A 144,179-nucleotide genomic window follows, 5' to 3' on the forward strand; every position below is an offset into this window, starting at 1 on the left:
CGACGCCCTTTCGCGTTGCCCGCTCTCTTCGGAGCCGCTTAACAAACCCGCCACTGCTGCACACGAGAAGCTTTCGGCCGTCTCTTCCCTACATGTTTCGTCATTAACTACTTTGGACCCAACTTCTCCAAGCGAGTGTGGTTTGTTCTTATCTCACCAACGTGCTGACCCTTACTGTCGCCGCATCATGGACCGTCTTGACGGGACTTGCCGGCCCCTTAACGCCCGTCTTCGCCGACAGCTGACGCAATTCAAGCTCAACAACCACGTCCTGTACCGTCATATCTACCACCCTGATGGTCAACGCTGGGTGCCCGTTCTACCTCGCTCTCTTCGGGCTCAAGTCCTCAAGACATATCACGACGACATGTCTGCTGGACACATGGGCTTCCAGAAAACGTATGACCGCATAAGATGTCACTACTACTAACCGGGCTTGTCCACCTGTGTCGCGAAGTACGTTGCCTCATGCGCCCTTTGTCAGCGTCGCAAGCTACCTACATCAACTCGAAGTGGACAATTACAACCGCTCCCGTGTCCCCTGCAACCATTCGAGGTAGTTGGCATTGACCTGTATGGTCCGCTTCCTATGACTGTCACGGGCAATCGTTGGATAGTTACAGCTGTCGACCACCTGACCCGCTACGCCGAAACAGCTCCCGTGCCTTCTGCATCAGCTTCGGAAGTGGCCGACTTCATCCTTCGAGCAATAATCCTTCGACACGGAGCTCCTCGTGTAATCCTGAGCGACCGTGGAAGAGTATTTCTTTCAGCACTCGTCGAAAAAGTGCTCAAGGCAGCCGGCACTACACACAAAACAAGCTCCAGTTACCATCCTCAGACGAACGGCCTGACTGAGCGCTTCCATCGTACACTGTCAGACATGATTGCGATGTATATCGAACCCGACCAAGGAAACTGGGACACCATTTTGCCATTTGTTACTCTTGCGTATAATACCTCTGTACAGCGCACAACCGGTTACTCGCCGTTCTACCTCGTCCACGGTCGCTTCCCCTCTTCTTTCCTCGATGTTTCGTTCTTCTCTGCGCCTGTCAAACCATGTTCATCTTCAAGTGAAGAATACGTGTCTCGTCTACTTCATTGCCGCCAGCTGGCTCGCGTCAACACTGAAGCCAAGCAACAGGATCGCAAGCTTGAATATGATGCCTCCCATCGTGCCGTGTCTTTCAGCCCTGGCGACGAAGTCCTCCTTCTTACACCCATTCGCACTCCCGGACTGTGCGAGAAGTTTCAATTACGTTTTATTGGCCCCTACACTGTCTTGGAGCAAACGTATCTTGTGAATTATCGCGTGGCACCCGTTCTTCTTCCGACGGACCGCCGCTACAGGGCAGCAGAAATAGTCCACGTATCCCGCATGAAGCCTTTCATACGGCGTTCATCTTCGCTTTAAAATGCGGCCAAGAACTGCTGTCAGGATGACCGCTTTCACGTGGGGGGGGGGGGGGAGTTAGTGTAGGCATTCATTAAGCACATCATCTATCTTTACACATATTCATCATCATGAGTGGTCGTCATCTTCTTCTGCTGTGGGGATTTGGCTTGTCTGAGTTCTGTGCCTTGGGCGTGGTCGCTTCATCGTGTCTTCCGGGCCTAATAAAGGTTGCCTTTACTGTTACATCACAATATGGATTTAATTGAAAACATGACTAGATGCTATATTCATAGCAAGCTCACGGAAGTATCACTAGCTCCTTATATACCAAAGATGGTATCAGGTGACGTTAATAGATGACGAAGGTAAACGACACATCCAAACATGATAATCATGACATAGAAGTCATGTACGGAATAATTTACCTTCGCCTCTTAGTGTTCTGCAGATTTTAACGTGACCTACTATATACCCTTCCTCATTCGTGCTTCACATATCATCGATTCCCACTGCACGTGAGATCTGCCTTTTTTTTTCTTTCGCTAATGTGACTCACCCAGTCATCTTCCTCTAATCCAGCTGAATCTATTACAGCGCCTTCATGACATCTCGAAGTGAAGCAAGACAAAGCAGGGATCAGAGCCACGTGGAACTATACCAGCGCACTGTGGCTGAAGGGAGCTTTGGGAGATACACATGCGTCACCGATAGCTATAGCGACAAAGCCGATTCGGTGGACTGAAGGAGAGCCTGATCTATCATAGGTGGAGAGAAGCACTCGGCTACAGCTAGTTCACTATAACTACTCTAGAACACTGTACTGTAACAGTTCTGATGACTCCATGATTTGGCATTATTTTCCTGTCCCCTTCCTTACAGTACAAGAATAATAGTCTGCGAGAAGCTACCAACTGCAATCTTGCCTCTGCATCAATAGATTTATACGGTGGGCAAATCAACAATGCGTCAATACTAACGGCAAGTATCCTATAATCGGGTACACTTAATCAGCTGGTATCTTGTATCTGTCACCCAAACACTCGTTGTCTCTGTATCTTGTATCATGTCCGGATATAGCAGTAATGTATCACTGTTCGAGACTGCTTCATAAGCACGGCTCTCAGAATACCTCTTCATTGAAACACCATTCACGGGTATCATATATGTATATCTATTGTGCTAACAAATAAACTCTTTAGTGTGCGTTTGTTGCCCCTCGGTTTCTATATTTGGTGAAATCCATCGACGTAACAGAAACAACGGCGATCACACCTGAGCCTTAAATGTGTATAACATTATTTTAATTTGATTGCGACGGGCCTTACATTGAAAACCACCAGTGCTGATTTCTCAGGTATGATTGAACGGAAACGCTTTTGCACTCCTTGCGGCACGACAATGTCCTATCCAGTGGTGCAATCTGCGCCGCCTATTTTCGTGCCACCTTATTCGCGACCGCAAGTAGCTGCGGTGGAATAGGCTGTTTGTTTTGTCGGAGGAAACGCATCAGCTCCCTGGCGTGTACGCCTTCGTCCGGCGCCAAGAACGTGTACTTCTTGCCCGTGCCGTCGGGCCGAGCCGCATGCCTGAAGCGACGCAGGTATTCACCCGAATTGCTCGGGTAATCGTAGCTGACGACGCAGCTCACGTTCTGAAGCTCCATCGCCCTCGCTACCATGTCGGTCGCCACCAGGACGGCAGTTCTGCCCAAATGGAAGGTGTCCAAAGCCCTTTTGTGTTCTTTCTTCGACTTCTTCCCGTGGACGCCGACGGTCGGGCAGCCCAGATTGCACAAGGTTGCCGCCAGGTATTCTACCGTCTGCTTCGTCTCGACGAATACGACGACCCTGCCCGTCTCGTCGTTGAGGATGTCGTTCAACAGGGCGAAGAGCTTGTCCTCCTTCTCGGCTTCTTCACAAACGAAGACTATATGTTCGACGCGGTGACCGTTATGCGACAGGGTCGCAGCCCCGATGCTCACGTCGATGCAATCCTTTGTCAACTCTTCGGCAAACTCCCGCGACTCTCTCGTTACGCACGCCAGCATGACGAGGGTCTGGCGGTCCGGTCGGATGTTGTCCACAATTGTGCGAAGATTCTTCCCTAGGCCAACCGCCAGCATGCGGTCCGCTTCGTCTAAAACCAAGAGCGTACAACGACTCAGGTTTACCCTGTGCTCGTCCATGAGGACCGTAAGACGGCCAGGAGTTGCAATGCAGATATCAGCACCTTCCTGCAGCTGTTTTACCTGCAGCTGCTTCGGGTTTCCCGACACAAGGAAAACTGTTCGAATCTTGGATCCCTCGGTAAGCTTGCGAGCATCGGCGAGAACTTGCTCGGCGATCTCCCTCGTCGCTGTCAGCACGAGCACCGTAGGTCCGCCACCAACCTGCCCGGCTGGCTGATGTTGTACGTGGACGAGGGCTGGGACAAGGTAGGCCAGAATCTTTCCTTTCGAGGCTGTGGCGTCGAAGGCCACCAGGTCTCTGCCACTGAGCGCTACGGGCCAGCACTCGGCTTGCAATGCGGTCGGTGGCGGATCAGTGTTGAGTTTCTCGACTGCCTTCGTTACAGATTCTGGGAGACCGGCTTCATCTACGTGCAGGACCGGCTTGAGAGCACCGCGTCCCGTGACGATAATGTCGTTGGCGTTACGATAGGCCTCCACTTCCTCGGGAGATCTCCGCGCTGTCCTCATGTGTTCACGGTAGAAATTTTTCTGGTAAGTCGGCAACCGAATGCCTTTCCAATTTGGTGGACGCAGGCTGCGTCCCACCTGGCTTTTTGCCGCAACGTAGGCTGACCCGTTTCGAACGTTAAACAACGCCGTGTGATTGTCTCCGCTTACTGGCGGCTGTAGAGGAAGGCCGCGGCCTCTGCCCATCGGTACTGGTTCGAAGACGACGAACTGTCCGCGGCCAAACGGGAAGACTGCATCTGGGGGCCCTTCGTTGGGTCCATTAACATTTGCTCCAAAGCCCCCGAACATTGCGGGTTAACCAAACCGGAACGCCAAGGTCGCCTGCTGGAAACGGTCGCTTGATGCGCTCACTGAATCCGGACCTGCACTCGGCGCATTAGACTTCCCGGGACTTGCTGGCCACCTCGTCGGTCACGCAGGAGGAAGACGGGCTTACGTAAAAGAGCCCGTCCCCAAACGGCTCGCTTCGTCGCCCGTCTCTCGAACCTCCAAGAGGTACATCTTACCCACTACGGTGTATCGCACAAGCAGCATCGTTCGGGCTTACAAGAGTGCGTTTTGATTATGATAAGCACATCGGTGAGCGGGAACGAAAAAAATCGCAGGAATGATAAAAATTTGGAAGAGGCTTGAGCTTCGCCTTCTATAGTAGAACGCGCTAGCGTAATCAGGCCCCAAGCGCATCACCTTCTAAATTACCAGCCTACGTAGACCGTTCCAAACTATTCTAGAGTTTCTACCGAAAGAAGAGTTTTAATGTAGCCCCTTGGTCATAAAGTCTTCCTATTGCGACTCAGCGAACGACCCACTATGCTTCCGTAAGGTAACACGTAATCCTACACAGCTGCTTCCTACACAACAGAACCGTGAACTAAAGTTGACCATTCCGCTGCTGATAATGATTCAATATGCCTGAGCAATTGGGTGGGGCTTCAAAACGCACACTTAGAAGCACAACCACCTGCAAGTGACCTGTCCTGGCGCCTGGCTCATTGCGACGCTTTTGCAACGCGATATTACTTGCGTCAGCCACTATGTGACGTTCTTATTTTTTTTTCGTAGACTGCATCTACTACATGACGTATATACGATGTTTTAGAGCCGAATAATGTTAGGGTCTCGGCGTACATGTCAGCGTGCTCTTCATGTGCTGCTGTCGTGATGGTGCTTCTGTCGGAGCGCAACAGAGGGCGCGACTGCCTCAGCGCTCGCCATGTGGCGAGAGAAAGCGAACGGCGCGCACGGACTATGGAAACGCCCTTTCTTCGATGAACGCCAAGCCAGCAGCTCGCAAGCCGAGAGTGCGCCCTCGTCCAAGCGATACAACACCAACGTTGACAGCATCTGCTAGCGAGATTGATCGAAACAAAAAAAAGTTGACTGCCACTCCGTGTATAAAAGCATACAGGTGTGTAATCACGGACACAACAGAACGAAATAGAAACGCCTATTATCACACTGCAGCAAAAAAATAGACTTATCTCGGAATGCTCAAGTATATAAATGACAGCGCCACGTGGCGAACCGGCACATGAGGGATTCCAATATAAGGAGAGATAACTGCTTTAGAATTTAATTTCTTCCTTACGCAAGCTAATGATTCCATTATATTGCTTCACCCTGGCCTAATTGTAGGCTCAGTTTCCTGCAGCCTTCGCATTTCAAGTGCTAAAGAATTACGATGAAGTCAGGCAAAAATGAGAACGTATATGGACAAGCCCTCATGAGCACGTCTACGCGTGCGTAGTATCCATAACTTCATGCGAGATATTGTTAGTGTGTAGATAATAAACAAACGTGTGGGTAATCTGTTTTTCGCTAGATTAGTTGTATTATAGATTCATTAAGCGTGGCAGAACCAACAACAATCACGAACTAAACACTAATTTTTATTGTGGCGGGCCGGATATTGTGATCAAAGGTTAGTTATCTCACTGCGACAATGCTACATGTTTGCTCCTACGTGGCAGCACAGAACAATGGCAGCCGTTTAATGTACAGCCTACTGTCGTGCGGCCTTTTTCTCCGCGACCTGCCGTAGCTGAGGCGCCAATGGCTGTTTGTTTTCTTGTAGGAACCACATCGGCTCTTTGGCATGCTCGCGTTCGTCGGGCCTCAAGAACGCGTACATCTTGACTGTCCCGTTGGGCCGTGAAGCATACTTGAAGCGGCGGAGCAAGTCGCTCGAGTGTATTGGATGGTCGAAGCTGACGACGAAGTGGACATTGTCCAGCTCCATAGCCCTCGTCGTCACGTCGGTCGCAATTAGGACGAGCGCCTTGCCTGACCGCAGAGTATGAAACGCCCACTGGTGTTCTTGCTCTGTCTTATTCCGGTGGATACCGACGGCCGGGCAGGCCTGAATGCGCAAGATCACGACGAGGTCTTCTACCCTTTGCTTCATCTCGACAAATACGACGGCCCTGTCACTCTCGTAGCTAACAATGTCCTTCAACAGGGCGACGAGCTTGGCCTCTTTTTCGGCCTCCTCGCAAACGAACGACGACGATATGTTCTACGCGCCGAATTAGCTGTTCCAGCGTAGCCGTCCTGATGCTTACGTTGACGGGATCCTTAGTCAACGCACACGCCAGCTGCCGCGATTCCCTTGTCGTGCACGTCAATGTAACGAGCGTCTGTCGGTCCGGTCGTATACTGTCAGCGATGGCCCGAATATTCTCTGCGAACCTCTGCGCCAGCATGCGGTCCACTTCATCCATAGCCAGGAGAGTGCAGCGGCCCAGATTCACCATTCCCTTCTTCATGAAGGCTGTGAGGCGGCCTGGTGTCGAGACGCATATGTCAGCGCCTTCCTCCATCTGCTGCAGCTGCGGCTTCTTTGGTTCACCAGATAGAAGATACACTGTTCGAATCTTTAATTCCTTGCTAAGCTCATGAACAGCATCTTGAACCTGCTGGGCTACCTTCCGAGTCAGTGTCAGCGCTAACACAGTAGGTCCCTGATTGGCGAGTACAGGCGGCTGACGTTGTGCGTGGACTATGGCTGGAACAAGGAGGGCAAGTGATTTCCCTTTCGAGGCAGTACAATCAATAGCCACAAAGTCTCTGCCATTGAACGCTGTGGGCCAGCACAGAGCCTGCAAAGCGGTCAGCGACGAGACCGAGTTGAGTTTCTCGATTGCGTTTTTTACAGATTCTGGAAGGCCCGCTTCATCGACGTGCAATATGGGCTTGGGTACATCGCGCCCTGTGATGGTAATATCGTTCGCCTTCCGGTAAGCTTCCACTTCTTCCGACGATTTCTGTGCAGTCCTGGTAGGTCCACTGCGGAAAGCTTTCCGGTAAGTCGGCAAGTGCATCCTTCTCGAGTCCGGTGTATGAAGGGTGCGTCCCACCTGGCTCCTCCGCGCAGTGCAGTACGGGCGTATCTTACCGGAATCATTGCGAAGTTGTCCCCGTTGACCATTTGTGGTGAAGGGTGGCGGTCGCGTCTTAATCCTGCGGTCGTTCCTCTTCCGACTTGAGTGGTCGGTTCCGGAGCCCCTTCGTTCGGTCCATTGTTGGGCCCAAGACCGTGGGGATGAGGGAGTCCCGGTTATTTGTTGAACGCCATGATCGGCTGCCGTGGGACAACACTCGCTCGGTGCGTTCAGTGCGGCCGGACACACATCACGCACATTAGTCTCTCCGCGACTTCTTGGCTGTCTCGTCGTACATGCAGGGACAAAATATACTCAAGAGAGGCACGACCCCGAAGTTGATGATGATGAACTATAAGCATGACTCACACCCACTCTGCGTGATTGGCCAAGACACGAATGGTGAGAAGTGTTTCCATATGAACTGCATATATGATGAATGGTAAAATATTTGGAAGAAATCATACTCATTTTGAGATTTGCCTTCAAACGACCCCGATTCGACTAAAAAAAATTTCCTACAGCAGAACAAAGTTCCCGGTGACGACCTAACTAGGGGGCTCCCAAGGAAAGAATGCTAGAAATAATAAAATGTAATCTAAACCAATTAAGTCACTTTGAGAATGTTCCTACTCAGTAAGTAGACGCGCCTACATGACAAAAAATTATTCTCAATTGTTTCGTCTTTGTTGCAAAAGGAGAGAAGAGGAGAACGAGCCAGATCAGCTCTATGCATACAACAATTTAGTTTTGAAACTCGACAGCGTAGTTTTGTAAAATTATCTTCCTTTGGTGGCGATGATGATAATGATTTTTGTTATACTGGCGCATACCCACAAGGGGGAATCGGCCAAGAACCGGGTGGTTTTACGAACATACCTTTAAACTGAATATATATATATATATATATATATATATATATATATATATATATATATATATATATATATATATATCGAAAAGGAGAACAATCGAAAAAGGAGTACACCTGAGCGAAAATGCAGGCTATCAGAGGTGATTTAAGACAAAGGTAGTGATGGGTCCAAAACGATTGATATAAAAAAGCACACTAACAGGGCAATCGCTTTGTTTCAAATATGTAGTCAGATACCGCAGAGCAGGCGTCCCTGTGGCTATACCTTAATTTAATGCTGCCAAACGATAAAATTACTGCCACATTTTAGAGTTCGAAGGGCTTTCTTTTTCGTCGTTTTCCCCTCGTTCCACCAAGGTATGGCTCTTATCCATTACGATGTGTCAGAGAGAATCATGTGTGGTCATGAATCATGGCACTGGCATTCTCAGGAAGTTGGGGACAGAGAGAGAATAAAACATTTATTTGCGACCTAGGAAGGAATGTCGGTGAGTGTGATCCTTCCGGGATCCCGTTGGCACGAGTCGCTGTCCTCGCTTGTCTCACGAGGGCCTCTTGTGTCTTCGGGTCCGAGCTGGACAGATCTGCCTCCCACCCTACAGTGTCGTGCTCTGGCTTGTAGAGGGGAATTGTGTGGGCATTCCCATACCATGTGGTGCAGGGTGGCTGTTTTAGTGGCGTAGAAGCTGCTTTGTGGTGCGTATGTGTCGGGATCTATCTAGTACAGTATGTAAGGATTGGGGCAAGACTAGGTCTGCAGGCGAAGCCACGCTACCCGAGATTTTTTACTGAGCTTTGGCCCCGGCGTTGGAAGTTTCCGTCTTTCTAGTCTTTGATGGTTTAGAATATCTGTCCATGTTAGGAGCGGGTCCCTACGCATAGCCTAGGGTGGGTGTTTTATGCCGGGGTCCGAGGTCCGGAAATTTAATTATCTGGCCGAGGCAAGGGCGCGCTCGTTGCCTCTAACTGTGCAGTTGCCGGGTATCCATATAAGCAGTTTCCATTCGCCCTCTGAGCGTGAGGACGGGGGTTGTGTAAGAAGTCGATGCGCAATGGGGCCAATGTGGCCTTTACAAAAAAATCTGGTAGGCTGCTTTTTAATATGTTAGAACGAATGTGGACCTTGGATTTTGTGACGTGAGTGACATGCGTGATCTCCGAAACGCATGTTGTTAACAAGGAGAGAACTCGCGTATGCCTGCTGTTTCTTTTTCAGTCAGTTAATTTCTTGAGAATGCTACAAGCATTTATATTAGGCAGAGGGTGCTTTTTTTGCAATCCCCCCAGTTAAAAGATTGCGCATGAGCTTACTCGCGCATTGAACATCAGAAGCTGAGGAACACTTCGTATCGGTAAGGATAGGAACCCTCTTATTAGTGCTACTATCCGAAAGAAACAGGGTGCCATCGATGTTTATCTTGTCATATATGAATGTGCTGGCGTCAATTGCAGATACACTGTGTGCCTCCGTCAAGGACACTGGGTGCTTTCGAAGAGACACTCGACGCGTCCTTCACGGACAATGGAGGTGTCCGTCAGAAACGCTGCGCGCGTCCAACAGCGAGGCTGCATGCCCCCTCCTTCTTCGGCGCCTATAGAAGGCGGGCGCGTCTATCACCGGGCTGCTTCCTCGTCCACGTTCGGTACGTACGTTGTAAATATTGTCACAAAGCGATTGTCAATATTGTCAATATATGTAACTATTGTCAATATAAGCAATTTGTTTCCTTCTGGCTGCCTCTTGCCTCGCCACTGCCTGGATACTACTGCAGCTGGCCATGGCGACCGTGAGCACGTTTGTTTTGCTGGCGCTTGTGTGGCACGTGTGCGGGGGAGCAGACGAAATTCAGCATGATGTGCATCACAGCCTCGACTGATCACGTGACAAACCACTTATGCATCGACGTCACTGCTGAACTCGATGCCGCGAAACCGAAAATGGCCCACATATGTATAGTAGAGGAATATAAATTATTGGGCGAAAATACATGAATCTTGGTGCGTGTATCATGCTTCCTGGAGCGGAAGGAAACGATTACAGCAGAGAAAATGCATGCCACAAATTTGGCGGCACCACCCTTTAAGATCCATGGATGAAACAAGTTTATCTAGGGACCGTTTTTAGCTGCCTATAGATATTTCAGGAACATAGTGCCACCCCGTTTTCTTTCAAACAGTGTGCTCGATATTTTTTTCCTCGACGGATCGAACATGATAAACACCCGTTGATTATACTGCGTGCGTATCAGCATTTTGTCGCGTCCTCGAGGTTCACACGGCCTTTTTTTTAAAGGGAAAAAAATTATATTTGCCACTGCAAGCCAAAAACGGTACAAAACGCGTGCGCGGTTGAGTTCGAATGGCTTGGCAGACGAAAACATCAAGAGAATGTTAAATTTAAATAAAATAAAAATTATTTTAATCAAGTAATAATTACAAAGAACGCGCACTTGGACCACTAAGGCCACAAACGTTGCCAACGCCCGTTATGGGTCACGAAATTGTTGGTTTTTTACATAAGCAAGTTTCAACGATGTACAACTGAATGAAACCAGAGATGTTGTGATGGTACAGGTAAGGCTAAACAGGCCACAACGTTACTTTGCTAAGCTTCAGGACATGAGTTTGAGTCCCAGCTACAATGGCCCCATATTGAAGCGATATAGAAAATGCGAAAACACGAGTCTGCTTAGATTCGGGCGCAAGTTGAAGAATACCACGTTCTCGGACCGTCATCTACCCCTGCAGAATACACGGCATACGGCATGTTTTGGAGCGTCAATCAGCTTTAATCGCCATGTCAGGACTTGTGAGCTCCAATAGAGTATAAAACTTGATAGGAATGTTGGAGACCAAATGGTAGTGCGAGTGTTGCACACTCGTGTTTTATTGCAATGATGCTACATAATACCACGTCACAAGTTGCACATGAGTAAAGATACAGACCCAAATGCGTGTCGAAATGAAGCCAGGGCTACGGCACGTGTCCTCGGTAAAAACATTCATTAATAAAAACGTAGGCTAGGCTTAAAATCCCAGCTGTTAAACAGTTAAAACTGATTGATCAGGTACATGTCAAACGAAAGTGAATGAAATATATACATGAAACGGTCCGCCGCAGAGTCTGCTTTAGTTCGACGGCAGTTGCACTTGGGAAATGGTGAACCATGACGGAACAAATGAGCGTCCTCGAATAGGCCAAATGCGGCGACTTCTTGCCGGCAGCTGGGTCTAGAGTTCCCGGCGACATGGCTTTACGAGCGCGATGAACGTCTCCGTGGAGCACATGATGCAGGGCTTGCCTATGAAAGACCGACCCTCTGTATCACCTCCCGGCAAGCGGATCCACGTAGCGCTGGTCTCCTCGTCCGTTTCAACATCTACGAAGTGAATGTGCAAGTAGTAGATGGATGGGAGAAGATAGGCCATTTGTTGGACAATCAGCAGCGCTTTCGACGACCGCAGCCCAGTGTAGGACAGAATGCACAGGAGTTCGAGGGCCTCCGCAGGGCACAAGGAATTCTGCAGGAAAGGGAAATTGTTTTGACATGCTAGAGCGTTACGAAGGTGTTTCTTGGGATCAAAAGCACTGGACTAGATACTAGACTGTAGTGTACTATGCCAAGTGGCTACTGTACATACGCACGACCTCTTGTCCCCATCATCCTTCATCCCTCTTGTAGAGTACTAGGCTAGAGCGAACTAGCTCGGGCCGACCTCTCTGCCTTCTAATAAAATCTCTTTCTCTCTCTCTCTCTCTCTCTCTTGGGTTACATATCGAATTCAAAAACCTACAAATACTGACATAAGACACCGAACGCAGAGCGACGATATAATAGACCACACTCTCAACAGTCAGGCAATGCTTTCTACGTGGCGAGCACCTGCCAAGAGGGACTCAAGCTTCACCCTGGAAGAGAGGGAGATGCTTCTATGCAGCCCCGCTATCACTGATAAGCTCACTGCTGACCAGAGGGCCCGCGAGGTTGCGGCAGGCTTGGCTTGCTGGTCCCTGCGTGGGCCCGAGCCGGGTGCGTGACCCAGTCGCGTTCGCAGGACCAAAATAAAGTTATTTTGGTTCCTACACGTGCCGAGAAATAGATCTGAATATGCGCGTCAGGCCAACAAAAGGAAAAATACCTGGAAAGACTCGCTCTCGAAATCGATGGCCGACAGCTTGACGACGACCGAGCGCAGGTTCGTACAGTAGCGCATGGCCTTCGATAGCGCGCCGAAGTCGTAACGAGGTTCGTCAGAGATGTCGATGAAACGCAGGTGGGCCACCGGGCACCTCTCGAGGAAAGTCAAGGATGCCAGGTTCGGCACGTTGCTCAGAGTGAGGCGGCTCGAGCTGCCGCAGAACAGGCCCGCGTCAGCAGGTGCCACCAACAATTCGCCGTCGCAGTGGTGACAGCTGTTGTGGCGCCCTTCGAACTTGAGCCGAATGTCCAGGTCCTCGATGTTCCCAAGGCGGATGGCCAGTCGGTGCACCGCGCCGACTTGACGCAGACCACAGGGCGGCAGGGACAGGGCACGCAGCCTCTGCAAAGCGGACGTACGCAGCAGAGTCGTGAAGTCGATGTCGTTGTCGAAGTGCACGGAGCTTAAGTTAAGCTCGACGAGATTCGTAAGCATGGCGAAGAAGTTGCGCAGGGCTAGGGCGTGCACAGCGCATACAGTCGGATAGAAGACATCGTGGAGTTCTTCCGAGATAAGCAAAATGCACATGCTTTTCAAACAGGCCCAATCGTGTCCCGAGCAGGCGTACGTAAAGCACCTGTCGAGATTCGGCCCGGCGAAGGCCACAATCACCACAGGTCCAGCCGGAAGCGTGACACGCGATAAGGCCAGGTCGTAGAGCAACCTGTAGTTGCAGCCTGAACGGTTCGCCCTGAACAACGCATTGGCATTATTATCGATGGCGGTCTCGGGTGGCCACTCATCCAGCGTCTTCGTGGCCTGCGACTCGCAAGTTGTGGCCAACTCCCGCAGAGCTGGCAGAAGGCCATAAGCGCGATAGCACGCAAAATAAGCTACGAATAAAGAAGCGTATCGTCCAAAGTGCACATGAACGTGCGTCGCGTACTGACAGAACGGCAAAAAGGCCCAAAGCACTTTCAAGTTCTCGGGGCTTTGAACTTCAAGGTAGAGCCTTCGAATGTTGGTCACCTTGCCATCGTTTCGCACGCCCACGTCCCGTATTCTGTTTACTTCCTCCGCTGCGTCGTCTGCAGTCTCGACCAGCGAGAATTCGAGGCTAGTCACGTTCTCCAACGAATTCAGCAGCAGGTCCAGGAGATGGCTCGTCTTCAGGGGACACGCAGTGCAGGACAGCGTCTGTAGGCTGTGAAGGCCGGATAAGAGTGACAGGAGGTGGGCCGGCTGCGCGACGATGCAGTTGGATATGTTCAGCGACCGCAGGTTGCCCTGCACTTCGCCTATCTTGAGCCCAAGAACGTCCTCGCTGGCGTTGGCGGGAAGCTCGTACGACGACATTGCGCGCTCGTTCGTGGGCGTATGCACCAAGCTCGATCAAGCGGCAGCCGGATAATGCGCGCATCAACGCGTGTTGCCACCGGTATGTACGAAGGCTGTTATCTCGTATCATTTCTAAGCCTAGAAAGAGGTCACCTCTTGATTTGATAAGTTGTTATGGGGGCGTTTACGCGCAATACGGAAAGCACGTGCGCACACTTTACAATCTTTGCTATAATCATTCATTGGTTATGTTGTCGGTTATTCATTGTCAGGGTTTCAGAGTTAGGCACCCAGAGGTCAAACCACACCACTTTATGTGATATATATAGCGCACACGTCATGTTGCGATCGGTGTGTGTGTGTGTGAATGTGTTTCGGCTGCAAGTCAGCACAGTATCGCGATAGTGCTTCAGAGGTATATTTTTGAATATATGTCTGTATCTATAGATACTTGTGAAAAATGTATTTTTATCTCAATAGTGAAAATGGCTTTACGATGTATCGATTGTATTGCTTGCGATGCCATTCAGGACATGCCATTCAGGATTAATATTATTATTATTATATTATTATTATTATTATTATTATTATTATTATTATTATTATTATTATTTGTCGGAAAAGAGCAAGGGCGTGTTTCTAAAAGCGGAATGAGGGTTTCTTTTTGTGCCAAGACAAGCAAAGGCATGCCGTTCGGTGGGCCACATAGCGAAAGGTGATACAGTTTCTCCATCACGCACAGAGTGAACGTTGTTGGTAAATCGTGCGAAGCCACCGACGGCAGAATCGCGGAGGCGTATATTGTTGCCAACCTTTGCCGACGAAAGTCGCCGTCTCTCTAGAGTAGAACGGCGTGCGCAATGTTTATGAGCTTGCACTGTTTATGCTTGGAGGCTTGTCCATCGCCGTAGCCGCTCCCTCGATGACGACGAAGAACAAGCGATTTTAAGAGCCCACGTTCTCTTTCTGCATCACAGCACGTGCAAGGTAGCCGCTATACGTCATGGCGATGAAGCAACCAGTGTGCCACTATGCCCACATCTCACCTGCTTGCCATTCCCACGAACGAACAAGATGTGCGAACATCTTTTACGTCTTCGGTCGCACAGGAAGAGGCCGTTTACTGACCGCATTTACTTCCATATTGCTGTCAGACAGCTGCTCATCGCTATCGGAACACCGTACATTTCGTCTTCAGCGCCATCCATGGCATTAGAAATTCTACGTTTTCCCGAGTGCCTTTACAACCATATTTAATAGACTGCCGAGTCGAACTTCGGCCACCCGTCTGGCGATTTCCTCGATAGATGCACGATTCAGCATATATATTGCTGGTAGAAAAGATGCGGCAGTCATGACCATAGGCAAATATGAGTTACTTTCGATTTGTACGTGAATGCGATGCATATGCAATTTTGAGGCCCATTTTTCCCCGAAAAGAGGGGCGCTTTGGAATTGGGGTAAATACAGAAAGGCATACTAGTGGCGTGACGCCACTCGAAGAAATTCAGAAGCACGCGCGCCTTTATGTGCCCAGTGTCCCGCATGTAGGACGCTGAAACTTTCGGTGTAACTCGAGTGTTTTTTTTTTCTGTAAAAAAGCTAGTTCTGCCTAAGGACCGTTCAACGCACTTCCCGCACAGCCGCAACGCACGTGCCGGGACCCCCACCGCACGCAAGCGGGGGACAAATAAGCCAAGTGACGACGCTGTTTCACCCTCCGCAGCGTCACCAATTGGCTTATTTGTCCCCTGCTTGCATGTAGTAGGAGCCCCAGCACGTGCGTTGCGGCTGTGCGGGAAGCGCGTGGAACAGCCCTAAGGTGCGTTTATGACGTCCTGCCCTCCTCACATTGCAAGTCTACGTAATCACTGGGCTACGAGTATACCCACGCGCTTGTAGTCGCAAAATGCTTATTTCGCGTGCGTGTAGCTGAGCTCCATGCCACAGAAGAAAATGTAAAAAATATAGAGCCAAATTGTTATTGATGTTGCTGATATTTTTGTTGATTGTTCGTCAGTTATTGGGTGTGCTACAAATTTTGTACGTAAAGTGATAGGTGCTGAAGCTTTTTTTTTCTTTTTTGTGCGCTGCGTCAAACGTTGGTGTTTTACATACAGGACACTAGGCAGATGGGGTGTCGTTGTTTTGTCAATTATAAGAACGCGGGCCACGTCGCTGCCCACGAGGCTTGTAGTATCATAAAGAAATGCACACGGACGCCTAAGTACTTACATGGTCTGCAATAATACGGAAAGACGGGCTAGTTGGTACTGCTGCATAATTGAAGTTTTTGCGCACACACACAAGGACACAGAAGAAGGGAACACAAGGACCAGCGCAGACTAACAACTGATTTTTATTCAGTAAGAAAACAGAATATATACGCTTACTTGCACCCCATGATCACCGCGCATGAGCAAAAACGATGCCGTTTTGCACGATGCCGTTTTTGCTCATGCGCGGTGATCATGGGGTGCAAGTAAGCGTATATATTCTGTTTTCTTACTGAATAAAAATCAGTTGTTAGTCTGCGCTGGTCCTTGTGTTCCCTTCTTCTGTGTCCTTGTGTGTGTGCGCAAAAACTTCAATTATACTTACATGGTTTTGTTTTATGTCCAGTCGGGAGATTCCCTGCAGTTCATTGCTGTCAAAACTCGCAAACATACAGCGCTTTCGATTGTGCGGACGCTGGTGAAGATGTACCTTCGGATGTCGCCGTTCTTCCGCCTGAGAGTTACACCGCGGCATTGACAGATGAACAAAGCGGTGGTGAAGAAGGAACCAGCATGAACTCGCTTTTCTCTGCTTTGCTGAAAATGACTAATTTCTGCCCAAGACGACCACACGGCCTGATGTGAACGGAAGAACAATTATTGCGCTCTTCCCTTTTTACGTATCTTCGTTTTTTTTGTGTGTGTATGTGTGTGTGTGTGTGTGGAATTTTGCAATAGTGAAAAAGTCGCACCTAATGGCCCAATCAATTTTCGGCCGATCCTCCTCAGTGGGTATACGAGTTATGCTTGAGTCAATATCATCATCATCTACCAGGAAGAGCTCATCGGGCCGAAGTTGCCGACTCGAGTCCAGAGCCTAGTGACAACGAGAAGAAAGAGAGCCGCCAGCTAATCTGCAGAAACATCGGGCCAAGTAGCATAAACGAGACCTGAACTAAGGCTTGCCAGTTGGTGATTCATGTGAGCCGGATTCCGACGAGCGAGCACCACTAAATTCAGCAGAGGGAAAATTTTTTCCAATGAAGAATTCATCAACCTGCTGCTGGAAAAGACCAGCACCTATCCACAAAAGAGTGGGTCACTGAACGGGAATTCTGGTGAGATTAAATGTTTTCTCGGCATTGTACTTCTCAGTGGCCATGTACCAGTTCCAAGGCATGGAACGTTGCGGCAAAACTCACGTGATTTTCACCATGAACTCGCAATTAGTCTCACAATGACCGACTGTATAAAAATATTTGGTCTATACCGCACTGCCATTTGATACATAAAGTGGTACGCATAACTCCAAACATATCTTCCTGATGCATGTGTGAACAATGTATTCCATTTATACAGAAGAGGAACTGCAAAAACAGAGCTCCACCCGTTTCGCAGGACAATAGCGTACGTGAAGGCTCCAAATCACTGCCTGAGGGATGCTGTCAATCTCTGCTGGAAGAGCAAAGTTGATTTGACCGCACTGACCACACGGTGGTCCCTCAAAAGACACAAACAAGGCGCACTCTTTGCTATGACAAGACCGCCACGTGATATGGAAATTGTTACATTGTAGTGCATGCCAAATGCTTCAATTGAAATCATTCATCTATGTCGTGCATAAAGTTTTGGAGCCGTCCTACAAAAGCCGTCCTTTTGGAGCCGTCCGGCTACAAAAGCATTGTATGAAAGAGTTTATTATATATATATATATATATATATATATATATATATATATATATATATATATATATATATATATATATATATATATATATATATATATATATATATATATATATATATATGTATATATATATATAAAGGCTTTGTTCTGTTTTCTGAAATCGTAGAAGGAGTCATTTTGGAGAAATAAATTGGTCTTGTTTATTTCTCCAAGTTTGCGCATATATGGGCTAAAGAAAAGGAAACACCAGCCCGCGAACGCATCATTTCTCATAATGCTAACACTTCATTTTTTTGTAGGAGAAACATTCCCAAAGCGATGTATATTCACATTAAAGCGGATTTTATTAAATCACATATTCTATCCTTTGGAGCCTGCTCATTAAGTCATTGTCACCGTAGTCTGTGCAGCGGTAAAAAAAAATCTTTAACTGAATCAAGCTTGTTTTCATTTTAAGTATTTAAATTACCACCATTAACTTATTCTAACTATTATATTGTTCATTAGAATTCTTATATGATGACGTTTTCTTACCAATAATTGGCGTGCGCCGCCCTCTGGGCGCGCGCATCGAGTAACTCTAATGTAACATGGCCTCCGATATTGCGGGCGCGCGGCGTAAAACCCGCCATCTCGGAGGCCACGAGTGTAAGCGGTACCGCCTGTTGCTTCGCTTCCACACATGGTTTCCCTTAGCGGGAGATGGTTTAACGTTACATAACAGACAACGGCCGCAGAGGCTCATAGTGCCCTGGCGTGTATACAAGCTCAACGACACGTTGTGGCCTTGCTCGCGGCTTTCTGTGTGTAGTGTCCAGCGGTACTCGGACCCACCACAACGCACGCCCATTTCCAGAACGTGGATGCATTCTGGGCTCCACATTATTCGCTGCGTCCAGAAGACACGCGCGCGAATACTAAATGCGAAGCATTTCTTTGTGCACTGCAGACACTGAGTGCTTCTATCTATTGATGTATCTATCTAGCCGCCAACGTGTGGATGCCCACCTTAAGCTGGGGTGGGCCAGAATCAGTTTGGGAAGATACACGGGTGTGACAATTGCGACGAATACATGTGAAAGCCCCGTCGCGTACGACGTGTTTCAAACCCTTTCCTCCAGAGACATGCCCTTTATCGCGGGCCGCGGTATGTGGGCATGGGCCACAGGTGTTTGACAGTTCAATTTATATGCGAGGACATTATCAAAAAATGGCATCGTCAATAATGACCCGACGAAAGCTAAGAATATATCTTATCGTCCCAGCAGGAATGAGACCCAAGTATTCTGCACGGCGATTAAGTATTCTACCACAGAGCCAGGCCAGGAACTAGCGAAGGTATGAAGGCGTTATACCTTTTTTTTTTAACGGTATGTTATTGACGCATATACTTGTTAACAGTCACGTAGCGCAAATCGTGTAGAGCGAGACTACGTTGTTCTGGAACAGGATAACAAATTTCCCGTCCTGAAGAATGAACATAGCTCGCTAATAAGTCATACCTTCCTTTAAACGCTTGGGGAACCTCGGACACTTTACTGAAGATATTCATGCGCACATGACGCAAAGGAGAACGTGTTGAACGATAAGAATAACATAGCATAAGTCGATCATCGCAACGCGATAGCACCCCTGCAGCGACCGCGGCGGTAACAACCGTTTTTCGTCTGTTTCAAGCTGCCATCGATCGAGTTTGCTACCACGTTGGCTCGAGGATGGTAAGCTTTGATCGTTTAGTGAGCGAAACAGCCCGCGCTACGCGCGCCACGCAGTTTCCCTCAACGAGCTTGTAACGTTTTCGCCAAGGATTTGATGTGGCCGCGTTCGCCTTATGGTGCATGAAGTCTGGCAAAAAAAAAAAAAGAGCACATGCGCTAACACTACTCTAACGGCTTCAAACAATTTACCGTCTTTTGAAAGCAAACTTAAACGCTTCAAGCGATGCACAAAAGCGTGACGCATTGGCTTGCCTCCGCTTGCGTCGTCTGATCTCGTATCCCGCCAAATCCGCTGCCGTAGTCACCAAAGTGGCCACGACAGCGTTTTTTTTTTTTTTTTTTTGCTAGAAACTGGAGTAACTAGCGGCTCCGAACGTATGCACGGTGCATATCTAACACACGTTGCTCTAAGCTTAAAGTGCATTGCAAGCCTCACCAGATACGAGTTTACCGTTCACAAAGGTAGCTTCTTGCACCGCGCCAATCATTTTAGCTCGGTGATAAGTTCGGCACCTCGTAAAGTCCACCGCCAATACTAGAGCCACGTCTTGCAGAAAGCGCAATCGCGAGCATATGTCTTTCACAAGTTGCGTGAGCACATTCACCTTCAAGCTAGTTGTATTACTGAAGGTTACTGTGGAGTTTACCTGTGATAGAATTGAACTAAACAACACTGCAATTACTGATGCCAAAAAGAAAAAAACACTTCACAAAGCGCGCGGTACCGAAGATAGTTTTCGACGTACCAATACTCGGCGGCGGTTTCCCGATGCACATCGATCTACGGCGTCTGTAAGCGCTTGCACACGTCGTAGTCAGCACATACGTCAAAGTTTTTTCTGAAGTATCCGCGCACCAACGTGTACAGAAGTCATTGTGGGGCCCGAAAAGCGCGATTGCCCTCCTGTACACAAAAGCCCCTGGTCGCAAACAGACTCGGCAACTGCAGCTGTCGCTAGTTGTTACCGGGGGAGCCATGCTTACTTGCAGTGTTCGCCAAGGTGATAAGAAGAAAGAGCGTTGCCACGGCAACGAGATGAGTTGAGCGACGAATTGGTCACCGGTCTCCATTTCGTCGAGTCACTCGCATACCGCCAGTGCAGATGAGCGCGGTCGCGTCGAGATGGAGAGGGAAGGGAGGCGATATCAATTTCACCCTCGAAATATCGGAGAGCGACAGAGGAACCGGTATAAGCAGTGCAATTATCTCCCCGTTTCACAACCGCAATACAAAACGCAACCTTAGATTACCGTAACCGTTAACATATATATCCTGGGCAGTTTCAGAATAGCGTACGACTATCCGTCACTAGGAAGCTTTAGAATACCGTTTGCAAGCGCTGCGGACGTAGCGGGCGCCATATGAGTTTTAGGATAGCGTTTGCCCTGCTGCGATCCGCAAGGCACGATTGCAGCGACACCGTAGCCTTGAAACCAGCGCTTGCGGGCCACATTCGGGCCGCCACGCCCCTAGCGCTTGCAAACGGTATTCTAAATCTACCTATTCTAAAGCTCCCTACTAGCGGGGTCACGCAAAAGAATAGCGCACGACGCATGCGCAGTGGTGGCAAATGCTAACAAAGAGCTTTGCGAAGTGACGTAGGGTGGCCAGAATGGGCCCTATAGCTGACTGCCGTCGCAGACAGTCAACTGCACGCATGGGTAGATGTAAGTAGTGCATATGTAGAGTTGGTGTCAAAACGGTTAGGGAACTGCAAGTCTGAAAACGCCTCGAGTTGCCAGCAATTTGGAACAGCGTTCGGCCGAACTGCACATTGCGTTTTGGTACAACGTGTTCCAGAAACCTAAATTGAAGGCTGGATGCCGAAGTGGCAGGAATGTTCAGCTTCTTACGTTTGGTGGTTCATAAACTATTGACGCGCAGTGTACAATGTTGCCGTTGCATGTTCCTTCTGATGTTCTGCCATAGAGAGTTTTTTTTTTCTACTCAAGCCATGAACAATCAGTTTAAATTCGTGTACCCTTTACAATGTTGTCATTAAAGGTTTGAGTCCTACTTGAATAATAGCACGTATATCAGAATGACAATATTTTTTTTTCTCGTGACAATTAACCATATCAATTTCAACCTAGATGCGAGAAGAGCGGAGTAGTCCACCATTGTATAGTGTCAACACGCACGGTTATGGGCCAATTACCCTTCCTATAGGCCTAATTGCGTTGATATTGCACTCAATTAACTGAGTGTTATCGACTTTGTAATGGTGCCTCCAATACTTTTCGTTTAGATCTCGCGGGCTGTCTGGACTGTGCCAATTTTATACAACGCCTCGATTGGTTCAATAAAGTAACACCACGTTGCTAGCGCTCGCAGTGCCTCTTTTTCTATTTCTCGGTTCGTCCGTGCCGTACGCACCACTTCATTCTCAAATATCCTTTCAGTTGTCCAGAGACGCATTTCCGATGGAGGCGGAAATGTTGTAGGCCCGTGTACTCCGATTTGGATGCACGTTAAAGAACCCTAGGTGGTCAAAATTTCCGGAGCCCTCCACTACGGCGTCTCTCATAATCAAATAGTGGTTTTGGGACGTTAAACCCCACAAATCAATCAATCAATCAGTTGACCAGAGATGCACATTCAGCACGCAAGCCGCGTTCAGCGCCTACATTTTTTTAACTACCCTCTTTTTTTTTTCCTTCTTGCACCCGGCGAATAAGCAGAAGATAACACCACTGGCACCGAGTGTTGTTAGGAATGTGGGTGCGTGGCCGGTGCGAACACGAGTGGGTGTCAAAGCAGTCATCGGAACAAGCTGATGAAAAGTACTTTGTCTATTTTTACGAAAGGGAACACGCGAGCGCGTGGCCTGCGCGCTTCGGCGGCTCCTTGCAGCGGGTTGAAGCGTGAGCAAAAGCAACCGCAGCCTTTGTTCGCATCACCTATAGTGGCGAGCAAAACCACCAGGTATCGGTGATATGAAACCGGCAGCCAGATTGCAAACACCTCCCCATTCGAGGCGATTGCGCAAGAGGCCGGCCTCCCCTTGCGTAACCGTCTAGCCCCTCGTAATCGAGCGGAGAGTAATCTTGCCACCGGTTCCACATCGCCAATGACTGGCGATTTCACTCGCCCTTCCGTTGAATACTTTTGGCTTTTTTCCCACTTTCGAGCCAGCTCAAGTTGCACGAATGAGCGCTATGACAGCGATGACCTAAGCGACATGGTGCGAATGTAACTATTGCAAAAATGCATTGGACGTGCGAGGGAAACGCTCTGTAGTTTGCCATGTTGCTTAACAAGTACGTATAATTTTTGAGGATTCGGTCTCATCAAGTGTGAGGCCAACGGGACGGCTTCCAACTGTCCCATAGTAGGGCACCAAGTACTCTAAATCGTTAACCACTTTTTCTAAGCACACATCATTCACCCTTATGGTACTACGTTTGCCATTCTATCGGGACAGCTTAAAGCTCTCCCACAGTAGAGTACATCGTGCTCTAAATGTTGAACATTTTTATAAACAAAATGCGCGCAAAAAATGCACACACCAGCAACGACACGCGCGACAACGATCGTAGTCACGCGATCTGTCGCTTGAAAAGGCAAAACACTGTATGCAAACCCCATTCACACGATGGGTCCGGTAGCTTTCGGCGAGCGATCCCTGGCATGAGGCCGTCTACTCGCACCAACAGTGGTGCGTTGTCAGCCGTATGTTATCTAAAACTGTAAACGAACACATTTTATTTAGAGGCGAAGCTTCGTAGGGTCAAGCCATGTCCACCGTCGTCCCTCGATGATGATGAAAAACAAGCGCGTTCCAGACCACACATTATCTTTCTGCGGTCACAGAGCAGCACATGCATGCATGGTCTCCGAGATTGCAAGCGCGCGGCGTGGCCCGCCATCTCGGAGGCCTTGGCGCATACAAGGTACATACCACATCCAACGTTTGGCGGCGCTGGCGTCAGTCAAAGCGAAGTGAGGCCACACGTCGAGCCATTCTTGTTAACCGAGCGTACGGCTGTACATCATTTTGTTAAGAGGCCCACCACTCTGTGGCTTTAAGGATAGTTGGACGATTAGCCGATGCAGATAGGGTGCTGGTTTCGCTGTGCTGGATGTACCTAAAATATGGCAGCTTTGATGACGTGAGCGCATACGCGCAATGGTGTAAGCATATAAAAAACCTTGGTATAAAGCCGAATGACTAGTAAGCTCTAAATGTTTAAGCATGTGGTGTACAAATAGTGCCTCGGCAGACGATACGAGAAGCCGCATGACAATGGTGTATGGCGTAAGTACAAAGAACTGCGCATGCGCACTTGTGATTTCGGAGTCCGCAAGCATTCATGCCTAGGTCTTAGTCGGGTGACTTCTAGCTACGCGGTCAGAATGGTGGCCTGGCGTATCTGTGCTACAAATGTTGGTTGTTGTTGTTGTTGCTTTTGTTATTGTTTGCAGTTAGCCTTCACGTGAGACGATCGATGGCTCTTTTTTTTTGTCTCTCTTTTTCTTCTCACTGATTCTGAAACAGCAGGGTCCTGTATTTCCTCTGCAACTCGGTGCAGATGGCGATGGAGTCACCTGTGGCACGGCACAAACAAAATATCGCTTCAATTAGCAACACAAAAGTCCACAGAGGTTAAAAAATCCCGAAGACATGTAAATTACTTCATTTGACCGTAATTTCATGCAAACTGTGTCACATATGAAGAACTTTTTTTTTTGCACAAAAGCAGCAACTGCATTCCTGGGAAGTAATGTTCAAGGTATTTGCTTCCTAAGGACAAAGTTGCTATTTTTTCAAAAAAAAGTTCACTTGTCAAAGCGTTCGCTCAAGTGACATTACCTCTTCACGGATATTTGAATACTTTCAGGCCTCCAGGTTTTGTTCCAACAGCAAACTGCACTGCGTGCTCATGGTAACAACCAACCATGGTACCAGCGCATGGTACTAACACGCGTGCACATAGTACCAACCGCATTCACTCTAATAAGTTTTTCAGAGAATCTGCGCAGTTGACCCGAAAACCCGAAAAAGGCACGTTGCTTCTCCGAAAGACGAAATGTGTGCAAATGTTTGCACACGACACGGCAACGAGGATTCTTCTTTGTGGAGAAAAAGCGCCCCTTTTTTTGAGTAACTGCAGGAATGTTCGCGCCGTGTGCAAACGACCCATCGCTGCCTACACAAACCAGTTTCCTTCCAGATGGTGTCGTAGCGTGGTATGGTGTAATGGTTAGCGTATGCGGATGCTGAATGAGCAGTTGTGAGTTTGAATCTCACGTGTTCGTGGTAAATTATCTGAAATTTATTTATGAATGTAACGCTTCCACATCAATCGTACATTTAATCACATGCCTGCACGCACTCCGACATGCCGGTCAAGTCAACCAAAATCTGGTTGTTCTTTTGTGAAAAATAACTTTTTGCACCCTTGAGGAGTAACCGCCCCAAAAAAGGGGAATGGCTGTGGCGCGTTAGTTACTCCTCTAAAGGAGCAGCCTCGATACCCCTCTTGCTCCTTCACTTCTTAGAGTGTGGTACTAACACGTGTGCACATGGTACCAATAAAGAATATGCTATGTCTAGAGGTTAACTGCAGGTCTGAGGCTTAGTTCAAATATCGTACCTTGGGGCGATGTGGGATACGTGTTCCGTTGAAATGTGAAAGGCTCCTCGACCTGCTTAAACACTTCTTCGTCGAACAGCGTCTGGTTGAAAGGAACGTGCTGCTCAAGGCTATGCCACAGAGATTTCAGGAACAGCTCCCAACGGGGCATGTAGTAACTGAAAGAACAAAATCGCGCTCACATGTGCAAAAAAAAACGAGCTATAAAATAAAGTGTTAACCGATAGACTGTGCTGTCACTAGAAGGCAACTCCTGACTGACTTTTACTACATCCATTAGCGGAATAGTTCATTTGCACCCAAACACACAAAGAAATTGTCTATTAGACTGTGCAAATATTTACTGTTATGCACTACTTATGCAATACTGAGAAGCAAAGCCTCTGTACTCGAATAGTATATGTATTGTAGATATCATTCATGAGCATCGCTCACCTTCGCACGAGCCCTGACCACTGCTTGGCTGCATAGTCTCGAATCTGGAACGTTGAGTGTGGTGTCACATTTGAAATCGTTCACAATTGATAAAAAAAAAGAAACACAAATATGCAGATCGAACAAATACGCCTTACCTCGCCTTTCGGGCCCCAAAGTGTGATCTGATTGCGTGCATTGTACTCGTATAAATCCGATTCCTGCAGTGCAAGAAAAAAAAGTTGAAAGATTGTGAGCCTTTGGCATAGCAGAACAGAAATCAGAACCACCAGAGTGGACTGCTTACCTTGAATGTGTTATCGAAGACTCATAAATAAAAAACAAAAAATGAGCCACAAAATCAGCAAAACACAGAAACTTTCTACGGTATTATAATGTGCAAATTTATGCCGCGAAAACCAAAAGTTTCAAAGTCAGTGACACGCTTCGCAACAAAAGTTATATGAACCCTTACACATTTGCCTAACAAGACTCGAAGGCGGAAACAATCTTTTGTTTATTTCACTCCTTCTTTTTTATCTCAGCCATTTGTATTGATCCTTCCCTCCTCACCACCCCACGAAAGCTTACCGCGCCTTCAGTGGTTCTGCATTGCCTACGAAATCAGCCAACTAGGCGATAATGTTGATTGATAACATAGTCATGACGTCACAAATTCTGATGGTCTGTGACGTCAGTGTTAAATCATTCATATCTTCATGTAATTTTGGGTATGTTGTTGGCACTCGAGTATTATGCGAATTTAGGCAGACTCTTATTACTCATTCGTCTTTTTTTTTTCATCATTAATATTGGAGCCACTGCCTGCAAGGTCTCACAGTCTATTGTCAAGTCTTGCCAAATCTTGGAAATGTATGAAGAATATAAGGCTTTCGCCTTACTAAACAGTTGCACACGCTGCACCCAATGTGTGCAGGAGCGTAACTCATGAAAATTTTGGTAGGAGCCTACTAGAGCTAGAGCAAGCATTCGTACACAACGGCGAACATGCACTGATCCTGCAGGCTCGGCGACAAGAATGAGCCCGCAATATGCAACTGATCCGCCCAATAAATGATAACTTCTTGATAACACATGCAACACATACAAACAAATACCTCTTCTGTTGTCCCCCAGCTTCGCGCATCCCGTAGCCACGTTCCAAGAAGAAAATGTGGATCGGACGCCAACAAGGTATCGAGGTCATTAAACATGTCTGTCATGAGCACGGCAAGCTTCCTGAAAAAGTAAAGGGTTCCAGTTAATATTGCAAGAAATTCTCAACAACTTCACAGCATCATTAGTGATCTTTCGTATTTTTATGGCAGCTTCAGTGTGCCACAGCAAGTTTACGGCACACGCGACTGCGTATAGACTGAATCTATCTCGTCGACTTCGGCCTCCGTCCGGACTCTCTTGAGTCGAGACAACGGTGCTTTGCCGATTGTGACTTGGTGTTGCTTTCCCCTTCCGAATAGGCATGGACGACAGTGGTGCTTGCAATCATTGCAGCAGCGATGAAACAACCGAGCACATTCTCTTACACTGCCATATATTCAGTGCTCACAGATTACTGCTAGCTGCTGTGTTAGCCTGCCTTGACGACAGCCCTAGTCAGAGCTGTCAGTGCTAGAATGCCGACAAGAGTTAACAGTCTTCGCACAGAAAATCAGTCAAGGCATTATTGAACATTTTACATAGTAATAGACCCCCGCTCTCAATATTTATTTTCTACTTTTCTCCCAGTTTTCATTTTCCTTCCCCCTCCCCCTTAGTGCAGGGTAGCAAACCTGATGCTATGTTTATGGTTGACATCCCTGCCTTTTTCACTACCTATTTTCTATCGAAAATTTAACAAAACAAATTCATAACGGGTACCAGGGCATGCTGTTGAGCAGCTATTTTGCTTGCGGACAAAAGGTGTGATGCCAAAAACACAAGAACAATACTAGAGCCCGTGCATGTCGCTTCACGCACGTGCCAACTTAGTCCCGGTCTCTCTAGTGCCTTACCCTTTGTCCTCACACAGCATGCAGATGTAGCTCATATCACTTAATCATCGGGAATGAAGAGAAATAGACAAATGGGCGGATGAAGATGTCGAACTCACAACGCCCCGCTTTCTTTGGATTTTTGTGAAGCCTGTCCTCACCCGAAGATTTGTCTTGATGCTTCAGTTCTCAAAAGGGGCACTGACACAAAAATGTTGGCTTCCCGTTTTATTTTTAATTTTTTACTGCAACATGTTGCTGGATGCCTGTTAGTTATAACACAGCACATCGCTAGCTGAGATGTGCGATGAATGATTAATTACAGGCTCCTCATAGCGGACCAGTCTCTGTTTCAATTTGAAGGCGCTCAAAAACGACAAGCCACCTGGTGCAGCTATCCCCATCTAGCATGTGTAACTTTCAACCACGTCAGCACACACACCTTCGACGGACTTCGGATCGGTACGCCGGTACGCATTAAAAATTTCTTTTGAACAGAAAATGGGTCAGCAGTGTTGCAAAGCACAAAATTTTCAACAATGCATGCACCGTAGCCATGAACATGGGAGCAGCTGCCGAGTACTAACAGTACTCTGTTAGTACTCGAAGTCTGCTGGTGCAAACGCGGCAAAGAAAAGATTCCACAGTCGCCGTCATGACTACAAGCGGCGTTGACCAACCCTTTTAAGTTTGCATGCCCATAAAACGCCTGACAATGTGGACGAGGGGACGACCGCTGCCGTGGCTAAGTTGGTAAGAGCATCGGGTGCGTAATCTGAAGGCTTCAAGTTCCGTCCATGCCGGCGACATGCCTTTTCATTCCCTTCACTTTCTTCACATCTAAAAAATTGATAACAATACACTTAAAAGAGTAAAATTGACGTCCCCTCCACCTTTCTTGGCTTCATTATCTGCTGGTTTTGATTAATGTTGTATCAAGCAAGGAAATTTGCCCTCAAAATTCCCTTCCTCCATTGATGATAGGATGTGTTTCACTGGTTGCTATGAGATGTGCTTATGTATGTATGTATAAATGTGTACATTTTCTTCCTCCATTGATGCTAAAATATGTTTCAGTGGTTGTTATGAGATGTACATATGTCTGTATACTTAACAGCTCCCTCGGGGCTCTGTAAAGGTCGTCCTACGTGCTTCTTTCCAGCAGAAAATACATAACACAATTCACTGCATAAACAGGAGACAACACCAACGATTGCCTAACTACTCGCAGTATCATATATACGCTACTTCAATTACCTTACTTACTCACTCAAAAACTTAGTAGCAAGGGCGCATATCTCACAAGTACACTGGCTAGGCATTCAGGCGTCAAACAAGAAAAAAATAATAATACGCAGTATTTTTTATGCATTCACCTAAAACGACTCGAAAGCAAAAGCCACTTTGTTTATTTTCTTTCTTTACTTCTTGTTTGATGTATTGAGTTTTAACCCTCCCCGCCACATTCTGAGAGCTCTCTCTGCCCCTAATGGGATTTCGCGCTGCCTCCTTGATCGGCCCACATTCGTCCCCGTGACAGTGCCATGTCGGGATGACATCAGGATGATGTCATTGCATCGTTCTTTTTTTTTTGTCACTCGCACTGACCACATTGACGGTTAACTTGTACGTTTGATATGAGCCATGCAAAGCTTTCGACTTAAACTACCGAGTCACTGCACTTACCCAAAATCTTCCTTCATTTTTTTCCAAAAGCAGCGCCTAAGACGAACGTAGCCATCGTAAATGAGCAGCTGTAGAGACTGGCGGGTGACGTCGACGAGATCATACCTGCAACGCATGCAGCAGGCACAAATGACTCATATAAGACTCTCGCATATAAGACTCGCCATTACTGTTTAAAGTGCTGAAAATAAAGAAGTGGGGCAGGGGTTTGATGGAGGCCGAGCGAGCCCTGAAGGAATAAACATCGGTGTTCAGAGCCGCAACCACGAGTCCTTGTTCTTAGTGCCGAAACCCGTGAGTGGTCATTCCAAGACTACAATGTCGTCAGCCGAGCGCCTTCGAAGGTTAATGGGACTGCCATGGCCAGTGTCTCATGAAATATTACGCTACTGACAGGACTACTGCGAGACTCCAACACCGAGGCGTGCGAGGTGAAAAGGCAAGTCACCATTTTGATGACTAGAGAAGCTGAGCTCCGCCAGTTCGACAAGCAGATCCTCGACGTAACTGAAGATGAGGCAGTTGACAAGGAATTCGAGGATGCTGCACGCTATTGTGAAAAGATCGTGCATGCAATCGCTGAGGGGCAGTATTTTCTGACTGAGCACAGACAGTCTCTGCACCTGCGTGGTACATACTATCCACCTCTTGATTACATCAGAGATACCAGCAGCAAGTACGAGCAACCTGGTGTCTGTCAGAACACTGTTGCCTGTGACAGCATTTTCAAAGGCAACGGAAAAGACACGAATTGTTCTGAAGGCTCAAATTTGGACCATGAAAGCAATCTGTCTGCAGGTCAAGAAGTATATGAAAACAGTTCGATTGAAGTTGAAAGAAATAACACAGTATTGAACGTGATTGCGTGCGAGAGCGTAGAACCACCACCGCAGAATTTTATGCTTCTAGCCACTTTTGGTAGCAATCAAGTGGCAGTGTCGTGTGTGCGAGATTCTCCGGAGCAGCCGCATTACACTGGTAATTCTAACTGAAGAGGAACAGCCACTTGAGCATTGTGGAGACATTCCGAAGCAGGAGGAAAAACCGACAGAACAGCATCAAGCGATAGCCAATTCCGGAAGTCGAAATGGCGGAAGCTGTGACATGAATGACAAGATTGAAGAAGATGAACGTGTTGCTCTTAGTGAACAACTGAGGAAGCGGGCGAATGAAGAACCCGGCTACAGTTTTCCCACCAGAAACGATGGCTTGTTCGATCTTCTCAGTGGTGAAGCCAGCAGTCCTGAGTTTCTGGTGGTGCCCCTGTCGTTGTTTGCCCAGGCTGGATGTCAGAGCTTGGTTCCGCTCAGCTTCGAAGAATTGGACGATACCGAAACAAAATAAGAGGATAGTCACCTAGAAACGCAAATGAGAACTTTGCTTCTGCCTCTGAAAGTGAAGTGAAGGCTCCTGGAAATGGAGCCACAGCAGAACCACCACACGAACCACACATATAATCATATTCATACAGAGCAGTGGGAGAGCAAAGCGCAGGGTTTGGGCCACAGCAAGAAAATTTCGCTGCAGGAACCCAGGCAACTCATGGAGAAGACTCCAAAACTAGGCAGTAAACGGTCTACGCGAGAACCTGAGTGCGCAGTACACCCGCAACGCCGCACCAAGATGGAAGCGACAAAGATGGAAGCGCTCGCATCGTTTTCGTGTCGCATAACCAGGCTTCATTTCAAATTGTAGCAGACGTGGTGACTGTACAAGAGAATCTGTCCGAATGACGTAACAACATTACAGACGAGACTTAGTGATCAGAGCCTACTCCGTGCATTTGCCAACAGGTCATATGGTGAACTGCCCGATACAGAAACTGTATTTATTAGAAGTAGCGAAATGACTTTCTTGGAACTTTTGTTTTCTCCCCCTCAGAGGATGTTGAATATAAAGAGAAGTTTTAAGAACACGGCCCCGTGATTGCGACTCTGAACGAGGATGTTTATTTCCTCAGGGCTCGCTCCGCTTTCATCAAGCCCCTGCCCCACTTAATTATTTTCAACATCCTCCAAGGGGGAGGGAAGGAAAGCTATAAGAAAGTCATTTCACTGCTTCTAGCAGATACAGTTTTTGTATCGGGCGGTTCACCATGTCGCCAGTTGGCAAATGCATGAACCAAGCTTCTTCACCAATTTACGGGGGCGACGCTGTGATAGTACATGAAGAAAACACTTTGCCAACATTCTGGAAACTTGGGCGGATGTCGTTGCTGCATCCAGGACGAGACGGTGTAGCCAGAGCTTGCTCCGTGCATTTGCCAACTGACCACATGGTGAGCAGCCTGATCTAAACGTCCCTGGTTTGGTCCCGGGTTTCGGCACCAAATATCACAAATAAGGACCCAAGATCATAGTACTGGACGATGATGTTTACTCAATCAGGGCTAGCTCCTCCTTCCCTCTTCGTTCTTTTTTTGTCTGAGTCTCTCGCCTCCCCCAAGCCCCTGCCCTACTTCTTTATTTTCAACACTAAGTACAAGCCACAATGATTTCGGCCAAATACCTTGAAGAAAACTTGACTATGACCATCGTGAAGATAATCAAACTAGTTAGGCCAGCAGTGTTACTCAGGGCACACTGTTTAACCTCCAGGCAATTTTCACAGTGCGATAAGATGCTAGCTTTTTTAGCAGCGCTAGCAGCGAATGACAATGTTGACTCCCATCTAAGCACTTTTGATTTAGCGCTTACTTCCAGTGTGCGGAATACTTATAGGTCTTGAAAAAATAAAACTAGTGCAGAAACGACAGTTTTGGTTCTAGTTAAATGTTATATAGGATACATATGTCACCGGAAGCATAAGTTCATCTAAAACACGAACCAACTAACCATCAGGATAATCAATAAAACAACTGAATGAGTTCACTGAAATAGCAGGCAGTTCCCATGTGAGCAGCAAGATTTTTGAAAATCCTCCTTTGTAAGCACCTGGTATTGTTGTGCCATCTTTCTTTTTTTTTTCTTAATTAGTTTATTAAGATTAATTACGAAATTGACCAAGGAGGCACGGCAAAAGGCAAACATTGCCTGACTAGGCCGTGCCGCCCATACAGCAGTAGCAGCAGAAAGACATTCACAAATATAAAAGGGTACATAGAAATCAAATACTACACCTCTGATAAATATTACACAGTCATATAGCAAAAAAGCGAAGAAAACATAAGTACAATTTTATCCAAAAAAAATGCACGCACTACTCTCAAGCAGAAAAAGAAAATCGTATTATACTCATCTACCACACACATACACACACACAAAAAAAACTAGGAACAACTTGTAGGGCTCGCAATCCACATGTGGGGAGAGAAAAGAAAAATCAACAAAATACATAACTTTCACACAGAACCATAGTATTCTTTTATTTGCATTAGTCCTCTGAAAATAATAATTTCTTTATTGTTTTTTGATATGCTTGCTTCCTAATTCCGGATTTGAGGAGATCTATGGTAAAGGTATAGTCACTGAGGAGGTTAGGAATTCGAACAGTAAGTTTTTGTTCCCCGTAATTTGTTCTGTGGTGTGGTATAAATACAGAACTGTTTCTGAACTTGTAGCCTGTCGTTTCATCTTGCGGTGCATATCTCAACCACGTGCTTCTTTCTGCGTGGCCTCTGAGATCCACTTCGGCAGCGCGTGAAATACAACCTTAAAGGGACGCTAAAGAGCAAAACCCTTTTGCGCGCCTTAAAAAAGTACAATTTCACAATCCTGAAAATGCCCCTGTTACCACAACACAATTCTTGATATGTAAGAAAGCGCGCGGAAAGATCATGCAAGTGAAGACGCCGCCTTGAGATTCCCGCATCAAAAACTGTCACGTCATAGAATTTTGAAGGCATCTACTGAGTCCTACAGAGCCTCTAATCGATACAATTGAAGTACATTGTAATCTGTGGGTGAAATATACCTAGCATACGTAGTTTCAGAAAATTTCATCAAGCCAATCTCACAAAAACACGAAAATTACATTTTGTGATTTCTTACGTCATGAACGGAGATTACAATGCAAAATTTAAAAATGAAACCTCAACCTCGATTTTCTCCAATAACAATAAACTTATTATAATAAAACTTATGACATTACAGTTCTAAAAAAGTGCCATTTGTCAATCTAAATCAACTCATTGTTTCTCTTTAGTGCCCTTTTAACCAACAGAATACACCAAGGTACAGGAACAGGGATGCACAAGTGCCACTACCTGATGTCTAAGTCAATGATTAAGGTCCCCTCCGAATCCCTCCCCCTCATTTCCAGGGTCCATTCCGCTTGTTTCGTTGCTAGCTTTTATGTGGATTTAGGAGGGCGCTACAGCCATAAGGAAAGGGAAGGAAGGTGTTGAGAGTATTGATATTATTAAATACTAGTTCCGGGGTTTTATGTACCACAACAGTGTAAGTTATTTTTGCAACACTTTGCACGTTAGTTTTTCTGTAACTTCTACAAGTGTGGTATCAATGAAAGTGCTGCAAGATACAAGGATCCAATCGACGGTGTCTATTTTTTTTTTTAGTTGTTAAGTCAAAAACGACTGCTCCCCACAAGAAACTTCACCGCGTCATTGCCTAGCAACCACCGCCTGGCCTCGCCACCGTGACAGCTGGTGTAACTTCGTGCCAAACCATGCATGCAATGAAGCAACAAAGAAGCCAATGTCAAGCCACACACTGCAACGGAACCTCCCGTCACCTAGGTACTGCGACCGCTAACGTGACGTCTTGCAACAGGAATGCAACAGGCATAGGCCATTTCAACAGGTATGAAGGAGCTGGGTCAAAGCTACCAGAATGACCAAGTATGATCTCGCCAAGAGTAAATACAAAAAAAACTTGCCTAGAAACCATTTACGTCATTAAGTAAGTCGAAAATAGACCTACTGCACATAAGCATATTCTCAGAATGGTTACAGAAAAGTGAAGCTTGTTCATGCAGAGGCAGTTTGTAACCATGGTTCATCCGAGGAAGAACCATACGCTTGAAGATGATGGTGCCTATTGCGAGGCTTGACGTGTTCCTGAGCGCGAACGAGATCAGCGGCGGTTATCCGACTTAGCTTACTAGAACAAAAAAGGGGCTGATACGAAGAGAAGAAGCCGGTCGATCCGAGAGCGATAAAAGCTGCAAAATAGCCTTGCTTAAAGCAAGTTTGAAACCTAGCCTTAGCCAGGTGACCTAGCATGAGCCGATAAAAGCTGCTGCTTGGATCAGACAGCTAGCTGTGCGTGGGCAAATGCAAGTTTATTATTAATAATAGTATTATTATTATATTTGTTATAGTTATTTTGCAGGCAAGCATTGCTCTCACCTAAAGGTTCCTTGTTCAGCAAGTTCGGGATCTTTGGCCGCATTCACGAGATCCCACCAGGCCGTGTATACGTGGTCAGGGTCATACCATGTCTGTGATATATGGTAAAATGTCGAACTTAGTACAGACAGTGCTCTCTCAGGAAAGAACAGCAGCGCTATAACGTAATGCACATCCAAGTGTGCGTTACCTTCCTTTCCGAAATCTGAAGTCAAGTGTAACGGCAATCTCACCTTATTCTTGAGGTGGAGCGAAGGTCGCACCACAAGCGCGTACTGTCCGTGGTCCTTTACAAGAGTAGAAGGATCCAAGTCGTAGACGCTCTCCTGAAATTAGACCACACAGCAGTTGTACAGATATAATGACTGATTAACTACCTCGGGTAAGTTTACTTATCTTACGTCTACAGTGCACTATAGAACTACAATTTAACCTATCATCCACCCAGATTACTGGATACCGTACGGCCACCCAACCCAGCTATGGCTTTGTAGTTAACGTCTTCACCTATTGCGATATCTCATGAAATTATATGCTCAGTGAGCGTGCTAGGTGCTTCTCGAGCAATTTATTGTGCATACAAACATACAAGCATACATACATACGTACGTACATACATACATACATAGATACATACATACATAGATACATACATACATAGATACATACATACATACATTCGTGCATACGTACATGCATGCACACATACATACATACATACGTACGTACATGCATGCATGTATACATACATACATACATACGTACATACATACATACATACATACATGCATGCATACATTCATACATACATACAAACATACATACATACATACATACATACATACATACATACATACATACATACATACATACATACATACATACATACATAATTTGCACATAATACAAAATATTCACTTGTACATAAATGACCGACAAACGCACAAGAAAACAATATACTATGCCTAGCCATAGCCACAGTGTCTCACTGCCAGATGCCTCCATGCAGAAGTAGCATTGACGTTCTCCTTGCCATATCTTCTCAATGCATAGTTATCTATCCTGTAAAAACGAAGAAAGTGACGCTGTTTTGTCAAACCTTGCATTCACACCTAAATTGATAGTGTACCTCTCAACACAGCAAAACTTTTTTCTTACATGAAGTGCCCTAAATGCCACAGAAACATTTCCGAAATGGCATAGGTCAGGTGAAAGATAAAAGCATGCGACATGACCTTGATGCTCAGACAAATATTTCTAAACATAATTTTATACTAAAATGGTTTACAGAGGTTTCTTAATACCAAAAGCAAGAAATTTCATGTCCATATGCACCTTGAATTCATTTCATGTTCCTAAGTAAGAAATTTGTTGATGCCTGTTGACGAACTGGCTGGTTGGAATTTTCAACTACAGCATGACTAGACAAAAGATGACACACACATGTACACGTCGCTAAATTTAAAACTAGAAGCATGCTTCTTGGCATAATAATTAAGAATACACAGATCTCACCATTCGCTAATGTTGACTGGCGACGATCTCCAGGCATTTTCGTTCATGAACTCGAACATCACATCGTTCTGATTTATGCCTTCAGGCGTCAAGCCAGTCCCGACCATAGTGGAGTCATTTGTTTTGCTAGCATTAAACGGTCCCTGAAACGAACATTCGCTTTGTAAACATCATACAGCGCAAGTTCAGTACAACTTTATGCAGGGGGCACTTTAACGACACTCTCGTCACATATTTCAGAAACTATAGCCTGTTAATGTATACATGACAATATGAAGACAGGATGGCCGTTTGTCACGATGGTCTTTCTTGAGATACTTTAACGCATAAATTTTGGTTTGTCTGTCACTCACACGATTCAGCCACTAGGCCACCAAAGTTTAAGCACTTGCTGAATGCCCAGCCATCTTGAACTGGTGGCAGCGTTCATACTTGTGAACACTGCCGATCAAAAAGCAAAAATTATGCACATCTGAGGCAAAACATAAATACCTAAGTATTAGGTGGTGTGTTTCTTTAGTAGAAAATAATACATAGATACGTAATTCTAAAAACCCTAGTGTTTTTTAGGTTGCACGAACGAAGGCCAGGTGAAAACTATCGTCTTTCAACATTTGCAACAAAGCACGCAGATGCACAGCCAATTTTTTTTCTTTCATATTCTGGAGATAATGATTACATGAATAGTAATTAAGTAAGGTAGAAGTTCAAGGGAACATGCAATCTTGAAGAGATTAAAAAAACCTTGAGAAATGGGGTATTTCGCCAACGTTTCGACAAACGGCCTTTTATTCTTCAAGGCTGCAAGCTTGATAAAGACAAGTCTACTTGCCAAAACGTCAGCTCCGACGATGCCTCATGTTCTAAGGCTTTATTCGGCTCATCATGAGTAGTAAGTGTTTTCATTGCAACATTGCAGGTTCCAAAGTCAAAGAATCGTTGGGACGACCTTTTCACACAATGTAAGTGGTGAGACATTCTGTGCAGTACAGAACGAGAAATGGGATGGATACGGGCGACAAAGCATAAATGAAAGACCAAGACCGAGCCTCGCTGGCTTCCTTCCACCTGAGAGGAAAGAGTGCGAAAGAATTGCGAAGAAAAAAAAAAGAAAACCTGCGTTTAGTGTGTTAGCACGTGTCAATTATGAAATAACCATACAATGTGTTTTTGCTGTTTTTTAATGGAATATTCTGATGTTGTGTTCGTACCGTCTTTTCTACGAAGGCATAATGTACAACTTACCTCGTTCACAGAATTCAGCGACCCATACATTCCCAGAACGCCTCCGTAGTTGAGTAGCATGTTCCAGATGAAAGGCTGGCCGTAGAACATGGACAACTTTTCGTACACGGGTTGTCGCTCAGAACTCAGGTCGAGTATTAACAGCCTTCCCTGCGAACGTGCATGGACTCTGTCAAGCTGTCTTCGCTTATTCCCTGTCTTACCTTCATGCCTTTTCTGTAGCACCGATAACAACGATCAGTATCGGGAACAAAATAAAAAAAGGAATACTTGCAGTACCCCAAAAGTTGAATCGTTAAGATTTGCTGTCAATCTGAGTATTCTCTGACATGTAACAGTTTTCATTATTAGGGATCTCCACTCAAAGACAATGCCCCCAACGCTGACGACACTCGGTTCTCTGTGACACGGGTTCCTTAATGCTGTCACCGGATGACTAACTAGGCGGTGTTATCAAATTAGGAAGCTTGCAGGCATGCAGTATCATCAAGTTGCCATGCAAATCTGGGAGTAATCATATCAGAGAAGTTGACAAAACAAGTATCGTGATGTTATTTAGTACTTAAGTAAAAAAGAGATGGTCAGAAATATTTATAGGGAACAAACACGAGCGGATAAGCTGCATCAAGTATCACCAGTTAATCAAGCAATAAAACATGCGCAAAGTCGTCACCAGATGCACCGTGGATTAGAAAAACTCCCGTTACACATATATTACCAATAGTTTTCATGTCACAACACTATAAATACTTCTTTTCTACAATCCTGCCCGGGTCGCGATCATTTCATGGGGCCATCGATACGCAGTCGATCCAAGCAATACACAGTATTCTTGCTCGAATCTATGCATGACATTCAAATAAGTAAACGTTTATGGACTAAGCACCGCAATACAGGTGGAGGTTTTTGCCTCTCAGAAGTGACCTTATGATGAGCAGCCTGTACTCGGACGACTGAATTTATTCAGCAGCGAAGTAATTTCTGCTCATAAGGCTGAGTAGCAAACATTGCCGAATGGTAAGATTACCAGTGAATTACCTGAGGAACACTCCTCAGCAGAGCCTTCGCCCGCTGTGGCGTCCAATAGAATGGGTCGTTGATGAACAACCATCCTTGCATGACCCTATGAAAGCCAGACGAAGAAAAGTTTAACTGTAGCAGTAAGGAAAGCCGAGCTAGTTGGTATAAATGCATTGTCAAATAGCGCAAGGACACTGGGACACAGGCGAGTGAGAATATATACAGACGTTAACTTTCAATAGACCTTTTTTTTTCTTCAGTTGTAAGTTAGCGCATGTGTCGTCTCACTCACCTGGGTTCCTGTGTCTTATTTGCGCTATTTCACAATGAAAGTGAAACGTTGAGTGAAGCCTACATTTTTTTTTCAATATTATGAAATTTTCAGCAGTAGGTGATTAAAACTGCTGCCCAAATAAAACAACTGCAATGAAAGGTGCACACGTACACAGCATTTATTTCCAAATGAAATTTTGTTACAATGCATTAAATCCTCCATACTCGTTTTTGTGCTTGCAGTACTTGTACTGTAGCCTTAATCATGGTAAACTAACTAGCCCAATCTTGAACGCTACTAAGTTTTGGAGTTGTAGGCTTCTTCGATTGACACCAGCTGCTCATTCCACAAAATATTTCAGAGTAATAAATGCATACAACAAAACATGAGATAAAAATGCAACGCAACATAATTGCTGAAGTTTTACGTGCCAAAACCACGATGCGATTGGGAAGTATGCCACAGTGGAAGACTCCAAAAGCCCTAGACCACCTTGAATTTTTTGAAGTGCACATAAATCTGAAGATAAGTACATGAGCCTCCAGCCAGGTGAAAGTCACCACGCCAAATCCTACGCTCATTTTTAAAGTGAAGCATTCTGATCAGTTGACACTCTTTAGCTAGAACCAGCCTTTGTGCTGTGAAAATGTATCCACCTCCCCCTCCTCATCATCATCATTCATAAGCAAAGTAGCCGATGGCAGCTAGCCCAACAATAGAATGAGTCAGGAGTTCAATCGATAGTGAATTTTGCTCACCCAGTAAAGAGCAACAGGTTATCGTTGTACTGCTAGGGCCATTACGTGCGGGCAAGCCGCACAATGCATGCACCCGTTGCATGTTTGCTGCCACATCCATCAATGCTGTGCGTGTGACATTGATGGCAGCCTTATATTCACAGTGCGCAAAAACTCACCAAACAGCTTCAGGGTCCACCTCCGTGAGTGCTGTGAAGACTGCCTTGCCGGAGTCTTGAACGAACGATATGTTCCTGTAGGTAAAAAAAAATAATTATTGCTGGCAATAAACGAGTTTCTTATAGAAAACAAGCTTACGATGTGAGCTGCATGTATGCCAGCCCATTGTATAAACAGAGGGCAAACAACAGCAGAAGCAATAACACATCAGAAAATAGAAATGAATCATCTATCTTTGAGATCACATGTTCCCAAGAAACGTTCGGATTAGATGTTGCGTGAGTTCTAACGAAACAAGTGAGGTAATAACGCAATCTAAGCTAAAGTTATCATGGGGGTACCTAAATTTTCAACCATATGAGCAACGCATCACTTGTGTTATGATGTTACAGTTTGATATTCTTTTTCTTGACATTATCTTGTTGACTCATGTTTGACATTTTCTTGTCCTGGTGTTACCGCGAGAATGTCATTTGACAGCTCTTTCTTTATCATTGTTTTACCCCTTGTGTTTTTGTGCAGAAGTTGTAAATGGTATGTCTGATAACTTCAAGAGTCGGGGAGGAGATAGCAGATGCATTATATCTGTGTCAGATCCCAATAACATATCAATATAAAAAACTAATACAGACAGGATTGGATTGTCACATTCCTCTCTGTTTACCAGCACTGGTGCATGCATTACGTGTCCACAAAATGTTTAAAGCACTGCTACCAAAAAACATGTTCTTCTATCAGGCCATTAAGCCATTTTCGAGCAGCAAGTGATGAGGTCCGTTCGCTGAACCGTGAACCTATCACTATAATATTGTTCACTTCGAATAGCTACACCATCTCTGTAGTCACTGAGTGGCTTGACTGCAACTGATATGCTGAATCATAGGAACCCGTAGAAGACAACATTTGTTAATCGTGATGCCAGCAGAAAGGATGACTCAATTCTCACCCAGACGGAGGGTTTATCTCATTGAAGAGGTCAGTGTTGTAGTAGTGGTCTGTGCCAAACTCTGCGATGTACTGGAAGAAAAAAAATTGCCAGATTATGAAGACGTTCATGAGACCACATGAAGCACTAATGCCTGATGCTCCTGTATTAACTAATGAGCCGTCCGGTATGACCACCTTAAACCAGCGGTTGTATACTAGCTTCAGCGCTGGAGATATTGACTATATGGTCCTTCCTTTTTGACTGGGAAAGAGCTTACAAATGAAACTTTACTGCACTCTTTCATGTTCTGCATTATGTCAAAACAATTGCCGGGAAAGCATCCCTGAGAAATGCAGAATCGTGCAGTTTGAAAGTTAGATGGCACATAGTAAACGAAATCGCTACTTCAAAAGAATACATAAAGCTGCCATGCACAAATAGCGTACACAATGAAAATTACATTACGGGTCACGAGCTGCAACGTTATCGATGTCTTTTTCTACCAAGTCATGAACAAATTCACTCTACTGATAGCCAATGAATACATAAATTTACATTCATAAAGTGCAATGCATAGAGTTTCCTATAAATACACTAGAGGGAACTCGGGCACTGGTGTCTCTGAGAGCTGCAACACACGGCGCTTCAGCTAGCATGGGAATTATGGGCAGTACACAAATTTGCCTAGTCTTGTTTTTTTCGGCTCCATTTCGCTTCGCGTGGCTCAGAGCCGATTTGTCACGAGATGACAATTGGCAAATGTTCAGCAGTTGCATTTCAACACGAAGTCCACAATGGTCATTTCTTTTATTCAAAACGAAACCTAAACACACGAAAATGCAAAGTCACAAGTGTATTGAAAGCCCGCAAGCACTAAGACTAGGCAAATGTGTGTGCTGCCCGACATTCCCACGGTGGCTGTACAATCGCAGTGCCAGAGTTTCCTCTAGCTTAATCTAAAAAAACTCTTTGGTGCAAAGAAACATTACTGCCACTAAAGTGACTGATTCGAAAAAGCACTAGACAGAATAAAAGTTAATACACAAATTCTCTGCATTGGTAAATGAACATTACAAACATGCATTTTCTGTGCAAAATGCTACAAAGATGAACATTCTCGCTATTCAAATACCAAGAAACTCAACTATTCTTAGGAAACCAGATGGCTTATAAAGATAAGCATCGTCTTTGCCTTAACGCTAGGTGTTGTATAATGTATAGTATAGATAGCTTATAAAGATAAGCATCGTATTTGCCTAAACGCTAGGTATTGTATAAGGTATAGTACAGATAGCTTATAAAGATAGGTACTGTATTTGCCTTAATGCTAGAAATAGTATAATGTATAGTATAGATAGCTTATAAAGATAAGCATCATATTTGCCTTAATGCTAGGTATAATATAATGTATAGTATAAATAGCTTATAAAGATAAGCATCGTATCTGCCTTAACGCTAGGTACAAAATAAAGTTGTTGCTCAGCTCACCTGTTGCAGGAACAGCTTTCCAATGGTGACAAAGAGAGTCTCGTTCGGAAAAACGAACGTTGGGCTGAGAATTAAATAAAGAGAAGCACGTTGGCAGTAAAGACTACCTAAGCTAAAAACAGGTTGCGTATCATGAGAATTGATTCAGAGCTATTATTTTACGTCCAAATTTGTGCACAGATTGTCATTACCCTGGCAAAAAAAAAAGAGATGGCATTACAAAGCACGAGCAAAGCATTAGTTGGACTAAAGAGTCATTGTGTGGAGTGGAACATAATTTACTTAATCTAAATCATTTGAGATCAACCTTGCGAAACGGCGATATCAGAACATCTTAACTTCAACCAATCTCCTGGGAAATGTGCATGTGTAGTTATTTAACTGATGATTTCCAATAATTAAAAATGACATCAACACTGACTTCATTTATTCAACACAATTGCATGCTGTACTTTGAATTTCCAATAACTTTATGGCAAAAAAGTCAGCACATGGGTGAACAGATGATGATCGAGAATCTTAAACAAGCTTGGATGAAGAAGAATAGCGAGTTGCGCTAGATAGTGAATGCTCATCGTGGAATAACGAAAATCACAACAAGGTTAAAATACAGGCGATGAGTAGAAAAGGACAAAGTGGTAAAATGGTTGGAGCGGATGAAATGAAAGAAGAAAAATGAATGAGTGAAACTTGAACCAATTTCAGAAAAAAAAAACTGGCCTTCCTTGCTAAATAACTGCTTTGTTAAAAAAGGCTGGCTTTTGTTACAAGTGCATGCACTCAAGCTTAGCGGAATTTGTGCAACAAAAAAAACATGCAGCAAAATAAAACTTAACTTACCAAGCATATCGCTCCTCAAAGGCCTGCCAACATGTTCTCGACATGGATGTGTTCGGAAACAACCTGCGAAAATACTTTAGTGAGCTGTCTCAGCTTTTGCTGGTTGCTTGTGCAAACCTTGCCAACATCGTGATGTGAGCTAGATCGCAGGCGGTGGTACTATATGAAAAATTCGTGCAAAATTTAAACTTATGAAGGTTGAGTTGTACTATTTTGTCGAATCATCTGATGTACCATCAGTAGTGCCATCAGTGCAATCATTTCGTTAACTTACCCTTGGTTATATCGAGCGTTGTATTTGAAATAGCAGCCACATGTCATGAGTGTTGACGACCCCATATGAAGAATAAAAAGCAGCTGCCATTGAGCAAAGGCTTCAAAAAACATTATTCAAACGAGTGTCAAAGTAACCGAGTCACAGCAGCATTCTTTTTGTTTTCTTGGCGAAGGAAGATGAGCACATAATGTTTTATTAAATTTAGAAGTTCTCAAAATAGAGCATGTATGTGTGCCTGACTATTCAAGAAATAATTTTAAAACCCACAGGAAATTCGAGCCTCTTATTCAGAAATACACATTCCTTTGATGTGGCGTATTCATACAAGCGCTTAGGAGCAAGAAAATCGCTCTTTCTTTCTGCTCTTGGTCCACACAAAAAGAACAAAGAAATGATACTTTGCTGATATTCACAGTCAGTAAAAAAAGTTTAGCATACAATCATCATTCTTCATTCTCAGCCTATGCTTATGTACACAAAGCACGTAGGCCTCTCCCATTGATCTTATCTATATGCGAGCTGATTTGATTTCCTCCTTGAAAACGTTTCCATCCCATAGCTCTGCCTAACTTGCTGCCGTCATCGGCTTCTTTTTCCTTCCCTTGATACTCAGTGGTACACTGGCACCCTCTGTTTCATGGTTTAAACTGACCAGGTGGTCAACCCGACGTCTTAAGTGGCCGGCTCAGGTCCACTTAGTAGAACTGAAAACTGGGCAAGTTGTAATAATTCATAGCTGGTAGCGGCAAAACAGCGCAAAAGAACAGGAACTCATGTTGTGTCTACTTTGTCTTAGTCTTGTTCTTTTGTGCTGTCCTGCCTCTACCAGGTATTGCACGTCCACTTCTTTTGACTGGGTATCAATTAGAAAATTCGCTACACCTGCTCACTGTCTGACCCATTCTATCGCCTTCGATGTGTATCTTACGACTAGCATTTTCTGTAAAGAAATTATTTATAAACAAAAGTAAAGAAACTTAACATTACAAATAGCATATAGTATGCATAAAAAAACACACTAACATACATGTATAAACACACTCATCTAACTTTCACCTTGTATCATTATTAAGCGTATGCAAATACATTAATAGTCAAGCTTTAATTGCCGAAACATGACATGTTTACGAAATTATGCCGAAGCGGGGTCTCGAGATTAACATAAAGCGCGTGAGTGCATTCAATCACTCCGCTTCCGTATACAAATGTGACCGCTGCCAGAAATGAACCTGCGAAACGTCAATTCACCGAATGCCAATCGTTGAAGTAGCGTTGAACTCTACAATTCCAATTACAATTACGTGTATCTACCTACCGGCACAAATGCAGCTATACACAATTCCTTTCCAAATTGCGTGCTCTACAGTGCGTACTTTTCTACGGCTCGTGGAACATGTCCGGCGAATGCTGGCAACACGGGCATCATGCCGAACTCCCGCATTCGCTTCAGTATTCGGTGCTGCAGCTGCACCTGCTGAACGTGCCACGATTCGGGAAGTGGACCACCGAAGCCCCGGAAGTTTCCCATCCTTTGCCTGAAAAGAAAACAAGCAAGTTGGAGGAGGAGTGCATACTCAGCATATCATCTACAATGTCCCTTCACTTCTTTACCTTAAAGGTACACAAAAGTGAATTGATGACCTGGCTTAGATTGATGAATTGTACTTCGAGAATGTTAATGCTGTATGTTTCACTACTATAAGTTTATTATTAAAGGAAAAAAAATCAAGGTCGAAGCTGCTTTTCTAAATCTCGTGCCTAAGTCTCCGCACGTGAAATCACTGATCTCAAGATGTACTTTTCGTATTTCTGTGACCACGTAGGACCTAGTAGACGCCGTCAAAATCCAAGACTTCACGTTGTTTGGTGTGGGAATCTCATGGTGGCGTCTCTATCTGCATTTTATTTTCGTGCGTTTGCTCGTCTCATGAAGCACAGTGGCGCTTTCCGTATTGTAGAATTGTGCTTTACAGATAAGCAGAAAAAAAGTTTTTTTTCCTTTAGTGACCTTTTAAAGTCCCCTCAACAGCCTATGGAGATACAAAAAAAACGAGCGCATTATTTTCTCCTGGTGTTTCTCACCTTTCTGGTGCACTTTGGGACACAAGACAAGCGATTTCTGTGATGCCTATATAGTGCGTATGTTCAATTGGTCCACATACAAAGAATATCGCTTGTGAATTGTCTACTGCACTTCTCTGCCATGCAGCCGCCCATCCATTCTTTCTTGTCTCGCATGAGTGTGTATACGACGCAATCAACTGATAATTTGGCTTCATTTTGTGTGCTTCCGACTGCGCAAGAGGAGATAACAGTATATAGCCGACAAGGGTGCAGTGTTGATAGGCTCAGTGCTTATAGCTGACATTTCACATGTGCTTTTAAAAAATAAATTTCGAGGAGGTGATATGACCTATAGAAAGGATAAAGAAAGAGAAGTGTAAACCACTCCCTCGTCTTTGAACGCCTGGTGGTGGGGGGCCTTTCAACCTAATGAGCGCGTAACGGTGAACTTTTTTCAAAGTAAAATAAATCAATAACAACACTTACGTCTGCCACAACTTCAACGAAAAACTAAATACCACAGACATTAAACCTGTGTCTAGTATTAAATAGAAGGCTTACAAGTTGCCCGTGTGACTTACCATGCCAGAAATGCAGGTCCAGAGAAAAATTCATCGATCTCTGCCTGCTTCACACCAAGTTTCAGGAATGTCTGTAAGGATAGATGTTTAGAACGCTCAACCACAGCAGTTGGGCGAATAAAATGGCGGCTAACTTCACTTCGGTGAAGTGTAGACCGCTGCGACTTCGTCGTAGTAAGAGGTTGTTCACATAATCGCAACTGAAAACGTAAATAGAGTTTTTATGTATGCTTTGAGTTAAGTTATACTAAGCTAATTCCTGCGAATACTGTATGACCACTTTGCTTCTGAGTTGCGAATCGCACTTTATTGCTTATCCCTATGTCTGTCTTTTTTTTTTCAGAAAAAAACACACATAAAACAGAAAAAAACAGCTCCTTAAGAAACCTCAATTTGACCACATCTACAACCGCAACAGCAAAGTTTTACTGCAGGTATAAACCAACCAACACAAGAATACATCTTGATGCAATATCATGTTTATGCAAGTTGAACTAGTTATGTAACCTAATATAATCTAACAGCCATCAAAGCTATGATTTTTGGCTACTAGGAACACTGAAAGCAACAAAAAGCAAAGTATTTGTCCTACTCATGAACCCTGTTGCATTCGGGAAGACTTGGTCATTGGGCCTATCTCTGGGCGAATGCCACGTCTCAAAGAGAGAGAGAGAAGAAATGGTAGAGAAGGAAAGGCAGGGAGGTCTAACCGACTTAAGGAAAACAGGCTTGCTAGCCTACACGTGGTCATGGGAAAGGAAAAATTCTAAGAGGCAGAGGAGAGTGCAAAGAGGGTCTTAAAGAGTAATGCTCACCCTCTTCCATATCTCTTCCTGCCCAGTGAAGGCCAGCGGCAAGTTGATGCCGTTCAGCGCCATCCAGTCGATTTCCTGCTCCCAGCGGGTCCAGTTCCACCAGACCGTGGAGTAACTGGCCGTGCACACATTCTGATAGTAGCGGAAACTGCAATAATTTAGAAAACAAGTGACGACTCATCGCTAAGTTGAAAACAGATGAAACCACGGCCGTTGAAATACATGGCTGAATTTTTTTAAATGAAATTATGACTGTGTTTCAATACTAGACCGCATCATAGAGAGTCTATGCTGACAACTTAGAAGACCACATCAAGCCCATGTTGTCAAAGAAATGGAACACGTCTATGGCGTCTATGCGACGAGATGCAACCTTGCGTCGTGAAGATAAAGATAAGATAAACAAACATGACTGTTATTTTAGATCTGAAGCAGCTCTTTGACTAGCCTGTGAAACGCTGTCTCTCCGTGCATCTGTACGAACCAATTGCAACGTGTTCGCCTCGCCGCATGTGTCGGAGCAGTGCCAAGTATAACTCACACCACAGCTGCGCCTTGGCGTCAAGCTCCTTTTGCAGTGCGCACTAACATCCCCCTCTCCCTCGCCTGCATCACGCTCTCCCCGCAGTGCCCGGGAGAGTCTATTTGCACTTCAACAGCTCTGGGTCACATGACCCAAGGTTAAACGTCACTAAGACGTCATTGAAAAGGTGATCGGCTTCAACTGGCTATGCCTTTCAAAGCAACTTTGAGGTCAAGTGACAAAAAAAAAATGGGGTTAAAAGATTCTTTCATGGGAGAGGCGAAAGCAGGCGGGGAAGGCGCGTTTTGTTACCATCAGGCACTGCGCCATGCTCCCGACCGGGTTCTTTCACTGCGCCATGCTTTCTTTCGCTTCTAACCACGCTGTGCGCCCTGACGGCATAAACAGCCCAGTAAAGGAAGTCCGCGTAATCGAAATCACTCCTCTTTGGTGCTCGTAGACATATCATGTGTCGTTGTGCAGGTATTAGAGTAATGAGTCTTGTCGAGGGGAGTGCCAAGTGTGTTGTGTATGGGGAGCTTTCATGAACAGCTGGTCATGTGTACGCCCTGTTGTGTCGCGGGTGGCAAACATATTAAGGAACATGTTTGTCTGTATTTGCTCATACGACTGTTAGCGTCATACATTTTAAATCAAAGGAATATACTGAAGTCTACAGGTGTACAGCCTGTAGTTTCCCGATGGCTTTTCAGTTGCCTCACAGCTTTTAATTTTACATACATACACATATTACATTGCGTCCTCTGGCCCAATGTATTCCCATATCTAGTAGTTTACAGCCCACACTTAAGCATTTAACCTTGGCGTCTTTGAATGTGTGCGAGTTATGGCTCTTTCAAAACAGTGGCAATCTGAAAACGTCAGTGCAGTCCGGAGCGTGCCCTTTCGGTGTTTTAGACAAACAGGCTAACTAATGATGTGTACTGTACCACGTTATGCACAGCACGACTCGCCAGTGAGACGAGCGCTTGCTCTGGTTGCTTAGCTGATCGATTTGAAGGTTGTAGGGCGGAATCCGTGGCGGTAGCATTTTCGATGGAGGCAAATATGTTTGAGACCTATGTGCTCAGATTCAGGTACACAGTAAAGAATCCCAGGTGGTCAAAATTACCACAGCCCTCCACTATGGCGTCCCTAATAATCTAATCTCCTTTAGGGATTTTAAACTTTGACAAATATTATTACTATTCGGCCGATTTGCAATGCGGAGTGAATTGGTACATCGTGTAAGAAAATGGGGCGCTGCACCGCAATGGAGAAACTATAAATAAAGCCGCGAAGTTAATAAACTACGCAGCGTAGATCATGATCACAAGATTGCAGGGTAACTTGAAATAGTGCAAGTGAACCATATGTAAACAAAACGGGTCTCTTTCTTTGCTTTTTTTTGTCAAATGACCTCAAACTCGATTGACAAGACCTACCAGTTTAGTGCCATTTGAAGTCGATCGCTTTACCAATGACGTCATATGTGACGTTTACTTTGGGTCACATGACCATGAGCTGTTGAGGTGCAATTAAACTCTCCCGAAGTGCCCACAGATGCTGCCTCTTCCATTCACCCACAACACCTGCAGCTACCGCCACTCGCTACACAGCAGACTCGTTGCTTCTTGTGCAAAAAACCCGATGTGTGCCTAACATACATGTTGAAACATGTCTGTATGTGTCCCCTCTCTCTCGCTTCACCCTCTTCTCCACTCGCAACGCTCGAGTGGACATCGAGCAGTAACACTCTTAAGGCTGGTTTATCTGCGATGGAGAGGACGCCGAAATGCGACGCTCCTTCGATCGCTGAAACATCCGCCGAAGTGATTGGGCCTAACCTAGCGATTGCTTCAAACAAGCCTTTCAGCGTTCATGGCAGCACCCATGTCAGCGCTGTTCAACTCATGACCCCACCAGTGCGCAACACAGCTGCTTCACATCCCATCAGGGTTCCCTTTGGAAAGATGGTGCGAATTTCTTTCATCTTATTTGAAATCCAAGAAGAGTTGAACGTGACTTATATTGAGCATCTGGAGAAGCGTCTGCTTGTGTGCAGACAACCATTCCGGCAAAATCCGAGCTATCTGAGCAATTCACTGAGCCGCCATCTTGTTTGGACAAAAAAGTACCCTGCATTGTTTTCGTCAACGATAGCATCTTCTTGAAGCTGTCTATTTTCCCGATTATGTGAAAGTTGGAATGAAACTTAAGATGGCCGCGATGCACTTGGCTGCCTATTTAGCCATCTACGATCAGTATTGGAACACACCCGATATATATGGTGTATCCATCTAATGATGTCAGCCTGCCAATTGCGTGAGCATGAACGATCAAGGGAAAGCAGCTTTGTTGCCTCTACTGCTACTCAAAAGCACCAGCTTGCCCTAGCATATGTGACCCCTTGCTCATTTTCTTTATCACAGAACACACAAGAGAAACTTGCAGAACAGCACAACAAAAGAGCTTCCTGGAATGAGTTACAATTGCTCTTTATCGTTCATGTATATAGTCTGTCTTCTATCACTTTCGTTTTCTTCACCTTTGTAAACACAGGAAAGTGCAAAGCCTCGAAAACTGGGTGGTCATTGACTTGTGCATTACTAAAACCTGGACTTTCACGTCCCAAAACCACCATATGATGATGAGAAACGCTGTAGTGGAGGGCTCCGGAAATTTCAACCACCTGGGTTTCTTCTATTTGCCTACAAGTTTGGCGATAATATTAAATGACGTGGCTACATTGGCTACATTTGGCTTCAGTTCTGACGCTTCTTTAACTTCACTCAATGGCAACCCTGATACTGCCAAACCACGCCGATCAGTTAAACTCACCGGCCGTTGAGATTAATCACGATTGGCTCGGGAACCAGGGGTGGCTTGCCCGTGGCAGTCTTTGTCTGCGAGCCCGACCAGGACACGTGAACGTTGCAGAATTTCTTGAGGTAGTAGTAAAGACCCGTGGCCACCGCAACGCCACTTGATCCCGTTATGGAAACGCTGTTGTTGAAAGTCTCAACCTGTGCAGTTGGTGAGAAACAGACGAGTGAGAAGGCTATTTTAAGCATCACTCATGCCCCGAAAGTAATCTGTTTTTTTTTTTTTTTTTGGTAGGTGATAACTAAACCTTGCATATTTCAAGCTGTAGTGCTGACATACACATTTATTTTTTGCCATTGACAGCACATTCACGGAAAAAAAAGTTAAATGTTATTCCAGCCACAACGTAATTGGTGAAGAAATTATTTTACTGCAGAGTTGTCATGATCAATAGTTGGCGGGAGTCACAGAACGAAAATTATCATCATCATTAACTGGCACGAACTCAATCACTGCCAAAGCATTGTGTGTTCAAATGGTGAACTAGAGAAGTCGAAACGTGAGACCCCAAGTTGGTGTTTGCTGCCAATGTGTTCATTTGTTAAGTTTTAGTGGACCAGTGAGGTGAATAGTGGAATAGCGGTACGGGGGCAAACCCCACTCCCCCCTCTAATAAATTTAATACGGAAGGCGGAGCGTAATCTTCTTCCATGCAGTCACTGAGCGGGACTCGTCCCGTGGTTGAGAAGATGATAGCAGCCGAAGGCCCTTGTTTCATTACAAGAACAGTTGCATTACGGGAATGGCTATAAAGCTTTCACCGCAAATATTACGGTGAAGGCTTGACAGCCAGAAAGCCCCCATTTATTTATCTTTTATTTCTTTTTTCCCCACTTTCTATCTTTCTCATTATTCTCTCTCTATCTCTCTGTATTTCTTCCTTCCCTTTATTTACACTTCTTTCTCTATCTCTGTTTCATTTCTATAAATATTTTTCTCTCTCTCTCTATCTATCTATCTGTAACTATTTTTTGTGTATTTCCTCCCTTTCTATTTCTCCAGTTCTCTTTTTTCTCTCTCCCTCTCTGTACTTTTTTTTTCCCAACCACGTTATTGCATTTCACGCTGGACGAATCGGTTCACATACATATTCTTGGCATGAAGCAGAAAATGACAAAGAAAGTGCAGGCTGACCGAGTTATTGCGTTCACGATGATAGTTTTCGTGCACGACTAATGCACGTTTCTCCAAGCTGAAACAACTCCACTGCTAAAAATAGGTAAGGTCAAGCTATTCGTCAACAGTATTGTACACACATTGGTGCATTACCAGTAATTTCGACAACGGGGAGCGTGGGTGGTAAGAGAACCCTTTGAATGTGGATGCAAATCACTGCGTACTTCAACGGAGAGAAGCAGGTTTGTACACGCACCACGAACATGTCGCCTCGCTGTTCTTTGGCACCCTGGAAGACGTGCAGCGTGATTTGGGACTCCCACTGGGGGACAAGGCGACGGAGCAGGCCCTCAACGGCTGCCTGCTGGTCGGCCACGGAGGACGACATCTTCTGGAACGCATTGCCTGCGGGAGTACGCAGAAGCAGCACACGATCCACGACGCTTTCATTTTCACATATAGTCGTGACACCTCGCTAGTAAAAACTAATGCTCACAATTCCCATATATGCCTTCGTCTTAGACGACTCGAAGGAGCTTGACGAAAGCTATCTTATTCGATCTTGTTGTTCACCGGTTTAACTTCCCTCCCAGAAAACTTTCTGCACCTAACATGGTTTTGCACGGCTTCTAAAATTAAAGGCACTTCAAGCTTTCAGCCCTCTGCCTGTTTTTGTACTGCCTCCGTGATCCCACAGTCTTAGGTAAGTGAGAGGCCATATGACGACCTCACCATAACATCATATGCCACAAATTTTTGCCTATCGGTGACGTCATGATGTGTCGTCATCACGCGATGTTAATTTCTTGCATCACGTGATGTTAATTTTTTGCACCACGTGTTGACGCAGACGGTCAAAGTTAACATTTTACGAGGCACATAAGGCTTTCACAAAATGTCACAGTTTCGCCTGAAGGGCAAAGCAATGAATGCAAAATAAAGAAATTGGAATGTCACAGGAAGAACGGCAAGCAGCTAGAAAAATTTGCTGTGGCTTAAGACAGTTATACCTGGGTGTGCATAGTGTGAATTAGCGTTCATCTTGTTATTTATAGCTTGGTTCTCTGTATGTTAAATATTGTGTAAACGACGAAGATAGTCACGATCATCATCGGGGATTAGACCGGCATTCGGAATAAAGAAAAGGTCGACGGGTGGGCTTCGCCATGGGCACAGTGGCTCGTCCTTTCCTCAACAATTTCGTGCCGTGAAACCCGGGAGGAAGGACCTTCGGAGGTGAGATGGTGCGGACTTCACGAATTTTGACTACAGCCATAGCCTCGAGGACATCTGTGAAGCCGCCGTGGCTAAAGCTGATGTGCGAGGCCTAACCACCGCTGAGACCTGGGAGTGCGACTCCGGTTGCAACTGAGACCACTAGGAGCACCAATGGACTGACGTGAGTACAGGCATCGTCTGGAGGTTCACAAGACGGGAGCCCTCACGTCTACTTCGGCTCTGTCCTGACTCGCCCTTCATGACAACGGCCCGATATTTACAAGGTAAGGCCGTCCATAGGTCAACGAAGTACATCTTGGCAGTGCAGCCCCACGAGTGCAGGCACCGTCTGGAGGCTAGCGAGACGGGAGCCCTCAAGTCTTCTCCGGCTCAGTACTGACTCGCCCTTCACTACGATGGCCCGATATGCACAAGATCACGAAGAATGACAGATCGAAAAGTGACAGATATTCGTTCTGGGAACCTTCTGCGATGGCTGTCGTGACGACTCCGACTTCGCCTCGTGACAAGACCGGCCAGTGACTTCTCACGTTTCTGACACTGGACCGGATCATAGAGGCCCCCTACGAAAGACGGAGTCAAACATGCAAGGGCGTCACGCAGGTCATCGCAGACGTCGAACGTTTTCGGCAATCGGATTGCCCACTAATCTGTGAGTTACGGCATATTCACCGAGTTTTGATTGAGCAATATGAGGAACTCGGAAGAATCGACCAGGAAACAGAGGATGCAGTTGACATCAATGATTTGGAAGCCGAGATAGAGGAGGCGGAAGTTTCTAAGCGTCACATCATTCTAGTGAAAGTCAGAACCGAATACCAAATAGCCGACACATTAAAGATACGGCAGGCTCGTTTGGAGACAACAAGACTACAGATTAAAATGGAAGCAGAAAGAAAGGCACTCTCTGCATCTGCGTCACCACCATCCAGCCAAGGCCTATTAGACAGCAATCTTGTAGCACAGATGCCAGTCGAGTCAGCGTCAGGACACATTCTTGAGCGTGGTGGAAGCCAATCGATCAGGACCTTCACTGAAGTAACGACCATCGAAGGAGCCTGCGCAGAACAACCGCTACTTACAAGGACCCGGCCCATGCCTACAAAGCTGTCATCAGCGTGCCATACCCATGAACCTGTTGTCAAGACATCTACAACAACTCCAGTGTTCAGATGGAAGGCATTCCCATGATTGAAAAGAGGCAAGACTTTGTAGACCCAAAGAGCCACCCACTAGATGTTGAGGATACGTCCAAGCCAAGGCTCGCAGATTTAGACGTAAAGTCCTCATCACCCTGCGTACAAGTGCCCAATGAAGAAAATCAAGGTCAATTCTCAAAGGGACAAGAAACAGAAGAGAGAAACAAAAGGCCACGACCACAGAAGGGCCAGCCCCTTGTGCTGTTGAAAGCTTAGGTTCTTCGAGAAGGCTACAGAAGTCAATATCGAAGAGGGTGTGCATTGCGCATCTTATTTCCGCAAAGTTGGTAAATGCCGACACAGTGCAACAGTGGCGAATGAGAGAGACCAGACAAAGGCGGAAGCAGAAGGGTTATAAGGTAAATGTAGCAACGAACAGAAAGCAAAGGAAAAGGCTCATCAAGTATAGCCACAGGAGATCTTCCTGGAAGAGTCTTATCTGTCAATTTTTATGCCAAGGAAACTTGCTCAGCGACAATGCAGGTTCATAGAGGTCCACGCATTCAGAAGCACAAGTGTGGAACAAACGCCAAAATCACCGCTGGGAAAGCAGACGTGGTTGTATATCACAGATTTTCCATATAGACTGACCTGGACTTGTACAAGTACTCTTGAACAGCGTGTGCTTCGAACTTAATGTGTGTTAATGTTCTTCATCAACAATTGTTAATGTGGGGGCCCGGAGGATGTTAAATATTGTGTGAACGACGAAGATAGTCACGATCATCATCAGAGATCAGACCGGCATTCGGAATAAAGAAGAGGTCGATGGGTGGGCTTTGCCATGGGCATGGCGGCTTGTCCTTTTCTTCACAACACTGTACAATTACATTTTTATCTCTTAGCTTCATAGGTCTGAGTCTTTAGGTTTGGTTTTTAAATCTCGTTAATTACGGTTAGATTAAAACAAATATTAGGGCAAATCCTTTGCATTTGCGAGTGACATTCATGAAATACCCCGGTATATGCGAAATTTGAGTCCTGTTTGTAGTGCAATGCCTGCAACATGGGTTCTCGTTCTTCCCCTCACTCATGTACGGCTAAATCAAGCAAGGATGTAGCTAGAATGTTTTTTCGTGGGAGGGGATTCAGCCATAGTTTCTGTATATTTGTGAACTGTTTGCACGAGTGCATGTGTATACACCCAAGCAAGATTGAAAATTTTCGGAAGAGTGAGCACCCCCCCTCCTCCTACTGGCTACACCTTTGATAACCAAGTGTTTCACGCACTTCCATACTCAGTGAACTCAAATCTTGCATATGTCAAGGTCTTTCACAAACGACACGTGCAAGTCAAACAGCGTGTCTTTAACTATGTTTAGATTGGAACATGCGCATCGCACTTAAACTTTCAGCCAGATGAATGACCTGGTCCATCACAGGGCGAGGATTTACATTGTCTAACTGAATGGTATCGGCGACTAGATGCACCGCTCTCCGAACTGCATCACTTTGTTCTCTCAGTTTGATATGCCGGGCACATTGTTTTTCTGTGCTCGTAGCTCGCTGCCTCTTCCTGGTTTTATTCTGTCGTAGATCCGCTGCCCTGGCACGAGATGCCAAAATAGACGACGAATCATCCTCATCTGAATGCACTTACCTGGCCGCTTCATACTTGCGACGCTTCAGCGTACGGCTCCTTCTACCTTCGTCTCCTCAGCTCACTGCCTCCTCTTGGTTTCATTTCGAAGACAAAGCATTGCCACAGAACACCTACCAGCTTCTTTCAGTCTTTCTGACTCACTTTCCACATCTGCCGATGCATTCTACCGAGCCGCTCCAGAGAACACCTGCTGACCATTCACTAATATACAATGCAACGCCGGCTCCTCTTCTGCTGTTGCAATACGGTTTCACCAACTCCTCCTCCCATGTCATGCCAGATGGCGCGGCGAGCAGTGCTGCCACCTGTGGCCAGTTGCTAGGCCAGTTGCCAGTTATGAGGCAACGACTCATTTCATTCACACTGCAAAATGCGGTCAGTCTAGCTTTCACTACAAATCTACAAATACGGCTAGTGTAGCTCTCGCTACAAATCTATCACAGATCTAGACATTCCACGCTGTTCAAACACAAAAAAGAACGCGGGAGAAAAAATCGCGTAGGTATAGACAAAAGTAGCAGTCATACTTGTTACTTCAAATAATCTCTACTATGGCTATTTAGCCAGTAGCTCATCGCTTTTGCAAATGCACCCACTGCGGAAAGCAAAGTAACCTTCGTGCAGTTTACAGCTTCAATGCAAACTTTGCGGTGAAAGCACAAGACGTATAAAATTCCCTCTCAAGAAAAAAGGGCGATAGCTCAAGCGACCACGCCTACATGTCGAAGTACAAATTGGAGGCACGCATCCCATCTCCTGGGAAACACTAGAGAATTTCCAAGAAGCTGAGGTATCCAAGAAATTTGCGAGCCGCTAGGGCACATGCGCAGAACGCAGGCCACCCTCGAACTTTTGAGATTGTGTTTTCCCAAGTCCCTGTAGCACCTTCTTTTGGGCGGCGAGTACGCCTGGAGAGCATGCGACTGGAGAGCAGGCGAAAGACGGCGCTTGTCGGTGGCACATTAATCCATGGCACATATTCCCTCCTGACATCTATTCTGATCATAATGTGAGCTATATACTATAATTCTAGTTCAGCCATCTCGTTCTTCCCATTCTTTGGCATAAGCATACAAGAGCCAAATCATTCCCTCGAGCTCGTGCTACCAGCCCCGCTGTGGTGGTCAGGTACTCAGCTGCTGACTCACAGGTTCCAAGATCGAATTCCGGCTGCCGCAGATGCATTTTCGATAGAGGTGAAAATGCTGTAGACCCGTGTACTCAGATTTAGGTGCACGTTGAAAAAACTTCAGGTGTTCGAAAATTTTCCACTACGGCATCTCTCATAATCATATGATTATTTTGAGACATTAAACCACACGTATCAATCAGAGCTTGCGCTACCAAGAGCCAGGGGGCACTGATAACATTTAGGGCGAAGCACCTTAGGACCGACCCTTGTCCCTGTGATGTCCGTTGTCCTGGCTTGCACGCGCTGGGAGCGCTGGCCGTGAGCATGCCGATCACTGCGGCGGCCCAAGCAATATAAAACGCGCTTGCTCCTGGCTCTCTCTCTGTCATGGTCATAGAGTGCAATTCGTTACGAAAGAAAGTACGGGGTTAATGATACTCCCCAGAGCTTCGCCCACTCGCCATCATTCACTTTGTGGATATTCTGTGATTTTGTTTTCTTGACTGACAGGCCACGGAAAAATTTTTCTTCTGTCTGTTTGTCTGTTGGTGTATGTCCAACGATTTTGCCCCCGGCGAAAGTTTGACCACTTGGTCAACACCCACCAATCCAATCTATCTGGTGGCTGTATTGATACTTGTGAGCAATGTCAATCAAAAAACAAACATTCCATATATTTGAGGTGCAGCATCAATACGTAAGCGAATGACCCACGGCCTAAAGGAAAAGCTCCTTAGGCCGTGGGCCGCTCCTCCTCCATATGTAGTATGTAGCCGCCTCTAGATTATGACTTGCTCAATAGATGGTGTTGTGTGTATATGTCCTTGGGAATAATGTAACAATATGGCATTAGTGATTCCCACAGTATATCCACGGAGTGAATGACAATGAGTGGGGCTAAGCGTGCATCCGTCCGTATGTATATTCATCTGTGCGTCCGTCCATCTATTTGTGTTTCCGTCTGACCGCGCTTCTGTCAATCTGTTCGTGAGTCCGTCCGTGCGTCTATCCGCCTGTCTGTACATGCGTGCTTCTGTCCATTTGTCCATCCATCCGTCTCTACTTCTGTTCGTTTGTCCATGCTTCTGTCTGTCCGTCTGTCTGTCCTTCCGTGCTTCCGTCGATTCTGCTCATCCGTCCGTGCGTCCGTCCTTCCGTCTGTGCGTCCATGCTTCTATCTGTCTGTCCGTGCTTCAACCATCCGTCTGGACGCACTGACGAATGGACACACGGTCGGACCGAAGGACGCTTCGCCCCACTCCATCATCATCATTCACTCCATGGATAAGCTGTATTCTTTTCTTTAAGGTGAAGTCTTTTCACAAACGGGGACTGTGCAGCGAGCGAAGTGAACTTTGGTGCGAGAGGTAACTTTAACGCAATAATCCTGGTGAAAGTCCAAGACGTATTATTCTCCTCCACCACGAGATATGCTTACGCATGATAGTCTCCCCCCTCCGCCGATGGGGCAAAGTACGCGTGGGAGATGAGAGCATGAGCGCGGCTTTACACCAAGCGCGTCTATTGTGCCATCTCATTGGTAATGCTTAAAACACGCTGGTATTCCCCCGAGATCGGTATCGCCAGTTGGAATAGGTATCCTCACGGAGGAAGGAAAGGAGCTTTCCTTCCTCCGTGGGTATCCTCGATTTGGCAGCACTATCTGCACGTAGTTCACGATAGTGTCGTGCAAGTGCCACGATAGTTCCTGTAGTGTAAGTTTAGCACGACGCTAGCGGTTTCGGTGCAGCTGCCAAATCGCGGGAAAAAGTGCAGCCTCATCATTTACCAAGCGCTACTTGCACGAAACGAGAACTCGCGGGAAAGCTAGTGCTTAAGAGCCGATGAACTCGTGCACCACAACGCCAAATCCAGTGAAAAAGTGCAGGTGGCGCGAGCTGCACTCACCAGAGCGAAGGCCAAAGTGTAGCTCTCTTGAACTAGTGCAGAAAAAGCGGTCCAACCCAGGAGACCTATAAATAGCTTGTCATTTAACGTTGAAGTACGTGTGTCGTCGTGGCTCAGTGGCTAATGCTGCGCATTCAGGAGTGAGAAGTTACATGTTTTTCTTTGTTGCCTCTCTATACACACACACACACACACACACACACACACACACACACACACACACACACACACACACACACACACACACATATATATATATATATATATATATATATATATATATAGACACATTTAGATGTACGGGGCATGACGGCGGCGCCAAGCGACAACGCCAACGACAAAAGCAGCCGAGAGTGTCGATATAATTGCTATCGCAACAAAATGCATAGATACTTATATCTAAAGACCAAAGTTATTATTACGCTGCGCTCACGATGTGACCCTATGAACAAAAAAAATGGATGTTTCCTATGCTTCGCTAAAAAATTCAGGGGTCTAAACTAAAATGACCCGGCGCTACCATTGGCTCTGCGTTTTAAACAACTTTCGTTTCTCTATATTACTGCCAGATGGCGCTAAAGCTCATGCAGTGCCTCCAGACAGAAGACTATGGTCTTTCGACGTTGTTTGCAGCGAAGCACAGAGATACGCAGCCAATTTTATTTCGTTGCTCGTGTAACGTTTATTGTTGTTAAACGTTACATGAGCAACAAAATAAAGTAAACGTTACATGAGCAACAAAATAACGTTTAATGTTGTTAAACGTTACGTGAGCAGCATGCAAATCAATTAATCAGAAGAAAAAATTTCGCAATTTTGAAGACCTGGAAATCGAGTCCACGATCTCCCAACCAACGTCAATTGGAATGCGTGAGCTTAGCTGACTGAGCAATCAGCGCGTTTCTGAAGCCCCCTTCGGACGTGCTTTGTATGTACCACACTCCTTTGCTGTGTACCCGCACTCCTCGTTTGTAGAGGTGTACTTCGTTCATAAGGAAAGTACTTCATTATGACCCTAACAAACGCTGATGGAGAATGCTGTGCTCGTCTCAGCCCTTTGGCGCCTCGATGCTCGAACGGACGCCGTGGCATCAGTAGAGTGCCTTGATGCGCGCGTCCGGGTGAATGAGCACATCGAGACACTCTAGGCATCAGCAAAACCCCTTGGCATCAAAGCCTACCAACGCCGCCTAGGTGGCGTTGACCCTACTTGAAACAAAGCATAGCGTTGCCTCTGCAGTCAGCTCCGACAAGGTTCCAGGGGCTGATTTTTCGGGCCTTAAATTAAATTTTCGGGTCTGTAATTGTGACCCGCTCTACGCGCTAATTTGACTCGTTGTCGACGCAGTTATACGTGCCTTGTCTTTCGCGTTGTGTGAGTTACGTGCTCTGTCTTTCGCATTATGCTTGCGTGTAATATGCAGTGGAGCTTCGACATGCAAGAATGGTGTATCTCCGCCATCCACTGATACGAGTGCGATGATAACGACTACGAGAACTGTTGCATTTAGCGCCACTGAAATGCAACGGCGTGGACGGGTGAATGTCGCGAAAGTGAGTTCGGTGCAGCGATGGACATGTCAGGGGCAAGGCCGTACACAGAAATTTTTTTCAGGAAGGGTGGGGGGGGGGGGGGGGGGTACATACTTATTCTGCGGTGGAGGCACCCCCTTGAAATGGTCATTTTCCGCTCTCTATGCCATGGTGAAAAAGAAATTGGGGGGGGGGGGGAGGGGGCACAGGCTCAGTGTGCTTCCCCTTGACTACGTCCCTGGTCATAGATTCAATGTCCAGACTCTACAGGCGCCAGGGTACGAATACGTTGACATGGTCACTACCATCAGTAAAGGGCTAGCATGTCCTCAAATGTCACTGCCCAAGTCCACCTTTGTTAAGCTGGTTTTAATATAAGAATGTAAACAAGCCGACAATTTAGGTCTGCGATTCTGACAAGGACCTTCTGCAGGCAATAATAATTATGTCGAAAAAGACGAACTTTTATTTTTTAATTCTCATGGCACTTACCTGCTATGGCACTTACCTGCATGGCACTTACCTGCATGCTATGAGGTGTGTCACCATCTGTAAAAAACTTTTTTAAAAAAACTTTCATATCATCTAGTCTTGATACCACGAGCATCTCATGTTTTTTGGTAAGAGAAACTGATCAGCTAGTGAACATTAACAAAAAATCTTGTAGTTTGTTTGTTATGTTTTGATTTGAAAAGAATAAACTTATTTGAAAAGGATTTTTAAGATTTTTTTTCTTTCAAAAGTTGCTTTAGGCGCGTATGTAGTTGTAATAGTAGTAGTCGTAGTAGTAGGGAGCCACATCTCGTTTAGTTCTTGGAATGTCCGCTGCATACGGTACTTCTATATGATGAATAAATGATGAAAACATGCGAGATGGTGGGACAAGACCTTCGGGCATTCACGGCACAAGCGGAGAACACTGTCTCTAACGCTTGTGAAGTTAGCACATCGCGACCGAACTGGCTGCCATACAGACACCGATGCAGGACCGAAATGATCGTATCATCACCGAAGTGACCTCTCAACATGACGCTGCATGCCAAGCACATACTCACAAGAGGGTCTCCGAACAACAAATCACTCTCCTTCGCTGCAGCAAAGTGCGAGTTAAAAAAAATGGCAGCATATCCACGAAGTGAAGGATAGATAGTGGGGTGAATCCTCCGTCGGTCCATTCGTTCTTGCTTCGTCCATCTATGCGTGCATCTGTGTTGCCGCCCATGTGTCCATCCGCCCGTCCGTGCGTGCGTCTGTTAGTGCATCCGCATGTTCATCTGTGCTTTCGTCCATGCATCTGCTCCTGCGTCCGTCCATGCGTCAATCCTTCTGTGCAGCTATCCGTGCGTCCGTCCATGCATCTGTCTGTGTGTCCGTTCGTCCACCTATTTAACACTCCAAGTACCATCATCTCACATCTTTTCATCATATATTCCTCATATAGAAGCACCGCTATCCAGCAAACATTCCAAGGACTTAACGAGAGGTGGCACACGCACACTTTCTTATGGCTTGCGCTTCGGGCCTACTTCCCACCTTTAACCACCTCGAGTTCATGGTATATACTAGTTCACTGTATTCATGGCACTACGGCCCAACGCTCGCTAAACCTTTCTAAAACCTAGGAGGTTACTCCCAGCGAGTATAACGTAGCGACCCTTTCTTGTCTTCTGTGCGTTATTGAACAATAAAAAATTCGCAGTGTGTGCGTTAACTAAAAGCCGAATTCTCCTGTCTCTCATTGCCCCTCAGCAGCCATTGGCATGTACGTCAAGCACTATCTTTCATTGTTCAACAACGTACAGAAGAAATCTCTCACCGGCACCAGCTTGGAGGTCAAAATGTTATACTTGTTACACACTATTACAAAGGCTACGAGGGACGAACAGGTGCGTTATAAGGAGCTTCGCCCCTAAAACGATAGAGTGAAAACTCGTTCGGTTCCGCTTGCACGGTTTGCCAAGGATGTGGTTCAAGTTAAAGTGGGATTTGTTCAGTGCTCCCATGCGTGCAGTGTCTCCGGAAAGTGTACACCAGTCGCGAGTCGTTCATTGTCGTGGCAGATAAGTTATGGCACCAGGTATAAACATGGATGCATTAACATCTAAGGGTGATGTGGTTATTAATGCCAATAGACATTATATATCAACACGTAATAAACATTGAACTGCCTCTTTGAAGACACCTACGAGTGTTTCACTTTCGTGTGTTATACCAATTCCTACATCACAGAGATCAACCACAATTTTTTTTACAAATATCCTTGTCTTGTACCATGGTCCCTTACTTACACTTTACAACGCAAGTGCAGTACGCCGTCCCAGCTATGTGTACAGAAAAAGTGTTTAACTATTCAGAGTACTTGATACACTAATAAGGAAGAGCAGAGAGCCATTCCAGTAACGTGTCTGAACGATGGATCATTTGTGTTTGGAAAAAAGATTTCGGGAAGAACTCCACAGACCTTGGGTCGCTCCCTCTTCCCTATGTGGTATGTAGCCACCTCTAGTTTATGACTTGCTCAATAGATGGCGTCGTGTTTATATGTCCATGGGAATAATATAACTAGATGGTGTTAGTGATTTTCACAGCATATCCACAGAGTGAATGATAAGTGGGGCGAAGCGTCTATTCGTCCGTTCGTCTGTCTGTACGTTCGTCCATCCGTCCATACTTCCGTCTATTCACGCATCCGTCCGTCCGTGAGTTCGTCCGTCGGTCCATTTATTCGTGATTGCGTCCATTCGTACCGGACGGACGGACGCTTCACCCCACTCATTATTATTTCCTCAGTGAATATGCTGTGACTTTTTTTACGATTTATAGCACTTGGTACACTACTATGATAAAGCATATAGCCGTCCCTAGGCGAACTAAAACGAGGCCTAAAATTGGCAACCTGGAACGATTCGCGAACAATGAAAGATCAGTGATGTTCCGTACTACGCCAAAGAATTCTCATTGAGCGACATGAAAATTCCCTATTTCGAGATTTTCTCCCTCCAAACATTGACGAAATTCCCGGCATATTTTTCTGCACAACAGTACTAATTTGCGTCCACAACCATGCACACAAACCGCGACTTTCGAAATCATGAGTTCATGACTAGCTCCTTCACTGCCGCACAAGGAAAGCATGACTTTGTTATTCATATGCTGTTAGTACACTGCACATTGTTGGCTTGAATTCTAACAGCAATAGTGTAAATATCAGAGACAATGAGCCAAAACCGATTACAACAAATTAAGGCGCACTGTGACCACTAATTATCGGTCGTCATATAAAAGAATTCACCCTTCCTGATATTCTCTGCAATATCACGAAAATTCCCTTTTTTTCCTTAGCCTCAAAATGACAGCCGAAAATTCCCCGAAAAAGGGAAAATTCCCTGCACGGAACATCACTGTGAAGGATACTGGTGTACGACTGCTAGTACAACCACCTGTACACTGCGCCCTGCTCTATATGTCATTCTTACGAACATTGGCTGTCGCCCTGACACTGCTTGTTAGCTTTCGAGAAATTCTCCCTTCTCACTCTGATTGTCACCGTCACCAATGCAGTCATAAGGAAGCAAACTACGGGAACCGACATGCCTTCAGGTCAAATTGACTCTTTTAATGTCGCCATATGTGGTCTTCCGTGCGTCTCACAAGGCCGCGTGTGTTTGTATTCTTCCGCTAGTATCGTGGGAAAGGAACGGCCCATAGCGAGGTTTAACGTCCTAAAACCACCACATGATTATGAAAGACGCCGTAATGGAGGGCTCCGGAAATTTCGACAACCTGTGGTTCTTTAACGTGCACCCAAATCTGAGCACACTTGCCTACAGCACTTTCACCTCCACCGAAAATGCAGCCGCTGCAACCGAGATTCGATCCCGTGACCTGCAGGACAGCAGCCGAGTGCCTTAGCCACTAGACCACTGCGGCGGAGCCTAGTGTAAATCAGTACACCAGCAGTGGACCAGGGGCATCTGGTGTCACAAACATGGGAATTAGTTTTCAAGCAGCCCTTGGAAGCTAATATTTTAGTTGAATTTGATCACAAATAGTGCTGAAGCAACTATGCGTATCACTATGTATATAGACTAGATGCGAAACAGATGAGCGCCATGGAACTCGGACATACACGAGCAGGGACATAGCCCAGGCCCCAATCCCCGGTCAAAATCCGTATGGATGTGATGTTCATAATTACTGAAGAAAAATGATTGAAATAGGTGTTTTTCACTAAGTGCCCACCCTTCCTCCCGAAAGACATTCCTGGTACAGGCATGACATAAACAATGTCTGTTTCGCATCAAGTATCAACCGACTTACCCAAACACACTAGTCGCTATGTAAACTAACCACCCTTCATTAGAATCCTCAACCCCCTTTGGTACTGGAACTCGTGTTTGCCTCATCAGCATCGTAAGATCCAGTTATTCGACCAAGGAAGTGGATCTCGCCAATACCAGCTATAATTAACGCACTGTTGATTCTACTCTGTTCAGATGCGAATCGAGTAGAATAAATCAAAGTGACGATAACTTTCCCTACCAAGAAAACAGGAGCAAGTGGATCTGGGCATGTGCGTGCCTGTCCAACCATTTTCATTAATTTATTCATTTTTATTTATTTCGCATTGATCAACGCTCCTGTCTAACTTTTTTTTTCTTTCCTCCATATCGGGAATGGGACCTACACCTGTGAACCAGGCCGGGCGAGCCACTGTAGCCAGTGAAGCCCTGGAGAAAGGGCATCACCACCCACCGTGACCATAAATAGCCCAAATATCAATAAACGTTTCTTCTATCTTTTTTATTAAAGACGACAGTCTTTCTCGGGGACCTTCAATGCAATATCTGAGTCTGTCTATCTGTATATTTGTCTGTTTGTCCACTCTTAACGGTACCGGGGACTGTAAACGGCACCAGCCGATACCCCAAACGGCCGACCCCATCTGCAGTGCCCACCAATGTTGCTCAAAATTCAGCGTTCATACTTGTGCGATTGTCGATTAAAAAACAATTATTGCACATATTTTAGGCACCATAACAGCACGTATATAATCTGCATGTGCACCTTTTACTACAAAAGGCATACATAAGTAATTCTAAGGACCGCAGCGTTTATCACGCTGCGCTAACCATGCAACGCTTGCAGGAAAAGGCGAGTGTTTCCAACGCTTTGCTAAGACGACACGGTGGTGGCACCTACCCGTCGCCTTGCGTTCTACACCTTCTTATCACCTCTGAGACGGGCGCGCACGCCCGTCTCGAACGCGCAACGTTTTCCAAGAAAACTCCCAGATGGCACTCATGTCTCACGTGTGCCGTGACTTGATGCGCTCGTTCACCTCCGCTGCACGCTCGAGGCACTCTAACAAAGCGCCTCCAGAATACCATTCACCAATTTTCATGCGCAGAACATCACATAAATGTTTTGTTCACTCTCTCCACATGCAAGACTATCGTCTTTCGACGATATTTGCAAATTAACATGCAGATACAGGGCCAATTTTTTGTCTCTCTGAACCTCCACTCACGTGCTTAGCAGCGTGACGCTTTCTTGCTTCCCGCCATGTTAACATAAAATGAGCACCTTTGGCCTGGCAAAGGTGACTTAACAGATATTGTCTAAGTCATCGCTTACCTTCAGGTGAAGCACGGCCAAGTTGTCCAGCAAGAAGCAGGAACGCCTGCGAATGAAGTAAATCATATAGGGAGTATTTCAACGGCGTCGTCACGTGACACCGTCGCTTGGTCAAAGGACGTTCAGCCAATCACGGAGGCAATGCAAAACTGGTTGAGAAACAGAACGCTTGCAACACCTCCAATCTTGGAGCCAATGGGAAACCACGTTAGGTTCAGAAATATCTCGGAAGGAGAAAGAGATGATCGCTGCATGACGCAGAAGAACAAGGACGAGGAGGAAGAGGCTAGTGCTTTTCAGTTAGTTTCTATTTCGACAGCCTGCCCCTAGGCATAGTAACTTTTTGTATCAAAAATACGCATGCGAAGTTGCTTCCTCTATAAAGTCCAATATTGATATTGGCCCATGAATCCAGCGGTCGAGGTGCAATGGTCGTACTTGAAGTGGTATACCGTATTACGGGAAAGAGTCGACTCTACTTTTGTGTCGGTCTGCTCGGCTGCCTTTTTTTTTTGTAATGCGCTATATTAGTTCAAGTGCTACGAACCGAGAACTTGTCAAACGGTCAGCCAGGCCCCAGACCCGGTTGCAGGGATCTGGAAAAGACGGTTTAGTTCCAGCTCTGTGCAAGTCCACAACAATTGTGTGACAGTCGCATCGCGGTTTGGGGCGTCACCAAATGGTCACGATGGGCCAAAGTAAAGTGTGTGGATTAGGCTAGTTGATATTTCTTCATTAAACAACTCAGCACAAAAAAAAAAGAATTTGACAACGAACACAGAAAAGACGAGGACCATCGCAGACTTTGTACTGCTTGATTATTTTATTACTAAGAAGCACATATATACAGGCTACAGTAAAGGATAAGATCGCATGCTTATCCAAGAATGCAAGTCAAACAAAAGCTAAGAAGCTGCAAAAAACCAAGTATCTCTCTCTCCCTCTCCCTCTCTCTCCCTCTCTCTCTCTCCCTCTCTCTCTCTTTTTGCGCTGAGCAATTTAACGATGTGCCCATATGTTGCACCCAAAGGGTTGTCACAGACGGCGTAAGCGCCACCCCGACATTAAGCCTCCGCAACGTAACCTCCGGACGTTTAGTTGTTCTCAAGTAAACGCGTGGCTTTATCCTATCACGACCGCGCATCAATTGGGAGCCACGAACAACGCTCGTGTCGCACAGCGAGTGCGGCCCGACAGCAAACTGATACAACGAGTGCTTGTCGCGCACGGTTGCGGAACAGCGATAAGAGCTATACAGAGGAGAAAGCGACCGGCAATCACAAAGCAGTGCGAGCGTTGAAGTTATGGCTACCTACATCAATAAATTGTTCAATAACGGCTCGTAGCCTCTCTACCAGTGTCTTAGCAGACGAGAGCAAGCTCACTACGGTCTGATCGTAACAGAGATTGGAGAATGGTCAAAACAAAAATGCTCTTTTCCGCGGGCAATCAAGCCAGTACAGAAAACCAGCGAGCACCCTGCTGGTACCAGTACAGCCAGTAGGCAGCTTGCTGGGACCACCAGCAGGTCAGTAGGCAGTGTACTGGTCCAAGTAAAGAACCAGTAGGCACCCTGAACCAGCAGAAAACCAATGGGCACACTGCTGGAACCAGTACAACCAGCAGGCAGCTTCCTGGGACCATCAGCAAGCCAGTAGGCAGCGTGCTGGTCCCAATAAAAATCCAATGAGCACCCTGCTGGAACCAGCAGAAAACCAGTAGGCACACTGCTGGAACCAGTAAAACCAGCAAAAAATGAACAGCTTAACTGCTGGTTCCGCCAGAAACCAGCAACTCCCAGCAGAAAACCAGCAGGAAATTTTCGCTTGGGGCAACACGAAGTCCGAATCACGCAACAATTGAGGAGCATCCGCGCTTGTGTCACAAAGAAGGACGGACGCACCCGCATTGTGTACTTGCCGTGACAGCCGCGGCGACGCATCGGTGCAACTTATTATCACGCAGAGGCCCCTCGATTTGAGAGCAGCGGTTCCCCGTCTAGTTGGCGTTTCAACGTGCTCTATTATATCTAGACGTCCTCGTTCTAAAAAAGTCAGGGCGTGCAAGCACAGACACCAGACGAAACTCCCAACTTCCTTCTCGTGTCTGTGTTTGGACACTCTGCCTCTGTTACAATGAATACGTACCGACTATAGCTCAGCTATCTGCAATTCTGATTATTTTGATAGACGTCCTCTTACACTTGGCAATGTGCTTGCACCATGGTTGTGCCCCTACAAGCAAAGTGAGCTCTGCGAGACTTTCAGAGAGAAAAGAAAACAAAGGAAAGGGTTTTGTCGTTTAGTTATTGTACTATGAGGAAAAGAAATATAGAATGAAATGAGATAATGGGGCACTATTCACGAGCACACTGTAAATCAAGCACATGATTTATATCACTGCCATATCCACGTTAAATAACAAATTTCTCTAAGAGCTTAAACTAATCATAGGAAGCAAACTGTAACATCCCATTCTACTTCAACGTGCAGCAATCTTCCAGTTATCGTGGAAACTGCAAGGCCATAGCAGCGATTTAAAGGCCGACTCGGGCGATTTATCGAGGTCAATGGATCCCAATGAAATTCGCAAAATTCGCTGGGTGCGTTATCCTTCGCACATTTCCGTCATTTATGCCAAATTACAGGCTTAGGATATGCGCTGAGTGTGTGCAAATGAATTTTAAAGATTGCCTCGAAACGTTCACCTGGCTCGACAGAATTATTGGGAACACTGTCTGTGTGACGTCATGTTTGACATGTCAACGGAAGTGACGCAGCCGATAGCATCGCTACTTTTCCCGCTACAGCGTTTATTCTGCTGGCCACAAGGCGACGGTGGCGGTGTTTGGCGCAAAGTGGTTCTAAGACAGAAAGGAAAAAAAAAGTGAGCCCCGTAACTGTCTGCACCACGGTGCGACACCTCAACAATAGCTCACAAGGAATGGGGGTGAGGAGGGGTTCAAAGAATAGGTTTAAAGGTATAGAGAGAGAGGGGGAGAGAGAGAGAAACATGCGCTAAGCCAGCGAGCGAGAACATATCGAGTGGATAGGAGAGATAAGAAAGATGGAAACACGGTCACAGGAGTCCGAAGACGGGGCACCACTTGCGAGAGCTTTTGTCGGCGTCAGGAGATGGCGTAGGGCAAGTCCAGTAGGTCAGAGCTATGCTGTCGTTGGAGGTCGGCGTCAGGAGATGAGTAGGGCCAGCCCAGTCGGCCAGAGCTACGCTGACGTCGGAGATCGCGAGGGCACAACCGGTCGGCACGGAATCCAGCGAGCGCGGAAAAGCTTCCTACCTTTTTCTGTAGTGTTCTGCCTGCGCTTCGCTGATCTGGCTTTCACAGTTTTCGTACTCCGCGCCGGCGAGACTTGTTACCAAATAGCATATACGTAATACGTAGACAGTGCTCCCGGTTGTGTTTCAGTTTCAGTATTGCACCTTGTTGCTTATTGATTGATTGATTGATTAATTGATTGACTTATTTATTTATATGTGGGGTTTAACGTCCCAAAACCACCATATGATTATGAGAGACGCCGTAGTGGAGGGCTCCGGAAATTTAGACAACCTGGGGTTCTTTAACGTGCACCCAAATCTGAGCACACGGGCCTACAGCATTCCCACCTCCATCGGAAATGCAGCCGCCTCAGGCGGGTTGGATCCCCCTGCGGGTCAACATCGAGTACCTTAGCAACTAGACCACCGCGGCGGTGCGCCTTTTTGCTTATTATAAACTATTTTCAAATTTCCTGAGCATTTCAGTTATTGGGCTCATGACAAGAGTGTCTCAGAAACATAGAAACACCATTACCTTGACATGGTCGAAAAATCGCTGGAGTTGGCCTTTAAGCAAGAGCTGAAAATTAGCCTGCTTCGCCCAAATTAACCACAGGACCAGTTGCTTCTTCTATTGATATAATTAACAATATCTCGGGTTTTACGTCCCAAGATCGCGATATGATTATGGCTCCGCAAATTTTGACCATCTGGTGTTCTTTGACGTGCACTGACAGTGATGAAGTGAAGTGAAATGAACTTTATTTGGTTTTGGAGAACTGGTCAGACGCCCCCCTAAGAGGTGCCCGCCGCAGTTGCTGGCCGCGTCCACGCCGGGACTGGAAGACCGTGGCCCTCCGCCCGTTCGCAGGCCTCCTGGACTGCCGAGTATTGGACTGACCGCACAGTACACGGACATCGAACATTTCGCCTCCATCAAAATGCGACCGCCGCGACCGGGACTCGATTCCACTAGCCACGCGTCACCATTCGAGAAACGTAGCCAATATAACACCGTGGTGGCTTTCCATGTGGTACGCTAAAATCCTATCATTCTATGTATTCGGTTATGAATCTTGTTCCGTTACTATTTTATATTGTGTGCTTCATTATTATGCATATGGTGCTGCCGTGGCTTTGGATTATTAATTACCCTAATTGTCTCTATGCACTAGGTTCCAATAGATATTGACTATATGTCTTCCTTCTATTTACTGAATACTCACATCATTGTCCAACTTTTAATTATAAGTTCTATCGAAATAATATTATATAATATGATGGTAAGCACTCCGCGTTGAGTCCGCGAACTAGCAAAGGTGAATCGATCAGTGGTCCATAAACATGGAAAACGCTCGAGCATCGTTTTAGCGGCGAAGCTCCTTAGAACACATGCTCTGGCAGTGCACCAAATTCGCTCATTTATCGCACATCACCTCTGCCAGATGGGAGGCGGCAATCCGCAGCTCGTCCTTGGCAGATCAGCTCTGGGCTGTCCACCAAGCCCGCGAGGCGGCTGAGGAGCTTGGCATCTCAGTCCCCACGTGGGAGCTGCCCGCAACACAGTGATCTGTGTTTTGGAGGACCAAATAAAAGTTTATCCAATCCAATCCAATCCTTATAGCGGCACCCGTTCGTCCCCCGTAGTATGTAACAAGTATAACATTTTGACCTCCAAGGTGGTGCCGGCGAGAGACTTCTTCTGTGCGTTGTTCAACAATAAAACATAATGCTCAATGTACATGTCAATGGCTGCTAATGGGGAATGAGAGACAGGAGCATTCGGCTTTTAGTTAACATGCAGGCTGCGATAACCATTAGCAGCCATTTGCATGTACAATGAGCACTATCTGACAAGAAAGGGTTGCTACGTTATACTCGCTGGGTGTAACCTCCTTAGCTTTAGAAAGGTTTAGCGAGCGTTGAGCCGCAGTGCCATGAATACAATGAACTTGTATATACCATGAATGAACTCGAGGTGGTTAAAAATGGGAAGTAGATATGAAGCGCAAGCCGTAAGAAAGTAAAAGCCGAATTCTCCATCTCTCATTTCCCATTAGCAGCCATTGGCATGTACATTGAGCACTATCTGACCGAAAAAGTTTGCTACGTCATACTCGCTGGGCGTAACCTCCTTGGTTTTCGAAATGTTTAGCGAGCGTTCGGCCGCAGTGCCATGAATACTGTGAACTAGTATATACCATGAACTCGAGGTGGTTAAAGGTGGGAAGTGGACCCGAAGCGCAAGCCGTAAGAAAGTGTGCGTGTGCCACCTCTCGTTTAGTCCTTGGAATGCCCGCTGGATGGCGGTGCTTCTATATGGGGAATATATGATGAAAAGATGCGAGATGGTGGTACTTGGAGTGTTGAATAGATGGACGAACGGACACATAGACAGATGCATGGATGGACGCATGAACGGACGCAGGGGCGGCTGCATGGACGAACGCAGGGACGGACGCGAACAGACGTACGCACGGACGGGCTGATGGACGCATGGACGGTCACACTGACGGATGCAAGGACGGACGGAAGCAAGAACGAATGGACGGACGAATTCTTCGCCCCACTCTCCATCATTCACTCCGTGGATATGCTGCCATTTTTTTAAGATGACGCGATGGTGTAATCGCGTTCCTTATTGTGGTTCTTCTCGATTGATAGCCTTGCTTTGGCCTTTGCCGTATGCCTCAACCGTGCCGAAAGGAAACGAGCACCTGTGCGCGTAACATAGTACGTTTATCAAACTATGCTAGAATGTTTACCGCAAGTACAGTCGTCAGCAAGCTTAACTCGAACGCCCCGCAGCGTGACCTGGACTCATTTGACAGACGCCAGCCGCAAAGCGCTGCTGGTCGCTGTTGTCTAGAACACACATTGGTATGCTTCGATAATATGTCGGCGTGTATAGGTAACATCTCGGAAACAGAACCCAAAGCTAAGTGGCGATGGAGTCAGTCCAACCTTTCCACTAGATGCTGCGGAGCGTTTGTGTTAAGCTTGCTGACGACTGTACAGCTGTAAAGTGCCTCCGTCAGGCAACACTCGAACTACGCCGCTGCTCACTTTGTTGATGCTTTTGCAGCTGATAAAGATTAAATATAATTAAACATATCATCGAAATACATTGAATAGTGGCCTGAGAACTCCTGACCCCCCCCCTCCTCTCTGTACGTATCTCTCGTGCACGCGTCTCTAAAACGTTGAATGCGTGCTCATTGTGACCTCCACTAACGCTTTGTGTACCCAAGCCCGTTGTGCTCTCTAATGAGGGGCACCAACCAACACTGAATGAACGAATTAATCTTCATGTCTTATTGACCAATCTAGGAAAGTGAGCAAAAAGCCAGACTGCTGGCGAATCGTCATCCCCCTCACAAGATGTCATTACGGAACGAGTCTTCAAGGCAATAGTAAACGATATAACTTATAGTATTCATAAGAGACAAAAAAGATGGCAGCATATCCACGGGGTGAATGATGGAGAGCGGGGCGAAGCATCCGTCCGTCCATCCATGCATCTGTCTGTGTGACCGTCCGTGCGTCCATCCGCCCGTCCTTGCTTGCGTCTGTTCGTGCATCCGCGCGCCCATCCTTGCGTCCGTCACTGCGTTCTTCCATACATCCGCCCCTGCGTCCGTCCATACGTGCATCCGTCCGTGCAGCCATTCGTGAGTCCGTCCATGCATCTGTCTGTGTGTCCGTTCGTCCATCTATTCAACACTCCAAGTACCACCATCTCGTATCTTTTCATCATATATTCCCCATATAGAAGCACCGCCATCCAGTGGACATTTCAAAAACTAAACGAGAGGTGGCACATGCACACTTTCTTACGGCTTGCGCTTCGGGTCTACTTCCCACCTTTAACCACCTCGAGTTCATGGTATGTACTAGTTCACTGTATTCATGGCACTGCGGCCCAACGCTCGCTAAACCTTTCTAAAACCAAGGAGGTTACACCCAGCGAGTGTAACGTAGCAACCTTTTCTTGTCAGATAGTGCTCAATGTACAAGCCAATGGCTGCTAATGGGGAATGAGAGACAGGAGCATTCGGCTTTTAGTTAACGTGCACGCCGCGAACTTTTTATTGTTCAACAAAGCACAGGAGAAATCTGCCACCGGCACCACTCTGCAGGCCAAAATGTAACGCTAATTACACACTACGACTACGACAACGAGGGACGAACGGGTGCCGCTTTAAGGGGCTTCGCCCCTAAAAGGCACACACTGCAGCAGCATATGATCACATACAATAAACAAGCGTAAGTATCAACTTCTTACTTCTCGATGGGCGACTGAGAGACAACAGTCAAGATGTGTGAATATCTGATGCTCCTCACCGTAAGCGGGGCTAAACTAGACCCCCCTCCCCTCTTTTCCACCCTCCTAGGTCTCCGTTTACAACAAGCGCATTCCATGGGAACTGCTGGATTCGTGTATGACCGGAAACGCATACCAGACTGCGATCTCAGCCGCTCCGATAGCGATACTCCGTGGGAACGCTTCTTGGTGCGTTGATCAGCACGCACTTGCAACCGACTGAACGGTATTGGCATTTTTGTTCGCCACGGTGGAGTAGTAGCTTTGGTGCTCGGCTGCTGAACCGAAGCTCACGGGTTCGATTCCAGACGCGGCGGTCACATTTCGATGGAGGCGAAATAGCGAAGGCCCGTCTACTGTGCAATGTACTGAGTGCACGTTAACGAACCCCAGATGGGGGAAATTTCCTAAATTTTCAGTCCGCCGTCTATCATAATCATATCGTGGTTTTTGGACGTAAAATCCCAGATATACTTATCATTTTTTTAGGATTCAGGAAGCTATCTATACACAACCTTCTTCTCATGGCTGATTGGTTCACCGGCGCTCCCGAAAGGCGTAATGCAAACGGAATGGTCCGGAACACGTCTAACTAAAACGAGGTGGACTTTTATAGTTCCCCTACTTTAGTACACCTACTTTCTTTCCTGCCATCTTCAGTTAGGGGTCATGAAAAGGTCTCTCCTAAAACGACAATGGGACAATACATTTTTTTTATTTCTACCAAGGTCAAAGCGCGATTATTTAAAAACAGCGCGCCGTGCTGCTCGCGTTTCTGACAACTGTGGTACCGAGGAGACATCACAGGTAATCTTCTGCGACTGTCATCGCTACAATGCACCGAGAACATCGCCAGCAAGCTCGCACAGATCAGTGACCTAGTTTCAGTTTCAGTTTCAGTTTATTTCGGACATAGTTACATGACACGAAATATGTCCACGAGGCAAGGCAAAAGGAGACTCGTATGTCTCCTCACGAGGCCTTCACCCCGGACTTACACCTATGACGGCAGAAACCATTCTGATGTGTCCTGAGAGATCACCGTGGAGGGGGGTGTTCAACTTCTTGAAGAAAAAAAGATTTGCGCCGGTGTTATGACTGACTCCACCACCTCTTTCCCCTGTGTAGGGTAGCATACCAGTTCTTCTAGACTGGTTGACATTCTTGTCTTTTCCGTCCTATTCCTTCCTTTCTTTCAATCAAACCCAGTGCTACTAAACCGTTTTGTGTATGAAAACAGTGTACACCCCGCAGATGTACAAAAAGAAAGCGTCTCCTTAAAAAAAGAACATTATCTAAGAAGGTGGCACCGCGTGAGGCTCTTTGCATCTCGGGATTCCGAACCGAGTCTCACGGCCCGAACAGGCTGAACAGCACCACCCCGGTGACGGTCCAACAACGCCAAACGAGGAACACCAAAACATCCTAGTGCTGCACGGAGCTGGTCCTAATCACCTCCCACCCCCGCAGGGACAAGCACGCCTTGCGCATTCGCCCACGAGGATGGTGTGTAATGTACCGCAACAGTAGTATATGAGTGGGATGCTGCGACCAATAAAACAAAACAAAAAATCAATGCTTCTCGAAAGTGAATGATAACGAGTGGGCGAATACGCAGGTCAGTCCTAAGGTCTATAATGTCTGCGTTGAAGCCGCCGACTAGTATGGACACACGAACATACGGATGAACAGACAGATGCACGGAAAGACGCACGGACGGACGGACTCGATGGACGCACGCACGCGCGGAGAGACATACGAACGGACGGATGGCGCAGGTGATGGTGTATTGTGCTCTCATATACTTGATTAATCTACACACAGAGCCCGTTTCTTACTCAGACTTTTTCGTGTTTCGTTGTGCAGCTGTTCAGTTTCGGTTATGTGGGGGCGCAACGGACGCCGAAAAGGTTCGGCTCTTAAGGAGCTTCGCCCCTAAAAAGGGGAGAACAACGAGGTGGACTATGCGGTATAGATGTTGCGAATCATCGGACGACACGAGAGCGACTTCGCGTCGTGTCGCGCGCAACTGCAACACCATTAATCGGAGAACGAAGCGACCTGCAGGAGAAAGGCTCCGCCACGGCGATGTATACGCAACGGTTACGGAGCTCGCCTGCTTACCGGAAGGTCGCGGGTTCGAACCGTGCCGCGGTGGTCGCATTTCGATGGAGGCGAAACGTTAGAAGCCCGTGTACAGTGCGATGTCAGCTCAGGTCATGAGAACACCGGGCGGTCGGAAATAGCGGAGCCCTCCATTACAGCGTCCCTCAAAATCATGTCGTGCTTTTGGGATTCAAAGCCCAAGATATTGCGACGAAGTCCTTTACACGCCTTTATTGGGCCTGGAAGACGGGGCCAAAAACAGTCACCTCCGAGGCACGGAACCGACTCAAGAGCCTTATCCACTAACGATGAAGATGAAGAACACTAAGCGATGATAGTTTTGTACAGGTGATGAAGAAGCGCGCTCTAAATGACCACTATATTATTGATAATAGTGTTATTATTATTATTAGCTTGTTGTTGTTGTTGTTTTCAGAAGAAGAAAGGATTCGTTAATGTGCTGGCTACGTTGTGAGCACAAAACAAAATTACCTGCAAAATGACACGTAAGGTTAAGGGTACCCAGTAAGTCGTTGTGAAGGTGTTAGAGCACTTAATCACACGTTCCCGTGTCCAAACGAACGACTCCGCTATTTTCAAAAAAAAAAAACAAGACCTCCTTCTCCCGCGTCATCAATACTATCATTCGTGCGTGGGTCTCAAGGAATGTTAGCACAACCTATAATAACGAGCCATAACGACAAAGGCACGCGCATGCTAAAAGAAATAAGAATAACTGTTCGAGCTTACGGAGACGAGCTCGCACGTAAGTGTGTGCGTGCGAAGACATTTTTTCAATTACCAACCATATCAAGCGATCTTTTTTTATCGTGTATATATATTTTTATAAAGAACGATATTGCCATGATGCGCGCATACCTCTAGCTTTTGAAGCTAATTTCTATGCGTCGAAACGATATTACGCATAGTGGCTTCTTTTGAAAAACTCGTTACCAAGATCTTGTAAATTAACTTTGTAAAGTCAACTTTTGAACAGTTGCCTCGATTGAAAACTTGCAGGGCTTCTCAACTGATTGATAACATCACTGCCCCCCCCCCCTTTTTTTTTTCTAAACCTGAGAAATCATACGGAGCCTGTAACGACACCATTTTAACAAGTTTGGCACTATATTTTGATTTGTAATGCTTTATAACATTTTTTTCTGGTAACATGTTCTTGCAATCGATTACGGTTATTCGGCCAAAAAGCAATAGAGGATTCTCGCCCTCACCCCTCTTTTTCTTTCTGCGGGCGGGAAGGGGGCTAAGTTTACGTGATCTGAAATTCTGTACGTCTTTTCACTGAAGTCTTGTCGGTATAACTTTATGCACCGCAGTCGCTTTATTAAGCGATATTTAGGCACAGACCCGGTGCGCGACCTCCTGGCTTCACCACTGCCAACAAACACTTCCCCACCTAAACCCAAACTGCGACCGGGAGCCGTTATCTTACATGAAATAAAGGCTAAATTCATTACCTCTTTCTGCCAAACGCGCACGCGTATATCACTTGAGAGCAACAGTACGGAGCCACCAGGTGAGACAAGAGGTATTCATAAAAGAACAAGAGTGACAAGGGGGTGTGTGACTTACGAGCAGCCGCAGAACTGGCGCTAACGCAACGGGCGACATCGCTTGCAGAATGGCCACCGGTCTGCGTTTCTTTGCAAGTCGTCGCTGCTGACTCGTTGAGTGACGACTCCGTTCAGAGCGCAGACGTCAAGTGACGCTAAACTACTGACACAGCTGACAAGGGACCGGCAGTACCAGCGAGACGACGTGGAGACGGAGCTGGCCCGGATGGAGGTGTGGAGGGGGCGACGAGAGAACATGCTCTCCCGTGATAGACGAAGATAGCGTTCCAAGTGTTTTTCTTGCTTTCTTTTTTTTTCGACCGTCGTAGATAGTCGGCTGTCGCGATTATCTGATTTCCGGGCAAAGAGGAGGAAAACGCCGCCGCGCCAACGGCGTCTCTCCCACCCACGTACCCGTCTGCGTTTAGTTTATCATGCCTACTTTCATTTTCGCACATGCCTGAGAGCATTGCTCGCGGAGTTCATCCAAACCCCATCTGCATTCAAGATTGAGGAGCGCACGTTGAAGAGCTCCGTTCACAATCAATCCGGACCTCCCCGAAGCACTACACGGAGTGCCTTACAATCCTATCGTTGGTTTTACAACAAATAAAGGAGGCACGTGCGCGGCTCGTAGACACTGGAACCTCTTGATTTGGGATAGAGTAACGTCACTTTCCTGCGCGCGCTCGTTTCCTCCTCGATTCAACCCGTCCGCCGGCGGCGCTCGCTGCGCACGGCACCATTTTTTGCCGCGGCGCCCCCGAACGCACCGCAGAATTCAACGGAGACACGCGATTTGGGGCCACTTGCGCGCCGCGGTAGTCGACAATATTTCGAGAAGTAGTGATAACCAGATGGAGAACACCGAGTTGGACGTTTATTAAAAGAACCTTATCCCAAAAACCTTGTAAATGGGGCACGCTAGTTCAATAGGAGCTTTATGAACAACACCGCCTGTTGCAACACCACAACCACCACCACAGTTCCATGACGCAGACGTTTCTGCCATATGACAACAAGATTTGCGTCTGCGTCTGCTATTCAAATTAAAAAGTGCGCAGGCGCAAGGCTGGAAGAATCAACGGAGCTAGTGTTCGAACCACACGCAGGTCGCAACATCAAATCCCAACCGTGTGCTCAAATTTTGGTGCACGTTGAAGAAACCCGGGTGGTCGAAATTTCCGGAACCCTACGCTACGGCGTCTCTCATAATCATATCATGGTTTTGGAACGTTAAAGCCCAACAGATGCTATTAGTGTTTGACCTATAGCCAAGTTTTGCAAGCCGTGCGAAGCTTTTTTAACAGAGACGCTAAGTTTTGGCTGGTGGTACTAATAATGGCTAGACTTCGCTATTGTTCCCCGGTTCCGATCGGTTCCTCACACTGCATGCACACGTGCCATGTGGTTCTGGCGGAACATTTCACGTGACGAGTAACTTTTAGTTTTGTGATTTTAGTCAAGTGAGAAGCTGTTAGGTGGTCTTTGGCGAGAACGTGTCGTATGACTCGCTACTATGTGGTAACAGCGGGAACTTACTACGTGACCAGTGGTTACGCAGTTTGGTCATATCACTTGTTTAATACGTGGTTTATGGCGAGAAAATGTCACGCGACAGTTTTTGCATGTTCTGCTATATTAGTCACGTGACTAGCAATGGGCGTTATTTGGAGAGGAGAGGCGGAAGCATGCCCCACCACCCCTGTTCCCGTCCCATCTCAGCCCCCACCTTTAGGTCCACTCGATTCACCCAGCACCTTCTGAACTGGTTCATGATGGCGATAGGTGTTCTGTGGTGGCGCTGTCTGGGTGCTGTCATGGTTCACGGAATGTTTCAGCAAGTGTAGCAGCGACACGGCGCAGAAACGAATACGACAGTGCAGATGTCGTGCAAGCCCTATGCCACTGGTCAGCTGTCTCGCGGGTTGAGGAGGCTGTGACAGCTGTGATTAGTTAAAGAAGGTGGCGTCTAGGTTACCTAGCATGTGTAACTACCGGAAAACGTCCACTGTGGCACTTGGATGCCACTACAGACGCCACTAAAGCAGACACGAATGCTACCGGCTGTGTTGTCTGCTGCAGTTGCAGCCATCTTGTGCTGCACGGACTGGGCACTATATCTCACGAGCAGGTGCAGGAAACCCGTGAACTTGTCTACACGACAGCTGCACTTTTTCGTAACAAATACCGCGGTGCCACCTCCGCCATGCTGAACTCACGAAACAAATGCCGAAGTGCCGTGCCTTCATGAACCGGTTCATGAAGTGGTGAAAGTAATGAACCAGTGGTGCTGTTGGTTCATACTTTGGGCTCCCCTGCACGGGAAGAGCTTCTGGCAGGTCGTGGGGCTCGACCGAAGCGCAGATGCACGCTATTGGAGTCCCGACATACGAAGAGCTTCCCATTGTGCAACCTCTTAGCGGCTTCGTATTCTTTGCTTTGTTGCGTCATAAACATCACCTGGACCTTCAGCTTCGCGGCCTCCGACTTACGATTTCTTCGCTCTTGAAGAGAACAGAAATGCCCGAAAGTGTGTCCCTTTCAAATGCCTCCCAGTTAATCGCAGACTATAGTAACAATAGCCGGTACAGCTGTGGAGTGTGGCTTGTTCGACTGATCCGTTGCTACGGAATTCTGGAATATCGGAATGCGCCTGGACAACGCTTACAAACGCGCACGCACTTGCACAACCATTTAATCGAACGTATTTAATCAGTAACTCCTTTTTTTTATTGATATGATATATAAGGAGATGTTAAATCAGTAACTCCACTTAATGAAACAGCTATAAATGCATGGATTGTGATGTGGTGAAGCTTAATCTTAGCGAGACCCGCATACGTTCACAAACAAGATGTGTGACCAGGCTGTTAATGCAATCAATGCATTTAGAGTCGCAGGCGCCATGCTGCCAATAAATGGCAACCTTAGTGTTGAAGGTTGAGGTGCCGTACGCACGGACTAAAATTTGGAAATATAGGCGTAAGTAATGCATGCACTTTAGCTTCTAACATCTACAGTTGGTGTCACGTCACCTTAATTTTAAGTACGACACTTACATAACAGTCGTATGAGGGAGCACGCCTATAGTCCACAGGTCAACCTCCTCTGAAGCCACCTGGTTCTCGCGTTCGTGCTCATTTCCTCAAATGTTCCTGTTTCATTTTTTTTAGGGGCGAAGCTTCTTAATGCGGCACCCGTTCGTCCCTCGTCGTAGTCATAGTGCGCAACCAGTCTTACTCTTTGACATGCAAGGTGGTGCCGGTGAGAGATTTCTTCTGTGCGTTGTTGAACGATGAAAAATTCGCAGCGTGCACGTTAACTAAAAGCCGAATTCTCCTGTCTCTCATTCCCAATTAGCAGCCATTGGCATGTACATTGAGCACTACCTGACAAAAAAGGGTTGCTACGTTATACGCACTGGGCGTAACCTCCTTGGTTTTTGAAAGGTTTAGCGAGCGTTGGGCCGCAGTGCCATGCATACAGTGAACTAGTATATACAATGAACTCGAGGTGGTTAACGGTGGAAAGTAGACAAGAAGCGCAAGCCGTAAAAAAAAAGTGTTCGTGTGCCACCTCTCGTTGTGTCCTTGGAATGTCCTCTGGATGGCGGTGCTTCTATATGCGGAATATATGATGAAAAAAATGCGAGATGGTGGTACTTGTAGTGTTGACTAGATGGACGAATGGACACACAGACAGATGCATGGACGGGCGTACGGATGGCTGCACGGACTGATGGACGCATGGACGGACGCAGAGGCGGATGCATGGACGAACGCAGGGACGAACGCGCGGATGGACTTGCGGACGTACGAACAGAGCACGCACGGACGGGCGGATGGACGCACGGACGGTCACACAGACGCACGCATGGACGGGTGGATCCGGCTGTGCCCTTCAGATCGGGCGGTGGCTGACGCCACCTAGCCATAAAGTTGAGTACTAGCACTATGTGTTTAAGGATTAAATTTCACTCGCGCCTCGATAGTAGCCTCAAATCAGTTAGCCTCCTCCTGGTTATTTCTACCCGTTTAAAGTCTATTTTGTCTTCCCTGTCCCTAAACCCCAATGCTTTGAAAAATTGCGTGCCATTATTTACTATATAGGTTGGAGCCCTTTACAGAACATTGTCAAACTTTCAGTCGTTTCCTTCTCCTCCCCAAACGCACTACATACCATGCCTGTGCCTTCGTATTTGGCTTGGTAAGTCTTGGTCCGCAATACTCGCGTCCTGGTCTCGAACGGCAGAGAACTACCCCAAGAATAATCTTTCGCAATTTCCTGCTTGAGACATATACTCACAACGCCATATATTGAGTAACTCATAAACTAGAGAGAGCTACCACTACTACTACTACTACTACTACTACTACTACTACTACTACTACTACTACCAGAGAGGGAACGACCCACGGCCTAAAGAGCTTCGCCCCTAAAACGGGAAGTGGGGGGGGGGGGGGGAGCTTGCGCAAAGCCACGCAAACCTTCAAACAGCGACGATTCTGAAGACCCGTATGGTTTCTTCTGGGTTCTTTCTAGGCCTTAACTACAACATGATGCAGGTTGTTTCTAGGTTGCTCCTAAGTCGTTGCAAGCGTTTAGATAAGTGATGCTATAGGTTGTTCCCAAGCTGATCTTTAACGTGGAGGTTCGTGTTGAACCGCAGACACGACACGGGCAGGTAATCGTTGGCGTAGTCTTTCCATCACTTTGAGGTTTTCTCGCAGTCATCGTGGCCTTCCCCCGTTCTCAAGAATTCTAGCGTATGTACTCGGGTTATTCGGCTCATCGACTTCGCTTCGCACCCATGTTAGGCTAGCTAACTGTTACCCTTTTTTTACTTTTTAGATGTGTATAGTGGAACTTACCGATTTATTTAGCACATGCCCGTTTATTATGATCATGTTCGCATAACATCGCGAAGGCAAGATGAAAGCATTCGCTGTCGCTTCATCTCGCCTGGCAAATTCAAGCCATTTGTGCATAATATACGCTTCTTTTTTTATTTAGTATTTCCGGCCGGACTTTACACCTAAGGGAACAAGATAAATATATTACAATACACAACAAGTATGACAGAACAAGCACTGCCACGTCCGCCAAGCACTGCTAAAGGACATCACGCTTTAAACATTCACTCATATAGTAAGCAGGGCTTTTACCCTTTCTAACCATGCAGGAACACGTCTATTTGTTCTTGCCACCTCGAGAAACCTTAATATGCTTTGACATACCGTCTTTCTGGTCTCCTACCCGTGTCACATTGAAATCAAGCCATTCGAAAGGGCGACCTGGGGGACGTTTAGGGTAAATTTTTACAGCTTCATTTTCACCGAAATGAAGGCAAGTATATAGTGGACAGGTAGTGGAGCTAGCCCAACGTCCCTCGCACGTGGCCGGTTGGACTTGCGAGCCACGTTGCGCCAATGATCCCGGGAAAACATCCACATCGTTAGCATGCCGCGTTTCAATCCGCGAGTATTGCTCGCACAGGTATGAACACTGCCGAAAAGCACATGTATGCAGCGAGATAAGCACCAGACGCGTACAACCAAATGCATGTTTTTATTATGCCTGTCACTGCTTCAAAGATAGAATACCGACGCTCCTATTAGTACGTTATTCATTGCACTCGTAAAAATATTCCATTTCGCCAGTGCGAATCGTCAATCTACGCAGCGGCCGCTTCCAGCAACATCGAGCGATGCGAAATGTTCCGATCAAAACGGCTGCAGTCAAGTCAACTTTGCGAAAGAATCGCACGCGGTTCATCACCGAGAAGTGGCCACATTTTAGAAACAAGTTGCGGCGACGGTAATAAAAGTATAGAGAAAGCTCCAGCTACAATTCGAGGGAAAATAGCGGGCAGTATTCGAAATTCGTCACTTTCCGCTAGAGGTGTCCCGCAAAAGATCGTGGATTCGAGACGAAACGAGAAAACGCGGGCTGGCGGGTGTTCTCTCACAAGACGAAGCTGTCTTCAAGGATGTGTGCCGGAGGGCGGTGCACATCCTTCGGATCGCGTGCTACGCCTGCTTTGGCAGTTCGTCCGCTACAGTCCACGCGTACAGCAAAGACCCGCAGGTTCACGCACCTTCGACCAGCGGCGTGCCATTAACCGGGCCATATTGGCGCGCTTCCCAAACTCGCCGATCGCGCGGTTGTCGACGAAACACTTCGCAAAATTCGCTGCCCGGCGAAGCAGCCATGCGGTCTTGGCCATCGCGACAGCGGAACGCTTCGGCGAACTGCCTCGTGTGCCTGAGCGCCACGTTGACTAGCTGTTCTGCCGGCAGTCTGTTCCAGTGGATGCTTTCGTCTTCGTCGGCGCAGTTGTCGAGCGCGAAGTATATGAAAAACAGCTGGCGCGCCGACATGTGCGGTAGTTCCTTGAACCGTAGGTCCAGATTCCAGATACGCCGCACGTTGAGCAGCTCGTCGAACGCGCTCACCGACAGCCCGAGCGCCGACGTCCGTTCCAGAAAGGCAGTGCCCAACTGACGCTCGACAGCGCGGTTGCCGCCGAAGTGAGCCGGCAGGCTCTTCAGGGCATCCTTGGTGAAGCATGAGACTAGGTCGGCCCGTCGCCGGCGCAGTTCGTCCGTGAGGCCTAGTGGTGTCTCGAACTCGTACGGGTTATCGTCGAGCAGCGGCACCAGACCCCTGTACAAGCGCACAGCAACGCGCGCCAGGTGAAACACGAACACGGAGCTGTTGGTCGGCACGGAGAAGTTGAACAGCGCCGCAGGAACGTGGATCATGCGTAAGGCACGCTCGAACGTCGCCACACCGGCGAGGTCCGAGAGGGAAGAGGAGAGCCGATGAAGAAGCGTCGAGCCGTTGGCGAGCAGACCCTCGAACAACTGCGCCTGCAGTCGCTTCTTAACGTCCAAGAAGAAGAGAAGCGCGTTCTCGGTGTTCAGGCTTCCCGTGGGTGCGCAGTGGCGCTGCTCGCCCGACAACGGGCCAAACTGCACGGTGATGACCCTCTTGAGCCGATAGCGGACCAGCAGCGAGGTCAGATCGTTCATCCAGATGAAGTACTCCACGCGCCTGAAGAAAACGGCCTCGAGCTGGGAAAGCCATTCGCGCGCCGCGACGTCCTGGTTGGAGGCTTGTCGCCACTGCTGAAAAACCTTAGCGAAGCAGTCCGGAAGCGTCCACTCCACGAGGCGTGCGCACAACTGTGACGGTGGTTCGCGTGTGTCCGCCAGTGTACGGCCCATTATGGTCTCGGCGAAGAGCAGTCGCAGTCTCGACACGTATACCGATCGTAGGAAGGGTGAGACACGAATGTACGCGAGCAGGCCCATGTAGTTGAGCGCGTCCAGAGGCGACAGCGCATTTAGTTTCTGGTCCAGCTGGTAAAGGAGGTAGTGCTTCGAGCGGAGCAGTACTTTCTCGTTGCGGCTCACTTGACTGCGTACGTCGGCAAGCAGGACCTGAAGGAACTCTGCCAACCGTTTCCCAACCTGCCCAACCTGGAGCACGACAGGGTCGTCACTGTCATCCGCGGCGCCGAAGGATGGATGTGCCATGGAGGAGAGCGCGGAGTGAACTCTAAACAGGCTCTCGTTCAGGCCGACCACGAATTTTCCCATTTGATAGGTGGTCGCCTCGTCTACAGCTTGTGTGATGAATTGGCGCACGACCACGCTGTCGACGCTGGCTTCGCTTAGCGGTAGGCGGGGCTGATAAAGCTCTACTAGCGTGGCGTTCGGATTGTTCGGGTTGACGCTCACGCCGGCCCCAACAATAGTTGCCAGGCCCAGATCTCGTACAAGCTCCGCGGCGAAGCGGTACACGGCTGATGTACCGCTAGGAGGAGGTGATGTGCGCGGCCACTCCTGTATTGTCCAGCGCTCGAACACCGCTTGCATGGTCTTGCTCGAAACATTGTCCCTGCGCCACCCGTCTGCGCAGGCACCGTAAAGTTTGGACGCCACCCTGACGTCTCCCAGGCTCGTGCCTGAGACGTCGGCTGAGAGTCGGGCCGCCAGACTTTCCTCAAGCAGCGTTTCCTGGGAGACAAAGGAAGTGTGCTGCGGCACCACGTTGAAGTATTGACGCTTCCAACGGGCGCATACATGCTGGTAGAAGTTGTCACACGGCTTCATTTCTCCAGCAAGGATACTGTCTATGTATTGGGCCTCGCGATCGCAGTATTCGGTCGAACAGTAGTATACCCCGGAGGTAGGAGGTACGGGCGGCAGCGTATGTTCAGACGACATCGTCGCAGTCCCTGTGGACGTACGTTCATGCGAGGGCGTGGTGTGTTTCGGAGACGTATTGGTTATCACGGTGTTCGTCGTGGTCTCCGGCGTCGTGTAGCGTGGCTTGACGACGATTATGTAGTAATAAAGCACGCCCACGCAGAGAGCGAGGACAGCGATGAAGGCAAGCAAAGCGACCACGAGAACACACAAGGCGGGCGTCTGCGCCTGCCTGTAGGACTCCTCAACCAACAGACGTCGGATCATTTTCCTTCGCCGGGCTGAACGTGACCTACCTCGCCTTCGGCGGCCGCCACGGTCGTGTCTTCGGCGACGCCTCCGTGTGTGCCGTCGCCGCCGCTTATCGCGCTTCTTGCTGCGAGAGGACGACCCCTTGCTTTGACTTCGGGGCGTCCTTCGGCCTCTCTTACTCCCGGAGCTCCTGCTGCGGGCTTTACTGGACCGTGTGCTACGACTGCTTTTGGACTGCTTGCTGCTTCTGCCCTTCGATTGGTCGCCTTTACTTTTCGAACGCCGACTGGATTTCGACTTTGAGCTGCCGGATCGCTGGCGATGCCTCCTTCTTTTTCGTCCGCGATCCTTAACCGTTTTTTCCCAGTCACCAGCGGACGGAGACTCTGAATCGGCTCTCATTGCCAGCCCGTCGTGTCTGCGCACTACGTAAGGGGCGCCTTGACAATGTTCGAACGCTTCGACTATCTCTGGCTCCCCGACCTGCGTAAGGTAGGGTCGCGGCAGAGTGCCGCGAGTCAGCGGATGCAAGCCAATGACAAAGTCGAAGTCTCTGCTTTGCCCTCGGCTAGCACGTTCAGCAGCAACAGCAGCAACGGAATGCTTCCTATGGTCCTTTTTCGGCGTCAATCGCTCCTCGGGGCTGGTCAAGCCACTGTGGGCCGTGGAGCTCGACAGGCTTCTGGCAACGTCCTTATTGCCATCCCGTGCCTTCTTTTTGTCCGGTTTGTGTCTTTTCCTGGAGCCTTTGCTGCGTCGTCCGTGGTTCTTACGGCTTCCGTGGCGCTTGCTATGTTTGTCTTTCCCGTCCGTTCCTCGCTTTTCCCCTTTCAGTGACCTAGAAACCAAAACTTCCGTTTCTTTCTGACGTTCTCGGTGACCAAAAGGCCTTTTCTCTTCCATTCGTCCAGGAGACAGTTGCTTCGCAGGACTGGCTCCGTCTTCGGTACGTATATGTTTACGGTGCGCCTTGTGCTTCTTCGAGCTTTTGCTAGGATTACTTTTACTTTCCTTGCTTTTGCGGCTCCTCCCTCTTTGCTTCTTAGATGACGTCTTGCTGTCCTTGTCACGTTGCTTCGAAGAAACACCCTTCTTCGAATGGCGCTCACCTTCACCACGTGTCGAAGACTTATCTTTGCCTACTTCCGTATCCTCGACACCCACACCAACCTTCCCTTCCATCTGCATCTCTTCCGCTGAAAGCAGTAGCCGTGTTGTCTCCGTTGCCATTCCCGTCATTCGCCCTTCCGGAGGAGACGGTTCCTTCGTCAGACTGGCTTGTTTTCGGTGCACTTTGGCCCCCTTCGCGCGTTTGCTACGACGACCTTCACCCCTGCTTTCACAGCTTTTAGACTCCCCACGTGACACCAATTCTTGCTGTTCGTGCTTCGCCTCGGTACTCGGACGACGGCTCATGTCCACACCGGTTTCATGGACACCCTGCTCGACCGTGGACTCAACAGCAGCCGCCTTCTCCTCACCTTTTTCCTTGGCAGACGGTCCCTCAGGTGAACTAGCTTGTTCACCGTGTTCAGGAGATCGTTCCTTGTGGCTTCTCCTTGTCGAAGAGCTTTTGCCCCGGCTCCTACTCTTGCGCTTGAATTTACTTTTGCCGTTACTACGACGCGGAGACTTTTTGCTGCGCTTCCCAAGTCGCTTCGAAGGCATTTCCTTGTTTTTCTTCGAACGGCGCTTGCCATTGGAACGTTCCGGAGATTCGTCTTTAACAGCTTTCTTATCTTCGTCCCCCACGCCACCTGCCTCGTCCAGCTTTAGGTCTTCCGCGGGAGATACATCAGACAGCGGTGAGCCAGTAAACTTCGACTTGCGCTCCTTTCGCTCCATCCCCATGGGAGATCTTTTAGGGCCTTTCGAATGTGTTTTCAATCTTTTTAAAATTTTCGAATGTTTCTTCGAACCGTGGCCGTCTGTGGGAAGCGATTTGAGCTTGGGAGATTCTGACGCCATATTGGTCGCTTGCGGGACGTCCTTCGATGATTGCCGGATGCCATCCGACCGCTTTTTGTCAGACGGTCTACGCAGCGTGCCGGAAATAACGGGACTCAGGTTGATGCCGAAGTTGAAGTCTCGACAGTTCACTCCACCTTTCTCCACGACAGGAGAAACCAGACATGTCTGCGTTTCCACGCACCTCATAACTGCCTCGTCATTTCCTTTTCGCGGCCATTCCTTGTGCTTGTGATGTTCTTGCGCGTGATTTTCGTGCAAGTCATGCTTTCGGCCATGTTGGTGCTGGTGTTTATGTGCGTGGCCCCAAGATTTTTCTTTAGCTCTGCCTCGCTTGCCCTTCGGCAACTTCTCGTCATATTGCTTTCTGCTTTCGGGCGAGCCTCGCTCTTGCGTCTTCCCGTCGCCATCGGCTTCTTGGGACGCCTTTGGCGGGCCTTCCTTCTCCAACCACCTCTTGCGCCGGTGGGCGGACTCACCATCGTCACCCACCGGAAGGAGCGCCCTGCCAGGACCTCGCTTCAGTTTTATCGTAGAACTAAGCGAAGCGGTCTTCTTCGTAGTCGCTTCTTCGGGGCTGCCTGAGCGAGAATTCAACCCGTCACTACTCGTCTTTGTATCTTCCCTCCGCAGTGCCACGGCGAGCCTCTTGGAGGCGCTATTAGTGGACAGACGCCGCTCGAACGGTATGACGTGAACCCTAGACTTTGTGCGAGGGATAGACTTGCCCGAACCTTCCGGCGGCGAGTTCACGCCATCTTTTGGTGAATGTCCTCCCGGAGCATGTTTCTTTCCCACTTCGGGTGATTCCGACGAAACTGCAGCCCCCTTCGAATCCAGACTGCCAGACTCTTGCGTCTCACTTTTTTTCGTGGATCCCCTTCTTTTCGACGTACTAGAGGACAGTTCCTTAAGTTGCCCCTTCATCATCGAAACTTTCCAGGCAGGGTCCTGTGCTATAGAGCTTTTTCGTCTCATCATTGTGATAGTTCTTTCCGACTTTTCGCAACCTTCAGCGATTGTTTTCTCGGTGGCGTCACTTTCTGGCGCTGATTTCTTGAGTTTTTTCTGGAGGCTGATTGTCCTGCTTTCCGATGTTCGCCTTTCTTTAGCTCCTGAAGATGATTCGGTAACTTCGTCACCCTTAATAGATCCCGGCTTCTCTTCGTCTCGACCCTTTCCGCCGACAGATTTCTTTCTCGCCTTAACGTCCGGCGCTTTCGAAACGTGGGGTCCTTCGGCGCCAGTCACCTCCTGCTCCAGTGCTGCTCCTTTATACGAAAGGCGGCTCTCTTTTGCTTCCTCCAGGTACGCTGATTCGGCGGGTACCTCCACTACGGCTAGATTGACAAAGCTGTCCTTGCGCTCAACCTTGCTTTTCCCAAGAGGCTGCTGCATATGTGCATGGTCAGCCGGTTCAACGGGAAGCTCTACCAACTTGGTTTCCATTTCATCGATGTACTCAAGCTGTGCCTTGCTTCTTCTGCGTAGATGTTGCTTGTCAGCAAGGAGAGGTGACTGCGCTGAGTGTTCCGTAACCACGTGTAGCTTTTCAGAGCTTCCATTATGCTCAGCCTTGCTTCTTCTGCGTGGCTGCGTCTGCTTGTCCGCACGGAACGCTGACTGTGCTGGATGTTCGGTTACTTCTGGTAGCTTTTCAGAGCTTCCTTCACGCTCTGCTTTGCTTCTCCTTCGGGGCTGCTGTTTGTCCGCCGAGAACGCTGAATGCTCGGAATATTCGGTTACTACTGGCAGCTTTTCAGAGCTTGCACTGCTTCTCCTACGAGCCTGCGTCTGCTTATCTGCAGGGAACGGTGAGTGCGCAGAATGTTCGGTCACTTCTGGTAGCTTTTCGGAGCTTCCTTCACGTTCTGCCTTGCTTCTCCTGCGTGGCTGCGTCTGCTTGTCTGCAGAAAACGCTGACTGCGCTGAATGTTTGTTTACTTCAAGCAGCTTTTCACGGCTTCCTTTACGCTCTGCCTTGCTTGTCCTGCGTGGCTGCGTTAGCCTGTCCTCATGGAATGGTGAATGCGCTGAGTGTTCAGTAACTTCAGGCAGCTTTTCAGAACTGTCTTCGATTTTGCTTCTCCTGCGTGACTGTCGTTGCTTGGCTATCGGGAACGGCGATTCTGCTGGATGTTCCGTAACTTCAGGAAGCCTTTCAGAGCTCCCTTCACTGCCAGTTTTGCTTCTCCTGCGCGGCGGTAGTTGCGTATCCACTGTCTCAAGTAACTTTTCCGAGCTTTTCTCAGGCCTTGCGCCGCCACTCCTCGACGACTCTGGCTGCTTGTCTGTCTCTTGTTGCCCGGGTGGTTTCCTCGCCTCCGTTCGCCTTCTGACTCTGATAATTTGCGTCAGTGATAAGCCAGAAGTTGCCAGCCCTCTGTAGCTATCTAAGTGATGCAGAGAATGGGCACTGTCTTGACCTTGTCGACCAGCTGCTTCGGCTTTATCGATAGCGCCCAATTCGAGGCTAAGTGCAACATCGATGTTTTCACCCCTCTCCGTTCGCATAGCTGGGCTGGTGTGAGGAATAGGCTGCAGTTGCTGTTCCGCACCAACGCCATTACGAAAGAACCTGCCCAAGATGGTGCTTATGCTGGTCGAAACGTTCTGCAGCAGCGACGACCTGCGTGCGCGTTGAACACTGGTGCCCACCACGAGCGACTGTTCCGAGTTGACACCACTGCGACGCCCGGACACTTTGGAGTCCTCGTTTATCGGGGTCGGACTGCCCCAGGAATGTGTTCCCGGCAAGCCGGCAGTTTTATCTTCACGCTTTTCTATACCCGGTTTCTGGATATCCACGTACACTTGAACGCTGCTTCTCGGAACAGTTCGCTTACCGCGTTTCTCGGGAGCGACTTGCGGTCGCCCAGGAGCCTTCCCCGCTGGTATCGGTGGCGCTTCGCCCGTCAAAGACGAGCCGTACTTGCTGCCAGCGTCAGTCAGCAGAGCCGCCGTGGACTTGTCAACTTCAACGGCCTCTCGCGCCGACGCAGCGACGTAAGAAGAGTCGCCCATGTCCCTACGAAACCAACCCTCGAGACGCTGCTGTGAGAATGAGCGCTTTTTCGGCGGCAAGCCGGTGGCTCCCGAAGGCTGCTCGAGGCGCTCGTGGCGTTCCCTCGGCGTCGGTAGCGGCTGTCTGCGGTCGGTGGTCAGAGTTGCGACTCGCAAGGGCAGCTTCGGTGCCGAGACGAAAGTGACTCGCTCCGTCGTGTCTATGGGCGGTGGAGTCGTCGGCAACGCCCCGTCGGAGCCCTCTTCAACGAGACGACGCGTCATGGTTCTCCTAAAGAGCATCGGAAGGGCCTTGGCTTGTCTCGGTGAGGACATTGGCGATCTCTTGCGACTGCTCGCGACTGGCGGCGGAGGACCAGCCCCTCGACTCTGGTCGCGACGCGGGAAGGCGGCTGGTCGACCACTACGAGCTACGCTAGGCTTGCGTCTTTCCATCATCCGAATAAAGGAGGCTGCAATGGTGATGCGACGCTGACGTTGACTGCCAAAGAATCCAGAAACACGCGCAAAGCGTGGATCCTCCTCACAGGTTCGCGTGGCTAGCGTGGCGTATGCTCGTGTGCATTTCGAAGATGATGATTATAACGACGCTTCGCACAATACGCTTAGGAAAAGCGGCCCCCTATATATTAAATGCTGAGCATTTCTTTTCGAACTGCAGGCTCATCGAGTATCCAAGTACAGCTACCTGTCTATCTAGCCGCCTACGTTTTGGTGCTCTCGTGATCGCTTGGTCTATCCCCTTCACTTGGGGTAGACCAAATTTAGTATGAGAGAGCAAACAGTTTCACTAATATGTTTGGCTGATCGTGACATGAATAACGTGAAAACCCCGTCGCGTACGTCATCGAACCCTATCCTCCGGCCACGCGAGGCACATACCCGCGTACACCACTGGCCGCAGTATGCGGGTATGCGCCACAAGTGACTGACAGTTTTTATCTACCCCGGAACGGCGAAACAGACATTCGTAATTTAGGCGAGGACACCCATAAAACCTGACACAGCGTTGACCTGCCGAATGCAATGAATACATATCAGAGTTCCAGCAGGAATGAGGCCAAAGAATTCCGCGCAGCAATTGAGTGTTCTATCACATAGCCACGTTAGATTTCGAAACTAGATGGCAAAAAGACACAATGCGGGCTTAACGTTGATGAAACGCCAAAAGTAGTTGCCGTACTGACTATTTAATTTTATAAACATTAATAATGTACTCCCATTATACAGGCGTCATGTCGGGTTAACGTAAGTTGTGCGTTTAAAGAGGCCCTACAACACTTTTTGAATATGGTCAGAAAACGCTGCCGATCAAGCAAATTACGAATGTAATAACCCAAATTCACATAAAGGGTGCAATTGCTGAAGAATGGTATAATGTATGAAACATATCTGTTGTAATCTTTATTTTTATTATTGTTTTCCAATACACACAAACTGTATGTATTTCAATATGTGTTAATAGTGCTGATAACGTCTTTGTATTTATCGCTAAGGAACAGCTTTCTTTGAATCTTTAACCGATATTTTCTGCGCTTGTTGTAATGATCGTTTCTTTATCATTTGTAAGTGTAATCTTGAATTTTCTATGTACTGTTTTGCTGTACTTGCCCGAGGTGCCTCACGAAGAGAAGGCCTAGTCAGGAGACGCTGTCTCCTTTTTCCCCCTTCGTGGGCATTTTTGTAAAGCCCAAATAAAATAAACAAAATAAAAAAATATTGGAGCACTGCACGCGGCCTGGAATTCCCACCAGGTTATCAAAATCAAATTGCTTTCTCTTCTCTCGACAAATGACGGAAGACGCTCAAATACCACTCGTAGAAAGCCAATCTATCAGCCATTGGCTGATTTGAACATTGCGCGCTCGGTCGTTACAGAGATCGCCGCAGGGGGCCGCGATTTGTCCACGCGTGCGCGCGCGATCACACTGAAAAAAACCGCGCATTCGAAGAAAAAAAAGTGATCAAGGTCACGAGGCGCTCATAACGTATTTTCTTTGCCCCTGCCATCCCTTCTTGCTTAGCTTCCAGCGCTTTCGTCGGGACGAGAAAAACGAAAACGTAATTGCAGCATGCGACACATCCTTGTAATCCCCTCGCACTGAGCGGATTCTTAAAATTGTTGCGGCCTTGAATTCTTGAGGCAATAGGCTCTTCCAGATAATTCATTCTATGGTTACTTGAAAAAGTGTTTCAGGGCCCCTTTACGCACCTTCCACTGAAGCTGGTCTACGTAGCAATATACAAGGCTAATATCATCACAAGCATAAATGATACATAACAGCTTAGCGCTTCTAACGTTGGTAATAGCAGTGTTGCTATTGGAGTTGTTACACAACTGCTGCAAATATTAATTATAGAAAACAGAAAGAACTTCTCAACGTATGTCTGTGCATGCGACCATTGTACATACCTTTCACAACTTTCAACGCTTCGCTCAATAAAAGAAAATTACACCCCACCCCCCCACCCCCATATGCCTTACATAAAAAAGTGACAAGTACCAATAAAGAACGTGTAAGACAAGGGGATACGACCTGCCCAGTGCTATTTACCGCGTGCTTACAGGTTTTCAGCGGCCAAGAATGGGAAGAGTTCGGGATACCAGTTGATGGAGTATCTTAGTAACCTAGCTTCGCAGTGCTGAATAGTAATTAGTAACCTAATTGCATTGCTGAGTAACCCAAGGGACGAATTGCAATCCATGATTACTGAATTAGACAAGAAAAGCCAAAAGGTGAGTCTTCAAATTAATCTGCAGAAAACTAATGTACAACCACTTCGGAAGAGAACAGCACTTCATGATAGGTGGCAGTACACTTGAAGTTGTAAAAGTGTACGTCTACTTTTTAGGACAGGTAGTAACAGCAGAGAAGAACCACGAGATTGAAGTAACTAGAAGACTGGGGTGGAGCATATTCGGCAAGAATTCTCGAATTATTACTGGTAGATTGCCCCTATCCCTCAAGATTTATATGTGGGGTTTAACGTCCCAAAACCACCATATGATTATGAGAGACGCGGTAGTGGAGGGCTCCGGAAAGTTCGACCTCCTGGGGTTCTTTAACGTGCACCCAAATCTGAACACACGGGCCTAGTATCGGAAATGCAGCCGCCGCAGTCAGGGTTCGATCCCGCGACCTGCGGGTCAACAGCCGCAACTCGCTGTGCTTTTCTTAATTAATGTTTACCACCACCACCGAGTACCTTAGCCACTAGACCACCGCGGCGGGGCACTATCCCTCAAGAGGAAAGTATATAACAGCTGCATATTACCGGTACTTACCTACGAAGTAGAAGCCTGGAGGATTACAAAGACGGTTCAACTTAAGTTGAGGACGACGCAGTGGGCAATAGAAAAGAAAATGATAGGTGTAACCCTAAGAAACAAGAAGAGATCAGAGTGGGTCAGGGAACAATCGGGTGTTACGGACAGCATAGTCGAAATCAAAAAGAAATGGTCATGGGCATGGCACGTAGCGCGAAGGCAAGATAACAGCTGGTCATCATAAGGATCGCCGACTGGATTCCAAGCTAAGGCAAGCGGGAGAGGGGGAGTCGGTGAGCGGACGAGGTTAGGAAGGTTGTAGGCATGAAGTGGCAGCAGCAAGCACAGGACCGAGTTGACTGGCGGAGCATGGGAGAAGCTTTTGTCCAGCAGTGGACATGGTCACACTGCTGATGATGATGGAACAGACTGCGCCCCTCTTCTCCCCCTCCCTCGTGCACACGCCTTTGTGAGTTACAAATTAGGAAATAAGAAAACTTACAAAAAAAACACTGCAGAACAAGGGAAACTTACAAAAGAAATATCTCAATGTTGTGATCCAAATTTGAAAGCTGGACCATAAAAATGAATTCTCATGAAAGTTCGCCCCCCCAGTTGAAACGATTAGAAATAAACATTTGCTTACACTTGGTTGACATAATCAAATTTTACTGACAACCCTCAGAAATGTGAGGTGCCTTTGAAAATTTGCTAAGGTAGCCAGAAGAAGCAACACCTTGTTATCCCAAACTTCTCTTCCATCACCCTTAGCGCAAGGTAACCAGACAACTCTCGTAGCTCACACTTTTGCCTTTCCTCTGGTACCTAAAAGCATCGCCTTGTTCAAATCTTTCTTTCCCCTTCTCCTAGTGTAAGCTAACCATAAAGCAACTCGCTAATCGCACCTTTCTTCTGCACTCACCCTAATCTAGGGTACCAAGAGGTGGGTCGTTATTCGCACCTCCACCTTTCCCTTTAATGTACGGCAGTCACAAGCAGCTCGTTATTCTCCATTTTTTTCCCCGTTTTCCCTAGAGCAGAGTACACAGCAGTAGCTCGTTATTCACACCTTTCCTCGTAGTGTTGGGTACCCAGAAAGACCTAGTTATTCCCACCTTTACGACAACTTTGTTAACCGTTCACCCTATAGTGTCGGGCACCCAGTAAGAGCTCCTTATTCATACCTTTCTTTCCCTTTTCGTCTGGAGGGTACCCAGAAGCAGCTCGTTATTTGCACCTACCCTTCTTTTTCCCTAGTGTACAGTAGCCAAAGCAGCGAGTTATTCACATTTCTTTACCACTTTCCTTAGTGTTGAATACCCAGAAGCAGCTCGTTAAGACCTTTCCCCTTCCCACTAGTGTAGGGTGAACCAATAATGAACTTACAATAAGGAAACATATGAGATTACAGTTCTCAGAGTGCAGTTTTTTAATCTAAACCAAGTCGCTGTTCCTCTTTAGTGTCCCTTTAAAGCTGTTTCCACGTAGCGATAAAAATTGCCAATTTTACAGAGTTCGTTATATTGAGGTGTAACATCGTTCCTGCTAACATTGCATATCGCTCCAAGCATTTGAAACCTTCAATATGCAATGCAAGCACAAACACGCACACACACACACATACATCCCCAGGCAGACCCCAGAGACAGACAGTGTAGTGCACACACGTCGTGCTCCATATGTGTCACGACACTAGACAACCTATTTGCCCAACAAGAAGACAAGACACAAGCAGTTAAACATTGATCGGGATTTTCTTTTCCACTTTACAAACATGCATTGGAAAGGCATTACAACAAAACAGTCACATCACAAAACAGAGGTTCACTTATTTCAAAACTGCGCGCTCCATACGCGAGGAACACAACAGAACCTGTACTACGAGTCTGTTTTCCTCTGGAACAGTTATTTCGGTGTAATGTCAATCATAATCTGCCATTTCGGTATGAGAGCGGAAGCGGCGCTCTGTGGGGTGACCCAGGACAACAGGACTCGTCAAAACAGAAGCCTCCGAGATCGGGAATCGCGCGGAAACCCTACCACATCGTTACGTGACTTTCACGCCAGTGGAAGGGCGCATGCATCGTTGCACTGCCATAAAGGTGGATTGGGTAGAAGCGCCACTATCAACAGCAGCAGTTTTGGGGATGTGATGTTACATTCACACCATCATTGCTTCCGAGAAATATAGTTCCAGAGAGACGACAGATGTGCACGTGAACTCCAGTAATCGTGCAGCATGAAGAAAAACATCCCCGCATTTTTCATAACGTAACCAATCCCGCAACAATGCCTGGCATACAATACGAAAAAAAGAAAACTTTTGCTCATCAATCCACATATTAAAGAGTATCCAGACAGGATCTAACTAAACTGAGACAGAACAGTTAAACCTAAGTAACGTGAGCATGTGTAGACCGAATGAAGTTCAGATATCATTTTACTCCTTGCTGAGCATGTTCGCAGGTCGTCAATGGCAGTGCCAATACCAAGGTAGAGGGCTTTCAAGCCCTTAATCCAGAAAATAACGTAAGATCAGGAACGAAAAAACACGCGCTAAGATACCTGCAAAAAAGTACGTATGAACAGAGCATTGTGTTTCATTGAGCACTCGTGTGACATTGAGCCACTCAAAAGCAGGAAAATAAGAACCTTCACAAGCTGCATTAGTCCAACACATCTTCTATAGAATACCAGCACCATCAAGAGAAGAAATTACAAAAAAAAACCCACACCGGCAACTAAACATGCTAAAACACGCACACACAGTTCTTTCAACGGAGGCTGTCCATATTACAGCAAGACATACAAACATCACTGCTAAACTTACATTGTAGATATGTGACTGGAAACAGTCGTTTCGATCAAGTGATCACTGCCGTATTCTGAAGCAAGAACTTTACTGCATGCAATACTGGCCACTTGCATCATCATGACGGATGTCGCTGCTGCTGGCTACCAAAAGCACTGCTAGTATCCAGAACCACAGGGATATCCAAGTATATTCCAGCCTATTTTATGAGCATGAGCATAGAGTCAATCATATTTTTACAACACATACGGAATGTTGGGGCCTTATATGCTTCAAGAAGCTGGCCAAGAAAATTCCTAGTGACTGCATTTTCTCCTCAATGCCAGCAACATTTTCTTGAATGGCATAAAGCTGGATGTCTTTTTTAAGGTGACAAGAAATTTCTACCATTTCGTACGCAGCTGCCAAAAAAGTACTTCTCAGACTCCTGTACATAACTCGCTGTGCACACCTGTCTTTGAGGGACATGACACAATTGAGGTTTACGGAAAAGTGGAAGCAAAAGTGGAAAAGTGGAGCTTCGTAAAAGTAGAAGCATCAAGTTTAACATCTGCAATGAGAAAAGCCCCTAAATGTTACACATGTACAAGCCATGCCCTCGCATGATTAGGAGCCTTTACAGTTGGCTTTACTGAAAACTAAGAGCATAAGTAAGGTTACGCAGTGACGCAAAACCACAGAGGCAAATGCTCTGCTTTACGGATTATTTTATCCACACCCAATCACCCAACTACTGCCTAAATGGTGTGCCTTAGCCACCAGTGAAAAAATACACTGAGCTACGGGTAGTTCTAACAACTGATACTTTCCCAAGCAGTGCTGTTGGTAGAAGCCAGCAATGGCGCCAACAGTACAACAGCAAGCTGATGGTATGGTTGAAAAAAGACAGCCGCAGAGTATCAGCAAGATGAATGAATGGCCAAGTTGGCATGCTTTTGTCGTCAAAACTTACCAAGTGCAACAAAAGACATAAAATGAGGAACATTGCAAATTCTTGTCCTAATGGGCGGGCAAGTTGCCAGGCTTCCAACACCATAAGCTTCACCTCACTAGAGCACGGCACCTTCAAAGCTTAACTTTACAGCAATTAAAGAAAAACAACTTTCAGGTACAAGAATGCAAGCATGCTGTCATCTGATGGGTCACTTCTGCGACCTGCATCACCTTACCCACTCTTTGTCAGCCTGGTACTACTGACAAACAAGCCGCTGCAGTTCTTCATCAACGATGATGAGCTCAAAGAACTTTACAAACGGGAGTAACAGCTACTGTTTACATTTGTGATGTAAGCAGTTGCTGCTGCTACGATAAGTACCACACTGCACGAGCAGTTCTTGGGAAACCCTTGCAATTCTTTGTCTCAGGGAACATCTCTACCAGTTGATGGAGATGTTGCAACTGACACTTTTGACTTTCTTTTCCCTCCATTTCCACAATAATGCGAGGCCAGACACACATGTACACGTATGCATTTAGCAACCATGTGTGGTCAAAGTTTGACAATTCTGCAATATACTGATCAGTTTGTGCAGATGGCAAAAACTTATCTGACCTGCACCCAACAAAACTGCCACCGCTATGGCTTTCAGTATGTCACTTTGCTATAATCCATTTCAGGTCAGAGCTCTCACACACCATCTCTGGCGTTATAATGTAAAGAGCGCACCCAGTAATCTCACACCGGAGGACACCTTAGCTATTATGTTCACCAAGAGGGCGCTCTGTCGGACAGATTGCGTTCAACCTTCTTAACATTATGTACCTACTGTTCTGCTGCACTTAGGAAGTTTCGAAGATGAACAGTCTACAATTATATTATAACAGCCACAGCCATTGTTACATGTTATACAGAGCTACATCAGACACACATACACGCAGCACAAACAACATACTGCAAGTCATCTTTTTTTTTCTTTGTCACAAAAACTGGAAGTGAGAATCTCAAAAAGCCTTCTATAAAAATATAATTAACAATCACAATGAACTGCTCTCTCCCACCAACAATAAAGCACACAGAAGCAATGTCAGTTTGACGACTCGAGTTGCAAACAAGAGTAATGACATCACAACGCGACACGTTACGTCAGGAGGCAACAACTTCACCATTTACATGACTATCCTCCTTGCAGGATTAAATGTTATCACAAAGAGCAGCAACGCTGTGACACGCAAACAACACAACACTCACACCACTACGGAAACACATCTCCTCACTCGAGAATGAAAGCACAAAGATAAAGACACCGGGAACTTGGGAATCGAAACGCAGTCTGTGGCAGCTAATGCGCCCCATGCAATCTGCACTACAGTGGATTGCAAGTTACAACGAAGATTGGGATTGCATGCGTTTGTTGAGCACAGCTTGGAGGGACCGACAACTGATCACTGTGTAGTGCAACCAAAAAGATGTTACCCCAACTAACTACTTATTTATTCAATTATTAACAGATACACAAGTACGTACTTTGAATAAAGCACTATAGGTCGCACAAAGCAAGAGGAAATATGCCATGATAAAACACTGTCACAGTATCTACACCCTGTGGGCTTTACATATACACACACACGGTATAGTTCTCATTAAATATTTTGCATTGTTAAAGCAAAGAAACATATCACTATCATTGCAAAAGCTTATTCATATTTAAATTAATTTGCACAGGAAGCCACTGGTACCTTGCCAATCGGAGTGTTCAACTGAGCACCATTCCAAGCTCTACCCATGGTAACATTTTTCCTTTGCCTGGCACATAAGCTTGTATGTCCCATTTATGTTTGCACTCCATTTCCCTTCTGTAACTCCTCAGTAACCACCAGAGGTGTCACGTTAATGTTCAAGTTTACTTCGACAGCGCCTTCTGCACTTCCTCCAAGTGCCTATGAAGTTTTCGGTACCTAAAAGATACTGTGCAACTTTCTACACAAAAGTAAAAACTAAAAAAAAAACGTAATTTAGAAAATTTTCAAAAGAAAACATGCACATATTCTTTACTGGCTATTGTAGAAGCTACATTTTCTAATGCGAACAGTGTACTGTCCAGCTATATCTCTCTAGTGCTGTCCAACTTTCGATCACTGATTAAAAATGGCTTGTTATCCCAGCTCTAACCAAACTTGCCACTGAAAAAGTCTGCTATGATAACGCACACAACCTTTGCAGAAGAAACAGCAAAATAGCTAACCCAAGCAATAAATGTTCCACTAGAAAGCATATTTAGATATCAATCGTCAGTCCCTCCAGCATGCTGGAACAAAGGTTGAGGCTACACAGACACAGATCCTTTTAAAAATACATTTCCGAAGCACATCTCTAGATGTCTTGGCAAAAGCAGGCTTTGTAGAGAAAGACATTTTTTGATTTAGTACACGTATCGCAAGCAGAACAACTCTGGATCACTTCCAACCTCTTTCTTTGTATACCGAGGAATGTACACTGTCCAAGATATCAGGTAGCAGATAAATGTGGGAACTGCATTAGATACATCTTTGGTCGCAGTGCCTAGTTCAGATGCGGTTGTTTAACGCCCCTTGGTGATAGCACCACTACCCTGGCTGAAGAATGGCTTCAAGTGGTCACCAATAAAGGACAGCACTCAAAGCGCTCATTTTGGGCTATGACAACACCACGCAGTTTTTGTGTTCAGTGAGAAAGAGGCCCCAATGCTAATAACAGCACTGGGAGACATGTCCGAAAGGCATTCTAATTGAATAACACACTAGTTCATGCGACTGGGTGTTCTAACTGTATATAACTCATGGTGCAAGATATAGTATACTCTTTAGGTGGGGACATTTGTTGGCAAAAGAGAGACTTGGGCTGGTTGGCTAGTGTTCATAATGGATTCGCCTTGTGATTCGTCTCTGCGCTATTCTAATACGAACATTTCTTATTTCTTAGTTTGTCTGCAATGAGCACTAGACAAGATAAAAAAACAACGGCGCACATATGATGGTCTGGTGACCAGCAGCAAGTACTATCTATTTTAAGAATGATGTGACTTCGAGACAATACTTTTTATGTACCATTGCTACAGCAAGCCATGTGGTTGGCCACCGTGCTAGAGATAGGCACAAGCTGCGTTTTTTGGTTGCGATAAACACTGTAAACCTTCCCAGCTTCAGTCGCCAGCATTCCAGAGCCACCATGGCTGACTAGGAAATTCATATCTCCCATGACGTGCTGGTTCCAAAGGCAGCACCTTCTTGCCTTGAAGTTGCATCGCCCTGCTGATATCTGTTGCCGTAACCGGACTGAGGGGTGCACGGCATTAATACTTTAGCTCGTCAATCACATCTTGCTAGTGTCCTCACCTAAAGACTATAATCTACCACTGTAGTTGAACACCATAAAGCCAATGCTACACCTAACCTACCAACTCTGCAATCTCATTCTTTTTTTATCTAGGCCTTAAGGTTAAGGCACACAGAAATGGATTGAGAAAAATGCCTTACACATGCTTTGGCACTGTAAAGTTTTCCCCACACCTTTAGTGCATTAGCGCATTTTCAGCAGATCACTAGCTACACACCGCAAAGTTAGTGGGATAAATCCCTGCAGCCCGCTAGAGTACCACAGGCTACTTCGCAGTGTTACAAGACGGCTGCCCTAAAGATGAAATTCCATGACAACTCTTTACTTCCAAACATTGTCCTGATGTAAAAATGGTGAAAGTGGTGCTGACGGACCATCAACGTGGGGATAGAGTTGATGATGCTTTACCTTTCCCGAGCATTTGGAAAGAGCAGGTGTTGTTAGTGTATTTGTAAAGATGGTTGGCCAAGCTTCGCTGTTCCACGACATGTGACATTACAATGTACTGGAACACATAGAAACAGTTTTCGGGGGCCATTGATAAGAAATGCAGCAGGTAGGTATGGAAAAGCAAGATCAAACTAAAAGCATGCTTCAGCTGGTGACCTTGCAAACACTCGACAAAATACAAGAAAAAACGTATTGGCATAATCTTGCCAGCATCTTATTCAAGCCCACAGAGAAAAAAAAAGAGCCCCTTCGAAATTCAGAACAGTGTAGCATCAAAGCTAGAATTGAAAATCAGAGCATTCATGCAAAAGCAGAAGGTGCTCAAATTTACATGTAATGTTTGCTGCTTGTCATGCCTTGATGCATGGCATTGAAACTATGAGGGGGAAATACAACTGTAATACAGTGAGTGCGAAGCGTTTAGAAGGAAGACAACATGGCCATCAGGAAAAAATAAGACAAGTGTAACACACATCAATGCAAAAAGACAGTAAGGAAGTTGGAAGAAGAAACACACTTAATAACATGGCTTTCAGGTTTCTGCAAAAAAAAACCCTGAGCTGCCAAGAGATTCTAGGTAAGTATGTCAAGCCTCATAAGGTTCAGCAATGCTGCAAAGGGCTTTGGCAATTTCCTCCTGTACACAGAGTGTGCATATCTACTGGTATTGGCAGCAGATGATTTTTGCAAAAATCAATGTAATCTACCTGTTTTTTTTTCTTAAGTATGCTGATCACTATGCTGCCTCTTTACACTTTCATCATTTACATCACTACTGATGAATGTACGCATTGGATGCAGCCCCACAAACAGACACGACAGCTTGGAAACAAAATAGATGCTCATTTTCACTCATCTCAGAGATATGTGGACTGGAGGATGCGCAACGCGACGCAGAGATTCTCGCAAATGCCGGGCACACGCAATCCTAAAACGCTATGCCAGCACGAGCCCATGTCGCATTCAATAAGGCCGTCAACGTCTCTAGGTACGCTTTGAAATCGCAACGTCTGCGGCGCTGTAAATCAATGCCTCACAGAAAGCAGCAACTGTCGGCCTCTCAAAAACTGGCATAGCATGTTCAAAAACTGGCACGGTATGCAAGATGAGAAGTCCTGAAAGGACTAATGGCGAGCTCATAAAACTGTCACGTATCGAAAGTTCAAAAGTAGCGCCGAAGTGTGAGCTTTGATACAGTGAGCGTTAGCATAGAATGATTACCAGCATATATAGGTGCCGAAATACTGAAATATGTAGAACCACAGCTTGCAGCACCCTGTGACAATGTGACCGCGTTGAGATGAAGCGACATTACACTTTTGAGCTGCATATTGCGTCAGCAACAACTGCCACTGCCAAGGTAATCTTGATCAATAAAGTACTGGGACACCTGTGATGCAACTGCATTACGGTTAATTGAAAGTGTCACAAGATGCCAACAATGTTGCTGTTCCTAGAGACATGCTCACACATACCTTGATATAATGAATGGACAAAATCACCAGATGCAACAAATTACTGCTTACCGTGAAGCAAATCTGAAACAGCATAAACATGTACACTCATACCTCGACATAACGAACCCACGTATAACGAAATACCAGTTATGATGAAGTAAATGAAAAATAGTCTAGCGATACATATAGTGTTAAGAATAAACCTCTATAACGAACTTTCGGATATAACAAACTAATTTTTGCGTAAGGTGCAACTTCTTTACAATGAGGTTTGAGTGTAATGAAATGTAGCAGACCGGATGTCACTAAAGTCTAAATGTGTTCATGCTAGTTTTTCTCTCATAAGCTAATGCCACTTACAGCACATCGATCCAAGGGGCTTAAATAACACCCTCCAGCAGTGTTGCCAACATAAATCTTGCACAAATGCAATACTAAATGAATACATATGTGAGCACTAAGGCTAGCATATTATATTCAAGAGGACTGACTGGAATGCGCAAGATGACACCCACAAGCAGGTGTCAAGGCTGTTTGCTTCTAGAGACAGACACCATCTTCCTAAGACATCGACACCAGCCATCCTCGAGAAAATCACGTCAATCAGAGAAAGCCAAAATGGTTTGCAAGCCTTTTGACGGCTTGCTTACAAAGCACATACCCATGGCAAGAAAACAAAAACAGAATAAATAGGCAACAAACATAGAAGGAATAACGCTACACACATCCCACCTCTTAAACACAGGAAATCTCCTTTCAGGCGTCCGCAACTTTTACAACCCAATCATGACACGCCAACGAAACATATTTAACGTCATAAATTATGTACAGAAATGCGTAACCAGAGCACAAAATTACAAAATGCCATATCTTTTGAAATAACTTCATCTTAAATTCTTAACTGACAAGACTTGGCCATGAAAAAAATTAATGATTACGTTTGGTTGCAATTCTCGTGCTACAAGTTAAAGGTTTAGCTGTGAAAATAAAATATTGTTCACCAAAGCACTGAGTCAGCTACTCATGCATGAAAATGAAGTTCTGTGCTTCGTGTGCAAAAATATCTAGAAATATAGCTGGCACCTTTTCAACATCACATGTTGTTTCAAAGGGTGCTGCATCAGTCGAAAAGGACACATGTGCAGTCAGTTTAGGTTCAAAAAAGAAAATGTGTTGCGAGTGTCTAAGCAGATGGCAAATGCAGATTATTGGCGAAGACAACCACTGCGCAGTGCAGTTACCAAATGTGCTCTTTTCTACCCTACAAGGGGGTCACTTGAATTTGCCTCGACAATATGAAAGACCCTGAAATTTTCGAGTGGCAAGCACAGAGCGACCAAACGCCGAAAATCTCGCACCACAAGCTCTCCCTTCGTCGGCAAACACCACTGCAACCGACCATTGGTTGTAAACCTGCTGGTACTGAACTGCGGAGCGGAAACCGCAAGAAAATCCACAGTCGGACGAGAACTGGCGCGTCCAGCCTGGTATGGCCGACAAAGGGCCACAATCGACGAAGCCGGCTAAACTTCCGCTGCTTACATGCGCTCTGGTGCACACCACAAGCCCGGTGCACTAGATCGCACAACTGACATCACCAAATTCGTCTACACTCCTACGCTGACATGCACTGCCAAAGGACGACTCTTTTTCACCTTGGGGCGCAAACTTGTTCAGCTGGAAATGTTTGCACATAAAGAAAGATTCACACGAGGGACCACTCGTCTCACTCGGACCACAGATAATAAACTGCAGCAGACCACGCATGGTAAATGCTTGGACTGCCAAAGAAAAAAAATCGCCATACTTCACGTGGCAAAAATCTTCCACCGGTTCTTTTTTTTTGAACATTTCAAAATTTTAAAATCTACTGCACCTATAAAAAACAACAAAATAAAATTTAAGCAAGGTTCCATGCTGAAAAGACACCTTTCGGGTCCCTTCCTGCACACCGAGTCTCTTAAGCAAAAATGGTGGCATCGACAAAAACTATATACCGTGCCTAATGCGTTGTTTGAAAGTGAGAGCATGCTCCGAAACATTTGCACTGCACTGCATGAATATTTCTATGCCTGTTCATATTTTCACCTATAAGGAATACATCGTCCTTATACAAATATTGTTTCCGTATAGTATGGAAAAAAGTCATTCTTAATTCATAAATAACTCATGAAAAGACAAAGTCCTGCTCTCTTTCTTTTTAGCAGGCCACTCAGAACTTCGATTCCCCAAGTCATGCCGGTGTTCCAGCCCATATTGTGGCACGTACAAAGGTACTGCACAGGCAAGCTAGCTAGCACACTTGGTCACACTTGGCCACACTTGGCCCATTGTCATATTTCGCTACCTACTCTAAGCTTTCGTGAAGCAACAGGCCAAAAACTTGACTTACTGCCTCACAGGATGTTTCCAATGACATGCCCTTCGGCCTAGCAAAAACCGAAACAAGCATGCAAAATTATTTGCGGCAGTTACGACCATTCACAAGCTGCCACCTCGCCTAGATCCGCATGACATGCGCAAGCAAGCTGCCCTCTGCACTCCAAGACAAAAGGTGTATTCCAGAGTCTTCCTGCCACAAAACAATAGCCATCATTCAGCTCAGTAACTTCCTCGCATTATCAAGATGCTCCCAAAACTTTTCGGTCATAAACGGCCTGCGTCTATAAGTATGACGTAGCACTCTTTAAAAGAAGGCAGTGAGCACACAGTTTTCAGGAATAGAAACACAAGCTGTCCAGATGACGATTACTGTTGAGCAATGCAAGAACGCCCTGAACACTTCCACTTGGCTTACACTCGTATCGAGAAAAGCTCCCCGATTTGAACTTGACTCGCCTACGCCTTCAATTCAGCACAAATGTGTTTCAAGCGCGCTGCATCGAAGGCGGCGGCAACTCAAGTTCAAGTCGAGAAGCGTTTCTGAATGCGGTGGTCAGAGTGCACATACTTCAAGTACACCGCCGCCCTACTAAACTGCCAGAACCCCTCCCACACTCCGTTCTCGTTTCCCTCTCGGTCTCCAAATTTACCGCTACGCCCCAAGCACTCACGACAAATCTTCAACTTGCACAAGCGGCGCATCGTATGTGATGCCGTCAAAGCCCCATTCTATCCCTGCGCCAACGACAGTACTTTACTGATAAAAAAAAAACGAATTCATCCCATTGGGCAACTGAGCATGCACTTCAAATCTGCAGTTCTGAGCAAAATAAGCAAGACAACGGGACACTCCACGCACCTGCAGTGTGCAACCCTACCCTCCAAACGCAAAAGCAACAGCGCCCAATGAAAGACATCTGATCACACTACGTCGTGGAGTATTAGGCTGCAACATCCTTTTTTTTCCCCCAAATCAAAGTTCACCTTCGTCAATTCCTCACATGCCAACAAGCAAACACAAAAAAAGCTAGTGCTGCTTAAGTTGGCAGCATTTACATAACAACCTCAATCATGGTCTTTGGGCGAGAGTTCCCGATGCCAAAGCAAACGGCCGTAGGCCTTTTCTTGATGTTGGGCTCAAAAAACCTGCACCGCTTCAGGTGATTGGACATGTGCTCCTCGTCCGACAGCACCCAATTCGTGATTGGACTGAATCCATTGCTGAAGTACCAGCTCTGAAAAATAAACGGCAGGGTCACTATGCTGCCGCATCAGGTCTGTTCATCAGCTCCCCTACATGCTACCTTTTCGTTTTATTGGCACTGATGTCACTACGAATAAGGAAAAGAAGCGTACACTTATGGGCTTGTTTTCTTCATTAGACACAATATTAATGAGATCTAACAGACAATCATGCCAAGAAAAGTATAGGGGATGTTATATGAGGTAATTATAGCGTAAATGTGAAGAGAGAAGAGTGGACAGTAAGATAACTTGCCAGGAGCAGAGACGGAACCTGCGACCTCCAAATAATACATAGGATGCTCTGTCACACAACAGAAAGTGATATCACCAAGTTTCTTCGAACTTTTCACTCATCAGTTCGTATTAATTTGTAATGAGAATATGGTGAGAACAGTTGGAAAGGTCGGTGTAACACCAGTAGTTTGAAAGATTCTAGTTTCCTCGAATATGCACAAGCAGCTATCACCACATTATAACGGACACCGTTACATGTATTGAACCAAAAACACATTTAAACATGCAGATCATTATAAAACACAGCGTGCACATAAACAAAAAAAGTTTTACTTTAGACAGTAGAAGTTGCTAAACAAGGCAGAAGTTCAGAGGAACCACAAAACTTGAGGTCAGGAAAAATACCTTGGACATGAGGCATTCCTGAAGCCATTAGTAGTTTAACAAGAAAACACCATATGTCAAAACATTGGCAGCAGCGACATCCTGTGCTCAAGGAATTTCCATCATTTTCAGTTTATCTCCAACCTCCTTTACGATCAGAAGTCCTCCAATAGCCGTGATGATCGTAGCATTCTCTGAGACGCTCGTGCATTTCTACACCACGGACACGCTGTACGTTAAGCCTTGTCGCCAGCTTTTCCAATTTCCAGCTTATCACCTGATAATGGGTTTAGCATGCCAAAACCACGGTATGATTAGGTAGCTTGCTGTAGGGAGGGACTCCAGATTAGTTTTCGTCATATGGGACCCTTCTACATGGAGAATCCAGATTGTTCATTGTCTGGATGAACAGCACTGCAGAATAGATTAACGTGTGACAAAAAAAGTAAATTCAGACAAAACCAATTCGGGCTGCATATGCCATGCATGCTTCTTTTTCTCTTCTCACGAGAGCAAACAGTTAAACGCGCAACCACTGCCATACATACATGCACCGTGCCAGAAAGTCAAACATTCCCGATTATTATAGATCGCCACAATAAACTTCACTGCACAACACCAACCGCCTTATAACGGTACGCAGCCACCAAGGATAAAGCTAGCATCTTCGATGCCAGCTGTTTAAATGTAACGGGTTAACCGCTTATCATCTTTCTCGACAGCCACCGACTGTTTCCGCAACTATCATATGTACAGAGTGAATTGCTTGTACATTCGTTTTTCACTTTTCTGGGCCCAAGTTCGTCCAATAACAAGTTGGCTATTTTTCAGCCCAGTTGTAGCTTTCTTCACAGTCACAACCACACAACAATACGTATACATGAAAGCCTCGCAGAATTTAGTCTAAATAAAAACAACGTTATAATATTATGTGGGGTTTTACGTCGTAAAACAGTGATATAATAATAATGATAGATGCTGCCCGGGAGGGCTCTGGAGGCCTCCGGATGGCCTACATTTAGCCTCCTCTAGCCGTTACTTACACAACGCCAGCCAACGTTAGCGATGACTAAGCTAGCATTCACTCGTGCTAACCCGCCTTACTACGTGAGTAAATATGGCAAGCCAGGGCACCACCATTTACAAATCTTGGAAGCGAAGGGGGAGGGAGCGGGGAGAAATATGCCATGTTCTCCCATATAAGACATGACTAGCCACCAAAATCACACCCTATGTCGTGTAAAACTGATTCTCTTGCCCTTGACAACAAGTGAACCTTTTCACTCAATCGGTTTCGTTTTTATCTACGGTTATCTCATCCTTGGCACTCTTTCACATGGCCCTTTCGTTGCAGCTGTTCTATGTGAAGAACCAAAGACGACAGGGTCTTTTCAAAAGTACAGTGAAGTTATCAAGAATTACCACGCAAGGGATGCCTCAGGCACCAACAAGCAGCACTTCCTATGCTGATGTCCAGTACAAAGTATTTTGTTCACCACTATCAAACCAATTCATCATCGGCGACCTTTCCAGAGCTGCAGGCTAAATTAGCACCAATGAAGTTCGAAGCTGTCAACAGACGTTCCGCAATTCACCTATGCAAAATTTGCGGGACTATTCAAGGCGTCGCAAAGCTGTTTGAATAATTGAGCATGCTTAGATTGTCGGATGGTTGCTTTTGTTACTGTAAGGAATGCCACCATTACCTTGCTGACAGTCAGTAATTGCTATATACAACCACGAGTGCAGGAAACACACAATTGCATTGTACTGTAATAACTAGAACAACTTGTTGGCAACGTAAACACCAACATAAAAATCTTGGGCAGCATGGCTCTGACAGCAGCTATGTATTTCAGGTGGCTCATTGTGGTTGCGAGCACTTTAGGTCGATGCAGATTAGCAGACTGCTCATATCTTTGTACCTGTTGTATTCTTATCGCTCAGTTTACACCGAAGTGACAGACAGCACAAAGGTCGCTTTGCTTGCTACAGCAGCGGCACCTTAATGAGCTATGCCAGGTCAGCTGCTGAAGTCTTTAGCTGTTAGTGTTGCTTTGCATAGCACATCAATTTTTTGTTATTGTAATCATTGCTTCACCCTTGCAGCAATACTGCGACTTCTTTTAATGTGATTGTGGTAAAGAGCTTGTGTCGCAGAAATTCGGGTGTTGGTGTCGGCGCCATTGCTTGTGAGCGAAAACTCATCGTCTTGTCCGTGACCAAAAAATGAAGAAAGTTACAAACAAAACAAAAATAAAAAACTTTTGTCTGAGTGAGCATTGAACCCAGGTGATCTCCAGGGCAACAGGTTTCCTACCACAGGGCCACGTCACTGCTCGAAACTGACTTAGAAAAACCACAACATGAATACCGTGTAGTGGAAGGAATCTGCTTAATTAAGGCAAGCAATGGTGCGTGGCAGAAGCAAAGAACCAGGCCAGGCATCACAACATGTGAACTGCACAATGAGTGGGTGTTTTGAAGGCTTACCCATTCCAACGTACTTAAACATGTTCGAGCATTGCCTTACGAATGCATCGTGATTCACTGAATCGCAAAAGGAATAATTATGGCAGTAACAACTGTACTTGCAGTAGGCATTCCATGATACCCTGAAATACATAGACAATGTTGTGCATGCAGTTGTTCGTTTCTTTACGACACAGTTGAGGCATGAAACGACGATCGAAGCCAGGCTAGCGATTGAAAAGGCGAATGCGCCCAGGGCTCAATCACCCTACTGCGTTCTGCTTTTGAAGGCCAAGCTCAAGCGTACTACAAATTTGTTTTCTTACCTGCGTACCTCACAGGAAACTAAAGCCTACAAATGTAAAAGCAAAGGCCTCAGATTTAAATTTTTGGAAGCCCATATACAGGGCATGAAGTTATCTTTAGTGTCTTTCAAAGCAGCATGTTCGGTATGCACATCTTTTGGAGCACCAGTCATGCAGAGACAAGCTTACCTCTGAGCAGACACTCCAGCAACGTTTTCCTAGCCTCTCCCATTTCAACACCACCATTCCACGGGTAGTCAGAAGTGAACACGAGACATCCCTCAAATGCTTTGAGACCATGGAGAAGTTATTCAAACTGAAGGCATCCAGAAAGCCAGCAATGAACTGCAGAACCTGAAACAAAAAAAAAGGCACTTCATACAAAACTCCTTTGTGTGTGACATAAAGCAAAAGCACTACATCACACCCATCCCGATGAGGCAATCACTGTATTTCGATTCGAATCACTGAGAACCCAGCCCCAAGAAATAAAAGGTAAGAACTAAATTGTGCAGTTCGATGCCTTAAAACTGCCCAGTAGGTTATGGGAGATGCCACAGTGGAAGGATCCGGGAAATTTTGACCACCTGGTGTTCTTAAATGTGCATCTAATGCATGATACACGAAAACGTGTGTTCCGCCCACACAAAGAAGCGGTTGCCATGGCCAAACCCACAATTTTGTTTCGCTAAGCAACACTACATCCAATGTACCACATTACAGGAGATGTAGACTAGTTGCCTGAATCAGCAGATGCACAGTTCATAACAGAAGTAAACAAGCCACGCAGTCACCAACTTGATTTATTGCCAATCACGAGTGCCTATCGAGAGTTTTCTAAGGGAAAAAAAGGAAAGGGGGGTGGGGGGGGGCAGGCACTAACATTGCAATAAGTCACTGTTAGGCACAATCAATTATTGCATCACAAAAGAGTCTAACAGACCCTTTTCATAGCTACCAGTTTTTCATAAGATAGTTTTACTATTCTGGAAAGAGTCTATTAGACTCTTTGAATAATTGTAAAGGTAGCTTTTCTGCAAAGCAGTTAGCGCAACTGATGACAGTCACTTTTACTAACAGCGGGCTCTACAAATAGTGCCCAATTTGCTTTCACTATGGCATGGGAAATGCAGGCTTGGCTCTCCTGATATAAGTATGCATAACAGACAAGCCCCAGAGTGTGCAACTAGTATATTGTCTCCACTTGAAGCATGACAGCTGCCGCCATAAGTTAGGCAAATGCACGGCACCAGGAAGCGCACTTGTGGACTACGAAAAGAGTCTATTTGTCTCTCATGAAAAGAGGCAAGTTGTCCCTCACAAAAGAAAAAGATCTCACTTCGAAAGGCAAGTCCAACAATGTTTTGCCACGGGACTTCATGGCACCACCAGTTTCTTCACAAGCGCAACTAGTATGCGAGTGTCCGTTGGCCAGGCGAGATTTTGCCCTGCAAGCATGATATCAGCGCACATTAAAACAACGTAGGTGTGCATATGTGCTCACAACATGAATGTCTAAAATTCAGAAATGGCAGGGGGTGACAAAAAAAAGTCACAGTTTCGGCATAAGGCTGAAGAAATGAATGCGATAGCAACACATTGGGCTGTTGTATAAAGTAAGGCGCGGAGAATTAGGAAACATGAAAAATGTAGTGAACACAGTCGACTGTGTTTGAATTGACAATAATGCAGTAACCATAATATCTAAACAGGTGTTGTAAATAGTTGACTAAGTGAGGTTCGACAGGAGGCGAAGTCCAAGTTCGGCATCGAGAAACGCAACAAGCCACTGGTTTTCACGTCGAAGTACATAAACGTCGAAGTCTCCAGTGACTAGCACCGGCACATCATGTAGGCACATCGCATGAAAGTTGTGCAGGAAGAAGTTCATGATGTCAGTTTGCAAGGTTGGTGAGATGTACACTGTTATGACGATGAAGCCGTGTGATGTTTTAACGGCGCAAGCATCACCACTACTCATCTAGGGCAGCGATTCGAGTTTCTCTGTCTAAAGTGATAGTGGCAGTGCACATTTCGATAGGAACCGAATTCACAGGCATGACAGGACCAGCCATTCGATCCTGTTACTTCAGGGTGAAACTGGAGCCAGAAACATTTTGGAATGCCCCTTTTATCCAATTGTATGTGCTTCAGTGTACCCACCCCTCCATTGATCAAGCCACATGCCATGTTAAGGGAAATCATGTATGACTTGTCGAAAAAAAGTACATGCTTTGTTCAAGAATGATTATTTTGAGTCTATTGACAGTAAGCCAGTGGTAAATGGTGTACAGTTACACCTGAATACAACCAAAGTGACAAATTTCTGGAAAAATTTATTATACAGTAGACTCCTTTTAAACGAAACCTGAAGTAATCAGGAGAATGTGTTTCCTTTAACAGAAGTTTTGTTTACTGAAAATTAGACAGGGGTATATTATTCATCTACGAAACCAAACATAATAGTGGCAGTTGTTCCATTTAAGCATCAATTTCATTTAAGAGAGCTTCGCTTAACAGGAGTCTACTGTATTGTTATAAAGAGGATTTCGTTATATGCAGGTTAGATAAGAAAATTTGAAAAATAAATGCACAAATTAAACACAAGGGGAACTGAAGGGAGAGCTAACCCAAAACACTCATTTAGTGGTAAAAAACTGCCTTAACCTTGCCATAGAAACTATATACACACACTTAGTGGGTTTTCCCGGTTGCCAACATGTTCCGTAACAAGTCCAAATTGATAACCTGCCCCCATGCATATTAACATTTACGAGCGGTAAAAGCGTGCGAGCACTGCTGAAGCAGAGATCAAATGAACCGGCCTATCTTTGTCGCCTGGAGGGCGCATGTGATAACACCCCCCGCATGTTAGAACAGCGATCGAATGCTCAAACAGAAAGAAAACCGCCCGTTTTATTAAAGAAGCATAAAAAAGCACAGGGCAGAGTAGTATTAGTGAACTTCGATTCTCAGGGCGCAGTCGCGATCGCTGCCACATGCATGCTATATCGGCAAGCATGAGTGTACTTTCAACATGAAGAGACTGTGTGTAAAGACCACTTCTCCCAGGAGTGCCGCATTTGCTTATACCAGTGTTTTCTAGGAGTGCCGCGATATTGGATCCAAAAGAGTTGGCTGCCAGCCTCACTTCCTATAATATTACAATTTGTTGCTATTGCATTCAACACGTCATTGGGTTGCCAGAGCTAATCGGCTAATCATGAAGGGTACGATCCCGCGAATTCAACGCGCAGCAGTAGGCAGCAAAGCGTGTGATGAACCAACCTCCAAAGAACCATCATTGTCACAGTGGAGTCAAATAGTTTCTGTCAGGGCCTAATCTGGCATCTGCTCGGTAGTAAGGACACGGTTGTCCGCATAAAAAAAAAACAAAGCTTAACGTCGATGGGGGCCACTCCATGCGCGCGCAGCGAACCCTTGCACGTGCGCACAGAGTTGAAAATGAAGAGCGACAGACTTGGATACTGCAGAAAGCTATTTGGTAAAGTGCACTTCATATGCAGGGCGGCCCCATATATGACGCCAACTAAATATGTAAAAGTGCAAATTGACACCACCTGTTTCACTTAGAGACTTCTACAGCAATCGAAGAGTGGCACTGCTAATGCAAAAGTCATTTTCTTATTTTGGTTTTTGGTTTGATGGGAGGGAGAGGGCACATGGGCGCATGCACCGACGTAGGCAACGCAGGCTCAAGGAACTCAGGCCCGCCTGCCCACTTTTGGCACACCATGCGCTTGGTCTCGTCTGGGAGTCGCCGGTGCCACGAGCGCATTGTGGGCGCCACCACCGCTTCACGCCGCCCCCGTTTTGTGCTTCATGGGCCGCAGGGCAACCGCGCCGATAAAGCATCATCCTGTCAACATGACAAAATCTGGGGCATAATTCCTAGATTGTTAGTTACGAAAATTCGTTATAAAAGGTTGTCTCACACTGTTACTCTGTTACATAAAGGTCGAAAATACATGTACTGTGGGAATTGAGGCTAGCCCCCCACTATTGTGCGGGCTTTTTCGTTCGCTGTCCTAACATATTCTCCCCTCCTCTGCGGTCCTTGGGCGCTGGGGGAGCGGGAGTTACGTTGACCCCTTTGACCCAGATGTCGATGGTGGCGCTGAGCTAGAGTCTCTTGGGATGTTTCGCGAGTGTGTGTCGGGAGTCAGAGAAACCTCTTTGGTCAATGAAGGGTGAGCACGCATTTCTTTGCGTCCGTCAGCTTTCGTTGTTTAGAGCTTGCCCGGACATGCCAACAGTGCCCTACGCCCACGGCAAACGCTTACTTTTCGGTGCCCCTTCCGAACGCTAGGCTGAAGAGCGGTGCTACGTGGTCGACTATGCGGACCTGTACCTCTAGAAGTCACCGCGAGCGGAGTTTGCCCTTCCTCAAGCGATTGGGCCGTGTTGTCACTGATCGTTCACGGAGACCTGCTTGCGGCACCCTTTGCAGCCGAGAACCATAGATGTTTAGTGGCATGAAAAGTTTGTTCAAGACGAACACATTACACATGGTCATGGCATAAAACTAAAACTGCGCAACTTACTATAAAATTAATTACATATTTCAAATCGGCATAGAAGCCTACATACCCACAACAAAACTTTCCTTGCCCTACACTACAGATATACGATACTTTTTTTTCCGAATCACACCTCCCCTTAATTTTACACAAAGTTCCTTTAACATTGAGCTTATGATCAACTCTCGAAGACATGATCAAATGGTTAATTTGATGTTTGCTATAATAAGATTCGACTGTATAAAAAACATGAGCATCAATACCATTCCAAATGCTTCACTTAATCTGAATACACAGCCCGCTGAAACTGCATCAGTTAGTGAGAGTGATGGAATGTCCTGCTAAAGCACTCACCCCTCAGGCGCATCACCCTTCCCATTAGGCTTCACTTCTTCCACTGACGATTGTGTGACAGCTTTCAGCACCTCACTGCCAGTGGTGGGAGAAACATGCAAGCTTTTAGAACTGCTTTTTGAGTGAAACAACAATTGCAATTTAGAGCAGAAACCTGGCGTTTGAAGCGGAAGTTTACTGCTACAAGGGAAACTGCGCACACAATTAGACACAACACTGCGTAACTGTGAAGCTGCTTACATTCAAAAATTCACAATAGTACTGATTCACAATACATTCATATCCGAGTTACCTCTTGAGTCTCCTCTCACAATTTTTTGTTTATAATCAACAGTATGGTATACTGCCGTTAAGACGAACCCTGTTAAGACGAATTTTCGCTTAAGACGAACAATGTGGTAGTGTTTCTTTGGTTTCCCCATAGACTCAATGCAAAAAAAAATCTGTCAAAGACGAAACCGCGTAGCAGGCCTCTTCTGTAAAGACGAACTATCGCTGCGACCGACAATGACGAGGATTCTCCGCAATGAACATTATAGTCTTGATGGGGGCATTCAGGCAAAGAATAAAAAGCAAAATAAAAACAAAAAAACTTCCTGGTACCGACTCAAAGCAAACCAAAGCAAATTGCAAAGTGAAGGGAGGAAGCGATACATGCGGAAAAGAAAGGTCAGCGCACAAAGCTGGTAGTATTTCCCTGTAGGTGGAGAAAGGGGAGGCTTTATCAGCAAAGAAAGCAACAAAAGGAATTTGTGCTTTTGTATTCTCTTCGCGTTCTTCGGTACCCCAACTGGAGTACAGTGCAGGACAGAAGATCACAAGAGCTTGGCTAGAGGGGAAAATGCAAGGGAAGGGGGGTGAAAAAAGGCCAAATGTAAGTGAGAAAGGGAACAAAGAATGTCTGTGCAATATAACCTCATGAAACCGAAACCACAGATGCGGCATTAGCACTCCTCAGGGGAGTCAGATGCATTGTCATCGCCGTCACACAGTGCGCGCGAGCACATGCTGTGGTCAGTTTCTGTTCTGCATAGGGCCTGTGCGTGTTGTATCTGTTCCCAGTGAAACGCAGCAGATTGTGATGTGCAACTTTCATTATGAAAGTGCACGACAAAAAAGGGTAATTTTGCACACTAAACATAGCTGCGTTGTGTCTTTTTCATGTGCCCAATGCTTCTGATGGTGAGTAATGTAAACGGAGATCATCAGCAGCATGTCATTCAGAAAAAGTTACTGCGGGCTGAAAATAAAAAAATATCCGAACCTTAAAGAAAAGCTTGCAGGCTTTCATAAGAAACTTGCGTATATTGGCTTTGTCAAAGTAGAGGTATGTAATTGAGGCATATCCAAAAGTGATAGCAATGCCAGTAAAACAGCTTCTCAGAAGGTGAACAGCCAGAAGAATAAATTTTCCATTCTCTGAAGAAAAATTGTGCTTGTCTCTCCCTTTTTATCTCTTTCTAATCGTCAAAAAAAGGTCGTGCTACAGTTTTATTGTTAAAAAATCGTAGCAACTAATTCTTGAGAAGACTTATTATGAACTTGCCAAATTGAGTACTCATTATATTAGTCTAAATACTCTTCTTGAACGCATAGTTTTTATCAAGCTGAGCCAAATAAATGCTTCAAATGCATTTTCTTGTTGCTTTCCTCTCTATCGTAAGGACACTTCATTCAGAGCTTTCAAGCAACATATGTTGTATTTGGGCGTATTTGGCATGTTAGCGTTTGGTTTTTGGGGGCACTTCTGAGAAAATTGACTGCTGATAAGATTAGCAATTGATCGTGGTCCCTTGGAGTTCTTCTTAAAGGGAGTCTACAGTCCTGTTCTGACAGCTTAGCCATTATTAGAAGTATAGTCCCAATTTTTCCTGGCCTCAGCACTTTTTGGTGTAACAAGAAACTTAACTAGTTGGTATAACTTCAGTGTTTGTTGGTTGTTCAAGTGGCTTGGTTTTGTACAAAAATTTTTTAGTTACGATTATAAGCTTCAGAAACTTGAACTGTGGGGTTTCGCGTGCCAGAAACACAATTTGATCCAGACGCATACTGCAGCGGGGAACTTAAAATTCGGTTCATCTGCCCAGTTGTTTAACACATGCCTAAACATAACTACACTTTTTTTTCTCTTTCAACTCTTCTTTCCCGCCCCACCTTGAAATTCAGTCACCAAGACTAATGTCATAGCCACTGCGTTAGCACGATGCATAAACTTCGAATTAGTGAATACTCTCCACCGATTTATACCAATTTTGGAGTGCACCATTTTTCTGTATACACAACAGAAAGCATTGTTGCCATAAGCATCTGAGAAGCCCACAAAGGTAACTTTCAATTCTACTGCCCCCCCCCCCCCCATAATTCTTATAGAAGGGAGTGTCAAGGCCTTCAGCAAGAGAACCTACTCACCCCACCCCCCCCATTAAAAAAATTCCTGGCCCCAGGCCTGGTGGCTGCAGTGATTGGAAGTTCCAACATTCCTAATCATATTAGCAAGACACAATTTTTCACAATCTTGTTAGTCAAAAACATTTTCTCAACAAAGCAACGTTTCGCAACAAAGCGCCACAACAAAGCATCATTTCGAAAAATTGGGGAAATCAAACCGCCCTCAACTTCTACGCAACTCACCGTTCGCTCGTGTCGCCATTTTCAATTGGCCTAGCTTCCGTGACCAATGACGGAAAAGAAACACCAAAGCTTCCCAGCACTTCACTGAAGACAAGTTGAGATCCTGGCGATATCGGGTGAAACATCCTCCTCGAGTAGGTACAGCCATACTGTGCCAACGGACACCGGTGCTCCAGCCAGCCGTTGAGGCCACAGTGTATGTCCCTGTGGACATTCTGATAATGCCAGGCGTATTCGTCTCGTCGAAAGACCTGCAAACGCAACAACCCATTATGTATTAGGACACACTCTGGTGCTTAAGCCCCTAGAGACTTGAATGAATAGCTTATTTGGGGACCTTGTGAAGTTTTTAGTCAGAGTACGGAATATTTATTCTAATGACTCCCACATAAGCAATTAATAAAATTTTTAAATGCTGCATCACCAGAAACAGTGATTAATAAGCTTTTGTCAACTGCATTCTGGTTTCTGTTGAGGCTTTCCCAGGGCTACTGAGCTTTTACTTTGAGGCCACCTTTCTAGCATGGGAAGAAGCCTGTTGATACAGAAGTCCAATGTGTGTATCGGCTCTAGGGTGGTACCAGTTTTTCGCCTTATTTAGGGAGGACACTGGTCTTAAAAACTCTCTTGCAATGAAGCTGTTACACCGAGTAGTGCAAAACAGAAGTCCCTGTCGTTAACAACCAACATGCGCTGTCTTCAACATCTTCATCTTCTGCTTCGCTTCCACAACACATGCAACAATTCGTCTGGCATAGACGATAGAACGAGTACACAAAAAAAAGAGAAAAAAAAACAAATGTAGAAAAGACATAGGCATATAGAAAGATCGAGAGAGAACTACAAGGAGATAGAGAAAAACATACACAAAAAGTGATAGAAAAGCACACAGCAAGAAAAAAAGAAAGAAAGTGAAAAAAAAGGCATATTTTGCATTGCCAAAAAAAAAAGACTACATAGAGTCTCAGCAAAATCCATCAAAAAAAATGAACATAAATTTGGTGCCATGTCCCCCCTTAAAGGGACACTAAAGTTGAATTACAATTTACGCCAGAGTGAAAGCTCAATGTATGACAACATCAAAAACAACAATATTATCAACAACAGTGCCCTACTTATCGAGAAATCAAGGTAAGTGCACAAGAACACCGCCTCAGTAGGACATTTTCAAAATGATCCAGATGACCTCAGACAGACTGCCTACAATTAATCACTAGTAATCGATCTAGCTGCACTAAATAAAGAACCTTCCCTGTATCAAGAGGCACAATAAAATGCTGCTTGTTCATTTTTGTTTGATTCATAGAAAAAATAACCGCTCGACGTTACTATGGGGAATGGCGCGAGTGGTTCAAAAATTCAATTTTCGCGTAGAGACACTGGACAGGTGGTGCCGTCTAGCGGGGTGCAGTTGAACCAAAAACATCTGAAATCTCACGAGGCAATGGCGGGAAATTGATCAATGGCTTTTGTTGCTGCTGTGGCTTCCGCTGCTTTTGGTCTGCTGCTACTAGTGAAGTAAAGCCGGGCAACGTTGTGCACGGCAACAGGTCTGGTCGGTCCGCTTCTTGAGGCGGGTAATTTTAAGTGCGCTAACCCGATGCGGGCCACTAAAACATGATTTTATTTCAAAATAGGCCCTCCCTTGACACAAAAGTAACACTACGAGGTTTCTGAACCGCCATTTCAACAATCAACGCTGACTTAATAGTTGCCTTTAGCGTCCCTTTAAAAGTTATATGAATGTGTTACCCTTTGTGAACAAATGGGTTATCGGAGGTATATCGTATTTGCTGATATAACACTCATCCCTACATACAACCCCTGTCTCCAATTACCCCCTTGCAGAAGAATATATGAAAAAAATATCACCACATATTTTCTATAAACTTCAACCAGAAAAATTACTTTTACATTCATGGAAATGATCCCTGCTAACTATGGTCAAAGACTGTTTTATTTTCAGTCAGTTTGAGCCAACAGTGTCATTCCTCTGTCCCTATCTACAGTCAGTTACCTCCGTCGCATCCACTTCAACCTTCCTTGCATTGCCGTAAAGCACTGCCGTGAAGACATGCCCCAAACTAATTTCTGTATAACCCAAATCGCAACTTTTAAGCTCTGCGCAATAAGCTCCAAATTTTTTTGCATTGTTATCATGGGTTATGAGCGAGAAAATACAGATTTTTATGCATGGGCATGAATCAAAGTATACCGAGCTTGCACAATTTGTCTTCCCTGTTTAAGGTTGCGTCGGAAAACAACACACAGAATTTAGCTTGGGTGTTATCAAAGCACCTAAACATGAGAAGCCCGTTTGAACAAGATCGGTTGATCACAACTTGTACTGTCGATACACTAAGTTTACGATAAGATGTCAAGCAAGCATCTCCCCCCCCCCCCCCCTCCTGCATTTGAAAGATAACTAGGCAAGATTTGGAGAGGGGAACCTCTCTCAGTCCCAGATCAAAAAGTTAGTACTGAGAGAGCCCCTGCTCCAAAAACTTCGTGTTCTTGCTGGGCCACTTAAACTCAGCGCTCAACTTCATTTCGATGTCACACCAGCTAGCTTACCTATTACCCCCTAATACAAGAAGGTGATGCAAGTATAATGCGACCCATCAACAACAACAATGGCGCCATTGTTGGCACAACTGAAAGTGATGCATACAGCGCATGCAGCAAGCACAAAATATGTGCGACACCGACCTGTGAGCACGTAAATGTGTACATCGTGTCTGGCTTCACCTGGTACCGCGTCAGGAACTCGACGCACAGCTCAGTGCTCAGGTCAAGATCACGCCTCAGAGCATGGCGTGCCCCGGCCAATCGCATGTTCCTGACTTCCTCTTCAATGTGCTTTCTCTTGGCTAACCCGAGGCGCTCTCTCTCAGCATCCGTGATGGCAGTTGACAGTTCAGAGTTCTTTCCCTCGCACATGTTGATGTAACCGTTCAACAAACTCGCGATTGGGACACCCATGCCATAGCTGCCGTTGTACGGGTAATGATGGCTACCAGTGGATCCAACGCCTGCCTGCGATAAAAGAAAATTTCAATTGAACCTCGGGAGCTTTAACCCTATATTGCCAATAGTTTATTGGCAAAGTCCTAACAAGCTTGGGTCTCATTAGCAAGGTCTTAATTAACCTGGTCATGATTGGCAAGGTTTTATCAGCACTGTCATAAGGAGCACTATATCAGTTAGCAAGATTATCTGAATCCATCTCTGTTTCTTTCTCTTCCACTTATCTAGTCGGTGCTTCTCTTCTTTTCGGAAGGCACACATGCTGAAAAAACTCCTACACTGCATGCCAACTGGGTAACTACACTGCATGTGCTAGACGCTGCCTAGTTTTCTACTCAAGCGAAACAGCAGAAAGAAAAGCTTGAACAGCTCCACTGTTAACCAATCAATCAATCAATAAGCACCCATTGCCTGTATGAAACACTATTGTGCTATATGAATGGATGCTCTTTGCATTTGAAACATGGTCACTGCATGCTTACATGTGCCTCAGTGCCCATCTTGTCTGCCTCCTCCATCTCTTTTGGACGGCGGATGTCCTCGTCGGTGAGGCTCCGCAGGTCCCGCATGGCTAGAGCAAAGTCCAACTGGAGCCTTCCTGAACGATCAGCACACTGCTGATGCTCGTATTGTGGGTCGCCCACAGTTTCGCTGCGACGCCAGCCCCACCGGTTCCACTCGGCCGTACAGAACACGAGGCTCGCGGGGCAGTGCTGCAGGTGGCTGCCGAGCTGGTTTCGGAGCATCCATGCAGGGCAGCCATTGACGGCGTTGGCACATGGCACCTGTAGCAAGAAAAGAGAAAGTGACAATGACTCAAGGGTTGTCAGTTGTATAGAGTTAGAAAGCGTTCTTGTGTGGGTCAGTGGGTTCATTACTGGACAGTGAATGCACAACACACAGTGCAAGCTATCAACAGGTAGATTAGTTGATAGCCATTGCAATGTCCTGTGAGCCAACTGTCCTACAATTTGCACTGTTCTGCCCAATCGTATGAAGTTTGTAGGAACAGCCCCGTTTCAAGAAAGCTTCCAGTGTCACTTCACTCTAAAAGCTAGTACGTTTGCTATTACTCGTTTACAACGCAAGAAAAAATTTCAGCCCAGCTCCCCCCACAGTTGTTGCTTTTCCTCAAACAGAGAATTTGCGTAAATACTCCACCCAATAGCACTTATTTTTGTGATGCCAATAGCTTTTGGAGAGTTTCAGATAGTCGACTTTTTTATGCAGACACGTGTTTGTGTCGCTGGTTCTCTGTCGTAAACTGACTGTCTCGATGAATTTCATCAAAAATTCTGACATCGCTGCTCAGGCAAATGTAACATTTTAAGTAGTGCCACGAACTTTTAATGCTTAATATGCACATCATTTACATTAGCCAGGTAATGTACTTACAGTTTGAAAAGAAACCAACTAGCATGACTGTCTTTCACACGTGAAATGGCAGGCATGCTGTAGTTCTATGGGTCAAGCCTACATTTTTTTCTTAGGATGCAATTCAGTATGGCACTCTATTGAAACGCTTGTACTTCCATACATGCACTTGCCCTAATATTTATCATAGCTAAACTCTCTGCCTTTCAATTTTCTCTTTTTTCACTCCCGCTAGCGCAAGCACCCACAAACATGGAATAAGCATTTGCAGGCATCCTCGCATGTGAATTAACAAGTATACTAACACTGTTAGTTTGAGTTTGATATTTTTTTAAATCCCATAGACACAACAACAAATACGTTAAGAGTATGGGAAGAGAGAGGGGTATGCCAAACACAAAATCATGCCTGAGCACATGGCTTTGTAGAATGCTCATGCTTGTTATTAAGTATGACTTATGCCAGACAGCAACAAGTTTTGGTACAGCAGAGTGTGACAAGTGATGTCACGTTCTTAAATTGGAATGAATTTTTTTCCATAATTCTGCCATTGCCTATTTTTTTCCGCTTCATAAACCTATCCAAACAGGCTTGTTTCGAGAATCTGGCATGCATTCACAACTGGAAAGCTTTGAAAAGTTTAAAGACAAGCGTGAACACACAATTTTAAGAGTTGAATGTTCAGTCATTTGGTGTTTCGACAACAAGTTCACCTTCAATCGTACGCAATCCTGTTTTACGTAAAACTTCATAAACATTCACAGACACGCTGGAAAAAACTTGATCGAAAAGATTGGAAGGTTTGGCACCAACATGGTGGTGAATAAATCGATAGGTCTGAAATCATCTTTTTGTTTGTTTGTTTTTCGGAAGTCTCACACACACTGAAATTATGGTCGTGCCAAATATACACACCTTCATCACTTAAACATCAATTCGGATTATTTTATAAAATATCGGACTGCTGCCCAGTGATTTTTGTCGGCTGCTTTAGATGAAACATGACTTAATGATACGAAACTCCGCAGTTTCATGTCGTACACGCCGAATTCCCATAGTACTCCATGAAATTGACAGTTCAATTTTTGGCACTCAATGGTTTACAAGCACTGAGACTTTCGGACACCGTATGCAAAGCTGCTAAGAGGTTCTTCATTAGTAAGAGCAACGGGTAGTCCGATTTGAGTGAAAATAACAACGGAGACTACGCTGTTACAAAGTAAACGCAGTGACCAACCGATCAACAAGCAAAAAGTAAATAAAGCGGCGCACGGCGTTCGCCTCACCTTGACATTGGCACAGAGCAGCTGATGCTCATCGCCTTTGCAGGCATGGAAGCTCGCGCCGCATTCAAGCTTGCAGTGCACGATTTGACAGCTGATTCTTTTCTCCAGCCTCGCCGAACATTTGGCAACGTTCACGCAGTTTAGGCAGTGTGGATGTATGGGGTCTTCCTCCGCTGCCATAGACCTGCGAGAGAACGGTTCCCTCGAACGTCGTCCACAAAGGCCAGAACGAGCGCTGACGGTTCAACAATGAAAACAACGCAGCGATGCAACAACGCGTAGGCGCAACGCACTGAAGCGGGGTAACAACCCGGCCCAAGGCTTACCTTTTCAAACCGATGTCGTTCACGACATCAAACGGGGCCGTGGCCATTAAACGTGACATTCACGAGCTGTCAACGTCCGCGGGCATTATAGCGCAATGATGGGGTTACCGCGAACAATGGAGATGCGGATTACAAACCTTTTTTAACAGACAAAAGTGCCTCCCGGCCAACCACACGGTGCAAGACCACGTTCAGAAGTTCAACCAGAGTGTTAGTGGTAAACTGGAGCGAATTAATTGCATCGCAAGCCGACAACAACGCGCCGGGAAGAGACGTTTGACAAAGGGATTAGAAGATTGAAACGATTAAAACACCACACACACACAGCTGATGGCTCAGTGTTGCCAAGCGCGCGATCAGCGTTGTCGCTAGGCATGGTGAATAAAGCGAAGAAAGCACGTAGAAACCAAACAGCGACTGGTAGCGCTGAAAGAAGCTTATATTTAGTAGCTCAACCTGGCTCAATGTGTCAGCGAGGTTTTGGGGGTTATTTTGAGACGCGCGACGTGGGTGAGTTCAGGTATGAGCTAGATATGAGCGACGTGACATTTGCGTTGCCCAGATACGTTGACGTTAGCCTATGCCAACATTTCAAAATTGGCGCAACTTTTGAAGTGGCTGCTTTTTGGGTGTCGCATCTACGCTGTGAATGAGGGTACTGTGATTCACAAACGCATCGTGTACAGGAAGCCTTCAAAGACCGACAGAGAAATATTTTATTGGAGATTCGCTCTGTTATAGAAATCAATCCTATAATAAGCCCTGAAACGTTTTTTTTTTTTTTTAAGTTTTGTCAGCGTTTAGGTTAGAGAATCGCCAAACCATTCGCACCACAAATTTGGTGACACGCCCTACAGCAAGGCAGCTATGGACTATCATATCATACTCTCCTTCTCACCCCTGCCTTGGCTCCTCAACTCATGAGACACGCTGGCGTCACTGCTGATCGCAGAGCTCTCATGAGCGCACTGGACGCAGCTCTAAGTTTCGAGCTTCATCCACTCGTGACCTCCGAGAGTGCACGCCTGCAGGTTGCGCGAAATCTCGGACATCATAGCTCAGTGCGCCCGGCATCATGCACGTCATCTGGCAACAGAGATTAAAGTCGTGGAGCGGTTGATATCTGCTCCGAGCCTCCGACAGGTGTACGCCACCAACCTACCCGCCGAACTTGCGCTCATTCCACAGCCAATCAGATCAGCCGCCTACGTGACGACGCGCTTTCAGTGGATGTCGTGTGTTTAGCTGAACTGCAGTGATCTGCAGCGAATCGCCGCATTAAAGGGTTGTAATAAATTACAAAGTTTACGCAGAGAGCTTAAATCAGTCTGTAAATGACCCTTCGGACTTGGTCTACCGGCGTAATGTATTTGTACAAAAGCGTCAAAACCGTTTCAGGGTCGGCAGTGTATACTTACTAGAATGTTTGCTCAGATGCGGTTACCGTGACCTCAGGTTTGAGCCTTGGGTGCACCAACACTTATAAATGCTACCATTTTTCCTTCTTTTTATGTTTGCAATAACGCGTGGAAAATCCGCTCCAAGATTTAGCCATGGAATCTTTCTTGTAAGGCGTGTTTATATTCGCCAGTGATTTTTTTTAATTACACACTTATACTGGAGCAACCGTATCCATGCTTCATTGTCAGCGCCTTCCACCAAATCGCCGAAAAAAAATAACAGTAAAATCAGGGATCCTTAAGCTTGCGCTTCAAAAGGCGTGCATAATAAACACCTGATGCACACTAGAAATATCCCGTAGCATTACAGAAAGCAAGACGTCTACAGTGCGCTTTGAAACCAAGAATAGTTTTCACTCTTGTACTTCGTTTCTACCTAAGGGCTGCAGATTTCGCATTTGATCTCAAGGCGAATGTGCTACCCTTAAGATGTTAAAAAGATGTTGAAAAAATCTCCAGGGGGACAAAGGGGTTGATTGATTGATATGTGGGATTTAACATCCCAAAACCACCATATGATTACGAAAGACGCCGCAGTGGAGGGCTCCGAAAATTTCGACCACCTGGGGTTATCTTTAACGTGCAACCAAATGAGGGGGACAAAGGGTGCCTTCCCTTAGGTTGAATACAAAAAAGTAAGCCCCCCCCCCCCCCCCATCCATAATCTATGCCTCTGAATACGGTCTAAAAAGATTGGACTGCTCTGCACACGACCTCTTACGTAACGATCACGTGTTAGCCCACTCATATTTTTATTTATTTTTTAGCTCCATTTGAGTTGCCTCATGCACTCTTATACAAGAGTTCAACCGTCATAGGACCAGGTATCAAGAAAACAAGGAAGTATGTCATGCATAATTTCTCGAGCTCCGCCATGAAGAAAAAAAACTGCATTGTCACTTTTTAACTTATATTTAAATAAATTTATATTTTTGGTATCATATTGAGCCTTTTTTCTACATGCGTCTGCATTCATGGGTATCGCTTCTGAAGCTAGTAATTTCACAGCAGCAAGCTGCTCAGTGCAATTTTTTTAGCCGTATTTTAAAGGGGCCCTGCCACATTTTTCGAGTATGGTCAGAAAACGCTGCCGATTGGTAACACAGGCTGGCTCCCGACAACACGCGAGCCAAATATCATAGCGCCTGGAATTCACAATAAATTATCAAGTTCAGCTGAAAATTGCTTTCTCTTCTCTCGACAAATGAAAGAAGACGCTCAAAAATCGCCCGTAGCAAGCCCATCCATCAGAAATTGGCTGATTTGAACATGGCGCGCTCGGTCGTTACAGAGATCGCCGCGGGAGGCCGCGACTGGTCCACGCGTGCGCGCGCGATCACACTGAGAAAGACGCGCGTTCGAAGAAAAAAAAGAGAAAAGCGCTCAAGGTCACGAGGCGAGGGTGCCGTAGTTTCCTTGCCCCTGCCATTCCTCCCTGCTTAGCTTCCAGCGCTTTCGTTGAGACGAGAGAAGAAAGAATGCAATTGCAGAATGCGACAAATCTTTATAACTCCACTCGCACTGGACCGATTCTCAAAATTTTTGCGTCGTTGAATTCAGAAGACAATAAGATCGTTCAGTGAATTCATTCCATGGTTACTTGAAAAAGTGTTTCAGGGCCTCTTTAGGAGTGCGCCACAAAATCGAACATTACCTGCTGGTGTGCGAACAAAGAAAACGGCACGCAGCTGCTTAGGCGTAACGACCGAAACTTTTGAGATTAATTTTATTGCCATAGCAATTATATGAACACTCTCAATGGGTGTCCGTCATCGGCATCGCCATGAGGCTTTGTATAAAGTCCAGATCGATAAAATCCCGCCGCGCGTTGTATGTTTTATACCGCTGTAAGAGCGCGCGAACGGGGGCAACGAAGGCGGCGGTTATTTATTTATTTATTTATTTATTTATTTATTTATTGCCAAGTAGTAGAACAAAAGTTATGCAATGGTGTTTTTTTTCGTTTTTTTTTTGGGGGGGGGGGGTAGTCGGGGGGGTGGTAATCATGTGAGTATTCAGAGCACTGAAAGACAAAGCTTGCATTCATCGTGGAAATATTTGTCGTTTTTTCAGCTTCATGTCCCCGTTTTATGACAAGCATTTACCCTTTGAAAATGAAATTTCCCGCGCGATGTCTTTGCTCTTGTGCAACCACTTGAGACAATATTTTGCAGACTGTGCCTCTTTTTCTTGCCTTCAATTGTTTCTGGTGGTCCGCGTAACACAGTCTGAAGAAAAAAGAACTTTTTTTAAGGGGGAGGGGGGGGGGGGGAGTGATACGCGCTGTGTCCCGTTAGAACCTCTATGTATGGTGAGAGGGCGCCCCCTCCTGATTTCGGAGTTTCGGCATGTTTTTCCGCATAACATTTTCGCATCGCGGCGGAGCTCACCTGTGTTTCTTCCTTTGCATGGCATGGCTGTAAAGCTCCTGTTGCAGTTTCCGACGACATATGCGCGCGGCAGCGTACTTCTAGAGGGTTGCAGGTTTGCGTAGAAAACATATAGAAACAGGCTGAATATGTTGGTCCAAACCACTAAACTTATTGAAAAGCCGTTGAGATCTATTTGGTGAAGAACTTTTGTTGGACCATGCATTCTTTGCCAGGAAGAAAAATGCACATATTACACGCTGCTGTGCAGTTAATTCATGACTTCCGTCTTTTTTTTCTTTCTCTCTCTCTCTCTTTCGTTTTAATTGCAACGAATCTCCCATCTTTTCCATTACTTCGCGACATGGGTTCACGAACCATCCATGACTGAGAACGCCTGTTTTAAATTTAGGAAATACGCATGAAAAATTGATAAAGTGTGTTTAAAATAAGTTTTTATTCAATTTTATATATATTAGGTAAGTAATCAATCAACCAATTTTATTATGGGTTCAGCGAGAAATTAGAACCTTGGACATTCGCTTATAGAGGTCACTGGCCGCAGATCAGTCTGATTACAGAAAGAGCTTTTGGCCCATTTTCCCATATTTATCATAATGAAATATCAGTAACCTTGTACATCCAGCGTAGAGTTCCAGATTATCGGTGAATTCCGCAAGATGCGTGGGCAACATTGTCTTTGACATGATTGCCATTACCAACGGAAAAGAAAAGAAGAAGCAGACGTGACACTGCGCGCCTGGCCACCACCCTTTGTGACTCCTTATCTCATATTGTAGCCACTCAGTTGACGCAAATATATGGGACACCAAGAGATATGAAGGATACTTCCCAAGACAACGTAACTCTCCCACCAAGTGAAGCAGACGCAGAGTCATCTCCTTCAGGGGTACAGGCTGCAGGGCCCTCTTGTACAGACAACCAGAGGATAGGTGAAGACATACTAGAGGATGATCAGGATTATGATGATATGGACATGGACATCAAATCCCTAAAGCGCACTCGATCCCCTGTCTCCAAAAATACTGGCTCTTCAAAACATTCAAAAAACAAAAAATACCAGAAGGAGAACCTATCGAAGAGCGATTTCCTTAAAGACAGCATTTTAGATAAGGTAGTTGCCGAAACAATTCTGTCAAAATGATAGGTTCTATCAAAATACTTCATTGGAACTGCCGATCTATTCATTCAGCTAGTACAGATTTATTGTATTTATCTTGTAAATTCAATCCAGACATTATTGCACTGCAAGAAACGTGGCTGTCAGCACATAATTCGTTTTACCTACCTAATTTCCGGTCTTTTCGCCTGGATCGCCCATCCAAAGGTGGAGGTTTAGCGTTCTTTGTCAATAATAAAATTAGTTCAAAGATCAAAACTTCGTACAAAAGTATATCCCCCGAATGTGAAATTTTCGCTTTAGACATCACCTTGCCTGGATGCTCTCCCTTCTCTCTGGTAAATCTTTACTTTCCTCTGGGTGTACAAGACACGCGATGTTTAGACATGGCTGTTAGTTCGTGGTGCACAGAAAAAATTATGGTTGGAGATTTTAATTCTCACCACACTAGTTGGGGTTTTAGGACTGATCAATGTGGACAACGCTTGTGGGACTGGTCTATAGACCATAATTTATCATGCCTCAACGCTAGAACTCCCACATTTATCCGAGACCGATCCCGCTCTGCCTTAGATTTGAGTTTTATAAGCTCGGGTATTTCTAGCGTATCTTGGACTACTCTAGACTGCGCCACCAACAGTGACCACTTACCAGTACTGTTTGAAATTTCTTGCCCCATTATTCCATCTTACTCCCAAGCTCGAACCTTTATCAATTATTCCAAATTTAAAAATGACCTAGAAGTTGCTTTGACTACCCCCACTGAAGACAACGATGAAAATAAAGCCATGAAATTAAGTGCGGTAATTAAAAGAACGTTCAAAAAAGCAGAATTTTCTATTGAGTCTGATACGAGAAAGCCTTGTAGCCAGTGGTGGAATTCTGAGTGCTCTCGTGATCATAGACGACGACAAGCGGCTTGGAAGCAGCTAATTCATAATCAGTCCCCCAAAAATTGGGCAGATTACAAGTTTATTGCTGCTACATTTAAGCGCACCGTGGCTAAAGCTAAAGAAGACTATGACAAAAAACATTTCGACTTTCTTTCCAAACCTAGAAATAAGAAAGCGTTATTCCGATATATGAGATCGCGCAAAATTCTGCCGTCTCTAGCTAACTCTGATTATGACAGGTTATCGACGGAAGAAATGACTAATTCGTTAGAGGCAATCGGAAGAGGTTTAGCTAACAGATTTTCGTCGACTTTGACAATCAACTGGCAAAAGTCCTCTATAAAGACTGACTACGAAAAAGTGACATTGTCCGAAATGTCAAGCGTAATTAGAAACTTACCCTCTTCGGCTCCTGGTCCTGACGGTATAACAGTTCCTATGATTAAAATTTTATTCCAGATATCACCCGGCGACGTCCTCAACCTTATAAACTATTCCTTAAGCAATGCCTGGATACCACATGACTGGAAAATAGCTAGAGTGATTCCCATATTAAAAAAACAAGGGTCAGGTTTTAACATTGACAACATCAGACCAATCTCTCTAACATCTCACCTGATCAAAATTATAGAGAGAGTTCTCAATAATAGAATAAAAGTTTGGATGGCTGACAAGCTAATATTGAAACCATTTCAAATAGGTTTTCGTAGCGAATGCTCAATTTGGTGTGCTCATGCCGACTTAGAGAGCCGAATACAGCTTGCCCGAAAAAGACGACAATACGCGGTACTAGTAACACTAGACATAGCTAAAGCTTATGATAGCGTTGAGCACTCAATTTTATTGAATTCTTTACACGAATGTGACTTTCCGCGTTATATTGTTGATTGGGTAGCAGAGTTTCTAAAATCGAGAGAATTTTATTGTGCAAAGGATGGATGTCACTCATCTAAATTCAAACAGCAACGTGGAGTACCTCAAGGGGCGGTCCTATCTCCGCTGTTATTCAATGTGTTGATGAGCTCAATTCCCATTGAACGAGATATCACTGTCTACATTTATGCAGACGACATTGCATTTTTCGTTGCAGATAGTGACATTTATTCTTTGCATCAAAAATTGCAAAAGTACATGTATTCTCTTGAAATTTGGCTGCATTCAATTTCATTGTCTCTAAACATCAGTAAAAGTGCGCTCCTGGTGTTCCCTATAGCAGATTCTATTCAAATTTCAGTACTTTATAATCAGGAACCGATTCCACAAGTAGAGTCTATCAAATATTTGGGCATTATTTATAACGAGAAACTTAACTGGAGCCCTCACATAGACTATAACGTGGCAAAGGCACAACGAGCTTCAGGCTTATTGCGAAGGTTGAGCAACAGAAAATATGGGTTACGTAGACACACCTTATTAATGATATATAAAATGTACATGCGCCCAATACTCGAATTTGGGTGTATATTATTTTCGGGTGGCCCTACGTACAAAATTAAACCGTTAGTTCTATTAGAGCGAGAAGCGTTACGGTTGTGTTTGCGACTCCCCAGGTATGTCGCTATTAATGTACTATATCAGGAAGCTCGCATACCAACTATTCTTTGCCGATTCCGTATCTTAACAGTACAAACATACTTGAAATTTTACGGCTTATCAGCGAGACGATCTGCATATGCCTTTATTAGTGACCCCGACGCCTTCTTCCTCGCTCACTGGCCACGCTTTCGTACTCCCCAGATTATTTTTGTACAAAAGAAACTTGAAAGCATAAAGGTGGATATCAGATCGGTAATTGGAACCAAAGCATTAAATCACAATATTACGATAGAATGTGATGAAATTTTTCCCCCACTATCTAAGTTTCAATCTTCGAGTTACTTAAATGACAGGTTAGAAGACTACATAGCTCATGCGGAAATAAAGAACATAATAGCCACAGACGCTTCTGTGAATAAAGAAAAGGCAGCAGTAGGAATCGTCTCAGATTACCTCGGTTGGTCATTCTCGGTAAGACTACCAGACTTCACTCCGGTTTTCGAAGCTGAGCTCCTGGCTATTATTTTAGCGCTACGAAAACTTCCTTCAAACGAAGAGAGTGCAATGATAATTACTGATTCTCTTTCGCTGTGTACTACTCTCACAGCTTCAGAACAATCAAGAGCTCTAGCGACATTACAAACATTAGTTCCACCTCATGTGAAGTTCCTGAAGTTAGTCTGGGTCCCGGGACACTGTGGCATACGGTTGAATGAAATAGCCGATTCACTATCTCGAGCCACACTTGATGGCCCTGTGATCTCGGTACTACCAGAATCGGAACACATAGTGTCGATCAGATATAGAAAATGGGCTATTTATACGGATATTATGGAAAATATTACTAAATATACGGACTATCAGCACCTAACATACCCCTGGAAACCTCAGTGGAGTCAATCTAAAAAGTTAGAAGTTATTTTAACCAAATTTCGATGTCGTGTCCCTCCATTAAACTTTTACTTGCACAGAGCTGGTCTGGCGATATCCCCCCTGTGTCCATTCTGTGAAGAAACGGAAACAATAGAACATTACTTTATAACATGTAAAAACTATTCATTAATTAGGAAAAGACTTTTAATTGTTCCGTTTCAAGCAGTAGGTTTAAATTTAACTGCAGATAATGTTCTAAGTTTCGGTGCCTTTAGCTTGGGACATTGCCACAGGAGCGTATTCGATGCTGTATGCAATTTCATTCGAGAATCAAAGCGCATGTCATAATAATGCCTGCTTAAATATATTTCTGAAGACACTTGTCTAATTTTGAATGAAATTTGCATATTCATTTGATTGTGACCGGGTGAGATAAGCTCGATTGTCTGGTCTACTCAAAATTTCTGTCTTCCACTGTAGTATTACCTCACCTTTTCTCTTCTTGATTCAATCTTCAATTATTTGTTTAGTTTAATATTCCTTTTTAGTTAATTATTATTTTCTATTACATCATTAGTTTTTTCATTAAGGATAAACCTTTTAATATATCTCATATAGGATACTTCTAGATTTCATGGCCAATCCCCCATAGTGGGTATGTGCCAGTGCGAAGGGGCAACAACAACAACAACAACTGCGCGCCGAGCTGTTGTCGCATCGACCATCATGCCATACGGTCTGTACAACTAATTTTGAAAACCCACTCTCCCAAATCATTATACGCGCCTGCAGACGGCGTGGTTCTTCGATCAAGTCAGCTTCAGGGTGATCGAAATATTCGCTATAGCGAGTGTATAGGCCGGTCAGGAGCGAGCACATGATATAAGCGGCTTGTAAGAATTGTAAGCGTGGTTATCTGCGACGCGTTTGTGTGTTTAAATTCACACTACAACGAATAGCCACGACAATCGGTGGTTCTTTCGAAGTTACAGGGAGGCGGGGAACTGATGTGTTGTGTTTTGACTGCGTTTGTTCTTGAGCGGCAGTAAACTTTTTTTTTGTTTTGGGGGGGGGGGGGGTAAATGAACTTAATCATGCAAAACATTTTCAGCGTGTCAGCGTGCTCATAATACGCTGCCGATTGGTATCGAGGCTTCTGGAAACATACCAGCCATATCACAGCGCAGCGCGCGGCCTGGAATTTACAATTATTTTCATCGAGAAAGCGTTCTCTTCTCTTGCTTCAAATGATGTTATATATCCAAGTAACCGCGCCATATAGCCAAATTCACGGCTATTGGGCGATTCGAGCATCATGAGCATGGCCTCCATGCTATCTCGGAGGCTATGTCGTGAGCTGTATAGTCACCGAGGCCGCCGCGTGAGGTCACCTCGTGCGCTCGCTATAACAATGAAAGTAAGCCTCGCGTTCGGAGTAACACAAAGCGCTCAAGGTCATCCCGCGCTCGCGACGCAACTTCTTTCCCCCCTGCCTTTCCTGCCTGCTTAACTTCCAGCGCACTCGTCACGACCTGAGAAGAGAGGAGGCCATTACAGTTTTCGAAAAATCTCTAATTCCAATCTGACTTTACGGATTCAATCTTTTTTTTTTTCTGAGGTAGTCGATTCGTCGGGCAATGAACCCATTGAATGAAGCTATTCGATGGTTACTTGGCAAAGCGTTGCAAAGCCCTTTTAACATGTCCTTTGCATGTATAACCAAGCTGAATATGTGCACAAACTAAACACTGTAACGAAAGAAGCGTTATCGGACACTAACATGGCTTGTTTAATAAAAAGGCTGAACAATCTGCGATAATGAAATTATTACGCGAAGTGCAAATAAGTTAGAAGGTTGGATTTGAATGCGTGGAAATGAGAGTCTTAATATGACGTGGTAATGAGTTCCAGAGTTGTGTGGTTGAGATATTAGCAGTGAAATTCCTATAGTTAGTTTTGGGTTTACGTAATGAATAGCTCTTGTTGGAAGTGAAACAAGTAGACAAAGAGTGACGATACTGGCTTTTGGCAATTATGGATAACGCAAGCTTTCCTGTTGGTGGATTTGTACATCAGTATTCCGAGTGAGTATTTGTGTAGTTTTCACACCGACAGGCTACAGAGGGTACAAATCATGCGCGAAAATCTAGCCGGTGTTCCAACATAGCTTTGTGCTATGGAAGAATGCCACCATAGCACAATTGCTGGATGGAGCATTTGAAGGTTGCATAGTTCACATGGTTCGGTTCCTGCTGGCGGCCAAGTTGACTTCACACCCAGTTTGACCTTGTTCACATTTACATCATAATAAAATCCTCTACACTGTTCTTGGCTTTATTGTCTGTCAGTTCTCACTAGTGCTGTTCTCAACAAAAAAAAACGAGCTCTTAAAGTTACCTTTATTTCGTTCATTTATCATGTAACCTAACCTTTACCGCAGGAGGCCATTCTCGCTACAGCCATTACGAAGACAACTATGGGTAAGACGGAACTAATTCACCTTAATTTTATGACAAGATTAGACGGTTTGTTACACGTACCGGCACAGTCAGATTCGCTCGAATACAATAGTGGCACATTGCTTCATAGCTGGAACGTCTCGTGCAGTCGGCGCCAAAAGTTTAAGACACCACTCACTATAGGCTGGAGGAATTATATTTAAATTCCCACCGATTCTAGGCTAACTACTAAGGATAACTTTATTCGTAAGGGTTTCGGACAGGGGGTCACGAGCTCTATGGGTGGGGCCCGAAGCCCAGGGCTCCACTGGCTGCTGCCGCCTGTCTGACATGACCCAGGAGCGCAAGCTGTACCTCCGGGTCAGAGCTGGCGAGCTGTGCCTCCCGTTGCTCGAAAGTATTTGAGACTGTATTCGGTGTAACTGCACAGTACATGTTGTTACCGAGTTTCCAAACAAAAAACGGAAATCTCATTTTCAGGCTATCTGGTAAAGCTGCAGAAATATTCTCGTCTGGTGTCTTGTGGTTTCTAAAGTAGACGTTCGACTCTTCCAAATATAAAACTGTAACGTTTCGGCTAAAGTGAACTATAGAAACAATATCTTTAGGGACAACCGAAAGCAACCAGGTCATTGTTCTTGCCACCAATCTACTCCTGCGCATGTGAAAAGACAAAGAGGGTGGACCCACTTTGGCGTCCGCAGGGTTCCCTATAAGGGGGGTGGGGGGTGGACAAGGGTTTGTCGCAGCGCCCCCCCCCCTCGCAATCATATCGATGTGTACGGAGATGACATCGCGTTTCTCCCTCCCCCAGTGCCGCAGCGACCCCAACCTATTAAGTCAATGCATGCGGCTGACTTAGCGCCCCCTTTTAAGTAACTAGGCTATCCCCCTCCCCCATCCCCTTCCTATGCGCACGCCTGCAGCACGCCTGTGGGACGGGCGAACGATATGCGGAGACGCGTATGTTCGAACAGGCCGAACTGGAAATGTGGTGTTGCAGCTTAGGCTAGTTGGTATGGCATGACGATAGTTATAGCGCGAGAACAAAACGACGACACAGAGACAAGAAGGACTTTCGTGTCCTTCTTGTCTCTGTGTCGTCGTTTTGTTCTCGCGCTATAACTATCGAGCTGGAAAGTTGCAAGGAGACGATTAGTGACTTGAAATCGCGAAATCAACCACCGCACTCGAGGCACGTGCCATCCCGCTAAGAGCGCTACCGATTGAGGAGTCCAATGCCAAGAGGGAATTTCGTTTGACAGAGTTTTAACTGCGTATATTGAGCTTGCTCAAGCGCATTGTGCATGGATGGCGAAACCGGAATTTCTTTTTTCTTGTTTTTTTTTTTTAAGAAAAGGGGGGGGGGGGTCCGACTATGCTTCATGAATGTTAGTGTGCGCATTTGTGCGTACGCGTGTCCACATGCAAAACAGAAAATTTCGGGGTGGGTACGCCAGTGTCGACGGCACAAGATTGGGAAATGATATATGTTTGCGAAAATACATCAGAAAGAAACATCGTCACACTATATATATATATATATATATATATATATATATATATATATATATATATATATATATATATATGTGTGTGTGTGTGTGTGTTTGTGTGTGTGTGTGTGTGTGTGCGTGTGTGCGTGCGTGCGTGCGTGCGTGTGTGTGTGTGTGTGTGTGTGTGTGTGTGTGTGTGTGTGTGTGTGTCGAATAAATGAACAGGGAGATGTAACAGAGAAGGCGCGTGCACCAGGGTGTGGCAGAAAAGTAGCTGGACAGATTAGATTACGAAGTTTGCTGGGATAACGGTGACCGCAGCTATATATCACAGGACCGGGTTAACCTGCGGAAAATCAAGAGCGACCTTTGCCCTGCAGTGGAGGCGTGATCACGCTGGTGAGGATGACGATGTGTCGAAGTGAATACGCTACCGCACATTCGTAGAGAAAGCGAGCATACCTTGGTTCAACCTAAACTATGTTTTCTTCTGCATTCGCCATGCAGCTCCCGGAAAAGGAGTCGCAAGGAGTTCGGAGCCTTCGTCGCCGTCTTCCTGATGTGCGCGACATTTTGCGGATTACTCATAGCCTTGCTCATGTTCCTTTTCCACAACAGTGAGTACATATGCACTGTAAGATAGAGAGATGAAATCTGTACGGTACGCCACGCGAAGCCCCTTTTAAAAGGCGCCTAAACCACCGTGATGTCGAAATTTAGTTGTGGTGTTGCTGTTTTTTTAATTGAAATAGAAAAATAAATAAAGCAGTTAACACCATTGCTTAGTGACGGCTACCCCTTTCCAGTTGGCTGTTGCGATATAAAAAATTAATATATATACACATATATACAGTCCTACATCCGTAAGTTCGAAAATTCTCAGTTGGGCAGATCAAACACACAGTCGCGGTGCACACATTCAACACAGTCCCCTCAATACTCATCACAAATGTTTGTGTCCCCAAAGAAATGTTGGAGCATTTTAATCACTTTTAGGTTTATCCTAGACCGCCGCGGTCCAGTATTTTCACCAACGAAAACGTTCGTTCCGAGTCTAGCATGTGGAGTTCCTGTTCGAGTCACCTTTTATGTGTGTCGTGTTTGGGACAGTCAAGCAATAGATAGTACGCAGTTGTGGACGAGTCCACTAAAAACACGTAACCACGAGAATTACTCGAAACGATGCCGTAAGAATGGAGCTGGAAGCGTTTGATGGTGCAAAAGCGGCTCTCGCTCGCTTCACTCTTTCCTTGGCTACTCTCCTTTCAATCTCTCTCCTCCTGGCCGAGTACTCCTCCTCACAGTGCGAGGAAAAAGAGTGGCGAGCGTGCGTGCCTGTGAGCTCAAGTGTTTCTGTGGATGACATGACCGTACGCGAATGGTGACGTCACGGCCAACGCTGGTGATACTGAAAGGCCCGGATAATACGAGGGATTGTTTCTTGGAATTTGTGGCACACCCGCGACTCGTAGCACTGCCACGTTTCTAATTATTTCAGCGTGATGGTGTTCTGAATTAGATGCGCGTGTTTACTCAAACTGTTGAAAAGTAATCGGAGGTGTTCTATGGGGCCTTGAATGGTGACTTAGGCATGAGCTATAACTCCCTAAACTGGCGATGCTTCGCGTAACGTAAGATTTTGTTTTTATCATGTCTGGAGTGAGAAAAGCTGCGGACAACGGAATGGAAGGCCTTCGCTTATATCTTTTGGAATCACACATATATATGGCATGTCCAGCTCTATTACAGTGAAAACCTGGAAATCACTTTTTTTATCCCCCACTTCTCTTGTAGTGGTCAGAGAAGAGAACATACGTAAGTAGGCGCAGCGCTGCGCTGGTTAAAACCCATTTTGTTATACGCTTGGAGCATAATCCGATATATCTGCATGCGAACAACGTATCCTATTTCCCCCTAATCAATCCATGTCATATTCGCCTGGAACGTAGTCATAATTTTTTTTGCGGGAGCGAGGGGGAGGGTTCAACTACGCTTTATGTATGCTCGTGCGAGCATTTGCATGTGTACGCGTGCATATATACGTATATACGCAAGCAAAAGTGAAAATTTTCGGGAAGGGGGAGGGGGCTACGCTATTGGTATATACCAACACCACCTAGAATTTTCTAGGTGGTGTTGCATACACTCGCATATATGTATAGCTATAGCATTGGGGGTTTGGTACTGAGCTGAACATGCTTTAGTTCGGCGGCCGTGAATCATGCAAGTATTTTACCCATATGAGCGTAACTTTGGTCACGACGTTTACATGATTATTTTTTCATTATGCGAGGCGTGCGGTGCGAGTAACGGGGCAAGGGGCGCTTACGGATATTTTGTTAATGCATATAATATGCTTTCCTCCTTTTTCAACGCTCGGTTGTAGAATGGGAGCAAAACCTCGATTTCCTCCTCCATTTCCTGATATGCCTTTGCATGCGGGACCCAGAGTAGTTTTCATGTAATAATACCTGGCTATGTGAGCACACAGAAGTACGAGTACACAAGTACCGCGTTGACAACTCCTTTCAACAAGGGCTTCCTTTGAGACGCGTTGCAAATATGCGTAACCTTCGGAAAGGCTGCCTTAGCTCTCCCAAAGTACGGCCTAGAGCCGCCCTCCTCTTTGAAATAAAAGTTCAATTCAGTCGCTTCTTTCTGTTGAAAAGGCCTGCTTGTCGCAAGAATCATGGATTCACGGCAGCCAACACAATATCGTGATGCAGGTGGTGGTTGGTTGTTTACACGAGAAACAAAGCCGCGTTTCTATACGCAGTGGCGTGACACGCAGTTTAAAAGCGTCCCGCAACAATTTTCCAAGTAATAATGAAACGGGTTCTCCAAAGAGCTTATTGCCTTACGAATTGAACGCCGCAAAAATTTTTAGAACCCGTCCAGTGCGAGCGTAATTACAAAGATTTGTCGCCCGCTGCAATCGCATTCTCTCTTCTCTCGTCCCGACGAAAACGCTAGAAGCTTAGCGGGGAGGAATGGCAGGGGCAAGGAAACTACGCCACCCTCGCCTCGTGACCTTGAGCGCTTTTCTCTTTTTTTCTTCGAATGCGCGTCTTTTTCAGTGTGATCGCGCGTGAACGCGTGGACAAGTCACGGCCTCCCGCGGCGATCCCTGTAACGACCGAACGCGCCACGTTCAAGTCAGCTAATGCCTGACAGATGGTCTTCTACAAGTGATTTTTGAGCGTCTTCCGTCGTTTGTCGAGAGAAGAGAAAGCAATTTTTAGCTGAGTTTGATAATTTATTGTGAATTTCAGACCACGTGCTGCGCTATAACATTTAGCTGGCGCTGTTCTCGGGATCCCCTACTACCGATCGGCAGCGTGTTCTGACCATGCTCATAAAGTGTTGCAGGGCCTTTTTATAATTTATTTTAAAGATGTTCTAGGCTATGTATTCTGTAGCTGATGCGCGTGTCCGTGGTCTTCGGCATGGGGTGAGCAAAGGGGGAACTTACCCCCTCCCCTAAGCCACAACAGCCCTGCCTTTGACACCACGTGCCCCAGCAGCGCCCGTCCCCCTTCGTAACGTGATTCAACAGGGTTGTTGCCCCCCCCCCTTAAAGACAAAACTCTGCAGATGCCAAAGCGTGTGTGTCCACACAAATACGGCGTAACACTAATCTATCCCGCAACTTATCTCTTTTGCAAATTTGCTGTGTCAGAGCTCCTTTAAAAGTGAGGAAGGTAAGAAAGACGTATACGCTTCCATCGCAGAGAACATGCGCTGCGCAAGGCCCATCGTGGTGAGGCTGTCGACGGGCATCCGGTCGATGAACAGCATCATGACGTCGAACGACAACGGCAGCTGCGACAACGAGCTGGCGCAGGGCTGGTACCGCTTCGAGACGCCCTACGGGAACCGCATGCCCGAGCAACCGGCCTCGCCCGGCATGTGCAACACCATGGTGCCCTTCTGGTTCTACGGTAATCTCTCCCAACACCCTCATTTCCGGTACTTGAACATTTTTTGACATAGCGCAACGACGACGCGAAGGAAGATGAAAGGGGACACACCCGGACAGCGCTGTGGTGCGTCTTTCTTCTTTCTTCCTTCGCGTCACCGTTGAGCTATCAAAAATGTTCAGGTATGGTCACCAACTGGCCCAGCTTTCAATTCTACTACAGTCGTTTCGTACTTATATGGAGTAAAAGTTCGCTATAACGAAACAACCCGGAGATGCGAACGAACAGGGCGGTCGGGAGAAGTAACGGTGGACGCACTGTAGAGCGAACTGATACATCGAACGTGTCTGCTGCGACGTCGTCCGAGAAGGTATCGATGACTCGATCTGAATAGATGACCAATATTATGGTGAATAATAAGAATCTGTTGCATAAGGAAGTAATTCACACGTGATTAATGCACTGCGTGCGTTTCTTTTTTTTTCGCATGCCTATAGTTAAATTTGCTATCTGAAGAATTGGTCAAAGAGAGAGTACAGCGAAACCCAATCATTTCTGACTCGGATAAATTGGTTCATCGTCATCTTCGAATACTACGATGATTTTAAGCCAATGGTTAGCAAAATCTATGGTTTTCGCATAGAACTAAACCACCCGAAACATTCATAACCCGAATACTTCTATCTGCGGCGAATATGAAGTCGTATACGCACGTCACCACATGTGCAGCAAGCGCTGGGCGGATCATATTCGAGCGTGGTGGTTTATTGCGCATGCGTGCGTGCATGCGTGCACGTGAATGCCCCACGGCTCGACATGGTCCACCGGCGGCCGCGAAGGCAGCGCCGCTTCTCACCGCGCAGCTCATTTTCGCTCGCAAGCAGTAGAAAATTGAGTGGGGCTGCGCAGTAACACAAGCTCTAATTTTGACGACTAATTATGACGCACATGGCCGCATCAGACTACGTCACTACGTACAGCAAAGTTTCGGACTTCATAAACAAAGGCTTTTTCGCTGTAGGATATATATGCAAAATACCGTTTTTTTTTGTTACTTTCAAAAACGTTTTGAAAATTTAAATCCCGATTTGCTCGTGTAAGCAATTTTTGAATGTGTCGCTATAATTCAAGATTTTTTTTTTCGTTTCCACCGGAATCTGATCACACGTTCAGACCAGTCGTACGTTCGGACCAGTTGTCCATTTTGTGACCCTGCACCCCGATCGGTAGCAGGGTCACAAGATGCTACCGATCGGTAGTTGAGGCTCCCGAGAACAGGCGACTAGAGTCCACCAAAAATTCTTAAAGTCAGCTTAATATTGCTTACTATTTCGACAAATGACGCCACAAACTCAGAGATCACTCACCACAGCCACTGATCAGCCATTGGCTGATTTAAGCATGGTAAGCTTGGTCGTTACTGGGGCCGCCGCGAGAGGCCCTTACTTGTGCACGCGTGATTGCACTGAAAAGCTGCGTAATTAAAAGGGGAAAAAAAAGAAAAAGTTCCCAAGATCACGAGGCGCGCGTGACGCATTTTCTTTTCCCGTGACATGCCTCCCTGCTTGGCTTCAAGCGCTTTCGTCGGGACGAGAGAAAAGAGATTGTAATTGCAGCGTGTGACAAATCATCGTAACTCCGCTTCTACTAGACAAATTCTAAAAAAAATCGCGCTGGTGAATCTACGAGGAAATAAGCTCCTTAAGTGAATCCACTCCATTGCTACTTGAAAAAGTGTTGCGGGGCGCCTTGAGACCTCGTTCTGAAATTGCGCAGGGCGACATCCTCACCAGCCGAGCATTCCGATGCCTGCGGTGGCTTGCGGCGCGGACGAGACCGACTCGTGCAGCTATTACGCCAACATCCGGGTACAGCACTGCGGCACTTACATGGCCTACTACCTACAGCCGCTGCCAAGATGCTTCATGGCCTACTGCATCGGTCAGTGGGGCTTACGGTTGTTGTTGCCTTACGGTTGTTGTTGCCGCGGGTTATTTGTCGTCACCGTTACCGCCATGCTTGCCATCATCTGCATCGTTGTTGCCGTCGTTTTATTGCGATAGCAATTATACGTATACTCCCGGCGCGTTCATTTAATTTATTTGTTTCCGTTGTAAACGTGAAGAAAAAAATCCGTAAACAGGAATTGTGTCAAATGACGCTACCAACTGGACAAATGATGCCATAAACTCAGAGATCACTCGCCACGGCCACTGTATCAGCCATTGGCTGATTTAAGCATGGCGCGCTTGGTGGTTACTTGGTGGCTCGATGAAACTTTCTAAAACTTCGTATAGGTCTATGACGCCCACGGATGACAGAGTGCTTCATTTTTTTTTTATCGATTAAAAGCTAGGTATAGGGCTCAAAGGACGCTTTCAAAATTTATGACAGGCGGGAATTTCAAGGTGGCGTCTCCACAAGCATTTTCGTTTCGCGCGTTTTTCGCACACTCAGAGTGGGTGTTTTCAGGATTGTAAAATTGTACTTTACTGATACGCGAAAAATCTTTTTTTTTTATTTTCAGCGTCCACGTCCACTTAATGGCGCAAAGTGCTTTACAGTGTAACGCTGGCTGTAAGGAGGGCACTCACAGTTATCGCCTTGCAATGATTGTAATGATGAATATATATATATATATATATATATATATTAATGACTCGCTGTGCAGGCGAGCGTGTGTCGCGAAGGAAGCATCGGAACGCCAGCGACTTCGCGCACTGGAACGTGACGACCGAGTTGATCACGGAGGTCACATCACCGGATACGAACCAGTATGGCTGACGTCACACAGACCGTGCCAGAGCGGTGCTAATTGGAATATACAGGCCCCGCCAAAATTCAACCCCTTGGTTTCTTCTGTCTGTACTCCTCCCATATACGACAGAACTTATTCTGCAACTTTACACAATATCCGGAGGACTTGATGACGTCATTCACGCGGCAATTTCGCGACGAAACTATCGTGTGGGATGATACTTCGACTGTCTCACACCTGTACTGGTGGCGCCGTAACGGGGACAAAATTTAGACGGATATATTTCATAGAAATTTTGCCAAATCTTTACACACCTCGTAAGCTTTAGGTTATATACGTAACTTTATGCAGTAATTTAATCGATTACAAATCGCCAGCTAGCCTAGACTGAATAAATACATATTTACAGTGGCATCCGAGATCGACCTCTCTTCCTTCCCAGTTCTCGGCCACTGCAATATATTCGCAATTGCGACGTGGAGTTGCATTTACTGCAATCAGTTTCAAAGTGAACGCACTCCGTCGGAGAGTAGAACTCTCCAAAAACGGAGTACGCAAGCACTGAAAAACGGAGTTACGAAACTCCCTTTGGTCATACCGTTTCGTGCACTGACGGAGCGTTTGGAAAGTCCATGAAATGGACAGAGGCAGAACGATTCTTAGTCTTAACGGATGCATGGCTCACGTATACATTACGTCTAGAGCAGTTAATAGTCTACGAACAAAAAATCACGCGCGAACAGTCAGCGGCTATATCCTTAGTGTGGGATATTTTTATTTACGTGGGATAATACGTAGGCATCTATCTTTTAATGACGTTCGAATAGTTTTTTTTTCATTCGCCCTTCGTTCAGGTAAGCGTTTCACATCCAATTTCCCAACTATCCCCGCACCCCATTTTTTTTTCTCCGACCTATGTTGTAATTTCGTGGCATCATATGCTATGAAAAGACGATGTACCTTATTCAGTTGCAATAAATGGTTACGATGAATGATGTCATAAGAGTTATTCGGCGTTTTTCTTTTCTTTTCTTGAATGATGTCGGTACCGCAGCTGCCAATGGAAATAAGGGCGTGCATACCGCACGATATTCCAACGACAGCCAACCGGCGTTGGAAGTACGAGAGTGCATGCTTCTGCCGCGGCGGTATACAATGAAATGCATGGTTGCTCCTCTGCCGGGCCGAAAGTCGCGGGTTCAATTTCGGTTACTGCGGTTGTACTTCGATGGAGGTTACACGCTAGAGGCCCGTATATACTGTGCGAAGTCAATGCACGCTAAAGAACACCAGATGATCGAAGCCCTTAGTCTTAACGGATGCATGGCTCACGTATACATTACGTCTAGAGCAGTTAATAGTCTACGAACAAAAAATCACGCGCGAACAGTCAGCGGCTATATCCTTATACAGCACGCTTCATAACCATATCCTCGTTTTAGCACGCAGAAACTTCGATATTATTAAGTGTGAGAGAGCTAGATTAGACGCGCTCACAAAAATTGATCGAAGACAGGTGCGAACCTTGCTAACGTGTCTCTTTATTGCACCATTACATCTTCAAGTACGCATAACACACTATACTGCTACTAGAACTAACACGCTTTAACTTACAAAGAACTTTTCAATGTCCTCGGGATACTTCGAAATGGCTCGAGATATTTCTCATGTCTTCGAGGAAGTGCTTGCGCGCGCATTTTACGCTGAAGATAATCACTTCGCAAGCTGGAAATATATTTTGCATATATACGTTCTGCCGCGTGCTCGATTGAAAAGAAATATCGTCCCCGGTGAGAAGACCCGTGGTCGCGCTCTGCGCAGGAAACCGCAAACTTCACTCAATGCTAGAGTCAAGAGTAAATAATAAAAAAAATCTCGAGCACAACCAAGTGAACGACGCGGGAAAAAAAAACGGTTTGCATGAATACAAGCCAAGCAGAAAATGGCGAACGAAAAGAACTTGTTGTATCAGAGGTCCAAGAGAAAAAGAAAAAAAAAACACGTGACGTGTGCCGCAAGGGCGCGGCGCGCCTTTCCGGCTGATCTCGGCAATTAACTTCTCGAACAGCCGTCACGGAGGTGAAGTACGCGAGACGCGTAAATTGTCCTCCCCTCGGAGCGGAAACACCGACGCACACGATCTCGCCATAACAACCGACGTCCCTCACTCACGTTCAGCCTCCCCCCACAAAATGACGGCATCTCCTCGGCTAAGTGACTCGCCCTCGTACGTAACCAAGAACGAACGTCACGAAAGCCGCCGCTTGTTCGCGTGAGAAGTCGCGTTAAAGCATTCCGCTAGGCGCTCGAAACGGACTTGTTTATGGCACGCCATAATGTCCCTAGAAATAACTAAATGCGGGGACGGCAGGGAGCGCCGCTCCGCGGTGGGTACGGGAAGCGGTGGTCGAAAAGCCGGACGGCGATTAAGTCGTCAGCGCTCGTCGTCTTTCAAAACTGGAGCAGACTTACTCTAGT

At 46.0% G+C, this 144,179-nt stretch overlaps 5 protein-coding genes and 1 pseudogene across 8 annotated transcripts; 1 reads left to right on the plus strand and 5 right to left on the minus strand.

The window, feature by feature from the left end:
- Nucleotides 1–2,828: 2,828 nt before the first annotated feature.
- On the minus strand, nt 2,829–4,388 carry LOC119181734 (putative ATP-dependent RNA helicase DDX5). The gene has a single exon (XM_037432977.2). The coding sequence runs from the start codon at nt 4,386–4,388 to the stop codon at nt 2,829–2,831; it is 1,560 nt and encodes a 519-aa protein (XP_037288874.2).
- Nucleotides 4,389–6,102: 1,714 nt separating this feature from the next.
- Nucleotides 6,103–7,420, minus strand: LOC142774223 (putative ATP-dependent RNA helicase DDX5 pseudogene; annotated as a pseudogene).
- A 3,779-nt stretch (nt 7,421–11,199) lies between these two features.
- On the minus strand, nt 11,200–13,953 carry LOC119181733 (uncharacterized). Its single transcript, XM_075875583.1, has 2 exons — nt 12,495–13,953; nt 11,200–11,876 (listed from the first exon to the last, which is right to left on the minus strand). Exons 1-2 carry the CDS (start codon nt 13,848–13,850, stop codon nt 11,586–11,588), a joined length of 1,647 nt encoding a protein of 548 aa, XP_075731698.1. The 5' UTR covers nt 13,851–13,953; the 3' UTR covers nt 11,200–11,585.
- Nucleotides 13,954–23,142: 9,189 nt separating this feature from the next.
- Naglu (N-acetyl-alpha-glucosaminidase) lies at nt 23,143–76,860 on the minus strand. The gene is made up of 23 exons (XM_075875581.1): nt 76,493–76,860; nt 65,191–65,236; nt 51,196–51,344; nt 49,779–49,963; nt 46,415–46,562; nt 45,600–45,670; nt 44,328–44,489; nt 42,678–42,740; nt 41,838–41,901; nt 40,368–40,438; nt 39,421–39,495; nt 38,249–38,333; nt 37,211–37,360; nt 35,966–36,108; nt 35,440–35,512; nt 34,684–34,776; nt 34,451–34,542; nt 29,143–29,247; nt 26,584–26,704; nt 25,624–25,686; nt 25,487–25,530; nt 25,052–25,209; nt 23,143–24,002 (listed from the first exon to the last, which is right to left on the minus strand). The coding sequence occupies exons 1-23, from the start codon at nt 76,529–76,531 to the stop codon at nt 23,935–23,937; spliced, it is 2,268 nt and encodes a 755-aa protein (XP_075731696.1). The 5' UTR covers nt 76,532–76,860; the 3' UTR covers nt 23,143–23,934.
- Nucleotides 76,861–94,939: 18,079 nt separating this feature from the next.
- On the minus strand, nt 94,940–123,136 carry LOC119181153 (F-box only protein 30-like). 4 transcript variants are annotated; one of them, XM_037432338.2, is made up of 9 exons: nt 122,934–123,136; nt 122,471–122,654; nt 120,293–120,595; nt 119,493–119,819; nt 116,784–117,034; nt 114,153–114,227; nt 110,597–110,705; nt 109,447–109,611; nt 94,940–105,852 (listed from the first exon to the last, which is right to left on the minus strand). In XM_037432338.2, the coding sequence occupies exons 2-9, from the start codon at nt 122,648–122,650 to the stop codon at nt 105,670–105,672; spliced, it is 1,593 nt and encodes a 530-aa protein (XP_037288235.2). In that variant the 5' UTR covers nt 122,651–122,654; nt 122,934–123,136; the 3' UTR covers nt 94,940–105,669. The 4 variants fall into 4 exon arrangements, with proteins under 4 accessions (XP_037288235.2, XP_075731699.1, XP_075731700.1 ...); XM_075875584.1 differs by lacking the exon at nt 122,934–123,136 and adding an exon at nt 122,797–122,931; XM_075875586.1 differs by lacking the exons at nt 94,940–105,852; nt 122,934–123,136 and adding exons at nt 105,876–106,894; nt 122,797–122,931.
- An 8,617-nt stretch (nt 123,137–131,753) lies between these two features.
- Nucleotides 131,754–141,926, plus strand: LOC142774705 (pancreatic secretory granule membrane major glycoprotein GP2-like). The gene is made up of 6 exons (XM_075875587.1): nt 131,754–131,804; nt 133,509–133,548; nt 135,531–135,640; nt 138,755–138,964; nt 140,720–140,884; nt 141,615–141,926. Exons 1-6 carry the CDS (start codon nt 131,795–131,797, stop codon nt 141,725–141,727), a joined length of 648 nt encoding a protein of 215 aa, XP_075731702.1. The 5' UTR covers nt 131,754–131,794; the 3' UTR covers nt 141,728–141,926.
- Nucleotides 141,927–144,179: the final 2,253 nt, after the last annotated feature.

Source organism: Rhipicephalus microplus, chromosome 10, assembly GCF_043290135.1.
Source record: "Rhipicephalus microplus isolate Deutch F79 chromosome 10, USDA_Rmic, whole genome shotgun sequence".
In the NCBI taxonomy this organism is placed as follows: Eukaryota; Metazoa; Arthropoda; class Arachnida; order Ixodida; family Ixodidae; genus Rhipicephalus; species Rhipicephalus microplus.

What these genes read in the sequence shown, in the direction of transcription:
- LOC119181734 (XM_037432977.2), bottom strand. Translation starts at nt 4,388, where the DNA reads ATGTTCGGGGGCTTTGGAGCAAATGTTAATGGACCCAACGAAGGGCCC.
- LOC119181733 (XM_075875583.1), bottom strand. Translation starts at nt 13,850, where the DNA reads ATGTCGTCGTACGAGCTTCCCGCCAACGCCAGCGAGGACGTTCTTGGG. An exon ending in TCGAGAGCGAGTCTTTCCAG is followed by an intron (nt 11,877 to 12,494) that starts GTATTTTTCCTT and finishes CCTTTCCTGCAG; the next exon opens with AATTCCTTGTGCCCTGCGGA.
- Naglu (XM_075875581.1), bottom strand. Translation starts at nt 76,531, where the DNA reads ATGTCGCCCGTTGCGTTAGCGCCAGTTCTGCGGCTGCTC. An exon ending in AGGAAGAGATATGGAAGAGG is followed by an intron (nt 45,671 to 46,414) that starts GTGAGCATTACT and finishes CTATCCTTACAG; the next exon opens with ACATTCCTGAAACTTGGTGT. An exon ending in TTTGAGGAGCGATATGCTTG is followed by an intron (nt 41,902 to 42,677) that starts GTAAGTTAAGTT and finishes TTTAATTCTCAG; the next exon opens with CCCAACGTTCGTTTTTCCGA.
- LOC119181153 (XM_075875584.1), bottom strand. Translation starts at nt 122,855, where the DNA reads ATGTCACGTTTAATGGCCACGGCCCCGTTTGATGTCGTGAACGACATC. An exon ending in TGCTCTGTGCCAATGTCAAG is followed by an intron (nt 120,596 to 122,470) that starts GTGAGGCGAACG and finishes TTCTTGCTACAG; the next exon opens with GTGCCATGTGCCAACGCCGT. An exon ending in AATGGCGACACGAGCGAACG is followed by an intron (nt 114,228 to 116,783) that starts GTGAGTTGCGTA and finishes CACCACTGGCAG; the next exon opens with TGAGGTGCTGAAAGCTGTCA.
- LOC142774705 (XM_075875587.1), top strand. An exon ending in GGTGCCCTTCTGGTTCTACG is followed by an intron (nt 138,965 to 140,719) that starts GTAATCTCTCCC and finishes GAAATTGCGCAG; the next exon opens with GGCGACATCCTCACCAGCCG. An exon ending in CTTCATGGCCTACTGCATCG is followed by an intron (nt 140,885 to 141,614) that starts GTCAGTGGGGCT and finishes CTCGCTGTGCAG; the next exon opens with GCGAGCGTGTGTCGCGAAGG.